This window comes from Tachypleus tridentatus, chromosome 6 (assembly GCF_004210375.1).
Source record: "Tachypleus tridentatus isolate NWPU-2018 chromosome 6, ASM421037v1, whole genome shotgun sequence".
In the NCBI taxonomy this organism is placed as follows: domain Eukaryota; kingdom Metazoa; phylum Arthropoda; class Merostomata; order Xiphosura; family Limulidae; genus Tachypleus; species Tachypleus tridentatus.
Window position 1 is genome coordinate 115,951,666 of NC_134830.1, and position 123,880 is coordinate 116,075,545.

The following is a 123,880-nucleotide window of genomic DNA, read 5'->3' on the forward strand; positions in this document are numbered from 1 at the left end:
GGAAATACCCAACAGGAGGTCTCAGTAGTGAGTTGCACGGCTGTCATTGCGAATAACTTCAAACATTTGCTTTGACATGATCGATATAAGTGTTTGCAGAAGGTTGGCTGGAATGTTATTCCAAGTGGTGAAAATGGCTTCACGAAGCTCATGCACTGTTTGGAATTGACGTTCATTTCTATAGACTTCCCTTGCCATCCAACCCCAAACATTTTCAATGGGATTAAGTTCGGGCAAACACGCTGGATGGTTCAAAAGAATCACGTCATTTGCCATGAAAAAAGTCCTTTGTCCTGTGGGCATTGTGGATTGCAGAACTGTCCTGCTGAAAGATCCAGTCATTTCCACACAAGCGAGGGCCTTCAGTCAATAAGGATGCTCTCTCCAACATGCCAATGTAGCCAGCTGCTGTTTGACGCCCCTGTATAATTTGAAGCTCCATTGTTCCATGGAAGGAGAAAGCACCCCAGATCATGATGAAACCTCCTCCACTGTGTTATGTAGAAAATGTCTCCGGTGGGATATCCTTATCGTGCCAGTAACGTTGGAAGTCATCTGGACTATCCAGGTTAAATTATATACATAGTAAAAAAAAAAAAAAGAGCTACTTAAAAGCTTTTTAACCACAATGCTGTATTACCTTAATTTCAGATGCTACGCCCAATCTCATCAGCGATGGCACGTTGAGAGAGACCTTACTTTTGCAGATCGACAATTCTGCCACGTTCAAACACTGTCAACGTTTTAGCCTTTGTCATGTTTTTACCCAATGTAACACAGGAGATGTCAGTGGGAGATTTTGACAACGCTAATGCTTTAACACAAATGACTAAATTTCGTTATGTGTTTACCGATTAACGCTTCGTTTCAGTATAGTCTTAAACTTTTGTTTAAGCTAGTATTTAGGCTAATTTCATAGTGTTTACATTTTCCCTATTAAATGCTAAAAAAGGTTTTTTTTACTTTTATTTTCCTTTTCTTTTTTTCATCTTTCGAAACTCTACTCAAATAAGTGGTTGAGTCTAACAATGCAAAATGCATATATTTTCTTTATGTTCACTGGCCTTAAGATTTTGGCCAGCAGTGTATATATATAAAAGACTCGTATGAAAAAAGTTTGGACAAGTAACTTAATTTACACAAAACATAGTAATTATAATTATGATTAAGCAAATTATAATTTTGGCGTTCAAAGATATAATTAGTATTTCTGATGTTCTTCAGTAAGTAATGTAGATATTTCAATTATCAGTTTAAAAAAAATATTCACATATACATGTTTCTGGCCACAACTATGCAATCGAACGTTTGTCAAGGAGTGTGGCTAAGTTTCTTTCGCTTTAGTTACCTACTGTTCTGCATAATATCTCTTCCCGTGTGTTTTTTCGCTGGAGATACTGTTGTAAAGTAAGATGAATTATATATAAAGGTGCACAGTGACCTTACAACCAGCTATGCAGGCAATAACGTACATTATTTTTTATATTAGAATGACCGTCATAAAAGTTAACACACATGCTCTGGGAGAGATGGCATTATAAAAATATACATGTATATGACATTATGTTTAGTCTGTTACAGACCATCAGTAATTAAAATAGTCTCAAGTCGATCTTCAATCCTGAGAGAGAGATCTGAGGCACTGTCTTTTGTGTTTTTCACACACCACTTTGATTGTTTGTAACAATTCCCACATCAATTTGTTTTGCAAATGAGATAAAGTAAGTTTTATAATCTAACGTTTATATATTAATGAAACAAAAGTTGTTTATGATCTGTTACTTTTTATCTGCACAAAATATATTCAATAAATAAATTTTACACACCTCATTTTATACGTGATAGATATATTTCAATGATATTACAGTAAAGAATAAGAATGCTTTTCTCTAGTGTTTATGATACATAATTGAGAATAAATGTAAGAGATCGTAGGCCCGGCATGGCCAGGTAGATTAAGGCGTTCGACTCGTAATCTGAGGGTCGCGAGTTCGAATCCCCGTCACACCAAACATGCTCGCCCTTTCAGCCGTGGGGCGTTATTATGTGACGATTAATCCCACTATTCGTTAGTAAAAGAGTAGTCCAAGAGTTGGGGGTGGGTGGTGATGACTAGCTGCATTCTCTAGATCTAGTCTTATACTGCTAAATTAGGGATGGCTCGCGCAGATAGCCCTCGTACAGCTTCGCGCGAAATTCAAAAAACAAAACAGTAAGAGATAACCAAAACACACTTTAAGTACCATCTGGTGAGCATTGATTGTAAGAGTTTATGACGTGAATAAATTCGCGGAAATAATTTAAAATATGGCAATTGGACAAATATTTTTTTAAACATGGAGGGCGCTCGAGTTATCTCGTGAAAATCATAGAAGGGGTTAATAACTAAAAATTACTTTTCATTTTGTTGATAATATGTTTAGTCCCTCAAAGTCACTTAAAGACAGAGTCCACATTTAGTCTATGATACAGAAAGGTTTATTTAAGAATAATACAGGTAACACGGCCAGGTTGTTAAGGCAGTCGACTCGCAATCCGAAGGTCGCGGGTTCGAATCCCGGTCGCACCAAACATACTCGCCCTTTCAGCCGTGGGGGCGTTATAATGTTACGGTCAATTCTACTATTCGTTGGTAAAAGAGTAGCCCAAGAGTTGGCAGTGGGTGGTGATGACTAGCTGCCTTCCCTCTAGTCTTACACTGCTAAATTAGGGACGGCTAGCACAGATAGCCCTCGAGTAGCTTTGTGCGAAATTCAAAAACAAATAAACCAAATATGCTCACTCTTTCATCCGTGGTGGTGTTATAATGTGCGATCAACCACACTATTCGTTGAGAGTAGCCCAAGCGTTGGCGGTGGGTGGTGATGACTAGCTGTCTCCCTCTATTCTTACACTGCTAAATAGGGACGGCTAGTGCAGATAGGTCTCGTGTAGCTTTGTGCGAATTCAAAACAAACAAACACAATAACCTTTCCGAAGATTTCCTTTGTTGAGATCTTACGAAGAGAAAAAATGTTTAGAAAAGAACTCTTCAACAATGAAATACAATAATAACAACACTTTATTATCGATTAACTTAGGTAAAAACAGCTTGATATCCATGCGTTTAACATATGCCACACTTTACACACAGAAAACAAGTTGTTCGAATAACTTCTTTGAAAAATATCGTATCGCAAAGCATGTAAAAAGTCAGGGCTAAGAAATGCATCTAAAATTACAAGAGTGTAAAATTCCAGAACATGGTTTATGAAACGCTAAACTTGGTTGGTTATTAAATCAGAGATGTGTCATTGTAACTTTCTACCTTATGTTTGACTGTTTTTACTTACCATAATAAAAGTAATAAGTGATTTTAAATATTTTAAAAATACAGCGTATCCTGATATAAACAAATCATTTATTTCAAAGTATTGTTTATAAATTATTGTTTGTTGTTGGGTTTTTTTACCGTTAAAAACAAGTTTCTCTCCAGGCAAAAAAATAATAATTTGTAAGCCGAATGAAACTACATAAATATAAGAAGTCAATTAAGATAATTTTAAAAACACGTTTGTTCGTTATATATGTATGTAAAGTATATACACACATGAAAGAAGGTAATATATCTTAACCAAGCTAAATTGCATGTTGAATTTGATAAATCTCTAACAGTTATGTCTTAAAATGTCATCCCTAAAAAATCTATTTTGCAACTAGAACAATCTGATGAAATATCTTCTTGATTAGAAAGGAAACATTTCAAGACTTGTTTTTTAGTTTTTGTTTTTGAAACAAATTATCTTATTATGATTGCTACTAACTTACGTTACTAGAACGCTTTGATCTTTGTTAATAAAAACTAAAATTTGGTTATTGGCCAAAATCGTAAGCCTGAAAAATTAACAAGTTCTCGTCTAAGATGGTAGCTAACGGCGACTAAGGTTTTGGAGTCCATGAAGGTCATCCATACAACTGTGAGTTTAGGATTATAGACAATATTGGCAGCACACCAGACAACAACAATAACAACAACGATACAACATCTAGGTCAGATATTGAAAAGGTGTCTTTAAGTGTTTTTTTTTAGATACTACTAGCCCATAAATTTTCATAAAGAAGAATGGAATTACGTTACGTGTGACAGGAAATTTCTCTTGATGTTAAGTTTAAAACAAATCAACCATCAACACTGGAAACTTCTGCCGTATTGAAAAGTTCTACTTGGTTAAATTCCAAGAAACCAACCAGTAAATTAATGTCTGTCTTCTGCGTTAACGTTTAAAATACATTTGAAATCACTTTAGGTTAAAAAAAATAGTGATGTTTAGCCCTTAAAACAATTGAGATGCGAGTTTTTTTTTATTAATTATTTATACGACAAAGTATTTGCACTGGTTAAGTGGATGTGACGTCATCACAGGTTTAAGGACGAAAAATGAGACGGAAAGCAAGAAACAGTGGAAAGTCTATGAATCGATGAGTGGTCGATCAAGGTTTTCTGATAGGTCAATGGTTGTGGCCTCGTAAACTCCGTCGGGACAAGGGCGCAAATTAGAAACACTACCACGCAGACTCAATAAAAACCTGTCCGGGTCTTCACTATGAAAAAAAAAAAGAAAACAAAGTTTAATGGTTTTAAATTTACATCACGTATTTTACCAAAACACACTTAGTAAAATAATTTTAGAGAACCCCAAACTCAAACTAGAAAATAAAAACTCAAACTTAATTTCAAAGTATCAAATATTCTGAATTAATTAACGGAATGTAAATGGTAAAAAAGAATATTTATACATTTCAAGAAAACCATTTTTTTATTAATTTAAAATTTTAGAATCGTTAAAACACGGTTCAAAAGTTCGAAAAAAGTTTTTTGTCCCATATGTGATTTATAAATTCTGTAATTAAAAACAACAAAAATACAAATAAAGCACACGAAACTTAAGAAATATTTAAATGGATACTTTAAAAGATTCATTTCGAAATGTGTACTTTTGACATTGTTCTGCCTCAAGTTATTGACAGTGACAACTAATCCATGTACATATAGTTTCCAACGGTAAAGATACTTGATAACCCTAAACTGTCGAGTTTCTTTTGGAAAGCGATACGCTAAATCAAGTTAACAATGCTGTATGATGTATTTAGTGGATATATAGTTCATTTTTCCAAAACTTTTACAGCCAGTAAATAAAGTGATTAGAGGAAAAACTGTTATATTTTTAATCACGAGCGTCTAGCCATCTTCACTAGTATTTTAGAAGTTACAATCTATAATAATTACTAAAATAATGTTAAAATAATAATCACATTTAAAAACAACACTCCTTACTGATGCGTGTTACATTTTAGTGTTATTTTACTGATACATGTTACATTTTAATGTTATTTTACTGATACATGTTACATTTTAGTGTTATTTTGTTAAGATGAATAATTCTTGATGAAATCGCAGTATAGACTCACCGTCTCAGATGCTTAGCATCTGAGCACATGTCGCCATGTAAACTACCAGAAAAGAGCCTTTGGTAAGTCTTATGGACTCGACAATGACAAACGGTTACCACGAACACCACGATCAAACAGGCCCCAGCCAGGGTGGCTGCGGCGATGTAAATATTGTGGAGATGATCCAATGGCACGTTCACAGAATCCACGAGGCTGTCGTCTCTTTTAAATCCTGCTGCGTCTTCGAGGGTACGTCCCAGTGATTTAGAGGAATACAACACTTGTACTATAAGGAAGAGAAATGTGGTTGATATGACAAGTCGTTTTAATACCATTCGGACGTAATAAAAACACAACTTAAAACGATTAAGTGAGTTATCTACAACGAATAACATTTGACAATCGTACTTTTGTAGTACGTGAGCACACAACAGGCCAAGAAAAAGAAAAACAATCTCTATATAGAAGCGTTCTTAACAAAATTAAAAAAAAAGTAATATATCGTTGTTTTACAACAGTAACAAAAACAAACATGTCGTTCACTCCCTAAAATTATTATTTGATTTTATTTGTGCTTAACAACAAATAAACCCTAATAATAATAATTAAAAGTCTTCATCCAAAATCGTCTTTCAATTTTTTTAAATATCTGTACTGTTTGATCGAATCGAATTATTAATTTTTTGATACCGAAATACTTTTAAAATTATATATTAAAATGTTAACAGCACTTCGCATCTTGCATACTTTGAATTATTGGAATAAAGAACAAATAAAGAAGAGACTCAACTACTGAATCAACGCATGAATCATTTTGATCTCGGCCATGCGGTTGAGACACTTGACTCGTAATCTGAGGGTCGCAGGTTCTAATACCCGTCGCACTAAACATGCTCGCCCTTTCAGCTGTGGGGGTGTTATATAATGTGACGGTCGATCCCACTATTCGTTGGTAAAAGAGTAGCCTTAGGGTTGGCGGTGGGTGGTGATGACTAGCTGCCTCCCCTTTATTCGTACAATGCTAAATTAGAGACGACTAGCGTCTTTAGGTGTAAATATTTTTGAGTATATTAAACAATAATTATATGGTCTCTGTAACATATTAGGTAAATTATGCAAATATTAAGTACGCAGAGAATGATGGTACTATTCAATACAAGCTGCGCCGTCTAGCGATAAAATTATAAAATCTTAACAAGGAGATAACAGTTGTGAGTTCAAATTGAAATATGACATATCACAACAAAGGTTTTTCTATAGACATAAAATTACTGTTGATTATGTCATGTAACAGTGTTCATGACATCTTTACCCTGCAGTAACACATTGTAATTCAAGTTTAGATATCCCCACACCATAACGTTACTTATTTTTTGAATAATCTACTTTTATGAAATAAAAATATTACTGAATTCTTGGTCATTCGTTGATAAAAGAGCAACCCAAGATTTGGCGGTGGGTGGTGACAACTAGTTGCCTTCATTCTAAACTTTCACTGCTAAATTAAGGACGACTAACGCAGATAACCCTCATGTAGTTTTCTGCAAAATTTCAAATAAAACAAACCACTGAATCGTTTAAAGTAAGAACTCAATTCTTAAATAATTTAACAAAGAATCCATGTTATGACTGAACTCGAACTACAAGAAATATATGGAAATTTACTAACCTTCACAAAGATTCCCCGTGTAACCAGGACGACAGGAACAGAAGTATGTATCGAGACTGGGCCAGCAGCTGCCACTATTCTGACAAGGGTTAGGAAAGCATGGGTTGTAATGCTGAGTACAACCTGCTCCTATGGATAGACATTAAATAAACTGTAAATTTTATATCGAAAGATCAACTCTGTAGGTGTTTATGCATAGTTTATTACGTCTGTTTTCCCTGTATCTGTTTACGTACGCATAAAAATAAGGATTAGTTGAAACACCGCAAGACTAAAATTGAAATGTCGTAGGTTTCTAGACTATTTCTACGTTGTTCTTGTTTTCTTCAGGTATTCCAAAAACTGAAAATTTTCATTTTTCTAGTGTCTCGTCCAAATGTCCTAAAACTGAAGTGCTACAAATTTCTGGCTTATTTCTACGTGTCTTGTTTGTGTTTTCCAAAACCAAAATACAGTTCGCGTTTTAAACACAATTCTCAAGCGGTCCTTCAGTCGTATGAAAGACACCAGAGGTCGCCACAATAACATCTCTGTTTGACTTGTAATATTGAACGTGAAAAGTAGTATAATATTGTTAGCTTTTCAGATTGGTCTGTTTATGGAGTGACATGAAACAAAGAATTATCATCTTTATATCTTTTGCAACTATAACTTATAAGGACCTTCTTACATTAAATATGCCCCTAGTGGGGATAGCGATATGTCTAAGAAATTTTGTTTTGTTTGTTTTTTGAATATCGCGTAAAACAACACGAGGCTATCTGCGCTAGCCGTTCCTAATTTAGCAGTGTAAGACTAGTCATCACCATCCACCGGCAACTCTTGGGGTATTCTTTCACCAACGAATAGCGGGATTGACCGTCACATTATAACGTCCCCACAGCTGAAAGGCGAGCATGTTTGATGTGATGGGGATTCGAACTTGCGACCCTCAGATTACGGGTCGAGTGCCTTAAACACCAGGCCGTATGAGGCTATATAAGGAATTGCACTAATGAAATCATTCTTGTGTATCATTTATTGTGAACTATTACACTACACAAGTTAATCCAAAGCCGTATACAATCAGCTTTTGACACTAAGAAATGTCAATTCCGAGGGAAAAAAGGTCGAAACCTAGACAAACCTTTTCTAAAAGTTTCAAATTCCAATTATATCGATCCATGAGATTACCTAACTCTTTTATTCACCCTCGCAATATCACACGATAAGATAATCCTATGCATCATCAGTATATTTGCTTTTATTTGTTTGTTAAGCGAAACGTAAATCTATACAACAGGTTATGTATGCTATGTCCACCATGAGAATCGGAGTCATTATAATCTTTAAAACTTACCGTTTCGTCACCGGGATAGGAGGGACCTTTTAAAACGTACAGGTCTCACCTATACTGTAAGCCTCGTCTCTCGACGTTATTGTTCTATGAATCAAACGATATTCCCCGTTGATAGTTTATTTATAAATATAAAAACTTCAAACATTTTAGTTAAGTTATGTCCCTAATATTTCAAACATTCAATGAGAAAGAAATTAAACACGTTTATTGGCTTTGTGGTTAGGACGCTTGACTTGCAATATTAGGTTGAGGAATAATTCGTGAGCGTTTTTAAATAATTTCATTCAAGCATTACATGCAAGACTATACAATACTTCAATGCATGAACACATTACACCCAAAACATTTATTATGATACTTTATTTCATGTAATACCTAGGTATATAGTATGCATTGTTTTAAACGAAATTGCAAGAAATTAAATGTGAAAAGCAGATGGTGTCGAAAATGCTCGATTTTGTCCACTTGACATTCCATTTAATGAGCTGAAAATGAAAGCAAAAATTAAAGACATATGAAAATCAAACACACCATCTATTAGAGCAAAAAATTATCTAACAAATGACATGAAATATTTTGCGAAAGCGTTTCATTTATGAATATATTTTTTTAACTTGAAAAAACGCTCACGAATTATTCCTCAACCCAATATATTAACTTGTGGTTAGGACGCTCGACTAGCAATATATTAATTCAGGGGATCGAATCTCGTCGACCAACATGCTTGCTCTTTCAGCCCTGAAGTCGCGATAATGTGACGGCCAATCTTAATTCTCATTAGTAAAAAGTGTCTCAAGAGTTGGAGATGGGTGGTGTTGACGAGTTGTTTTCTTTCGAGCCTATTATACCTAAGTTATGGACGACTGACGCAGATAACTCTCGACAAACTTTGTGGAAATTCAAAGAAAAAAGAAGAAAGAAAATCATAAGCTATTTTTTTAGAAAAAATGTTGTACTGATTGGATGTGACTAATCAATAGTACCCACCGCCAACTCTCAGGCTACTTTTTTACCAACGAATAGTAGGATTGACTGTAACTTTATAACGTCCCCACAGCTGAAAGGGCTAACGTATCTGGTAAGGAGAATTTGATTCGGTGACCCGCAGATTGCTTGTCAAATGCCCTAACCACCTGGCTATGACAGTCGGAACTGAAGTCTCACTTTATACCATGTTGCATTAGTTAGTGTATATATTATTAAAATTACCTTATCGTTCTTATAAATGACACAGTAAATTGGATGCACTGTAATATATATATATATATATATATATATATATTTTAAGTGCTACAGATTTGTATTTATATTTATTCTGTGGTTTAAAATATCTACATACAAATTTATATGTATATAGAGGAATAACCTTCGTTCTTCAGTTCTTATAGATTTAATTCGTATATTTCAACTATGTTACACTAGACTGGTTAAGTTCGGCCTATTTTATGATCTTAAAAACTCTTCAGTGTAAATCTAACATACACACACACATATTATACACAAAGTACTGGTGCACATTGAAATCCTGAGGTAACGTTAAGCCTAACTATTTCATCCAGTACGTTGAAATATAATTTATTAAACAAAACACAATATTCATCAAATTTTGCTGAAAAATCAAAAACAGTCACTACAATTATGATGAAAGTGGCAGCTGATTGGTCAAGTCAAAGCAAGTATGGTAAAGACATACCGTTATATAGTGAATTACAAACACAGCTGTAGTTACTACCCCTGTCGACGCAACGAGCTGGACTAGGGCAAGGGTTAGGGTTACAAAGGTTAACTTTGATTTGACATCTTTTGCCCTCATAGCCTGGACCACAATGACATTTGTAACCAGCCACCAGGTCTTCACACGCCCCTCCATTGATGCAAGGGTTTGAGTCGCACTCATCGTATTCAAATTCACAGTGATCGCCTCCAAAACCTTAAAATATCCAATCCTGGATATTAGAAACCTTTAACGATTCAACACACACAGTATAATAATAACATGATGGATCAATTTTTGCACGCTAATGTTTTTATCAAACTTTGACCCCTCTGAGGACGTTTTGAAATTGAACCTACCAGATGCTAAGTATATTGTTACTCTATCCCTTGGAAATGAAAACCTTATTCTGTTAGAACTTGTCTCTTGTGGGTTATTGCTGATCTTCGTAAATATATATACAAAGTATTTTCTGTTTTTTGTGAATAATTCAACGCAGGTCTTTAAGAAACGTCCAGTAAAACCAAATGAATTTGAACTCACAATTGGTTGATTTATCTTCACTCTGAACCATTTATAACAACCTTTCATCGTTAGACTTTCAAAATGTTTTTTGTCTTTTCCACGCTTTTTTGTTTTCTTTTTGGATTTAGTGGTGGTGTTTTTTTATAGTAAAGCCACATGGAACTATCTTTTAAATCCACCGAGGGGAATCGAATCCCCTGATTTTAGCATTGTAAATCCAAAGACTTACCGCTGTACAAACGGGGAACTGAATTCGTTTTAATTATATATACTTTATTAGTTAAGCAACGCAATGCTAAATTCTTAATTTAAGTATCATTTAACAAAATATGTATATACCTATAACAAGATAAATAAAGTTATATTAATATAACTTATATTTGTTGTTTAAGAATATAAATGTTGCTGTTAAAGACAGTGAATACTGAAGTATATGTCTATAATTTAGAGAATTTTAAGTTCAATTTGACAAACATGTGCATAGACAATAAGAGATTAAGTTATTTTTTAAACTAGGTGTTCTCAAAGGTTAGGTTTTGTATTTACAGATACATCATTTTGTAATCAACACGTCTTTAACTTAAAGTTCACTCTATAAGGAAAAACGTCGCGCAGATTTTGTTTGTTTGTTTGCTTTTTGAATTTCGCGTTTAGCTACACGAGAGCTATCTGCGCTAGCCGTCCCTAATCTAGCAGTTTAAAACTAGAGGGAAAGCAGATATTCATCACCATCCACCGCAAACTCTTGTGTTACTCTTTTACAACGAGTAGTGGGGTTGACCGTCACATTATAACGCCCCCACGGCTGAAAGGGCGAGCATGTTTGGTGTGACGGGGATTCGAACCCGCGACCCTCAGATTACGAGTCGAGTGCCTTAACTACCTGGCCATGCCGGGCTCATGCAGATTCTTCTTTCTCATCAAAGGCTAAATACGTCAAGGAAAGTTTATTATAAAAACACTTCGTAGACAAAGAAAAAATCAAGCTTGGTGGTTTGCCAGTTCTTGTGGATCATATTTAAGTTAATTTAAAAATAATAATAAATACAAATATATAATTAACCGCTGTTAGAATTAAAATTAAATTAATATTAATATTTTACTCTTAAAAAATCTGCTTTATAATTTCTAATTCATAATAATTACAGTTCAACTGCTAAATATGACTGATACCATAACAGTCACCTTTCATGAAAGTTGATGATATCACTTGGACCTTGCTATATATATGTTTGTTGTATCCCAGTTGACTTGGCGAGTCCTGGCACTCTGGGAAAAGTTTCTTCGGCATTGGATACGGCTGATGTTTAACGTAACCTTTTACTTTCACTCATGGGTTCTTAGAATTATCAAGTCTTTTTTATCCCGAAAAAGGGTAGAAAGCTGTTTGGAGGTGTAACTTGTTTTAACCATTCACACCACTTTACAGTAACGTGTTGTTTGTTAGGCAGTCAGTAGACACTAAATTGGCGTCATATAACGGACACTTAAAGTTGCAATTTCTACCGCCGTGACATCAGTAAAACATGCGCATGCCATGCGTTACGAGAATAATTATTCACTCTGTTGGCTACAACACATCATAACATATGAACTTCAAAAGCAGATAAGTATTTGTTACGCTTAATTTGGGTTTTATTTATTCTTGGAACAGAACGCTTTTGGGAACCCTGCGCAAGTACATTTAGGTTTAACGTAACATAATTTGGTATACAGGTAGTGTGTATTATTAGGTTGATGACGATATATAAACATGCAAAACAGATTACCCAATCGGCAAAATCCTTTTAATTTTGAAGAAAATGTAATTAGGAAGTTCCACCAACCTGGTAGGCAGTAACATGTGAAGGACTTCTCTCCATTTTCACAAACTCCGTGGACACAAGGGTTTGCCAAACACTCATTAATTTTTGATTCGCAGTTATGACCAGTAAAACCAGCTGGGCATTGACACCAGTAAACTGTTTCATTTTCCCGACAGGTAGCGTTATGCAAACATGGCTGATGGTCACAGAGATTTATTTTGTCTTCACACAAACGTCCACTATAACCTTTGGAAAAGAAACGATCGGGACATTGTTTATTAAGATATAACAAAGTTTCTTTATAGATTTCAAGTAACTACTTATCATGCTCTACTTGGTTTTATTCGAATTGCGAAGTTCTGAATTACACTATGAAGTGAGTTTGTTTGCTTGTTTGATTTTCGCGCAAAGCTACTCGAGGGCTATCTGCGCTAGCCGTTCCTAATTTAGCAGTGTAAGACTAAAGGGAAGGGAGTTAGTCATTACCACTCACCGCCAACTCTTGGGCTACTCTTTACCAACGAATAGTGGGATTGACCCCCACGGCTGAAAGGGTGAGCATGTTTGGTGCGACGGGGATTCGAACCCGCGACCCTCAGATTTCGAGTCGAACGCCTTAACCCACCTAGCCATGCCGGGCCCTGGGAAGTGAGAAGTACAGTTTTCTTTTTCATCAAATTATGAAGTATTAATTATTATTGTTGTTGAGTGGAATTAAACACAAAGCCACATAATGATCTATCTATGCTATGCCCACAACGGGTATCGAAACTCCGTTTCTAGCGTTGTAAGTCTGCAGACATACTGCTGTGCCCCTAGGGGGGCATGAAATTTTGTATCACACTATGAAGTTAGACGCACATTTTCTTTACCTAATGGTGTAAAGTTCCCCAGTGACGAAGAGGTAATTCTTAAGGCTTATAATACAAAAACCTTGTTTCGATACCAGCTAGTGGATGTAACACAGATAACCTATAGTGTAACTTAGAAATGAATCAAAACCCTATACCCCGAACGCTTTCGAAAGGTGGACCTTTCTTTTTCAGGGAAAATATTTGTGTTCAACAAAGAAACCTACAACAAAAAGTTTCGTTTATTTAGAATTTTGTTAAATGTCCATTATATAAAAGTAAAAGACTAGAGGGAAACCAGCTGGTCATCACCACCAACCACCAACTGTTGGGCTACTCTTTTACCAACGAATAGTGGGATTGACTCTAACTTTATAATGTCCCTACGGCTGAAAAGGCGAGCACTTTTGAGGAAACTTGGATCCGAACCCACGACCATCAAATTGCGAGTCAAGCGCCCTAACCACCTAGCACTACAACGAAAGATGAAGTTACATTGGTTTCGGTATATTTCTGACGCTTTTGGTTATTATACGAATATACAAGCAGAGATTTAGTAATAAAACTTAAAACTATTCTTTTTATTAATAAACAATAATACACCGTTATTTTAACATGGCAAATAAAGGATGACAGAATGGAAATCTTGCTTTTATAATTAATATAATTACAGAGATCGGCAGACATGTTTTATTTTTGTAGCCTCGCCATCCACCGGTAAAACTGAATTTATAAAAAAAATCAAAATATAAGGTTATTTAAAAAAAATTGAACGTATATAAAAGATTTACCACTATATTTCTTCTACTTAGAGAAATATCAGTATCAAATTTATAATTTAGGTCTCATTGCCAGACGAAAATATATCTCGTCTGGAAACGTTGGTTCTCCATAAGTTTTTTCCCCTTTACCCTAGTCCCGGCATGGCGAAGTGTGTTAAGGCGTTCGACTCATAATCCGAGGGTTGCGGATTCGAATCCCAGTTGCACCAAACATGCTCGCCCTTTCAGCCGTAGGGGCGTTATAATGTGACGGATAATCCCACTATTCATTGGTAAAAGAGTAGCCCAAGAGTTGGCGGTGGGTGGTGATGACTAGCTGCCTTCCCTCTAGTCTTACACTGCTAAATTAGGGACGGCTTGCACAGATAGCCCTCGAGTACCTTTGTGCGAAATTCAAAACAAACAAACCTTTTTCCCTTGCGTAAAAAATCATATTATTTTCATATATTTGTTTAGTCGAAGCACACGAACCATTTAAAATATCCAACAAGGATGTTTTCACTTCACATTGAGTACTTAAGAAATATTTAAACCTACGGGTTTTCTGTGTATCTGTTTGTTGTAAGTTTTGCGCATCTGAGAGCATTGTGTATATATGACGTACAGTGCAAGGCATGTTACACTCATTAATTAAAAATCTAATTTCGCTTGCAGCGAACGTGAGCTGTTCCTAATGGAGTCGGGTGTCATTAACATTGATATTCTTATACTTAACAACATAAAAATACATTTTAGGCTTAATGCTATTATTTTACATTTCCCAAACAGATTAGTCAGTTGCTATAGCTTTAATCTATAAACAAAATTCCTATCAATAAGCCTTACATACTAAGACGTGTAAAGATAATTCAAGATGATCTCTCTACACGTAAATCCAAGATTAACAGTTAGTTTCCTGACTTGCAATGATAGAACCTTATTATTTCAATTTGATAGTAGACTGGTAGATACCTTGGTGAGTAATAAAATCGAATTGGGTATGTACCAGTCTACTATCAAATTGAAATTCTTGTAGACAGTATTAGAGTAAGTTAACCTGCGAGACCTTGAGTATGGTAAAAATATATCAATTGAAAGGGTTTGACCTTCTGAGTTCAAAAATGTAATTATACCTCAAAACGGCCAAGAGATAACAGAGCTGTGAGCTTAAAGTTTGCACTTTAAAAACTCAGAACTACTATGAGCTGATATGCCGCGGCAAAAAATGAATCTTAACTCTATGATTTTATTACCTTTTTTGTTATAAAATGTTTTATTTTTTTAATGATTTATTACAATATTCAGTATGTTAGTTTAAGCTTAAAGATATACTACAAACTACCTGTGCTCTGGCTACAGAGACGCTATAACCTTGGATTTTAGCGTTTTAGGTATGGAAACTTAGTGATACATTGGGGACGATTTTCACTAAGAAACAAAAGCATGCAGTAAAGGGCGGTTTTCGTCTACATAAATTTATAAGAAATTTGATGTGAAAATAAACGTAATTTAAATGAATTTGAATGAAGAGTGTTGATTTTGAACTTTATTTAACCAATTGGTGTTCTTTAGCTGGCACTAATTTTGCTCAGAGAAATATATCACAAATTCAGAAAGGATGTTTTGATTTAACGGTTAGTGTATCGGGCTGCGTATCGCGACGTCCTGCCACTGAACATGTTCAGTACGTGCAGCTGCGAGCGGGTTACAAAGGTAAAAGTTAGTTCCGTTGTTTTACTCAAAGAGTGTTTGCGGGCATTGTTGATTGATTGTTTCCTTCTGATCATTGTTCAAAATTAGCAATGGCAACGTCCGAATCCTGGATGTCAGTTTTTCTGGACATTTGTTTCACGCAAACATAAAATGCCATTGAGTGAGGTTTATTAATGTCAATTCGTATTTAGTTTCAGAAGAATTATTCACATGCTTAATAACACACGCACACACAGAGAAAGAGTTTCAGAACACAAGAACAATGCTAGGAGGAAGTCGTTACATGAAGGTACTTAACTAAAATCATAATTTTAGAACTAATCTCAAAGAAAAGAGATCAGGAAGGAAAAGATTTATCAAAGAAACACATTAACTTGAGGCATGACAATAAATATTTTACTCGCTTTTTATATACAATGATGAAGTATTTTTTTTCTAAACTTCAAATAACGCTCCTAAACTCATAATTAATACAGAGAGAAGTAAAATCCAGAAAAAAAACAACAACAATACAAAATAAGTTCTTTTGGTAGCGAGTCACATATTAAATTGGTGTTTTTTATTTGCCACAATACGAGTTTAACCTCAAATATTGGTATTTTCTAAACTCATGACGGAAAACATAAAACACATACCGTGAGGGCACAGGCAACGATAGTCCTCGCTTTTAATTCCATCTTTGGTATCCAAGCACAATCCACCATTTTTACACGGGTTTCCATGACAACCATCCAACAATTCGCAGTAATTGCCACCGAAATTGGGACAGCACTTACAACTGAACGACCTCTGACGGAAAAGAATAAATTAATGGAAAAAAACAACTGAAATGTCAAAAGGTATCTGCTTTTGTACATCCAATAAAAAGGACATTTCATATAAAATACAAAAAACAAGATCCTCATCCTGGAAATCTTTCATTGTTACTGTTATTTTATAATTTCGGAACTCCTATTTGTTGAAATTTAAGATTTAAAAAAAAATGAAACGTAGTGTTGCTTATAGTTTTAAATTTTCCTCGTACCTATCTTGTTGGTCCAATAACAAACGCGATGTTTCTAATAGTCTTAAGTTTTTTTGGTACCAGACTGGTTCTATAACGACAATGTTTTAGTAAAACTTGAAGAGTGGGAAGCATATTACTCAAAATTAATTTTTAAAACTTTCGATTCTAAAGAGCAAAATTTCAAGAAACATATATGGAAAACGCTCTTCGAGTATTATATTAAGTTCCAAAAGATTAAACCAATTAATGCAATTTTTCGAGAATTATTTGTTCCAACAAATCCAAAATAAAACTAATTAATTCACAAGACTCTACTAAGCAAAGAATTCAACAGTCATTGAATATCTTGTTAAAAGAGATTAAGCCGGTTGAAGTTCGAATACCACGTAGACGTTCGAAAAGCTGACAGAGAACTTAAAAATCGATAACAGTTACTGGTTGAATGCGTCACCAAATTTGTTTTACGAATTTTTATTTACTTTTATTTTTTATTTATTAGTTGGTTTATTTTTAATTTCACGCAAACCTACTCAAGGGCTATCTGCGCTAGCCGTCCCTAATTTAGCAGTGTAAAACTAGAGGGAAGGCAACTAGTCATCACCACACACCGCCAACCTTTGGGCTACTCTTTTACCAACGAATAGTGAGATTGACCGTAATATTATAACGCCCCCACGGCTGAAAGTACGAGCATGTTTGGTGCGATGGGGATTCGAACCCGTGACCCTCGGATTACGAGTCGAACTCCTTAACCCACCTTGCCATGTCGGGCCCTATTTATGAGCTAGGAAAGCTGTTAAAATAAAAAAAAAACTGTTTAGTCGTTTAAATTGTTAAAAGTGACCAAAATATAATGTTTGGAATATAGTAAGAATAAAAAGGTATATCTGATCCTATAGTCGTATGGTCCTGCATGGCCAAATACTTAGGGACGCTCGACTGGTAATTTATGGGTCGAGCGTTCGAATCCCCGTCACGCCAAACATGCTCGCCCTCTCAACCATAGGGGCGTTATAATGTGAGGTACATCCCACTATTAATGGTGGGTGGTGATGACTAGATGCTTTCTCTCTAGTCTTATACTGTTAAATTAGGGACCGTTTGTGCAGATAGCCCTCGTGTAACTTTGCACGAAATTCAAAAACCATATTTTTATCCCTTTTATAAGTATCTTTATTATCAAAACCACTATTCTTAATGCCGTTTTTACCCTATTATAAGTATCTTTATTATTAGAGCCACTACTGTTAATACCATTTTTTGTATACTATTATAAGTATCTTTATTATCGAAACCACTATTTTAATGCCATTTTTTACCACCTTTGAATTATCATATGTGCAATTTTTCATTTTTTTTTTACAATCGGTGCTGCTATTGTTAAGGCCAATTTCACTTACTTTAGCTTTACGAATGTTAGGGTGTTTACTAGTGCCATTATCACAGGATATCCAAACAGTCTTAAACTAAATTGAAGTATTACATCGACAAAATAGCTTTACCCCACTGTGTTGTTTTTTTCATGTAACTTCACATTTTAATTTAAAATTGAATTTTCAGAGCTTCAAACTGACATTTTAAAAAGAGCTTTGTTAAACACGTGGGCTCCCAAAGCTATTTTGTCAATACTTTTCAGGGTACTAACAGTTATTTTACAATTCTTCTTTTAAGAAGAGTGGTATACGAAGCCGTTGCGTCCCAGCTAGTAAGTGGCCCTTTAAAAAGAAAAAAATAGCACGAGTCACCGGAGGCTCGTGTGGGTCTTAGTGGAATACTATCACGATCCACCGGTGGGTCGTATGGAAGTCAACGTGTTAAAAGAAGGATATAAAAATTATTGTTAAACCGAAGAGAAAATTGATCTTGAAGTTCCCTGGCGGCTGGTGTTGGTATTAACACTAATACCCATACCAGCCGTCCCGAGATACATTTTGACTTTAATTGGGTTTCTCGTCACCACGAAGTACCCTGGTTTTAATGCTACGACCTCTTTTCCACATGTTCTTTTTTAGTATTTGTGATTTAAATTGCTATCAGTAACCTTCAGAATTCTGAAAAAATAACGAAAGAAAATAAAGTGTATTCAAACAAACATACCTTTGTCTCATCACTAACACAAATCCCTTTCCCAGAGCATAAAGTTACCCCCGACTTCTCAGCGCAATCTTGCGGCTGTATAGTAAGATTTAATCTCCAAACCAAAGTCGTCTGAGAATCGTATGATTTCAAAGTCACTGAAAAAAAAATCAAATGTAAATGTGTTTCTTGTACCTTTTTTCTGTTGGTAAATTTTATTGCACCTAATAAAAAACGTCTCAGTGTTTGTGTCATAAAACTATAGGATACAGCCTAAATATATCCATTGTTCCCGTATTACATTAAATATTAACCAATTAGTACTTGCTCCAACAGGAATTATGTCCATTAGCTATTCAGTACTTACTTCAATAGCAGTTATGTCTATTAGCCATTCAGGAATCACTTTAACAACAGCCATGTCTCTATAGTACTTATTTCAGTAACAATTATATTTATTTATTAAACATTCAGTACTTACTTCAAGAGTAGTTACATCTATTAGCTGTTTAGTACTTACTTCAAGAGTAGTTACATCTATTAGCTGTTTAGTACTTACTTTAAAAGATGTTTTTTTTTATATCAACAGTTTAGAATTTACTTCAGTAGCAGTCATCTATTTATAAACTAGCTCGTACATGCTTGAATAAGAAATATATTCGCTGCTGGCCAAAATCTTAATGCCAATAAACATAAAGAAAAAATATGCATTTTGCGTTGTTAGACTCAATAACTTATTTGAGTAGAGCTTCGAAAGATGAAAAAACGAAAAGGGAAAATAAAAAACTTTTTTAGCATTTAATAGGGAAAATGTGAACACTATGAAATTAGCCTAAATACCAGCTGGTCAAAAGTTTAAGACCATACTGAAACGAAGCGTTAATCGGCAAACACGTAACAAAATTTAGTTATTTGTGTTCAAGAATTAGCGTTGTCAACATCTTCTACTAACATCTCCGGTTTTATATTGGGTAAAAACATGGCAAAGGCTAAAAAGTTTACAGAGTTTGAACGTGGCAGAATTATTGAGCTGCAAAAACAAGGTCTCTTTCAACGTGCCATCGCTGGTGAGATTAGGCGTAGTAGTTGTTGTTGTTTTTTGAATTAAGCACAAAGCTACACAATGGGCTATATGTGCTCTGCCCACCACGGGTATCGAAACCCGGATTTTAGCGTTGTAAGTCCGCAGACATACCGCTGAGCCACTGGGGGCTGGGCCTAGAAAAACTGCTGTTACAAGTTTCTTAAAGGACCCTGAAGGATGGAATGAGAATTTCAAGTTGTCAGCCCTAGAAAATTCGCCGGCGTTGAGCAAGAGGATTCGATGGGTTGTACAGCAAGACACCAGCCGATCGTCGAACTAGAATAAGGCCCTTACGGACGCAGAATGAAGCTCAAGAACAATAAGACGATATCTACCAGAGAAAGGCTTTAAAAATCGTAAACGTCTTCAAAGGCCACGCCTCCTTCAACACCACGAAATAGCTCGGTTAAACTTTGGTGTAAAGCACCAAACATGGAGCGTAGAAAATTGGACGAATGTTTTATTCTCTGATGAGAAATAATTAAACTTTGATGGTCCGGATGGCTTTCAACGTTATTGGCACGATAAGGATATCCCACCGGAAACATTTTCTACACAACACAGTGGAGGAGGTTCCATCATGATCTGGGGTGCTTTCTCCTTCCATGGAACAATGGAGCTTCATGTTTACAGGGGCGTCAAACAGCAAGTGGCTACATTGGCATGTTGGAGAGAACATCCTTATTGACTGAAGGCTCTCACTTGTGTGGAAATGACTGGATATTTCAGCAGGATAATGCTGCAATCCACAATGCCTGCAGGACATTGACAAATAGCGTGATTCTTTTGAACCATCCAGCGTGTTCACCTGAACTGAACCCCTTTGAAAATGTTTGGGGGTGGATGGCAAGGGAAGTCTACAGAAATGGACTTCAATTCCAAACAGTGCATGATCTTCGTGAAGCCATCTTCACCACTTGGAATAACATTTCAGCCAGCCTTCTGCAAACGCTTATATCGACCATGCCAAAGCGAATGCTTGCAGTTATTCGCAATAACGGCTGTGCAACTCACTACTAAGACCTCTTATTGAGCATTTCCTACCCTGTTTAGGACTTCTTTTTGGTATGGTCTTAAACTTTTGACCAGCTAATACTTAAGCATTTTCCACAGTGTCCACATTTTCCCTATTAAATGCTAAAAAGTTTTTTATTTTTATTTTTCCTGTTCTCTACACAAATAAGTAGTTGAGTCTAACAACGCAAAATGCATATTTTTTCATTATGTTCATTGGCCTTACGATTTTGGCCAGCAGTTTATATATATGTACGTACAACGTTACGGATTAGTTAACAGTTATGCACATAAAGAGAGTCTCTACCATAAATTTCAATGTCATTTAAATATATACAGTATATATACAGTTTTATAATGAAAAGAACCAAAACTTGGTTCCGAATTTAATGTAATCTTGAGATATGACTTGAAAGCAGTTCCTCAGCTGCACTTTTCATCAAAAGTACTATTAGTAACAGTAAATCCAAACGAAAAAAAGCGTTGCTAATAACATGAATCTGAAGAAAGAAACATACTGCTAATAACAGTAAATCCGAAAGAAAAAAAGCGTTGCTAATAACAGGAATCTGAAGAATAAACGTGTTGCTAATAATAGTAAATCTGAAAGAACAAAAAAACGTTGCTAACAACAAGAACCTTAAAAATAAATGTGCTGCTCATAACAATAAATCCGAAAGAAAAAAGCGTTGATAATAACAGGAATCTGAAAAAGAAATGTGCTGCTAATAACAGAAAATTAAAAAAAAAAGCGTTGGTAACAACAGGAATCTGAAAAAAGAAACGTACTGCTAATAACAGGAAACCTGAGAGTCAGAAAGAGAGTGTTGTGTAAGTGTTGGTCTTTTGTATAAAACCAATTTAACCACGTTTTATACATAATTAGGTTTTTTGTAAACCTTAGTAAATTTTGAGATTTTTGTAGATTAATCATTTTGTTCACTAGAACGGCTTATTCGTAAATCGAAGAGAACATTCAAACGGACAGGTACGCATAACAGAGGAACAACAACAATAAAGTTAAAGTCGAATGAAAGTCTTTTCTTCTCAATTACTTGGTGTCGTATTTGCTGTATTTACAGGCTATTTTGTAATAAGACCCAGCATGGCCAGGTGGTTAGGGCCCTCGACTCGTAATCTAGCACACCAAATATGCTCACCCTTTCAGCCGTGGAAGCGTTACAATGTGCGATCAGTTTCACTCACTATTCGTTGGTAAAAGCGTAGCCCAAGAGATAGCGGTGGATGCTGTTTACTAGCTGTCTTCCTTTTAGTCTATCACTGCTAAATTAGGAACGGCTAACACAGATATCCCTCATGTAGCTTTGCGCGATATTCGAAAAACAAACAAACTTTATTGATGTCGAGGATATGGAGATTTGGTGTCGAATTTGATATATATACAGGCTATTTTGTAATCAGGTCTGGCATGGCCAGGATTTTAGGACGCTTGACTCGTAATCTGAGGTTCGCAGCTTCGAATCCCTGTCACACCAAATATGCTCGCCCTTTCAGCTGTGGGGGCGTTACAATGGGGCGATCAATCGCACTATTAGTTATTGAAAGAGGAGCCCAAGAGTTGGCAGTGGGTATTGATGACTAGTTGACCTCCTTCTAATCTTACAGTGTTAAATTAGGGACGGCTAGCGCAGATAGCCCTCGTGTAGCTTTGCGATAAATTCGAACCAAACCAATTTTGTAATAAAACCGTTTCAAAAAATAAACTGTCGTAAAGTTGTGACGCAAATGATTCCCTCAACAAAGTCTGGTCTGTTTTTGACGTTGACACAATAATTTGTATAATATACATTAACGCTTAGATATAGCACAATGTGTTGTTTAGTACACATGAACACAATAGTTGTGAAAGAGTATGCTGTCTAGTGTACGTGGATGCAATAAACGTTATACCATGCGCATCCGGGGCCTGGCATGGCCTAGCGCGTTAAGGCGTGCACTTCGTAATCTGGGGTCGCGGGTTCGCGCCCGAGTAGCGCCAAACATGCTCGCCCTCCCAGCCATGGGGACGTTATAATGTGACGGTCAATCCCACTATTCGTTGGTAAAAGAGTAGCCCAAGAGTTGGCGGTTGGTGGTGATGACTAGCTGCCTTCCCTCTAGTCTTACACTACTAAATTAGGGACGGCTAGCACAGATAGCCCTCGAGTAGCTTTGTGCGAAATTCCAAAACAAACAAACAAACAAACCATGCGCATCCATAGAACCTTGTACTTTTCTATACTTTATGAATCAAACTGTTAGTAAAGTAAAACGACTTTAAGCTCGACATCTATTGGTCATCAGCCCTACACAAATTAGCGTGTAAGAATCCACGTCACACACCTGTATTTGTTTAACTCAATGATTAACGTACAACTTACGTTAGTCTGTTCCACAGGAACTCAGCCCCTTTCGTAAAAAGGTGAAGAGCGAATAATTTAATTTAATTTAGTGAGTTTTAAAAAATATATGCAATTAAAAAATAGCAACAAATAATTGTACAACTGTGGTCTATCATCTAACTAACGAACCCGTGGGACTATGAACCACACTTACAGAATGCTGTAATGTATATTTAATAGTTGAACTACAACCTTTACGTGCTCTAATTTAAATCTAAGCCGCTTTAGGGTAATTCCCCATAAATGCGTTTACACGTAATACCCAGATTCCTTTAGGAGTCGAATGAAATGTTTTACCTTTGTGCAAATCTCGGGACCGAGTCGATTCGTTCGGCATCACTTAGAAGTTTGTGTGACCAATGGTTTAGGTGGAGTTACGTGACGCACACACAGAGACACTGAATATTATAATATAATTGATTAATAAGCTCAAAACATTCTGTCTGGTCATTTCCGAGGGAACTTAACGTTAAATAGTTGTTTATAGCGTTTAATAAGTTAAGGTTGCTATTGTGTAAAAAACACTTTTTTTAACGGTGATAATGCTTAAACATTAAGCATCTAAATTTCTACTCTTTAGAGCATGATAATGTAACATTTTTGCTTAAGCATAACAAAAATTTAGAATTAACAATTTAGGGTTAACTTACTATCAAACAATATAAATTATAGAATGCACAGGTTAAGTTTAAATACAGTAAAACCTGTCTAAGCCGGAAACTGCACAAGACGAAAACCTGTACAAGCCGGAAATATCAAAATTTACCAGCATTATCTCAAGATTTCTCTTAAAAAGGCCCTTTATATGAACCTGTGTAACACGGACAGAAAACTATCTTTCTCCTACCTCATCTATCAACAAGTAGAATAAGAACCTGAGTAAGGCGGAAAAAATGTTTTAAATTAAATATTAACTTCTTATTCAATTAATAATTTGTTTAAATATTAATAAATTCTCGGACATTTTGTTACAGTAAGTATTGGTTAAATATATACTGTTCTTTTGTCTGCCTTCATTATTCTTGCAGTTAAATTATATCCATGATCTGTAGAAACATATTTGTCTTTAAAGTGCAAAATTCTACTCTTTAAATAATTCACACGAAAAAATAAATTCCTTTCTTCCCCAATTTTAAAATTTAGGGAAATTTACCATGGGTAATGGGTAAAAGTGAAAATACGCATTGTTTTAAAATGTAAGGAAGAATCAACTTCCTGTCGAATGGACAGTCTAATAATAAAGCGTGGATGACAAGTGTTTAGTCTTTCTACCTCCATGTACAACATCAGTTCTACAGCTACTAGATAATGGAATTATACAGTGTATAAAATTGAAATACAGAAAATTTATGCTTCAGCATATTATTGTAAACATGGACGACTGTGAGAAAGAATCTGAAATTACCATGAAAATTGACGTGTTAGATACAGTTGCATTTTTAAGTCATTCAATCAAATGCGTAAAAGATGAATGCATAATAAAGTGCTATCGAAAGTGTGGATTTATTCTTAATAATAGTGGAGAAGTTGTTTGTTATGACGATTCTAGTGAAATCCAAACTCTGATTGAGAAGATTGATGCAGATGATTCTGTGAACGCGGAAAGTTTTGTGAACGTTGAGAAAAATGTTTTAACAGAAACTAATGAAACTGATTTAAAATCTATAATAGAATCACAAGATGGTAACAGTGTGAGAGATTCAGAGATGAACAAAGTGGAAAAGATAGTGAGGACATAGAAATTCCTACTTCATCGCAAGGGTTAAGTTATATTAACGCTATTAAATTGTATGCAAAAAACGAAGGGGGTAAAATGAACTTTATGAAAAGACTGTAGAATTGGCATTCTCTTTTAACTACATGAGAAAGTCCATTAAGAAAGCGGAACGGTTGAAATTGGACTTTTACTCGGTTCAGAGCGATTCCGCCTGAGACAGGTTTTACTGTATTAACTTGTAATCGATTAATCTAAACTGTGGAATTTAATAATTTTAGACTTATCTTGCCACCAAACAGTTTAAACTGTGGAATTTAACTATTTCAGGTTAACATGCAATCAAACAATCTAAATTGTAAATTTTAACAATTGGTTGTTAAATTAGAGTAAAACAATCTAAAATATAGACTTTAACAGTTCGAAGTTAACTTACCATCAAACAGTCGAATGCCTGGATCGAGCAGTTCAGATTTTACTATATATTCGTCCAAAAGTTTTGTTTTCCACTCAGCTATTATTTGAGATATCTCGTGTGCTTCGTAGCAGCCCATGGCTGACTTCCCTGTAATGTTATACAAAACAACCTGAACACCACCGTGTCCATCAGTGCATGCCTCCTTGCCCTCTAGGAACTTGAGTCTATAATAATGACACAAACCGAAACTGTTTTATAACAGAGCATAATAAACTCTCTCGCTGTAAAAATGTATCGAACTGTCACACGTTATATCATAATATTTTTAATAACTTTAAGTTGAGCTCTTTGTTATACACAGTTGCTTTCGGTTCAATAAATGTTTTAAAGTTTGTTAAAATTTCTTTCAAATCAACAATGTGTAAGAAATAACACTAGAAACGTCGAGCAAAATACATTACGTGCCGGAATAAACACCGACTTATACACAATATTTGATACGCCATAAATATCTGTGAAATTTGCGGATATACTTAAAACAATGCGACTATGAATCCCTTTCTCTCTTCTAGTGAAGATAAAAGAAATGATAGATGAGTATACAAAGCTCTGGGCATGGCACGGCCAAGCGCGTTAAGGCGTGCGACTTGTAATCTGAGGGTCGCGGGTTCGCATCCCCGTCGCGCTAAACATGCTCGCCCTTCCAGCCGTGGGGGCGTTATAATTTTACGGTCAATCCCACTATTCGTTGGTGAAAAAGTAGCCCAAGAGTTGGCGGTGGGTGATGATGACTAGCTGCCTTTCCTCTAGTCTTACACTACTAAATTAGGGACGGCTAGCACAAATAGCTCTCGAGTAGCTTTGTGCGAAATTCAAAATCAAACAAACAAATACATAGCTCTATGTATTGATAATTTAAAATAGATGGATAGACAGCTGAGGAGCGAGAGATAACAAGTTACTTTGCTTGAAGTATTACCTTCAATATTTTTACTAATTCTCCCTTTACTGACGAACTTATCAAGCTACACATGAATACACACACTAATTTCGATTTTCATGTTGTGTCTGATGTTTGTTTGAAATTGTTCTGCTATAGGCCATTTCCAACAGCCAGAATATAACCATAAGCATAGGAAATTTAATTATTAGACTACGCTCTAACCGTTCGGGGAAAATTGAACTCATGGCTAGTGGCGATAATTATTCTCTTTCGGTATATATTAACTATAACGAACAAGAGATATGGACTTCAGTCACTTTGTGCCAGGTTAATAGTAATTACATTTCCTAGATTGAGTCATACTTGAACGGCCGTGATGTGTTTCGATCCTGACGTCACATGTATTTTAATGTCTCCAGTTTAACTAATTTTCTGTTCTATATATTTTGAAATAAAATAACAATATCAACGTCGTCTTTATTTTGTGATGTGTACTTAAACAAATACTGTTGGTTACTTAAAGGTAGATTAATAAAAAACAACAACAACGTAGAATATAGAGAGTTGAATAAAGATAACACAGTTAGAATGTAAAAAGTTGATTAAAGATGAAATATAGATTATAGAGGGTTAAATAGAGTAAGGATAAAACATAGTTACGATATAGAGGGGTGAGTAGAGTAAAGATAACACACAGAATGTAAAGAGTTAGACTAAATTTAAAACACAGAATATAAAGGGTTCAGTACACTGAAGATAAAAGCATATTTGGAATATTGAGGGTTCAGGGCACTAAAGATAAAACATCTTTGGAATATAGAGAGTAATGTACGTTATATTACAGAAATTTTAAATATCCTAATCAGCAAGTCATGTGAAAACACTCTAGATGTAAGGCTGCAGTGGATCGGATGGTATAAGAATTACAATGTTACATTGTTTATTGTTTGCTGGTTGTGTAATGCCACTGAAAACTAATTACTTTTGGGGAAGGTATGGATCAGCAATTTCCGACATAAAATAGTCATGCACACAGATTATAACAGTGTGTTCACAATGGAATTTATAATTTCCTAGGTGGGAATAGCCCTTGTACTTAATGATATTGAAACACAAAGAAATGTGGATCAACTTGAGGATTCAGAAACGTCTACAAAGATAACTGAAAGAAGTCGTATCCCAGTCAAAGTGTTGCAAGTTTGAAAAGTGATTATCCACATATACAAAGATAAATGGGAAAAGCCGTCCACGTACTTCAAGCTAAAGTAAGCAACATAACGAATAAGCATACCTATCTGGAAAAGCTACAAAAAGTCATGTGCACACAGTTTGTTTTACGACATAACAAAGAAAGGAAACTCAGTTGTAGATAAATGTATGAGTGGTACATAGTCGAAATAGCAACACTTGGTAACACTCGACAAAACATATATGTACCTTGATAAGTGTAGCAAGCCTCGTGCCATTTTGTACTGGCCAATGAGTAAAATTATTTACAAAAGTGGTACACATCATGTCGTGAAATATTTTGGAAGGAATTCGTGTTCATAGTTGGATATGTAGTGTGAAGGGCAAGTTAGGGATAATAATAATCAATATAAAATTCAAGTTGAGCTATGTTTACCATAAAATCAATGTTGAAACACAGATATATTGGTTTTGTACGGAAATGTGGACAACATGGGATAGATTAACCAACATAGGACTTATAGGACAACATGGGATAAATTAACCAACATAAGACTTACAGTCATACATGGGATAGATTAACAACATAAGACTTATAGGACAACATGGGATAGATTAACCAACATAAGACTTGTAGGACAACATAGGATAGATTAACCAACATAAGATTTACAGTCATACATGGGATAGATTAACCAACATAAGACTTATAGGACAACATAGGATAGATTAACCAACATAAGATTTACAGTCATACATGGGATAGATTAACCAACATAAGACTTACAGTCATACATGGGGTAGATTAACCAACATAAGACTTACAGTCATACATGACATTCAACCGTCGCTGCCTTATGTAGTCGGAGAATGAGACCGAAATTCGTACTATTTCATTGGAAGACACACATGCTGTGCGATCACACTGTTAAAACGGACGCTGGGAAACCCTCGTTCTAGTGCACTAGATGAATTCTAGAAATCAATAAGTGAGAAGTGGTGTGCTTTGGATGTGACAACCTTGCGACGGAGACTTTTGAAATCGAAACTACGTCACAGATTTATTGACAAGAAGCAAGGTCATCAGATAGGTATATCTATTGAGCATCGTGTAGAATTCTACCCTCTACTCGAGGGTTACCTGCACCACCAATCCCTAATTTTGAAATACTAGACATAATTTATTGTCCTTATATTTTACATCACCCTCAACACGTGAACGAGCAATGAGGTCGCTGTTGTCGTACCACATTAGAAGATATTTGTTATTGTTAAGTACAAAGATATAAATGAGTTATCTCTGATGTGGACACCACAGCCATCGAAACTCAGTTTTTACGTTAGAAGCCTTATGGAGAGCTTATAAGGTAGATTTCATAAAATAAATTTGATTTTTTATGGGGAAAATGGAAACATAGCACATTTAACGACAATTTTCCGTGATAAAAGATAGAAAAGACAAAAAAGGACGCGATAGTGGTTATTAGGTTCTAGAAATATAAAATAATTCTTTTCTAGCTACATTCAAATCATTATCACATAACCATACCCAAAGAGAAAATCAGCAATGAGGCATTTCAGTCTTATTTTTATATTGGAAGATGTAACTTTTATAAATAACACCATCAACAACTTTTAAGACAAACATACTTAATACTTAAAGTACGAAATACTTAAAGAAGTTCTATTGGGTAACAAATGAATATTTGGTAGTTGATAAACGAAGATTTCTTTTATATTAGTCCGATGAGTAGTGTAAATGGCTAAACTAATGTCTACTGATTAGTCTGATTCGATTACAATTCACTAATTAGCCTAAATTACGAAAGCCATCTCATTAGTAAGTCTAAATCACTTTAATAGGGCTCATTGATTGGCTTAAATCATTCTAATATCATACATTTATTGGTCTAAATTACTATAACACGTTCACTAATTGATCTGTAGTACTCTCTTCGTAGTCAACGTTTATTTTTTACTGAGAATGTCCTGAAATTTGTTGCTATTAATATGAAATAGTTGAAACCTAACTTGAATGAGGTTTCCCGTTTTTACGATTATAGTCCTGCAAACGTATAGCTGCAATACAATAAAGTCCTTGTTTTAGTCAGTAGCCCAAAGGTTTACCATGCTGACCTTGTATACAGTATTATTTACAAATATGACCTGATGGTTAGGAGGTTCCACTCGCAATATGCGGGTCGCGGGGTTGAATCCTTGTCACCGGACATGTTTGTTCTTTCAGCCATGGTGGCATTATGATGTTATAGTTAATCCCAATATTCGTTATAACAATAGTAGCGTAGGTGTTGGCGGTGAATGGTATTGATTAGTTTATTTCCCTCAAGTCTATTACAGCTAAACTAAAAAGGGCTAGCGCAGATGGCCCTCGTATAGCTTTGAGCAAATTTTAAACCAAGCCATACTTATTCCTAAATAATAAATAATACATGACCAAAAGAATATTAAAGCTTTGGATCAGTCAGACAAATTTTGATAAATAACGAACTTTTCATATTCTATGCATTCTATTTTTATGAAAAGCAAGCTTACAGACCATGGAATCCGGGCTTGATGGTAGAATATAAAGACAATAATTCAAAAACATTCCACGTGAAGCCCAGAAATAAATTAGTTTTGTTATTTCGAACGTAAGTTACTTCCTAAGTTTGCTTGTTTTTGAATTTCGCGCCAAGCTACACGAGGGCTATCTGCGCTAGCCGTCCCTAAATGAGCAGTGTAAAACTAGAGGGAAAGCAACTAATCATCACCACCCACCGCCAAATCTTGGGCTACTCCTTTACCAACGAATAGTGGGATTGATTGTGACATTATAACGCCCTCACGGCTGAAAGGGCGAAGATGTTTGGTATGAATGAGATTCAAACTTGTGACCCTCACATAACGAGTCGAACGCCCTAACCACCTGGCCACGCAGAGCCGTTCCTAGGTTTGGATGGAAACACTAAATGCAAAAGTAGTTCGATTTTCTGAATCTAGTGGTCAAAGACGATATAGTCACTATCATAAATACAATAGACTGGTTGGAGCGTACATTTTGTTTATCAAAGTTACCATGCAACCATATCCTACTTATTGGAATGTAGAGAGGTACTTTTTATAGTGTGCGGTTTGTAGCATTATATTCCATATACATTTGCCGTTTTATTTATTGGAAATCTCATGAAGCAAGAAGCTATATTTAACCTTCGGAATGGTCGGCAGATCTAGTACATTTTAACCAAATCGACTAGTATTGGAACATTTTAGCTAGATTGATTGGTCCAGAACATTCTACCTACGTCACTTTGTCCACAACAAAAGTATTCAGATTTCTTTTTCCGGAACATTTTAACCAGGCATGGGCATTCTTAAGGGGAAAAATTGTTCCCCTTTAATAATCAATTTTGCATTTTCTTAGTTATAACTTTAATATCAGTTGGTCAACTACCCCTTCCATGTAACCAGGTTGACTGATCCAGAATATTTTGGTATACCCTATAGTTCTTAATATTTAATCCATTTATAAGATAAAACACAATAGTGTTAACAAAGAGTCACGGTTGTTAATAAAGTTACAAACTCATAAAGTTCAAGCACTCTTTCATAAAAACTAGCTTATACGTCCTTATGCTAGTTTTTAATTCGTCATTCCTGAACTTTATTAATAAGTTTTTATTATAAACTAAAATAATAACTTTTTTACCCAGGATAAATTTCTTCTACTCAATAAGATGTTTCATTTATGTAGATAAAAAATAAGAGTTATTGAGAAAAAGAAAACACAACACTATTAGCATCAGTAACACTTCAGTTAAATAAAGTTTGATTCATTTGCAAAAGTCCAGAACTTGAATGGTGTTTCTCTTCGTTTAGAGGTTCTACTTTCTGGACTCACAACAAACACCTCCCTTGTTATCCCGGTGTGCCAGCTGAAAGTTTACGAACTTAAAGCGATAAAATCTGGGATTCGATTAATCATGCCAGGCTTTTATTTATTTATCCAGTATATTTTATTCTTGATAAATAATTGAGTTTGTTTTTACTTAAGCACAAATCTCTGTTTGTGCTCTTTCCACCAAGGGTATCGAAGCACGGTTTCTAGAGTTGTAAATCTGCAGACGTTTTGCTGTACCACTGAAGAATGGGGGGGGGGGGGAATAATAGAGGAACGAATATGGAAAAGCAAGTAAAACAAGCTCTGTGTTAATAATGAGTTTGATGCTACACGCGCGACTCACTAGTCCATAATTCAACTGACTATTTTTTGGAGTCTCTAGGTTGATTAGGTATGCAGCAAGATGAACCCCGAGTGAAAATTACATTACTACTTGAAACTCAGTTATTCATTCAACACGTGATAATACAATTTGAAAAGCCGAGAAAGAATTCTAAGATTTTATTATTTTCCTTATTGAAAGTTCTAAAATTTTACCTTTTTTTTCTTTCGTAATCTTGGAACCAAAATTATCTTCCGAAGAACTTTATGTAATTGTTATGTTTACATAAGTATATAACTTGTTTTTACATTTTATCGGGTATTCTTGTTTTTATCATATATAATTTGTTATATCTTTTTCATACTCAACATGATTTCGTTTCGTGATAAGTGTGGTCTTAGAGATAGCGTGCACGACTGTGAATCCGAAAATTCACGGTTCAATTCACATCTCTTAACAGCAAAATCACGCTCTGCAATTTGGGATCATGATTGCGTTATAAGCACGACAGTCAATTTCCAGTATTTGATTAAAGTAGCACAAGCATTAGCGATTAAGGCTATTGATTAAATGCATTTCCTTTAGTTTTTAATTCAAAATCACCGACACCTATGCGCAGATAGTCCTTCAATACTTTATGTGTAAAATATATTTTGTTACTCAGTTTTATTTATCTTGTTACCTGTTTTTTCTCTCTCTTTTAGGTGGCCATAATGTTGTTTAACCAGTAGTTACACTTATCATTTGCAATTACTAAATGCACGAGTAAACGCCATCTGTTCGCTTGAAGTGTATATTATAATGTTATATATACTGCTAAAAAATAAAGGAAGAAACACATATTTCAGTATATTTTTGTCATAACTAAATTTATGTGTAAAAAACATATCCGTTCGTCTACAAGTTTTTTGTTTAAGCTTGCGAGTGAAGTTTGAAGCAACTCAAACGAAACTCGCCTCACTCAAAAAGAATACAACTCAAGGTATCCTATATATCCTATCTTATGGCAGAAGACCAAGTCAAGGCCGTCATCGCTGCACAAAAACCAGAGAGGACCTTTACATCGTGAGTACCGCTCTGCGGGACAGGTTAGCTACGACTCAGTCACTGTAAAATGACCTTTAGCATTCCACTGAAACCCGTGTGTCGCTCCATACAATTCGCAATCGTCTGCACGAAGGACGCCTTAGTGCCAGGCGGCCTGCAAAAGGCGTTATTTTGACAGTGTGACACCGTGCAGCCACGTTGGAGTTTGCTCTTCAGCACCTGGAATAGGAACTTCGTCACTGGACCACCGTGCTGTGAACAGACGAGAGCAAGTTCACTGTGTCTCGTGATGATGGACGTGCGAGAGTGTGGAGACGCTGAGGAGAGCGATTTTCCGCCTGTAACATTGTACAAGTCGACGCTTATGGAGGAGATTATGTAATGGTCTGGGCAGCCATATGCTTGGGTGGCCGCATGGACTTACTCATACTCCACAAGGGTGCTCTGAACGCACGACTATATAGAGACGAAATTTTAAAACCCATTGTGAGGCCTTTTGCCGGTGCTGTCGGTGATGGGTTCATTCTCATGCAGGTTACCGCGCAAGCCACGTCGCCAGACTGTGTATGGATTTCCTTGACGAGGAAGGAATAGAGACTTTTGAGTGGCCCGCCGAATCTCCAGATTTAAATCCCATTAAACATTGTTGGAATATGATGTGTTAGTGAGCGCCATCACCCTCCTCAGAATGTACAGAAACTCCGAAAAGCCCTGGTTACAAGTGGGCTCCCATATCCCAAGATCACATCGATAGACTGATTTGAAGTGTGCCAAAGTGAGCACCTGGACACACACCTCATACACGTTGAAACAGACACAATGACTGCTTTATTTTAAAAAATGGTTCGGTTTTAATTTCGTGCAAAGCTACACAAGGGATATATGCGCTAGCCGTTTCTAATTTAGAAGTAAAGGACTAGTCATCACCACCCACCACCAACACCTAGGCTACTCTTTCACCAACGAATAGTAGGATTGACCTTCACATTATAACGCCCCCCACGGGTAAAAGTATGTGTCTGGTGGGATGGTGAATCGACTTCATGACCCTCAGATTGCGAGTTGAGCGCCCTAACCACTTGATCACGCCCGTTTTTTTTTAAAAAAAACACCTCCCACTGTTAAGTTGATTCGCTTTTAAACCTCAGTAAACTCAACCAAAAGATGCCAGAAGATGTCTTTTTAAACCTCAGTAAACTCAACCAAAAGATGCTAGAAGATATCTTTTTAAATCTCAATAAACTCAACCAAAAGATGCTAGAAGATGTCTTTTCACATTGTGTGTCGAGTTTGCCAGAAGAGGTATAGAGCTACGTTCATTCTTACACTAAAAATATTCATTCGAATTGAGATCCCGCGATTGTGTTGTCCATAAGATATTTCTTAAGTCATGTTCCACGATGACACAGCGGTAAGTCTTCGGATTTACAAAGCTAAAATAAGGGTTTCGATTCCCCTCGGTGGAATAAGCAGATAGCCTATGTGGCTTTGCCATAAGAAAACACACATATACACTTTTAAGTCATAGTTAGGTTATTTCAGCCCCCCAGTGGCTCAACGGTATGTCTGCGGACTTATAACGCTAAACACCGGCTTTCGATACCCGTGGTAGGCAGAGCACAGACAGCCCATTGTGTAGCTTTGTGCTTAATTCAACAACAACAACATTATCTCAAACAATTTTGATAAGTTGAATATTAATTGATTGCCGAATTGTTATTACAAAAAAGGCACACATCTATTATATTACAAGGCTGGCTTAAATGTTACTTTCGCTGTGATTGATTCATTGAAAATGACGTCATTTCCTGGCCAATTTGCATGTTTAGACAGATGCGCAGCGCTCATGAAGGCAACTTTTTAAATTGTTGAATAATAAAACATTATATTTTGGTTAAATTGAACAATTGATATACATAAGTATCAATACATAATTTAATATAATCTCAGTTTTTATCAATCCTTATGTTCGTTACAAGATCTGAGCATGTCTAAAGACAAAGTACAAGTTCATGGTAATGAAAAGAAAGTTTGTTGCTTGGAATTAAGCACAAAGCTACACAATGGGTTATCTATGTTCTGCCCACCATGGGTGTCGAAACCCGGTTTTTAGCGGTGTGAGTCCTCAGAAATCCCGGCTAGGCAAGGCTAGGTTGTCAGGGCACTAGACTAACAATCTGGGGGCGCGGGTTTGAATCCCTGTCACAACAAACATGCTAACCTTTTCAGCCGTGGGGGAGTTATAATGTTACTCTCAATCCCAATATTCGTTGGTAAAATAGTAGCCCAAGAGCTGGTGACTAGCTGCATTCCCTTTAGTCTTACTCTGATAAATTAAGGACGGATAGTGCAGATAGCCTTCGTAGGAGGGAAGGGTACACGAACAGAAAGACTACCTTATTAGAATATGTTATTGGCGTTCAAAGACAAACGTTACTAAAGTAATCATTTTACGAAAGAACTGACGTCATGCATCGAATATTTTAAAATTTAATCCAAGTGTATTTTGGACATCAAAGTCAACATTATAACAACATTTACTTTTAGATAACTAATTGAAGTAAACGACATAAGCTATTTTCATCTTAGTTTTCAAGCTTTTCTTCTTCTTGCTGAGTTCTCGATACTTTCGAACCTTTTCCGCAAAATTCAGAGTTCGAATCATTATGCGTTTCCGCAACCTGACCAGATATTCGATGGGATTTGTGACAAAACTGGAATGAATTTGGAGAAAGCTTCAAGAGGACTTTAACAGTATTCTTTCCGTTTTTCAACTTGTCATGAAATTAACGAATTTTTAAGAAAACGTTCATCGCTCACGTTACCGTCTTTATTACAATTAGAACAAATAGCCACAACCATCCGTCATGTAAATAACTTTTGTTAAACAAATGCTAACGAAAACTGAACCAGAAGCAATACACTTTCTTGTTTTGTATCAAGTCTTTTCATATGGTGCACAGCACGCGAGACGCATGCTGAGGGTTACAAATCGCGTAACGTACTCTAAGAACAAACAAGCTTTATAGTGCGATAGGCTTGCACCAGGCATCCCAGTCTACTTTACGTTGGGAGGTAAACTGATCAGAGACCGCGTATGTGGTCCTTAAAGTGGATGTTAGTGGACATGTAAAGTAGGCAAAAAAGTAAATGAACGAAATGCTAAATAAAAAAAGGTCACGTAGTGCAAGTTTTACGGGTGTTTATTACTAGATGGTTCTTCAGAGATTGACTAAAATTAGTTTTAGGTTAATATTGTTGTCATCTTCCTCAAGTATATTGAAAGAGACAGGTCATTACAATTTCCACAAGGTAAACCCTTGTTGTTACTCTTCTATTAAACTGTTTGTCTTCCACAGCCACCTCCTTCAACTGTGTGTCCTTCTTATCTTACAATACACATTCATCTAATTCAGTGGTTCTCAACCTTTTTTCACCCATGGACCCCTTTTCCCTTCTTTTTTTCTTGGTGGATCCCTTCATAACTATTGGTCATAAGAAGACAATATTCTATTTTTCACTAATATAAATTTTGAGGTTTTAATAATCAAAGAAATAGTATATAATTAAGCTTTATTTTTAAATGAAAACTAATTTAATGCAAATAAAGTATTCTACAACAATTATAATAATAATGATAATAATGATAATTAGTAATAATAATGATAATCAAAATTATTGTGATAATAATTCTTTACCAATATCTTGTATTACAATATTATAATGTTTCTTCCATGGTCAAGCCCATGGAGATCAGAGCTCTTCAGGCAATTGAATTCACTGCAGCATTTATTTATGTACACTGGTTAAAATTTTTGATAAACCAGTTAAAGTTAAGTGTGTGATAAGAAAAAAAAAAAAAAGAGATAGGCATATTTATTCAATGAGATCCCTGTGGTTGATGCTGCTCGGCGAGTTTCTTTATATCTGGTTCCATCGATGTTAATGATAGTCGAAGATCACCTCTTTTCACAATGTCAAGTCTATTGCGAGCTTTTGATAACAGTTGAGAAACACGACTAAATCCCGATTCTACAAGATAAGATGTTGGAAAAGCAATAACGTAGAGCTGTGCTTTATCCCAGAGCAAAGGGTACTTTGTAACAACATCATTTGTCTTCCATACATTGTACTTTCCATCTTTGAATTTTGCACGCATTATTTCATCACTTTGTAATTCGATGAGAGGCTCTTACAAAGATATGTCTATATCGGCAACATTAACTTCGAAAGGAATTGAACCCAAGTCGGTATAACCATCATGAGTAGGTCACTAAACCGAGTTTGCATATCTTCATGCATATTTTCCATATATTCACCATATAATGCAAGATCTTCATCTTGAAAATCGCTGCTAACAGAGGCCAAACAAGGAAACTGTTCAAATGCACGACGCCTGATATTATTCTTATACAACTGTAGTTTCCTCAGAAAAGCAGCAATAGCACTTTTACTAGATATCAGATCAGAATCTTTTCCTTGGAGCTGTTTATTCAGTGAATTCAATTTTTCAAATATATCTGATAAGAAAAACACATCACATTTATTTGCAAGCAGCTGTTCTCCAAGTTGTGTGTTAGCAAGAATGTATACATACATACATATATATACATATAATTAATATATATACAGCTGGTAATACAAGTATTGCATTTCATAATATCTAACTATATATATTGCTATTCATTTTTAGAAATTTTTCGACAAATAAAACACATATTTAGAAACAGAGTGCATGGTAAATGTTCGACGTAAAATTGGTAAATAGAAATGTTATAGTTAAAATAACTTGAATGATTAAAAAAAAACTATACAAGTCATTCATTATTATCATTAGGGTCACCATTGACATTTTTAACTTCCTCAAAGCTGATAATTATATCAGATAACTGCTAAGATATGAATTGATATTTGAAATTTGTATGAAAACGGGAAAAATTTGCCATTTTTCTCTTCAGTCTTTTTATACTTTTATACTGGGAAATAATTTTTTCATTTTTGAAATGCAGAAATTAAAAAAAAATACGAAAGAATGTCTGTACTAGGGACTTTTAATATCTCTTACCTTTTCACGATGGAGTTCAACGTTAAACTGAAGTGAACTGCTTGGGTCAAGTCGACATTTTAATAGATTTTCCCCTAGAAGGGTTTGACAGACCGAAGTATTTCTGGAATAAATTCCCTAAGGAGATTAGTATGGGAGGGCGAAGGTCAGACAGACAATATAATAGGAAAAGAACCGACTGCCTGAGGCGCATATTTAAAACCAGCTCTTATCACTTATTTTTTTTTTTATTGCTTTCAAGGCAATTTTCTGGAAATTTTTCAAAATCTAGAAAATACATCCAAATTCGTGTGAATGTCTACTTCAGCTTTTTTCACGTCCAACCAAAATTACAGTAGAAATTGAATTTTTAATAATAAAAACCATTCTGAGTTGGTTTTCTTCATGGACCACCAAAATATCATTGTAGACCCCCAATTTGTTATGTTTTGCCCGTAGACCCCCAAAAATATTCCATGGACCCCGGTTGAGAATCCATGATCTAATTCATCCAAATGCCACTTTTCCATCTAGTCACTCACCTTCCGGCCCGGCATGGCCAAGCGCGTAAGGCGTGCGACTCGTAATCCGAGGGTCGCGGGTTCGCGCCCCCGTCGCGCTAAACATGCTCGCCCTCCCAGCCGTGGGGGTGTATAATGTGACGGTCAATCCCACTATTCGTTGGTAAAAGAGTAGCCCAAGAGTTGGCGGTGGGTGGTGATGACTAGCTGCCTTCCCTCTAGTCTTACACTGCTAAATTAGGGACGGCTAGCACAGATAGCCCTCGAGTAGCTTTGTGCGAAATTCCAAAACAAACAAACTCACCTTCCACTGTCCTTTTGAGCTTCCAATCAACTCATCCATCGTGATCCTCGCCCATCGACCTCCCCGCCTTCTATCACACCACCTTCTTTAGGATGTTGTCTTCATATTTTAAAATATATCCAAACGGCAAACAACAATATTTATCAAACTGGCAAAGCTAGGCATGGCCAGATGGTTAAGGCACTCAACTCGTAACCTGAGGGTCGCGGGTTCAATTCCCCGTCACATTAAACATGCTCGCCCTTTCAGTTGTGGGGTCGTTATATTTATGTAAAAACAGCTCGTTTGGGTTGAGAAAATTTTTTACGTAGAGGAGTGAACAACGTTTCGACCTTCTTCGGTCATCGTCAGGTTCACAAAGAAAGAGAGAGGTAACTGACCAGAAGCTGACCACATATTTGATAGGGGTTGTGTAACTGAGTGTCGAAATGTAGAGGGCGGGCGTAGATGTTTGAATATATAATTTTATATTATTTATTTTATTATTATTATTTATTATATTATTTTTTAATATAGATATAAAGGTGTTCCTTTCTATTGGTTTATTTTGGGCTTAAGTTATTGAATAAGTAAGACTTGTTTAATTTTGCGTTTGTTTATGTTTGTTTCTTTATTTAGTATTTGAGTGTTTTCTATGGTTATGTTGTGTTTATTTGACTTGCAGTGTTCGAAAACGTGTGAAGGTGACTTTTTTTGTTCTTTAAATCTGGTTTCCATTTTTCTACTTGTTTCTCCAATATAGAAGTCGTGGCAGTTATCACATTGTATTTTATAAATAATATTGGTTTGATGTTTGTCAGTGTAGTTTTTACATAGTATAGACCTGAGTTTTGTGCCTGGTTTTTGAATAAATTTGGTAATAACTGGAATGTCATATTTTGTTACTAGTTTTTGCCAAATGTTGTTATTTTTCTGCTGATGTCGGGAATATATGGTATGCAGCAGTATATGGTTTTGTGATTTTTTGATTCGTGAGATATATTTACTTTTGTTGGTTGATTTTGCTTTCTGTCTTGGTGTGTGCATGTAATGTCTTCTACGGTTTGTGGAGGAAACTTATTGATGTTGATGAAGTATTGTTTTATTTTGTCTAATTCGTCGTTAATTTTATCCGGCGAGAATAGTTTTATGGCTGTGTTTATTTGGTTTCTTATTATGTTGAGTTTTTGTTTTATTTCATGTGCTGAGTCCCAAGGAATGTATAGTCCAGTATGGGTGATTTTTCGGTGGATTTCTGTTTTAAATTGTGTATCGGTTTTTGTAATTTTGAGGTTAAGAAATGATGTTTGATTGCTTTCTTCTTGTTCACATGTGAAGTTGATGTTGGGATGTATAGCGTTAATGTGATTGAAAAAATTAAGTGTGTGTTCTGTAGATCTGAATCCCGCAATCGTGTCGTCTACATATACTCTTCAAAAAAAGAAACGCAAAAGGCAAAATATGAGACAAATTGTTAACAAGTTTATTCCGGGTAGTTTTGTATGACATGTGTGAAACTTTGCACATTCACTGCTGAACATCCAAAGTCTGTAAAGGCGAAGTCCACGCTCACTAGGTGAAGTTTAACGTCACTTAACGTCAATAACGAGTATGCCCCCCGTGAGCATCAATACCTGCTTGGCATCTCCTGCCCATGGAAGCGATGTGATGACGAATCACATCCTGTGGAATGGCTGTCCACTCAGCCTGCAAAGCTGCTGCAAGATAAGATAGAGTCTGCGGTTGAGGTTGTCGCCGTCGCAGACGTCGGTCCAACTCGTCCCAAAGATGTTGGATGGGGTTTAAATCTGGTGATCTGGAAGGCCAGGAAAGAACGTTGATGTTGTGGTGTCTCAAGAAGACAGTTGTGAGTCGGGCTGTGTGAGGACGGGCGTTGTCATGTTGAAAAACGTCGTTGACGTTCATCATGATGGGTTGCACATGGGGCCTGAGAATCTCGAAGACGGTTGCGTACGGTCTCATCGGAAATCCTACGCAGTCGTGGTATGGTTGAGGCAGTAGACGTCGCAGTGGTGATCCTATCCCGAAGGTGACGTAACCGGATGTTGCGATCTTGTGCGGGCGTGATCACACGAGGTCTGCCAGATCGTGGACGGTCACGAGTTGATCCATGTTGTTGGTGACGATTCCAAAGCCTTGTGATGGTGCTTGGGTGGACATTCACAGCTCTGGCAACAGCTGATCGATATTCGCCTGCTTCCAAGCGACCAATGGCGTTGTTGCGTTGTGCTTCAGTCAGTCTTGGCGTAACTGTACTGCGTGTCGGTGGCTTAACACTGAGCTATGGAAACCGAAAACCCGTCACTTTTATAGGGATTTTGCACATGTTGCACTTGCAGAACATGCAGATCTCTCAAACAAATTTATTGGGCACGCATGCGTTTTGGCGAAAAATTCGATGTTTTCTTCCGTTTTCACAGTGCACAACTTTTATTGTCATTTTGGTCTGACAATCAGTGCCTTAACACGTGTAAGGTCACATACTCTGAGCTTGTAACGTTATTACATATATTTATCTTTAAAATAACAAAAATATCCCTTTTGCGTTTCTTGTTTTGAAGAGTATATCTGTACCAGTATAGTGGTGGATGTAATGCTGTGTTAATTGCTTGTGTTTCAACTTGTGTCATAAAAATATTGGATAGAACTGGTGATACTGGGTTGCCTATGCTTAGGCCATTTGTTTTTATATATTTGTGGTTGTTGAACATGAAGTTTGTCTTCATCGTGGTGAATTCTATGCTAATTGGTTGCTGGGAATGTCTATAGATGAGTTAGGGTCTCGGATATAGAGTTCTAAGGCTATCTTGCAGGTTTCAGGGGTTGGAACTTCTGTTAAGAGGGATATAACATCGAAACTGGCCATTAAGGCTTTATAATTAAGTTGATTAAGATTAGACTTGAAATTAAAAGAGTCTTTGATGAATCAGCTGGCTGATGTTACATATTTGGAGAATGCCCATGCTATGTATTTACCAAGATTGTAATTAAACGATTCATATGTAGACATTATTGGTCGTAATGGACAAGCTGGTTTATGAGGTTTGGGGATGCCGTATATTTGTGGTGTGCGTGAGTCGGTTTTGCGTAGGTAGGAATAAAGTGTTTGTGAAATTGTGTTGGCTTTTTTCATTTGTAGTAGTATTTTGTTTAGTTGTGTTTCGTGTGTCTTTGTTAGATTTGTGTGTATTGGTTTAAATTTCTTAGTGTCTGATAAGATGTTCTTCATTTTTTGGATGTATTCATTCGTGTTCATTATGACTATTACGGCCAATCCCACTATTCGTTGGTAAAAGAGTAGCCCAAATGTTGGCAGACGGTGGAGATGACTAACTGCCTTCCCTCTAGTCTTACACTGCTAAATTAGGGACGGCTGGTACAGATAGCTTTCGTGTGGCTTTGCGCGAAATTCAAAACAAACAAACAAAATGGCGAATTGCTCTGAATTACGAGATACTTCCAACGGATTCTATGTCTGGTGTTAAACACCGACTAATACCTATAAGCGCTAATCTTTATTCATAACATTTCAAACAGAGCTTCCAACTTTTCAATGACGGACAAATAAAAAACAGTAAAGTAAAACGTTCTATAAGCTTTTGTTATTATCAATGTTAATTTTTTCTGCTTTAAACGAGCCAGTCAAGTTTTCGAAACGAAGAGTCTTGTCTGAAGTTAAACGTATAGCTACACAATGGGATATCAGTGCGTTCTCCATTACAGGTATCGAAACCCAGTTCCTAGCGTCCTAACTTCGCCGACATACCGTTGAGCTGCTGGTGGACGACAAGACACCACTGCACGAGATCCTCACATTTCGTGAAACATTGGTAACTGAGAAGCAGACACAACCATCAGTTAGCGTTAGGTTTTCTTTTTCTTTTACAAGAGTCTCGCAACGGATTCGATATCAGTAAAAATGTTGTCTCGTCACCAAAAATTCGTCAAGTTTCTTTACCTGACGCTGCTTGATGTTAAAGGTTACAAGTATTGGTAACCCTAGCAGTTTCGATTTGGTTCTTTTATTTGCACTTTTGTCTCTCGAGTCCGTTGATAAATCTTGTTCCATTTCCTGTTATTAAACTGCAAGACTCATTTTCCTTGTCGCTCTAGCGTGACTGTATGTAAACAGAAATATCCATCGTAATCTCATTTACTGTCACTTAGCGGCCAGACTGTGGATCTAAGCTCCCGAGATATGCGTCACTTCTAGGTTCATATATTTAAGATCTATCTTATTCCTTTTTAAAATATATGATGTAACAACGGTGTTTGATGATTTAATGCATCAAACCAGCCCCAGGTGCCATGTATGAAACTAGTACTAAAAACCTTTTAGGTACAGAGGGCCATCTTCATATTTCTGGTTTTATTCATGAGAAACCAGTTCTAAAAGAACGTTTGTAGCTATTTATAAAGGTTATGCTGACGTTCATCGTAGTAGAAAAACGTTTTTGCTTGCTTGCTTCCAGCAAAACAAAAACAAAAAAACAGAAAAAACTGCTTTCTGTCTACTATAGGGAAATTGAATCCCGGATTTTAGCCTTTAGGTCCGTAAACTTACCTCGAATGTAAATGTACTTACTATATATAGATGGGTATAAAATGGAATTCAGTTAATAATAATTTGTAACTTTTTATAAAAAATACTTCCTTCTGGGGAAAATTCAGCAGGTGAGGCATGGTGATGTTAAACCTGTCTGAGAAAAAGTTTAAGACAGTTTAGATTCAATAAGTTAAAGTTCGTTAGATGTTACGGTTCGTTGCATTTTTGAAATTGGACACATCGAATTGAAGCGGTTCATTGAAAATGAGCGTCTTTTTTTTTCTTCTCAAATCGTAAACTTATAACCAGTTTCGTCTAATACAATGTTCCAACCGAATATTTAATAAGAACTGGAACTGTACCAAGAGGCATATTGGTTAGTTAGTTATTGAGCTACGTAGATAACGTGATTTACAGAAGCTTGGAAAGGTAAGCTCATAAGAAAATTAAATATTTAAGTCTACGAAACTTTTAAAGCACTGTAACCTTCCAGATGAAATGCACTTATCGTACAAAACGCTTTCTTTTCTTACATAACTTCAACAGTTGTTTTCATATGTGTGAAGAATATGTTATATTAAAACAATTTTGGATTATCATTGTTATAGTCTAAGTCGAAATGTCCGGTCATGTACTATATGACGACCCTGCATATTGGTAATAGACCTGCACATAGTTTCTACTGTAAAAAGATCCATTGTTAGGCTATAATGTCTAAACCACACCACTTTTCTCTCCATGCTTTCCACAGTTTCTCTAAAGTCGTTACGCCCGCACTTCAGCATCCAAAGAATGCCTCCTCACACTGATAGTTTGCTTCAGGTGATAGAACAGGTAAGAGGGGAGAATATGTCATCAAAGATAAAGACCTCATAATTTCAAAAGCTGCTGTTGGAGAGAGCGTCTGTAGGGATACGTTACTAAGCCACTATTCAAAGGATGCCTCCACAGGGGGGTGAAGAGTTCGTTATTTGTTATTAGTTAGTGTGTTTGTAAATAATCTATCGATATAACAGACAGTTGTCGGTTATATCACCAGATCATTTACAAAACAAAAAAATTAACAGATAATGTTTTTTCAAATGATCTGGCAATATAACCAACAATTATTTGTTAATTAGTTCTTTCACACTATCATTCGTTATTTAAATTACAATGCTATATTATTTTTGTATAAAATCACATCCAAATGTGTGGAATGAAATATCGATTATTATAGGTTTCCGGTCTTTATATCACTTTAGATTTAACCTGATTTGTCTAGGATGTCTTCAAAATAATATTTTACATTTACTCATCTTAGGAGCACGTATGTGTAGGTTGTCAAAGGATAGTGCTTATCTCGCGAATATCGATTAACCTGACGCTGTTACATCTAATTTTCATTGCTGCCCCGGTTGGACACTTCTGTCTTCCTTACTGCAAACAACAACACGTTTTCAAGAGTTACACGTAAAAACATTAATTTTATTGATAGGTTACGAGGGCCAGTTTTAGGCACAGTTTACGAAACTCGAATGTCTTGTCTGCAATTACAATAGCGTGTTTCTTTCAGGCGTGGTTAACTTCAGGTAATAAATTTACCGAAGAAACAAACGGTAATTCGACTCAGTTATCCTGCAAGATACTCTATAGGATATTAATCTTATCGGGATACGCCGGTAAACCCATCGCAAGCTTGAGAAAACGTTACGGGAACGATCTAAGAATGTAAAGAACCTTATTAGAAACAGCAGCTCTAGTGCAGCTATATATCACAACCAAAACTACTCTTTAAGCCCATTACCATACAATGATAGCATTAGGGAATTATTCAGCGGACAAAACATAGAACAATCTAAGATTAGCAACTCAAATGTCAAGCTGATCCATTGTTACCAAATATAACGCAATGAAATTGTAGACATTAATAGCAAGTCTGTCTAATATAGCCATTCACGTTATGTAAATATGAAATATACTTATGTAAATTAGTCCGTCTTCTTTAATGTAAAGGGATTTCGCAAGCCGTACAGCACTGAAAATTGGAAAAATAACTAATAAAATATTAATTATTATATACTTGCTTACCAACCAACATGGTTTTATCTTTTGTTTGTTCATTTCTTCTTTATGTAATAAAAAACAAAATTCACGTCTTTACAATGCTATGTGATAGTACTAGTTTGACAATTAGAAACTAAGTCATTGTAGTCTAGCCAAGATATCTTTCCTTCTCTTTTTTTGTCTCGGAAAATCGCATCTTTGCTTCTAGAACCCGTACACATGAAGGTGCTCGTTAACCAGAGAAATAGTGTCATCCAAGTTCTAAAGTTTATTACCACGAATTAACTTGGTTCTAATTAACTTGAATAAATCATATTTTCTTCCTTGATTGTAAAATAACACAAATATATTAAAATAAGTAGAACAGCATATACGTACGTACTTTAACCAATCACCGTTCTGCAAATTCATTTCAATGACATCACCATAAATCACGTCACTTCCTGTTTTAAGGCTCGTGCAGTTTGCTCCTAGAATGCAACAGACCTAGTAGAAAAAAATAGCAAAAAAACAAAGAATATACAGATTTTGTTGGTAATACACTGCCTCGCTTTGATCCTTCCAATTAAGAAAACTACAAATACGCAATTTCTGAAGAACAAAATTAAATCTCTATAAATTTGTCTAATAGTCATATCCTCATTAATACAAGGGTAAGAAAAATGTTTGTGAGTTATGCATAACTATTTGGTGATACACATATCATTTCAGGCATTTCAGTTTTGACGCTTAAATGTTTGTTTTGTAATTACATACAAGGCTACCCAATAAACTATATGTGATCTGTCCACCACGGGTATCAAAACTCGTTTTCTAGCATTGTTAGTCCGCACACGTATCGCTATGCTACTGTGGACTTTATGCTTAACGTGGAAAAGCAACAGACAACGTAGACAGCAGAGAACATTAAATCTAATTGACATTGTACATGATAATTTACAGACGATAAATTTACTACTTAACCACCAGGGGCGAAATGTTAGTTGTTCATTTTTTTAAAAAATTAGTTGTGACATAGCGGTTCATATTACGGCTCTATGTTTGTTTTTTTAGCTACAAACTTTTTTCTCGTAGTTCCGTCATTTCTTGACCGATTTCAGGTCTAATTACAGTTTTGGACTCGGGAACCAGTTCGATTGATCTATCTGACCATGCCCAAGGTCCCATAGATTAATTTGTTCTAATCCTGCTTAAAATAATTTCAATTTGAGGGTAGACTGGTAAAGATCCTGATGAGTAATAAAGTTAAATCGGGTGTACGCACGCCTAAGGCTTGGTATTACTGCCACACAAAATATAGTTAATAAAAAGTGTGTGTGTGTGGGGAAGGAGGTTGATCGATTAGTTTCATATAATCCTGCCTGAAAGGATTTCAAGCGCCACGACTGTTGAGGATCATCTCTTGTTAAGAATACAATCTTGAGCAGTGGATGAAACTTTATAATTAAATCTTAAAAATAAATTAGTTTTTATTCTGTTTCAGGTAATAATTACATTAATTAACGTTGCAAACTCTGTTCGCTGTGAATGCGCTAAAATATTTTATGAATTGTTCGAAATAAAAAAGATACAAAAACATAAATCACAAGCACATAAATTAAAAATGCTGAAGTGTCTGTTTTGTATATTATATATTATTCAAACAGGTAGCCCGGCAATGTTAAGGTCTCGGGTTCGAATTCCCGTCACGTCAAACAGGTTTGCCATTTCAGCCGTGGGGGCGTTATAATGTGACAGTCAATCCTACTATGCGTTGGTAAAAGAGTAGCCCAAAAGTTGGTGGTGGGTGCTGATGACTAGCTGCCTTCCCTCTAGTCTTACATTGCCAAATTAGGTACGGCTAGCGCAGATGGTCCTCGTGAAGTTTTGCACAAAATTCAAAACAAACAAACAAAATAGAGAATTGCTCTGAATTTCGAGATACTTTCAACAAACTCTACGTCTGGTGTTATGACACCGACTAATACCTATAAGCGCTAATCTTTATTCATAACATTTCAAATAGAGCTTTCAACTTTTCAATGACGGGCAAATAAAAGACAGTGAAGTAAAACGTTTTTAAGCTCACACTGGTAAATTAGGGACGGATAGTGCAAACATCACTTGTGTAGTTCAAAACAAACCAAACAATGAAACAGTTGTCAAAGGCTTAACCTCGCAATCTGATCTTGCTCACACACCCACCAATCAACACACACACTATTTAATGGGATGGGATGTACATATCTCATTTCAGTTATTCGAGTGTTGACGTTTAATCAAACTGAGTAAATAAGAGACAACGTAGATAGCAGTGTACATTACATCAAAAATATAGGTTGTACATAATAATTGACATGGAAAGCTGCCAAGCTATCACGTATTGACAGCATGAGTTCTCAAACTTCCCACTGAGCAGTCAGAGGGCGAAACAATAAAAAGATTAATTGGTAAATCAATATCTGATTTCGGTACAAAGGTCACCTAATTTTTATTTCGGCTTTATAAGCGATTTTAACAAGTGAATATCAATATAAATAAATAAACTGTAAGTCTTGTCGTGAATTATTTTATTTTTTCACGTCGGTCCAGCAAGCCTAAAGTAGCGGTTTTGTTTATAATAAGGTCTACTTGTTTGTTGTGTAATTCAGTTAGTATACATCTAGCGGACTTGAAGACTATTTAGCAATGAGTATTTTGGTGACAGTGAACGACTGTGACATGGAATATACTAGGCACTTTTAAAGATATGTTGAACAGAGTACCGAATTCTAGGTCTACCAACTAAAGCTTCCATTAACGTAATTGTTGGCCAGTTAATGAATGCAATAGGGCACATAGGAACTAAGCTTTTGAATATATATATATAATTAGATTTAATTTTGTGGGGAAGAGAAAACAGAAAATAAATAAAAACGCGGCCACAACACAAACTATAAGGTGGATCATTATGTAATGTAATGTGCTCTGTTTTTTTTTCTTCCAGAAATAAGCCCAGCATGGTTAGGTGGATATGGCACTCGACTCGTAATCCGAGGATCGATGGTTAAAATCCCTGTCACACCAAACATGCTCGTCCTTTCAGCCGTGGGAGCGTTATAATGTGACGGTGAATCCTGCTATTCGATGGTAAAAAAGTAAACCAAGAGTTGGCGGCGGGTGGTGATGACTACCTGCCTTCCCTCTAGTATTACATTGCTAAATTAGAGATGGCTAGCGCAGAGGGCTCTCGTGTAGTTTTGCGCGAAATTCGAAAACAAAGAAATAAATAATTTTGTTTATATATTTATAAAGTGGTTGGTTCAGCCCTCTGATCAATATTTTTCAGATATACTACAATGTTCACGAGAAATGTACTCTTTTTACTTTGTTTATTTCTTTTATCTTCTTCATATCTATTAAAGAAGTTTATTTGTTGTTGGTTGTTTTTTTATCAAAACTTTTGTGTTATTTACTTAAAACGTCTTGGGGGGGGGGACATTGAAAGAGAAGGATAGTGGATGGAACGCAACTTTTCCCAAATTGGACAGGTATGACAGATTAAGTATCACTTAAACCTGAGGTTTGGTTACAGAACTATGAATTAACAACTTTCTCTAGTGATAAAATGTTCATTTTGTAACTGTCACCCTAACTTGAGATATCACACGGGAACGCTACTTTTCAAAATCTTGCCTCATACAAAGCATACAAAGAGGATAAATGAGAACGTGGTGTCTAGAAATTCAAATTATAAAACTTACGTCTAAGTCATATTCAGTATTTATTTGCTGCTAACTACACTAATATGAGAATATTTTTAACGTGTCATTAAAAACACTTAAAATACACTTTTTTCTTACGCACCTGTGACAAGTTAAATTTAAAGCAGATATACCTGTAAACTTGGGAGCATTTTGATCCATTTTGCACAGAGGATTATGAGTAATCTGAGATATGGTTTCATTTTTAATTTATTTTGCAGATTTCTTCATTACTTGATATATATATATAGCTATTATAATTTTATATAGTTTATTCCGTGATTTTTAATTACTTGGAAACTGCCACCAGATCTCGCTGATATCACTGACACTGTTTAATTATTTGCCTGATATGACCATGCCTTTCCTGCTGTCTCATTTCCGACAAAAAGAACTCATAACTGGACACATGATATTTTTTCACCTAACCTCACAGGAAAAGAATATTTGGTGAACCAAACCTATTTCTCTTGCAGCCTTGGACACCGTCTGTATTTGAAAAAATCATTATTTTAAAATATCTATCTCCCTTTTAATACACGAAGAGGACACTGACTATCCATTATGAAAGACGGTTAACGGGTCTTACTGCGTTGCATTAAAACTCAGGTTTAAGTTTTACGTGGGATATGCCCCTCACAATTTTTCGACGATGACAATATTTCCTTCTTTGTATACAATTTTCGAGCAGTTTCTGTTGTTTTACGCAATACGCTCATGCGTATCTCAGATACATAACTCCCACTACACAATTTTAGAACAAAAGTACACAACTGCATTTAACAAGAACGAACGTAATAAAAGAAAAATAATACTCAGTAAACACAACACACGTGACTTATGATATCCTTTGTCACTGAAACAAGTTGAAGTTTCCAAAATCAACTTTGTTCAAGCAATACCTCGAGCTAACAAAACGAAAACACTTTATGTATGATCCGCCCATAAATCTGGTAACAGATTATTGACTATGTTTTACATTAAGCCCCTTAGTATTATAAATAAAATAGGCTGATTTAATCTGGGTTCATTAATTTCCCCATTATTTAGGTGTAACTTTGCCGTGTGCTTTCAGGAGATTATTTATGTTGTTTGTTTTTTGTTATTTTCAGTATTTTGTTGTACTATTGAAAAGCAGGAATATACATTTATTCTCAGTAATTTAGTCATATAATCACTAGGCGTAACAGCAGTGTTGACATGTAGATGGAATACCCTCTCCCCTTATAACCAACCACAGAAACTGTCTCTCCCCAACATTTGATATGTCATTCAAAGCAACTATTATCTGTTAACTGGTGTCTAAAATTGGGGCGGAACCACAGAAATATGTCGAGAGGGGAGCGTAGCAAATACACAATACTTTTGAGATACTCAGTATTTGTAGATTCATTGAGTGGGGGTTATAGGTCAGGATGCAGAATGTTCTGAAAGGGAGGGGGCTTGTGCTAAGAACATTTGGGAATCCATTATGTACGATGCTACAAGAGCCTTTAGTGAATTAGTGTATTTTATTATATTAGAATCAGGGAAGAAAATCTGTATTTGTTTGTAATGAGTCATTCCTTAGGACTAAAAATTTAATTGTTCCCCAGTGGAACAGCGGTGAGTCAACGGACTTACAACGCTAAAATCAGGAGCTCGATCCAACGTGGTGGACACAGCAGATAGTCCTACGTAACCTGCTCTAAATCAAACAAAATTCAGTTGGTGTACACCTGTCATTCTTTATGGGGCAGAAACAAAGTGTTTGCTGTCCTACGGTAATAACTGTGGGGAGGGATGGCTCCCCTGTTCTAACACTTATATATTGTACCAAACTGTAGTCTTCGTGTCATATAGCAACTTACGAGATATCTACCGTATTCCACTTTGTTCTTTCACATAACTCAGCATGAACAAGTCATACCAAGCATGCGCACGCTAGCACACTGACAGTGTGCACGCTATAAACAGTTTCATTGTCACAACAATTATCAGGAATATAAATCAAAATACAACGCAAATAATTTAGTATTTTTAACAAAACGAGCAAAAAATAAAACTGGTGAACCGATATTTTAAAATTTTTATTCAAAAGTTCTTGAGACTCTAGGAAAACATTTCTTTCGATCATTGATTAATTTTTATTTAGTAATTAACGCAGCATAAATACACATATATATAACATGAGATCACTTACGAAATATACCATCTTGATCATTACCACATTTTTTATTCCTTGTTCTATCTGAGATATTTTGAAGTGCCATTATGTTCAAATGTGTGAAGCCTAATTTCATTTAGAGGAATATAAAGATTTACTCACTAGAGGGATAAATGTACTCGCAAGCCTAGTATTCTTAAGAAGTCAGTCAGACAGGTTAAATTAAATATCATTCTTACAATATATACAGTGATATTTATTTTTATAATCTTCTGTTAGATAGAAAAGGAAAAAGAAATGAAATGCCCAATAACTTAATTCAAATGTCATGCGATACTGATTTACGACAGTTATAACCTACATGAAGGCTGGGCTTTGGTTGCTAGGACAACATATAGTGTTTTCTAACAGTTTATAACGGGTAATGGAAAGTATAGTACTTTTGTCATTTCGATATAAAAAAAAGTATAACGAAGAGAAATTTTCGCCGTTTTAATTTTCATGTTTGAGAGGTTGGATAAGAAACGACTTTGTTAGAAACACATATATATGGCAAAACGTTTGAATTGAATTTCGCTCAAAGCTACTCGAGGGCTATCTGTGCTAGCCGTCTCTAATTTAGCAGTGTAAGACTAGAGGGAAAGTAGCTAGTCATCACCACCCGCCGCCAACTTTTGGGCTACTCTTTTACCAACGAATAATGAGATTGGCCGTCATATTATAACGCCCCCCCACGGCTGAAAGGACGAACATGTTTAGTGTAACGAGGATTCGAACCCGTGACCCTCGGATTACGAGTCAAGGGCCCTAACCACCTGGCCATGTCGGGCTGTGGTTACGCTTAAAGAGTGACGGTAAATTCAAATTATTCAATCATACAAGAATTCGGGGAGGTGTTTTTTTCTGCTTCAATACATTCCAAAATCTCGAAGGTTCGTGGTCTTTCTCTAAATTTGTTTTATAGGCACTATATTTGAACAGTTTACCTGTCTTGAAAGTATCACTGTGAAATGCTTTAATGTAAATACAGAATTTTTATAAGATTTCCAGCTCAGTTTAAGATATACAGAAACTGCTGATTCTAATAGACGTTAGGGATAACAAAACATGAAAAGCTCCTTCGATATTAAACCAAATATAGCCGAGTTTAAAGAGCAGTTTTTATGTGTTCCTTTTCCTGATTAAATACGACTATGCAGCTTAATAAATTCACTATTACCATTTAATTTAACTATTTAATCACTATTTAATTTCGCTTTGGCCACTAGAGGGAAAATATAAGCCAAACGAAGTTACGTTTGAAGTGCAGCTCTGCTTTATTTTATTCGATTAAATAGGACTCCACTGCTTACATAAGATTAATGTTATAGCCTTCCTTTAGTTACTTTTCGGTTCATAGAGGGAATATTCATTTTAACCTCTCAAATTTTCCAAAACATTAATTTATATAACTGAAATAAATTAAGAAGGTAATATTATGCAAAATGCCCAGTACTAGTTTCGATTCTGTAGAAATTTAGGTTTTATGTACTTGCATATGCAAGTATGATTGAATGGCCCATTTTCGATAAACACTCTCGTGGTGACTTCACAGAAACAAGACACCCAATAAAACAGAATAATGGCATTTCCACGCTATGCCCGTTGAAGACCAACTGATCGACATTTTGCTCGACTAACCGCAAAACGGTTATTTATATTTGAGGTACTACCCCTATGAAAGAGTCAAGACGACATGGCATTGAGAAAATCACAGACATATTACTGACCAAAAAGATGTCTTTTGGACTTGATAAAAATATCACGCGATGTCCTTAATAGAGTAAAACTATTTCTGGTTCTCCTTTGAGTAAATTTCCAGTTTCTCGTTCTTCTTTGTTTACTAACAGTTTAATCCATTCAAGCAAAATATGGTGCTTACGTCCACCATCATTGCGTGCGTAACAAAGTTACATAGCGCCATTTACTGTAGGCGATTACGTCTGATTCAAAATGGGCCCGGCATGGCCAACCGTGTTAAAGCATGCGACTCGTAATCTGAGGGTCGCAGGTTCGCATCCCCGTCGCGCCAAACATGCTGGCCCTTTCAGCCATAGGGGCGTTATAATGATACGGTCAATCCCACTATTTGTTAGTAAAAGAGTAGTCCAAGAATTGGCGGTGGGTGGTGGTGATTAGCTGCCTTCCCTCTTGTCTTACACTGCTAAATTAGGGGCGGCTAGCACGAATAGCCCTCGAGTAGCTTTGTGCGAAATTCAAAAACAAACAAACAAACTGATTGAGATAGGCGGAGCTAAAATATGGTTATTTTAAATCATTTACACTCTTTATTATCTAAACTGCTCAACTTTATAAAGATTAAGTGCGAATTTGAAAAGATTACGAGATATAACATTCAAAGTACAATAAACATAATGTCTAGTACAGTCAGAAGTGTCGATTATTAAACTAGCTATTAATTACGAATTGTAATATTAACAACTCATTGGAAAAAGTAAGCATTTCTTTTTAATGTTGTTTTTACTAGGGGAAACTGCACGGGGAAAGTGTTTAGATTGTATTCTTAAGTTATACGCAACAAATAACATCAAAATTATTCAAAATGTTCATAAATTTTACTGAGGTAAACTGTAATTTTTTTTATATTTTAAAAGTGCTACTATAAATTTATTGAGAAAAATAGTTTTTTCAAAGAAGTCCAATTTCTCAGTACGACTTATAAAAATTACATTAATAAATACGTAATCAAACCTTCACCTGCAATTCTAGTAAAAGTCACGTTCTTGTTATGAAGATAGCATTTTTATTTAAAACTATGTTATATTATAAAGAAATGATTGTAGCACACACCACAACTATTTTTATAATTGTTTGGATCTTGAATACGCAAAGTGTGAATTTTTGTGGAATTTTTTTGTTGTGCTACTAATAAGATGGCGCAGGAGTTCTGGTTACATGCATAGATACTGACGTACATGCTACGTTCATTATAGTAAGATGTCGCATATCACTTTAGGTACAGTTGTTATCTGAAGTTGAGTTGTCAATAAACATTTTTTTAGATTAAATTTTTATACATTTTTTTCTATTTAAAAAATTGGGAACGACCATTAATTATAAAAATAAAATGTAGTTTGGTGAATACACGATACACGATTCTTTTATACATAATATTATATACAAATGTAATGCCATTAAATTTTTAATGCATTACTGTCTTTGTTTAATTAACCACAGAACCTCCTAAGAACGTTAAATCTCTCTTCCATATAATATGTTATTAACTGAAAGTAAGTGTTTTCGTTTGTTTTTTCAATTTCCCGAAAAGCTACACTTTCCTAGTCGTCCCTAATTTAGCAGTGTAAGACTAGAGGGAAGGCAACTAGTCATTATTCCCCCATTGCTCATCTCTTGGCCTACTCTTTTACCAACGAATAGTGGGATTGACCGAAACGTTATAACGCTCCCACGGCTGAAAGAGTGACCATGTTTGGTGGGAGGGGGACTCGAACCCGCGACCCTCAGATAACCAGTCAAACACCGTAACTACGTGGCCATGCAAGGCAACGATAAGAAAAAACACGTAAACTTAAAGTGGTAACACAGGTAAGACACAAAACATCAGCTGTCAGTGTTTTGTTTTTCTTAAACTAACAATTTCAGGATTATTGCAATTATATCAGGAAAACAAGTGAACAATAGCACGTGCTGCTTGTAACACAGTACGTGACAGAGCTTGTGATGAAAGAGGTTTGTCCCTCCGTGAATTAATAATAAATGTTTATTCAGTTGGTTAGCAGATATAATTATGAAATAGCCTATTTGGTCGACCATTCATTATAACACATTCAGACCGTTAAACTAATTCGATCCGAAAACTTGTCAAATACGTCATAACTGACCATACAGTTGGAAGGGATTAATTTGGGGTTATATGTTAAACTAATGTCCTAAAATTAGAACACAGCTGCGTATATATTGCTTTTAACAGTTAAGAAAATAGTTCCTGAATAGTCTTATACGGATAATTACATCTATTTGTCAGAGCCTAAATATGATGTCGTTACTTGTAATAAAGTTTTCTTTTCCTCGGTTTTTTTTTTTCAAAGGTTACTCACCAATCTATAGAAATCCCAGTAGTAAAGGTAAGCTATAAAGGCTAGCGCAGATAGCCCTCGTGTAACTTTGCGCGAAATTCAAAACCAACCAAATCACATCGGTGAAAATAGAAAAAAAAAAAAAAAAAAAGATATCATTATCAAACAATTTGTCTACTGTGTAATAAAAAATACATAAATTTGACGAAATATCAGACATTGTTCAAACAACTAAAGTAATTGAAGGTATAACATGTTGAGTTTCAAAGAAATTAAAAACTCCACAGATACCATATGTATTGTTTTAGTTTATATCGAAATAAAAATAAAGTATCTTGTAATAATAAAATAAATTGTTAATAACTGTTGCAAAATAACAAAGTCAAAATTGAAAGAACGTGAATAATACGCATTTTAAAATAAATGAGTAATATTAAATTATGAAAGAATAAAAACATCAGTATCTCGGCTAAGATAAACTATGCGTAAGCCTAAATGCTACAAGACAAAATGAGAGACAACGTGAATAACAAGGGTTTAGGAACAGGTGACAGATATCAAAACTGAAAGAAAACAGTAATGTGAAGGAATCAATGCATAACGCCACCTGGTGACATAGATAGTCGCTACACTTAAGCACAATACAAGCTTAATCGCTAAGTTAAAGACATTAAAACAATTAATATATTTCAGTGCTGATATAATTGTTTTAAGATAAATCGAATAGCAATTCTATTATAGAAAAAAAAATCTTTAGGCACAATTCACCCGGTCACCAACTGAATGTTCTATTTTATGTACATTTTCAAGAAATAAAATTCTGCTGCTCAATTTCAGTCTTGATCCATTTTTATCCAAATATTTTGTGTCCAATTTTTTTACTTTTCATTTTCTTTCAGTTTTGCTTTTACTTAGCAACGAGTTGCAGCTCTAAAAACAGAAAAAAAACTTTCTTTTCTATAGATGGACTTTCTTTTCTTCTTGATTTTGTTTTTTCTTAGCAACAAATCGTATCTATAGAAAAGTTTTTCTTTTCTATAGATGGACTTTCTTTTCTTCTTGATTTTGTTTTTGTTTAGCAACAAGTCGTATCTCAAAAAATTGTTTTTGTTTTTTTGGAGATGTTCCTTTTTTCTTCTCAATTTTGTTTTCGCTTAGCAACAAATCGCAACTCTAGAAAAAAAAACCCTTTATTTTCTAAAAATGGTTCCTTTCAGCAAATGACATATCGCCAATCTTAACTGAAGACGTTTAAGTGACAACACAAACGTAGAAAGAATAGTTACGGATTTCTAACTGAGGTTTGTCGTCACTTTATAAGCACTGTTATCAGTACATAAACTAATAACTCTTTTACATTTGAAAATATTTTCTGATATTGATTAAATTACGACAGCATTATTTAGCAAAAACTAAAAAGATTTATGTTATTACAGACAATTTTTAATCTCACCCCCCCTCGCCTTGGCCCGGCATGGCCAGGTGGGTTAAGGCGTTCGACTCGTAACCTGAAGGTTGCGGGTTCGAATCCCCCTCACGTCAAACAGGGTCGCCACTTCAGCCGTGGGGTACGTTATAATGTGACGGCCAATCCCACTATTCGTTGGTAAAAGAGTAGTCCAAGAGTTTGTGGGGGTTGGTGATGACTAGCTGCCTGCTAGTCTTAGAGTGCTAAATTACGGACAGCTAGCGCAAATAGCCCTCGAGTAGCTTTGCGCGAAATTCAAAACAAACAAACAAACCCCCGCCTCCTTTTCCTGGTGAAGTGGTAGTTTTGTTTGTTTGTAGTGGCTAATTATTGCTCCTTTTCAAAGTAGAAGTGGAAAAATATATGGTTGTAGTGCAATGAAGAGCGAGTGTGCACATTTTGTGGGAAAGGGGAGTTAAAGAATGCAGTTATGTCAATGAAATATAAGTGTAAAAGGAGTAGATGAGTACTGGTGTTTTTGCGAAGTGAAAGTGCACAAGTACATATTTTTATTCTGTTGAAAGTGAAGTATTTGGTTTGGTTTGTTTTGAATTTGGCGCAAAGCTACACGAGGACTATCTGCTCTAGCCGTCCTTAATTTTGCAGTGTAAGACTAAAGAGAAGGCAGGTAGTCATCACCATCCACCACCAACTCTTGGGCTACCCTTTTACCAACGAATAGTGGGATTAACCGTAACAGTAAAACGCCCTCACGGCTGAAAGGATGAGCATGTTTGGTGTAACGGGGATTCGAACCCGCGACCCTCAGATTACGAGTCGTGTGCCTTATCCACCTGGCAATGCTGGGCCGAAAGTGGAGTAAGCGAGTACAATAAGTGAAATTGAAATGGGTGGGTTCATTTGCTTGTTGTGAAACACAAATCTACTCATGGTTCCATCCATGCTGTGTTCGCCGCAAGTTTCGAAACACGATTTATAGCATTATAAACCCTCAGACTTATCGCTGAGCATATGGAGGGGCAAAGTGGGCGAGTACCAATATTTAGTAACATGGAGAGATATGGTTTCAGTTCCTTTTCGAAATAGTGGCACAATAGTTTTAAAGATTTTTATACTACCTTAACGACTTATTGTTTTATATTTTCAAAAAAACAAACAGCAAATTATTAGTACTAGAGCGAATTTACAACCGTACTTTGTAAACGATGTTTTTGTCTCTAATGTTTAATTAGTAAAATCTTACAAAATCTTGAAGTTTTGATTTAGAACTATACAAAAAAAAAAAAAACAATGATTACGCAATATCCAAATGTTCCTTCAGCACTTAACTGAGAGCTCTGATGACGTGCAAGCTGACAGCTTTCAGCAAACATCCGGGAAGCGAAACGAATCATGTGACGTTTTAAAATATGAATAAATACTGGTCAATCCCCGCTAATCTTTATTACCAACACCAGTTTACTTCTTTCAAGCTAGTTTAATACTGTCACTTTGGATAAAGCCTTAAAAAGTTTATCAGGGTGTGTGTGTTTTTGTAAACAACACTGCCTGATCGATCGATCGATTTATCGACTGATTCTTATTTCTAGTGACTTCTCTGTTAGAAGGTGACAGTATTTTTTTATCTTCACTGTGTGGGTAGTTCAGTTAGCACTTACTAAGTAGAACAAGAGACAGCTGTCAAATGTATGACACAAGCTAGTCACCGTGTTTCTTATCGCTGAAGTATTCCCTGGAAGGTGGTTTGTTGTTTTGCTTTGTTCACCCTGCGCAGAGTTCATTAAATCGACAATAGAGGTCACTAACATCTGTGACAAATGTCATCAGTTGTTTTTTTTTCTTCCTCAACCAATTAGTATATACATAAACTATTTACGGTGTTAATGTTATTACTTAAACAAACAGCAACAACAACAACAAAATTAAAAACGAAAACTAATACAAAGGAAGAAAAACTCAAACAAAAACAACGTGGTGAGTTTTAGAAAACATATGAAGTTTTCTAACATTTTATTCTCTCGCTAAAACAATTTCTAGAATATTTTATATTAGTTTCAAGCCTTTAGAATATTAGATCCTTTAAAATTACTTTCATTATAGGAATAACTAACTTATCTTCATCTTTGAGATGTGGTTATTTATTTAAGGAGAAAAAATTGTAGCTTTGTATAAATATCTAGTTATTTTAGAGCAAAGCCACATTTGGCTATTTGTTGTGTGCACCACTGGAATTCGAAACATTGATTTCAGCCTTTTAAGTCCGTAAATTTACAGTTGAGGTTATGAAAACAAGTTATAAATATATATACACATGACTTTTATTGTAACTTTAATTATACTGTTTGGAAATAATGATGTATATATTATATATATTTCTTAACAAATTATTTTTAAATTACTAGATATAGAGGCTTGGACAATGCAGTGAATTCCTTCCATAGGGGTTCACCGTGTTTGCTAAGTCAGATTGTTATTTAACCACAGACTCACCACCATGACGTCAGGTTTCAACTCCGACATACTGAACGTAAAGTTATTTTCTGTTTCTAAATATCTACTGAGAAATTAACCGCTACGGGGCTAAGTTCATTGTTACCTCACGTGCATCCCTCAATAAATGGAAGAAATAAACCGCATAATTTCAATAACAATTTCTAAAACGTAAATATTTCGTAAAATTTAAAACGAAGATCCAGGAACTAATTAAGCTAATTTCAGGAGCTTGTTTTCACCAACTCTTTAGTTTTCTTGGAACCTCATCAAGACCATATGGTCAACATTTAGATAAACAGTCATAGCAGCAACTCATAAATAGGACAAAATAGAGAGACTTAATGCAAACAGCATTGCACTTACAACTATTTATTAAGGACTGTGGCAATCTGGAGATGTTTTCCTGACACAAGAAGATCGTAATAGAATTCGGTAATAACCAGAAAGAATAGAGAGCGCCTAACGTTTCAATCATCCAGACAGACAGGCACTTTAGTTAAACAAATTTATATCTGAACTTCCTTTTTAAGGTTAGCAAAGAACGAGTAAATAAATGAAGTTGCAAACTTCTTTAAAAAGATGAATGAAGTACATTATGCTTGTAATTGGAACGTGTTTTTCAGATAAAGGAGATATCACCTTTCAAATAATGCCAAAAGTACAAATAAAAATCTAATTTCACTTCTTAATTCACAAGCGTAGCATAGAGCGTTTTCCCAGGATTATATAGATTCTGTATCCTATTATGAACGTGGATGTTGACCGGTTTTTTATGATTATATACATTCTATACTCTATTATAGATGTGGTTATTGACCGGTTTTTAGGAGCACAGAGACTGTATTTAGGTTTGTCTGTTTAAGAAATAACGGTCGGTAGAGTTGAAATAGGCAAATGTGTGTTTTTAAAGAATCCTCGCACACAAATTTCTTGATGAGACACATCAAGTTCAAATATAAAGCAAGGCATGATTGATTCACATTTATTATATATATTAGGTGTACATTTACAGGGTCCTCGAAACTGTCCGTTTCAAGTGTTTATTACTTGCTTTTGAAGTTCATATGTCATTTTGTGTTGTAGCCTACAAAGCACATAATTCTTCTCAAAATTCGTGGTGTGCGCACGTTCTATAACAAAAATTGCAAGGTTAAGCGTCCCATGTGTGACGTCATTTTAGTGCTTACTGACTGACAGACAATATACTATTGTGCTATTGAAAGTTTGGTTTGGTTTGGTTTGAATTTCGCGCAAAGCTAAAGAGGGCTATCTGCTCTAGCCGTCCGTAATTTAGCAGGGTAAGACTAGAAGGAAGGCAGTTAGTCATCACTATCCACCGCCAACTATTGGGCTACTCTTTTACCAAAGACTAGTGGAATTCACTTTCACATTATAACGCCCCCATGGCTGAAACGGCGAGCAAGTTTTGGAGTTATGGGGAATTCGAACCCGCGACCCTCAGATTACGAGTCGAGCGCCTTAACCACCTGGCCATGTGAGAGTTATCTTTCATGTATAGAAAATATGAAAATTATATACCATATATAAAAAGTGTGAAAATTATCTTTTATATGTTGAAAGTAGGAAAATTATCTTTCATACGCAGTAAGTGTGAAAATTACCCGTCATATGTAGAAAGTGTAAAAAAATTATCTTTCATATGTAGCATGAAAAACAGAAGCAACACTTTAGTTTTTTATTACTACTCTTTCGTGTTTGTTTTCATTTGATTTTTTTTTTTGGTAATGGTGTTTTCAAAAGTGTGTACATCTGAGTTACAAGACCAGATCGAATACACCCGAGGGCCTAATTTTCAGCTACTGAATGTAACGAAGGCACCAGACAGCAAACTTCGTCACCACAACAATTCTGTTTAGCTTTTAATTGTTTGATGGGATTGACTGTCACTTTTATAACGCACCAAGAGCTGAAAGTGCACAGGGTGCTAAGCAGCATCTCGGCGCGAACTTTGAACCTGTCGACCTGCAGCTTGGTACGTTTACCACTTCTACAATAAAGTCACTAATCACATATTAAACAATAAACATCAATTTGAACCAATTTTTCCAATACACATAACTGATACAAATACAAGTTCCGACACAGATTATACAAGCACGTTACTAACAAATGAAATATCCCTTTAAGAACTACTCGAAGCAATAAAAAACACAAAACACAAAGCACCAGGTGAAGATGAAATACAAGCTATCCTTCTAAAAAAGGGCACTCCGAAATTGTTTGACCACCTCAATTCACTTTTCAACCTATCTCTATCCTCAGGATACATCCCAGTTTTTTGGAAGCTTGCAAATATATTAATGCTCCATAAGGAAGGAAAGCCAGCAAATAAACCTAATAGCTACCGACCAATCAGCCTGACCAGCTGTGTAGGTAAAATTTTGAAAGAATAATCAGTAATAGACTCTCCACATTCTTGGAGATAACATCAAAATTACCAAAAGAACAAAATGGATTCAGGAAATTTAGACAAACGACAGACCACCTAATCAGATTAACAGAAACCATAATAGATAGCTTCAATAAAAAAGAATGTACTGTCGCTTGCTTCCTTGATATCGAGAAAGCATTCGACACTGTATGGCACGATGGTCTAATGTTCCAAATGAATGAAATAGAACTACCGTGAGGAATTATTCGCTGGTTATCTAACTTTTTGGAAAATAGAAAGTGTAGAGTAAATGGTGAAGGAACATTTTCTGAATACTTTACTCCACTAGCTGGTGTCCCTCAGGGAGGGGTGGTTAGCCCTATACTCTTCATCATGTATGTAAACAATATGCTACTGAGGGATCCGAATCATGGATTCTCTTCACAGTTCGCAGATGATGTGGCAGTCTAGAAAAGTGCCGCAACACCCACGATAGCAGCCACTAACATACAACCGCAACTAAATAGAATAAGTGAATACTGTCAAAAATATAGAATAAAAATAAACACAGCAAAAACACAACTCGTAGTCTTTACGAAATTAACAAAACACAAAAAACAACAGCCAGAATTATATATGAATGGCACACTACTCCAGACTGCCCCATCGGCAAAATTTTTAGGTCTGACCTATGATTCAAAACTAACTTAGATCAATCATGTGAACGAAATTAAAAATAAAGTCTGGCGAAGAACTAACTATGCTAGGAGTCTAACTGGTAAAAACAGTGGAGCATCTACAGATAACATACTAAAAATCTATAAAACATATATTAGACCTGTAATAGACTATGCAGCTCCAGCATGGATAATTGTAAGCAATAACATAATTAAAACTAAACTACAAACAATCCAAAACACACTCCTCACAACTGTATACAGAGTTCCAAGAACTATATCATCTCAGTTCATTCACAAATACTCGAACATACCAACCATAACAGATAGACTTCTACATATTACAATAATGTACTTTAATAAGAATTGGATGAAAAACGAATTACTATGCGAACTAGACAGGTACCTCATACATGATGAAGCTAGTCCTAAATATCTCTCCCCAGTTAACTTATATTTTAAATATAAAAATAAATAAAAAATATATATATATTAAATAATAAAAATAATAATAATAAAATAAATATATATATACATATATATATATGTATTAAATAATGATAAAAAAAATGCTACCAACAAACTTGACATTCTGCTGATAGAATAAAATAATCACTATATATGAGCCACAATACATGGACATTGCCCTGAAAAGGATCAAAATAATATTCAGTTCTACAATTATAAATACCAATCCGTCAAGAACATAAGTACGGGGAGGAGGAAGTCATAGAGAACCTGACTCTCCAGTGTATGAACTTTTCTTACCCAAACACCGACAGACATATGTTTACCACAATATCTTGCCTGTATCTGTCCTACTACTACTTACAGCTCAAACTTATTCTGCTTATAAATGAATATTTACATATCTGTATAGAATTAATTAATTAAAAATTAGTTTTTTGTGTTAAGGTTTTATATTCACTTATATCATCAAAAAAGTGTTATTTTTTTTCTCAGAAACTTACTGTTTTAATTAGTTATTTGGCAAACATTCTAAGTTTAAAAAAAAACACGAATTCTGGGTAACCCATAAACACGTTGCATTAATGACTACGATATTGGTAAATTAGCGAAATTAGTTGTTGTGTCAAGCGGCAGAAAGCTATTCGATGAGATAACTCTGCTCTGCCCAACGTGCGTATAAAACTGATAGTAAACGTGATTGGGTCGTGTTACTAACCTAGCTACTCACAAAGAGTAAATTACAATTCGAATTTATTTTTCATTTAGGTGTTTCGTTTCCTGTAATTTCAGATATCGAATGTTACTAAACACTTTATAAAACATGTAATGATTTGACAAAAGTACGATATGATAAAAGAAAACTTGTTAGGGTCTTTTCTTTCTAAAGCTTGTTAATTATTGTGCTAAAAGTTCGTAGCTTTCGGTATTTTCCATACCTCAGGACTCTGATAAATCGATTTTCATTATTTTCCACATTTCAGGAGTCTGGTGAATCGATTTGCGGTATTTTCCATTTCTTAGATATCTGATGAAGAAATATGTTCAAAATCTCAACTGACAAAAATAGAATGAAGCACAGTTCATCAAAGAATAAAAATATAAAATCCGTCAAGGTGCAGTGAAAATGGTCTATTTGGAGTAAGGGAAGTAGAATCACTCGTCTTTCATTTTGAAAACAAAGCAAATCAGGCTTAGAACAAACCAAACTTGCGAAAGTTTCTCGACGACAACCGGCTTTAACTCACAAAATTCCACATGTTCGTCCTTTTTGTTTGCTTGTTTTCTTTCAAAGTAAAAATTCAACAAAACGGATTATAAGATACGACAATCCACAGAAAACGGACACAAATACACATGCTCTCTACGTACTTAAGACACAGTAAATTAAGACAAAGTTTCAATTACAACGATGTGCTAGAGCGTTATAGTCCAGTTCATTAAGTTTGACAATTATTTTTTCTTCCCTATCCACTACAGCCTTAATCCCAACTAGTCTGAGGTTTGCCGCTAATTTCGTAAGCCTAGAATCTTTACATCCGGGTAGCTGGAACAGTCTGCAGCAATACAGTTCGACTTCGTTCAGAAGTGTTAAATAAAGTAGCGAAGTAAAAATGTGTCAGTATTTACAAAAGTCTTTGGAAAATGGCTTTTCTGAAATGAAAGAACAATAAATGGAAAATTAACAATTTTGTGTCTTTCGTTGCGTCAAGCGCTGAAACCAGAAACAGAAATTTATTTAAAAATAACCTTGGAATATATGGCGTTCCTTGATACCAGGGGTGTGCAACATTTTTCGTCGGTGGGCCATATAACCAACTTCATCAATCAAGCGGGGCCACTTAAAAAACAAGCTTATTCGTGTACATGCACAATAAATTTAAAAAAATTCTCAAAATGCAAGCAATAATATTTTATATTTTTGCATGAGTGATCATTTTAGTGCGACACTTGAAATTTAGAGTCCTTGCAGAGCTTGTCAATATCAGCTTTGACAGAAGTGGTTGCCACTCTTAACTGACTGGTCAAATGTTCATCAGTCAGCTGACTTCTACATTTGGTTTTGATGAGCTTCATTTTGGAGAAAAATTGCTCACAGCAGTAGGTGCTACCAAAAAGGGAGGCAATTCTTTGTGCATGACGGGACAAATTGGGAAACTTTTCACGTACACAGAGTTTGTAAAAGTCTAGCAAACTGTTTTCAGAGAATTTCCTTTTAGTGTCCATGTCAGCCTGCAGTTCAATGAGTTCCATTTGGCAATCATCAGGACTGTCTTCCACTGCCAAATCAAAGGTTGAGCGAACAATTTCAATCTAATTTCAGTTTGTCTGAAATCTGGAAATCTGTTTGCAAACTCATCACGCAGCTTTTGTACACTGGTTCCATATTTGTTGCAATCCAGATTAGGAAATTCCAGTTTCCTGGTTGCAAGACATGTAAAATGGGTCAATATGGCTCTTCTCAACTGAACCTGGAAAAGTTCCAATTTCTTCTCAAAAGCACAAATATGCTCAAACAACTTATTCACAAGTTGACTTTTCCCTTGTAGTTTTAAGTTTAAATCAGACAGATGCTGTGTAATGTCTGTGAGGAATGCTAAGTCATTCAGCCAGTTCTCATTGCTCAAGAAGTCCACATTCTGACGTTTGCTCTCCATGAAGAACTTAATCTCCTCTCGCAGATTCCAGAATCTCTTCAAAGTAGCAGCTCTACTAAGCCAACGTACAGCAGAGAAGTACAAAATATCTGAATACTCACTGTCCAGCTCATCTAAAAAGTTTTAAATTGTCGATGATTTAATCCTCGTGTTCGAATATAATTTACGCATTGGACGACATTTTTCATGACTTCTGCAAAATCCAGAACTTTGGTGCACAAGCTCTCTTGGTGAATAATGCAATGGCTTACAACTACGTCTTGTGCTCCAATTGCAGTTAGAAATTTCTTGGTGAATCCATTTGTCCTACCTGTCATGGAAGGAGCACCATCTGTTGTAACACCACATAATTTATAAGGATTCAGTTCAAACTTTTCTACAACCTTAAGCACTTGTTCACAAATATCCTGTCCTGTGGTTGTGGAGGAAAGACTTGCCATATCTAAAACTCTTCGAAAACATCAAAGCCTGCAGTAACAGCTCTGATGAAAATGACAAGTTGGGATGTGTCATTGATATCAGTGCTTTCATCCAAAGCCAGACTGAAAGCTTCACACGAATTCAATCTCTCTTTCAAAGTTTCTTTGATGTCCTCTGAAAGATCTTTTGTCCTGCGTGAGACAGTAAAGCGGGAAAGGCTAGTTTGCTCCACCAAATATTTTTCTCTGGACATGCATATTCTGTGAATATTGTTAAACAATTTTAATAAATTCTCCATCACTGAAAGGCTTTCCTTTTCTGCCATACATTCACAAAGCTTAAAACTCAGTTTTGTCACCAGTTCTGAATTTTTCTTGAAAGTGGTAAAACACCTTGTTGCTTTTCAATGGATGTTTTAAATGTTCAATTTTGTCCTTTCGTGCCTGACCAACAATTTCATCAAACTGGGAGGAGTGCTTAGTTGCGTAATGTCGCTTAATATTGTACTCTTTCATGACTGCAATTGTAGTTTGACAGACGAGGCAGACAACACCTTGATTATGTGGGACAACAAGATATTTTGTGCACCATTCACTGTTGAATAACCTTCCCTCATCATCAATTTTCGTTTCTTAACTGCTGACATTTTACTAGCCCTGAAATCAAAACAAAAATTATTCTCACGAAAATAGCAAAGTAAAAAAACATAGAATTTATTTACACATGGAACCTCTTATGGACAGAAACACATGTTTCTAAATTGGCATCCCGATCATAGCCTTCCGGTACTTAAATTAATTGAGAATAGCAAAATACAGTGTGACCTCGCCTATTCGCGGTTCGCCATTCGCGGCCCCGCATATTCGCGGGTTATGCGCGAACTGCGTTTTGTAGGTCACAGAGACTGAAAGGGCTTTTCGAGGAGATTTCTGTTGTATTTACTCAATCAAGCCGTTTTATCAATTGTCGTCTTCACCAAACAAGATTGGACTGCTATTGGCTGACTGCCTCAGCTTCCCCAACAACGCAAACGGCAAAGCACAGCCCGGTAACGCACGGTACAATTTAGTGAAATACATAACAGTATGCAATATTGCTACATTATTACTGCATCAATGAGTATAAGTATCATTAGTGTTTGGGAAGCATTTCATATAGTATATAATCGCATACATATACGTTTTAAAACTGCATCCAATATTCGCGGTTTTCGCTATTCGCGGGAGGGTAAAGAACGTAACCCCGCGAATAACGAGGTCACACTGTACATAGAATCAGATGCATCTGAAAGCAAAAATTTTAATAAATTCAGTAAAGTCACAACAATATGCTAAATAATAATCAATTTACCTTCAATCTCTTGTAGTAACTGTAAAAGGTAATAAAATTTTCACCAATAATGAATGACGGACAGCAGAGGTTAGGGAAAATTGTCGCCAGTGGGCGAAGGCGAGGTTCAGGACATGACGTTGAGTCGTAGACAATAGTGCTAGTGCACGTCACCTATTCATGCCCTAAGGAGGCCGACCAATCGAATTCGGCCTGCTCCTCTCTAGCAAAGATAATTTTAGAAGTTTGTCGAGTCGAAGCCTGGGAATCCCGTAGGATCGATGCTTTTAAAAATATTCTATTTGCGTTGGATTACAGATCAGGCCACATGGTTAGATTACAACAACTAGGGCCACACTAAATGGCTTGGCGGGCCGGGTTGTGGCCCGCGGGCCGCCTGTTGCACACCCCTGCTTGATACTCATGGTTTCCATTCTTCAGGTCAAAATAGCGAAGTACAGATACTAGTTGAGATGCTAATAAACACAATAACAAGATTGGCGGGAACCTTTATGTTCTTTTTAACTGTTTCTGATACGGTTTTTCACAGCATCTCATGACATTTACATGACGTACAACATCAAAGCAGAAAAATCCTGTAGATTTGTTTGTTTTGAATTTCGCGCATAGCTACACAAAGAGCTATTTGCGAAAATCCTGTACGACAATAAGCATTATTTTAGATACTAAAACGTTTCATGTTTCGTTGTTTTTCTCAGATATAACACGTTCAGACTTGGTTCAAACCGTCTGAGGATTACTTTACACCATGGATGAAATTCTAAAAACAAAAACAAAAAACAAAGTAGAGGTACTCAGCCGGGTGAAGTGGATCCATTTTAGAAAAAAAAATCTGCGTGTGAAGATAAAAGAACAAAAGGCAGTTCAAATAAGTACCGGTACTAGTACCGCCTTAAAAATAAGTTTTGGAACTTAGTACGGGCTAGTATCAGCAAAAATTTACTCTGCTTCACACCAACTGTCAATACCATTGTGTAAACAATACACGTTGAAAAAACAACAAAGAAAAACCTTCAACGTTGAGGTTTCCACTTTTGTGTTCAGTGTTCTACTTAGAATGTCATACGAAATGGAAAAAACAAATAAACCTTTCTTCCCTCCTTCTCGTGAGAAATACTGATAAAACTACAATCTTTTAACGTAAAATTAAAGAATAAAAGTTAAGAGAACGCTAACGAGCAATAATAGAAATCTCGGTATTAATCAAGCCGTAAAGTATTCTTCGGTATTTCGCTATCACCCCTACTTTTCCACACACTAAAGATCGTTACGTCATTTTATTTTACGGTTCCAGGTCTATCGTCTGGTTACTCATTCGCTATTGATCTCGTGCTCATTTGGCGTATTAAAGTGAGAGACATTGCAGAAGAATCAAGAATAACTTTACTTGAATAATACAGCTTGTATGATAGCGATCAAAAGTGGAGAAAATAAATAATACAGTCTTGTGGGATTTGACAAAAATGTAATGAAAGAATACAGGTCGGATTGGACAAAAAATGTAATTAAATAATACAGGCTCGTGAGATTGGACACAAATATAATGAAAGAATACAGGTTCGTGGGATTGGACAAAAATGTAATTAAATAGTACAGATTCGTGGGATTGGATAAAAATGTAATTAAAGAGTACAGATTCATGGGATTGGATAAAAATGTAGTTAAAAAATATAGGTTCGTGAGACTAAACAAAAATGTAATTAAATAATACAGGCTCATGGGATTGGACAAAAATATAATTAAATAATAAAGTCTCTTGGGATTGAACAAAAATGTAAGTTTAAATTATTCTTCCCGTAACTGTTTTTGTGATAAGTTTTTTTATATAATTACATCGAAAAGGCTTAGAATTTTTGTAACAAACTTAATGTATTTCCATTTCTACGTAATATTTTACTTCATTTATCATATCACATATTTACATAAAGAACTGTCACGTGACATTTTTTTCTCTTTTTACCCTCGTGTCTTGTCTTGATAAATTACACATTATATAAGTTTCATGGATGAAACTTTCAAAAAAGAACGTAAATTTACATACGTATTCAATGCTCTTATTTTTTTAGGTTTTCTTACCACAATGTAATTTGGAAAACGAACTTAATCACTGGAAGATTATTTTGAAAGGTGATTTAAACGCAGGCGATTTAATTTGTTCTATTAAATTTTAGAAACATGCAGTGTTGTGAATCAACTCAGAATAAATGGAAAATATTAACACTGATATGTTTGTTTTTTGAATTTCGCGCAAAGGTACTCAAGGGCTAACTGCGCTAGCCGTCCATAATTTAGCAGTATAAGACTAGAGTGCAACAGGGATTCGAACCCGCGACCCTCAGAGTACGAGTCAAACGCCTTCACCCACCTAGCCAACGAGCAACACTGATATAAAGAGACCAACACTGCGCCTCTTACATGCAGTTTTGTGTTTTTTGGGATGGCGGGAAAACTACTTCACAGTAACAAACCTTTATTTACATATTTAATTAATTCGATATATAACTCTATTATTGGTAAAGCATTATTATTCGCTGGTTTTACTGAGAGTTAATTGTTCACTTTGATTATTTGGAAGTAGTAACTGGACAAATGTTCACACAACTTAATTCTTTAGAACAATAGTATTGGTAAAGCTTTATTATTCGCTGGTTTTACTGAGAGTTAATTGTTCACTTTGATTATTTGGAAGTAGTAACTGGACAAATGTTCACACAACTTAATTCTTTACAACAATAGTACATAGCACAGGCCTTATAACTTAAACTTATAACTTAATATTATAATAATTATAATTATAATAATAAATTATTATTTCGTTTACCACAATGAACATTTTTTATTATAATGTTTATTAACAAAAATACAAACAAACTGAAGAACATTCATGTCAAATAAATATATATCTTCATTCATTCTGAAGTTTGTGTATATTTTTGTGAAAGCTACATCTTTTGGTCTCAAAACTACGTATTGTGGTATTTCTTTTATGTATTCCGTTATGATGTAACGTAAAAAATCCGTACGTGATGGAGAAAAATGGGTAACATTTTCGGATTTAGCGTACAGGAATTACGGTGGAATATGTTAAAATATCAATACAACAAAATCATAGCAAGCCTGTATTATTAGTACAGAAACTGCAGTAACGCTTGTAGAAATTTCAAGACAATAAAACTATCACAGGTCTGTGTAATTATTACACTTTTAATTCGACATCCTTTGAAGGTGTTATTTTTACACTATAGGTTATTGTTTTCCCACATTAATCTATATACCAAAACTATTTCCTGGTTAAACTTAGCAAAGCCTCACCTGAAACGAAACCGTGCTTTCTACGTAGTAGGGAGCATTCAATTGGTAATATTTGTTGTTATTTGTAACGACATGATGGTTAACAAAACAACCGTGACCTGGTCGTTAGGACGATCGACTTGCAGTCTGTGGTTCGTGGGATCAAATTCCATCACCGAATATACTTGCTCTTTTAGCGAGACGTTATAGGGATACGGTCAATTCCGGTTTTCTTTGGAAAACGAGTACCCCAACAGTTGGTGGCGAGTGATGTTGACTAGTTGTTTCACTTTTGGTCTATCATTTCTGACTCATGGTCTGGTATGGCTAGGTGGTTAAAACACTCGACTCGTAATCCGAAGGTCGCGAGTTCGAATCTCCGTCGTACCAAACATGCTCGCCCTTTCAGCCGTGGAGGCGTTTTAATGTTACGTTATTAAGAGTAGCCCGAGAATTGGTAATAGATGGTGAATACTAGCTGCCTGCCCTCTAGTCTTACATTGCTTAGTTAGGGAGATAGCCCTCGTGAATTTTTAAGCGAGGTTACAGTACACTGGATGGAAGTTATGTAAATTCGTGATTAATGAAAGAGTTATCTTAGGACATGAAAAGTTGTCTTCTTTATACATAATTTTAAAAAATGCCAAACCAAAACGCCCATAAAAACAACAAAACACAAAATGTAAAACCGTTAATCTGCTTGATTCTCCTCATGGACCCAACAAACCCTTATGCCAAATTGGGTGAAGATCAATCAACATGGGCGAAGTGGTGGTTAAAAAAAACCCGTAGAAACACTCATAAAAAACCCAAAACAAAAAAATGAAAATGTGTGTATTAGTTACGTCACATCTGCACCCTGAGAATGGAAAAATAAAGTTCTCTTAATGGGAAATGGAGAGAAAAGGAGAAAATTGTGGCCCCTATTGCAAATTTACACGCACACAGGATAAAAATTTTGCGAAGTTGGGGATGCACATCACGTAACAAAAAAGAATTTTTCCAGTATCATATAAGCAAGAGTTTTATTATCGTATGATTTTGGTATTATATATAAATTAACTCGGCTTTACCAACGTTACGTGTTGTAAAAAATATTCAAAACATAGCTAAGTCTTACCAGGTTTAAAGTAATATGACAGCCTTGTGGCACAACTCAGCCTTACTAGGTTTAACTTGTTCAGTGCTGTAGACGAGATAATGTAATTTCCCTTGGCAATGTTATAAATGTTCAAGATTAATATTTGTACAAGTTTCTTGTTTGTTTGAGTTGTTGTTAAGCGCAAAACTACATAATGGGCCATTTATGCTGTTCCCACCACATGTATCTAAACCCGATTTTATAGCGTTGAGAACGAATTAACTCGTCCGTGGCATTGTGTTCTCAATGTGTTTTTAAAGACATGCATTTGACCTACTTACAAATTGTTTTACTTTCGATCCAAAAAGGCGTCACAAAAAAATTACAAAATGAAGAAGCATTAGAGTTGTATTTTGAACTTGGTTCGGAATTGCCGTAGTAGCTGAAATACTTGGCAGTCAACAGGTTAAACTGACACAACAAACTTCTGGCACAACTAAGCATTACTAGGTGTAAAATGACATGATAAACTTGTGGCACAACTCAGCCTTACTAGGTTTAAACTGCTATCATATAGTCCCAGTGGTTACCGTACTGTTCTTTAGTAATCGATAGCAAATAAAAAAAAATATGATTATGGTCAGACATGACGTTTCAATTATACGTGTTGCAGACATTCGAGAAAAGTGGGTTTGAAACTAATTATTTTTCGCGTGTAAAAATTGCTCTTACGACTGCAGGTCATCAGTTAAGTTATTCGTCTATTCAATTAAGATGTAATGGCTTTGAGTCTAACCGAACTTTCACATTCGTACTTAATCAACCAGTCAACCGTTTCTGTGAAGCAGATGGTACGAAATATTACTTCACCTGATTCTCTTCCATTACTACCCCCCCCTCTCGTAACTCCCTATAAGATATTAGAAAAGAAATTTAATAAAGAGCCTTTCGAATCATTTTATTTTCTTTACCTTCCCCCTAGCGTATAAACTTTATGTTGAAATATTGTTATTTTGCGTAGCGAAGAAAAACTCTAGAACTTCAGAATTCTTAAATGTAGGACAGATAACAGTAAGAAGGTTATATCTCTGAAATTTAACGCTATAAAATCGGGTGGTTTAGATACATATGGTGAGAACAGCATAAATGGCCAGTTATGTAGTTTTGCGCTTAACAAGAACTCAAACAAACAAGAAACTTGTACAAATATTAATCTTGAACATTTCCAACATTGCCAAGGGAAATTACATGGTTATTTCAGAAAACAATTCACCACCATTTAAAACTGTATAGCTGATATTTATTTATATGTAAGAATGTTTATCAAAAAACACTTATTCTTATTTATCTAATTATACTTAATTACGTCACTACTTTAACTGTTGTTTATTCTTGTCAATTTAATTTAGGACTTTTATCCTACTGATTTACTGACATCAGTAAACGTACAATAAGACAGTTATTAATAAATAAATAAAGTAGGATGTTCAAGTATCGCAGTTTGGCCCTGTCCTAGAGATTTCTGAATTTCAGAGCTGGCGTTCGAATCTGTGCGTTACCACTGAAACATTCTCCGAACTTTAAGAATGCTTACGAATGATGCAAGGCCCGGTACAGGTAGGTTAAGAAACTTGACTCGTAATCTGAGGGTCGCGGGTTTGAATCCCCGTCACACTAAACATGCTCACCCTTTCAGCGGTTGGGGCGTTATAATGTGATGGTCAATCCCGCTATTCGTTGATAAAAGAGTAGCCCAAGAGTTGGCGGTGGATGCTGATGACTAGCTCTCTTCCCTTTAGTCTTTCACCAATAAATTAGGGACAGCTAGCGCAGATAGCCTTCGTGTAGCTTTGCGCGAAATTAAAATAAAACAACACAAAAACGAATGACTGCTATTCTGCTGGGCAGTAGTTCAAAATTATGAACGGCGGTATATAGCACTTATAGCTTTACCATAAATATAAAATACAATACACATTACTGGAAGAAACACTGAGAGCACTATGAAGTAGCTACTAACCCGGCCGGTACGTCCAGGTGGTTAGGGCGCTGGACTAGTAATCTGAGGGACGCGTGTTCGAATCCCTGTCACACCAAATATGCTCGCCATTTCAGTCATGGGGAGTTGTAATGTGTCGGTAAATCGCACTATTTGTTGGTAAAAGAGTAGCTTAAGAGTTGGCGGTGGGTGGCGATGAGTAGGTGTTTTCCCTCTAGTCTTTCACCATTAAATTAGAGACGGCTAATGCAGATAGCCCTCGTGTAGTTTGTGCAAAATGTGAAAAAACAAACCTAGCTATTAAGCAAGAGAGGTTTCGAATGGATAAATAAATGCAAAATAATAATTTGCATTTTTTAAAGAATCGGCATTGAAATATTATTTATTCTGTTGTCAATATTTACGTAAATGAACAACTGTAAAAAAAACAAAAAAATACTTGACACTCACTTTATTTCTTTGTTACTTTCTGGTTAATTTACGGCCTCACTACTGTAAAATCCTTGACTCGATTCCCCTTGGCGGACAGAGTGGAAATAATCCATTATTGTAGCTTTTCGTTAAAGCAACCAAACGTCTCCTTCCAGTACAACTGTAAGTCTACGGATTTACAATGCTAAAATTAAGGGTTAGATTCCCCTCGGTGGACTCAGCAGATAGCTTGATGTGGTTTTGCTATAAGAAAACAAATACATCATCAACTCGATTTTCCCTGGCGGACAGAGCGGAAATAATCCATTGTATAGCTTTTCCCAAAAGCAACCAAACGTCCCCCGCTAGTACAGCGGTAAGTCTACGGATTTACAATGCCCAGATAGCCCTAGTACAGGCGGTAAGTCTTTCGACTTGTCTTATTTTCTATAACTAATAGAATAAAAATAAGATGAGACATCTCAGGTACTTGGTTTTGATACGTTTAACCTTTACAATGCTAAAATCAGTTTGTTGGCTCAATATTTTTATCATCCATTTATACTTAACTTTCCTTATTTACTTAGTATTGTCACTTACACCCATGGTGGCTCAACACTAGGCATACGGGCTTACAATGCTTAAAATCGGGTTTAGATACCAACTGTTGTCAGAGCACAGACAGTTTATTGTGTATCTTTGAGCTTAACAACAACCAAAACCAGCTCTTAGGAGCCTGTAACATTTATGTGACACGACGAAAAGCCCTGTTAAAAAACATGCTCACAGAAATATATGGATCAATTTATTAAAACCTTAATCGGTGTAAGTTTTGATAATTTTTTCAGATCAGAAATATTAACGATGTCTATAGAAACTTTCATGTAGAAATTGTTACTCGCAAAAGTTCGTCACCTAATGCACTTGCACACAAAAAAAAATAGAAATAAATAGAAAAAAAACGTACAAAAATTGTTATTTATTCTACCATATGAAAACAAATTATTGCAATACTGTGCAAGAGAAGAATTTGTTATTCTTTCCATTTATTGTGGCTAATTCTTCTATACCATTACAGAATATAAATTCCAATATTATGGTAATACTTCACTGATCCTTGTTGACAACTGAATGAGCCAGGGTGAGAACACTTATCATTCGTTAGAATTCCCAAAAACATTTACCAAGGGCATATCATAAGAATTCTGCTTGAAGGAGCAAACTAATCAAATTTAGGGCCTCAAATAACTGTCATGTTGTCCCATGCATGGTCTTAACTATATAGAGCAGGTACAAGCATATGCTAGTACAAATCAATATAATAGCATTCCACAAATAAATTTTGACAAGAACAGTTTTTAATACTATATAATGTGTTTTGTTGTTATTCCACGGCCCTAAAAGTGTAGAGAATTGTCAGAAGAGCAGAGCGTCTGCATAAATAATTTATTTGATGCTGGTTGGACAATCTAACTATTATTACAGGCTTTATTGATGCTGGTTGGACAATATAAATATTGCTACAGATTTGAAACGCTCCCCAAATACTTTCAGCTACACCCTGGATCGTGAGACTGAGACAGTTAAATTTGAAATTAGAAAAGGAAGAGGCAGAACATCTAAATTCAGTGATACTAATGTTAAGTATCTTTATTTATGCAGCCTTCGGAACAGAAGTAAGGTTGCAACTAATCTAAAGCATGAGATAACCGACCATGTACCAAATGACAGAAAAGTGTTCAGATCTACAATATTAAGAAAACTGAACGAGGATGGAATATTTGGTAGTGTAGCTTTAACAAATCTTTACTTCGATCTCAAAATATTGCTAAGAGGACTTTGCCAAAAAGTACAAAAACTGGACCGTTATGATTGAAAAAGTATATTACGGATGAATGAGTCCAATTTTGAAATATTTAGTTGAAAATGTAGATTATGCATCTGGTGGGAAAAAAAAAGGTAAGGTACTTACCTTAGTGCATAGTACGGAGGGTGCAGAGTGATGGTTTGAGGATTGTTATTCTGCTGAAGTAACATTAGATATTTGTAAAATAGATAGAATAATAGACCAGCATAAGTACTATCGGATACTAAACCATCATGGTATACCTAGTGGTTTGTATATTATTTGTAAAACATCTACTACCAGGAAGATAATGATTCCAAACACTCATCCAACCTATTTAGAGATTACTTAGCTAAAAAAGAAGATGTTAGAGTTATTCATATGACGCAATGGTCTCCATAGAGCTCTGGTCTCAACCCAAGTGAACAGTTCTGGGATCTATATATATGTGAAAACGGCTCGTTGGCGGTGGGTAGTGATGACTAGCCGCCTTCCCGCTAGTCTTACACTGCTAAATTAAGGACGGCTAGCGCAGATAGCCTTCGTGTAGCTTCGCGCAAAATTCAAAGACAAACTAACAAACATTTTAAGCCAGGAGGCCTAACGCTTAGCTACTATGACTATACTCCTAAATATACATATTTTTAGTTTAGTGTTTTATAATTTTTCAAGTTATCTAGTTTTCTCTTAAATTTATGTTTTTTATACCAAAACACTTTTTTCGCTTTCTTCTTTACATTTGTTCATTTTCCAGATTTCGAGAACTAGGACGCTATCTACCTCTAAAACTTTGAAAAAATGTTACGATGTTACCTGCGACTTTTGTCACTCTTTCCATTATTTATAGTGGATTATCGCTTCACGTGTTTTTATTGGCTGTTGCTAAGTGTAACGTAATACCTTGTGTCGTAACGTGGATCAGGTCTATAGCATAATATGTTAGAAGACTTGGGTTAGTTAATATTACATTAAAATTAAGCTTAACGCAATAACTTGTGTCATAACGTAGATCCGACCTATAATGCAATTAGTTAGAAGACTTGGGTCACTTTATACTGAATTAAAAGTAGCCTTAACTTCACATATTTGGTATAATGTGAATAAGATCTACGTTGCGGTTTGATAGCAGACGAGGCTTAACCTAATACCTGTGTTATAATGTAAGATCTAATTTTCAGTTTGGTAGAAGACTTGTGTCCGTTTATACTAGGTTAAAAGTAAGCTTAACTTAATGCCTTTGTTATAATGCGAATAAGATTTTTCGCATTATAAGAAGCTTTTAAGAAGACGGGGTCTGTTAAAAATTCGCTAAATTTACGTTTAACTTAATATCTTGTCTTTTAACGAAAGATCTACATTATAGTTGGGTAGCAGACTTAGTTGTCTAGCGATTTGTTTTGTTCGATGCGGGTTATTTGTGAGTTATTTTGGTAGCATTATGGTGTTTGGATTGTTTGTGAGTGTTATTGCTGTTATGAAGTTGAGTACACGGTGTTATCAAAGATGTCCTATGGGGAAAAAAGCTACGAATTTCAACAAATAAACAGCGTAATCTTTTAGAAATAAAAAGTTCTTAAGTTTGGTCAATTTCAATATTCATCATGAAAGCCATTCTTCTTAAAAACATTCTAAACATTTTGGAGAGAAGCAGAATCGATGACGCTAAACGTTTCTACCCACAAAATTTTCTGTAGTTCAATGAATAATAATTACAGTAGGACAATACCAAGGGGACGGTAAATAAGTAAATATATGTAAAACAAGCTTACATTGGTACAAATGCTCTGAAAACAATCAATTTTTAAAAACTGTAACAAAGGCCTGGGTGATCCAAGCTGGTTGTCTGGTACACGCTATGCAACATGAACAGTACAAAAAGAATTGTAAACAAATCAGTTTGTTAGTATAATATACAAGCTATTTCTCTCGAGATAGTGGGAAATTTACGTTGGATTAGAAGAAGTTGAAGAGTGTGATATAATTTTGTTTTTCATTTGTTACATGGGCATTCACCAAGTTTTGCAATAGTGAGTTCTTAAGTACGTAAAGAAAACAAAATAAGCTTGTTTGATGACGCTACGTGTGTGTGTGTTTTTCTTATAGCAAAGCCTCATCGGGCTATCTGCTGGGTCGACCGATGGGAATCGAACGCCTAATTTTAGCGTTATAAATCCTTAGACTTACCGCTGTACCAGCGGGAGACTTGATAAAACTGAGAGTAATGAATATGACGTAGTTTCAACAGTCTTGCCCCCCCCCACTGACACAGAGGTTTATATGCAGATTCAAACCTCTAGAAACCAGGTTTCGATACCCATGGTGGGCAGAGCATATATTGCCCGTTGCGTAACTTTGTGCATAATTACAACAAACAAGCAAATTCAACAAGCGTATTCTTTTAAGACCTAGTTATTGTCGTTTAGACATTAAAACCCTTGTTTGTTTTGGTAACGTAAACCCATTTAAAGTGTTATTGGTTTTACCAATCTTACTTAATCCCATCTTAGGTGGCGTTAATGTTTAGACCTGACCTAACTCTTAATTAAGGTGATATTGGTGTTTTCAATCTGAACGCTGTCTTATGTATACACGTGTGGCCAGTCAGAGGCTCACTAACAACTTTTAGGACATATAACGCAAAAAATCTGGTTTCGATATCAGAGGTGGGCATATCACAGATAGCCCATTGTGTAGCTTTGTGTTAAACTACAAACAAACAAATTTATTTAATTCGATATTCGACCTCTTCTCTCACCCACATATCTCCTGTGACTTTCTACCCTCTAGTATTCCACTCCAAAAGCCAAAAATCTCAGAGCAGCTTGCCACACTATTGCTAGAACAAATACATGCGTGAGAGAAAGACAGAGAAGACTATAGTTGAAAGGCGTTGTTAATGGATTGGATCAGTGTAGGAAGTTTTGGACGATGTTTAAATCTGCTAGTGCGGATCTTCGTCAGGATTCTGATAAACATTTGGATAACAGATTGAAACTTGGTCCAAAACTTTCAACACTGATCCAATCCATTAACAACGACTTTCAAGTTGTACAAAATCAGCTTTTAATTACGATTAGATACCCTTGTAGTGAAGCCTTCACAAGGAAGAAATTTATTTCATAATACATTCAAGTTTTGTTTTTAGAAGGGCTTTTAAGAAATAATCGCAAAGTTTGTTAAAATAGTTTATTTTACTTAGCGGAAATTTTATTTATTTTTTAAACTAACATAATTATCTCCAGATTAAATGATGGTAAAATGAAGTAATATAAAAGTGTGAACGATATTGAAGGCTTAGAATAAATATCATTACTTGAACGATACGATAAGAATAAAAATTAATTTTACAATTATCTTAATTTAAAATGTTAACAACGTAGAAAATAATGAATTGAAAACTCTTGATTGAAAATTAAGATTTCGTTAAAACATTTCAAAAAATGTTAGAAATTATGCATGTAAATATAAGTTAAGGATAATACTAGGTAAACTGCTATATATTTTCTAAACATTGTTCTTTTTATTATAAATATTTAGAAAGTATCTTTCAAATTGATAAAATCAAAATTAGTTTGATAGAATCGTACAGATCTGGTACTGTTTGTTGACTTTCGCGCAAAGGGAACCTCGAGGGAAATCTACGTTAGCCGTACCTAATGTAGAAATGCAAAATAGATATCACAATACAACGTCTCGAGAGACGAAAGGATGACTGTGTTTGGTGAAGGAATTCGAACCCGAGCTCTACAGACCACGAGTCGAGCGCTGTAAACATAATGTCCTAGTCTAATAATGGTGAATCGATTCAGTACTTAATAAATTAAATTGTTAATACTAGGAAATCAGTCATTGCTGTATTTGTATATAATAATGATATATATATATATAATCATTAAGACAAAGTTAGTATATACCTTATTGTCTGCAATATGTTTATAAGCTTCGTACCCAAATTAAATAAAAAAATACACAGTAATAACGATCTCGACGTTTAACAAAGTTACGTTTAGTTATGAATATACAATATATACCTTGGAAAAACCATACATTTGTAAATCATTTTTACGTCTACAGAGTTGAGGGAAAACGAATTATATACACTAGATTAATCTATTGGAATATAATCTCAATATCTAACTTCCGTTGTTTATTGAATTATAATATTTTAATTTGTATTTCTTAGTTTCAGTATTACATTGCATAATTTTAACACAAGACGCCTGTACTAGTTACAATGTAGATTAAAGTCAATTTCTCAATTGTGACTACGATATATATAGAAAATCTCTACAACAGAAAAAAATGCCCTTGCTCTTAAACGTATCGTGGTTTGGGGCAAAAATAGAGACTTAGAGGTATTAAAGGATGGTAATATAAAGAAATAAGAATGTTCAACACCACTTGTGAAATAATAACTCCTAACTCCTCTTCGAAGAATTTCCATGGATGAAAGTGAGTCGCCGTTTTTAGCGAAAATTCACAGAACAACCATCAACTTTTTAGCAGACATTCCTACTCACGCGACAAATATTAGAGCACCAAGATTTGGAAAAAAATCTACTTCAGTTAAATCTTAAAATTAGGATTTTAATCCTGTTATCCTTTCTGGAGAACGTGTCTTGTTTCCAACAATGTATTCCTTTTCAGTTTTCTTTTTTCACTTGCGAGTAAAATCGCTCGACCTACTACTTTTGATGTGTTGTGTTTGTTAGGTTTATAGAAGGTCTGTTGGATTCTTTCTCTTTTGGATACGTTCTTGTACGTATATTAAGAAATATTTAATCTTGAGAACCCTCTCACCAGTATTCTAAATCACCAATCATTTAATGAAAAAATAAATAACACACAAAGTTAAAATAGGCACACAATGAAGAACATTTTAATTATTGTTAGACTAAGACGTCTGATAAAAGTTAACTACAAGTTTCAACGTTGCAACGTTCTCTTCGGAGTGAGTTGCAAAATATAATCGCGTAAATATGTGGAGTAACCTTCCCAAATAACAACACCATAATTATGGATAAGATAGTGGTTTGAAATTTAACGTTGCTTATGTTTAAATTGGTGGTTTAAGTCTTTTTAATTAGTGAGAACCTCTTGGTTGATAAACGTAACCTTATTTATACACATATAACCAATTAGTTGAAAGTTTGTTAATAAGTGGCGAAAAACTCTTGGTTGATAAACTTAACCCCACTTATATATACATATATATAACCACTTTGTTGAGAATTTTTAATAATTAATGAAAAGATGTGGGTTGGTGACATGAACATGGTTATGTAATCTGTTGACTAATATTAAACACATCAAAATTTTGTCTTCCACTCTTCGGTGAAACTGCGGTAAGTTTATGGACTTACAAAGCTAAATCCCAGGGCTTGATACATCGTGGTGAACAAATTGCAGATAGCTCATTGTGTAGCTTTGTACAAAAGAAAAACAACAGAAAATGCTTAGTTAGTAACCATTTTTTTGACTTCCCGGGACTTGTTTAAAAAAACGAAACTCGTTTGTAGAACAAATATAACTACGTCAATTTTAACCATGCTTTTATATCCTCTTTTCATCGCTAATAATCAAATAGGTTGGTCCAAGAAACACTAATGAGCTGACTTATTTATTCAAATAGCTGGGAAGCATTTGTCCCTTAACCATAAAACAGACAATTTGTGCTTTAATGTGTAATTACCTGTCAGTCACGAGAGACTGAGCGCACTAACATGGCGAACTGCTTCGTCTTTCCCCTCGTAAATTTACGATTTTAAAATGTCGTATTCATATCTATATATCATTTTACTAAATCTAAAAGTGTTGAAAAATATTTTTTTTGTGTTTTATATTATATTTTCTGCATGAAAGTTAGGACTGAAATTAGGCTAGCAACTAACCAAGTTACTTAATCCTAAAACTACCACTGGGGCCCCATGAAACTATCGGCTTTTTAAATTTATTTTTTTGAGATATTGATGCACATAACTGCATACGGATCCATAATTCAGTTCGTTAATTTTAAGTCTGTGATAAGTGAAATGAAAATAAAAGTGTCGCCCCAGTGGCAAAGCTATACGTCTGTGGAGTCACCCCACTAAAAACCGGGTTTCGATACACGTAGTGGGCAGAGCACGGATAGCTTTTTGTCTTGCTTTGTGCTTAATTCCAAACAAACAAAAGTGTTAAAAAAATAAGGCCAGTTGTCATTATCACACTAATTACTGCATGAATTTCCTATGTATTGTTCCCGGTGGTATATCTGTAAGTCTAAGTGTTTACAACGTTAAAACTTAGGGGTGATTCCGGTGGTGAACACAGTACATTGTTCAGCTTTGTGCTTGAAGGTTAATTAATCCTTATGTATTTTTTATGCAGAACACTGTAATTTTACTCAAATAGTTTGGCCACAACGTTACATTGAGTATTGTGAGAGGCAAAGATATAAAATTATGCTACAATAATCAGACATTTATCTTTCAGAATTATCGAAAAATATTTTGTTCAACCAAACATTGGTTTTTCTTTCTAAAATGTGAGAGAATGAGGAAGAAAAAATATGAAACTTTGCTAACAGCCTCTAAATTGAGTTACTTCACTGATTAAAACGTGTTAGTCTTAGAGTTTCTCAATCTGGCAGTTTTAAAAGAAATAAGATCACATTGATACCAATTTCAGCAAATCATAGCATTCTTATGCAACCTTCTGTCAGTAGTATACGTATATGCATATATGTATAAATGTGTAAGTACATAGAATATTAATACTGAACAGTCAAGTAAAATAGAATCAAATAAAAAGGAAGGACTGCGTTAAAAACACAATATCCAAACCTCTGACTAATGATAATTTGTTATAAACAAAAACAAGCCCAAACAAAAGTAAAAAACGCTGTGCCAATCGAAAGGATTCCAAGGATACAGGCTATAGTGTGGGATATAAAATGTACCTTAAGTTTCGGAGGTGAGTGACTGAAGAAATAGGACCCATACTGCGGTGGAAATACACCGTCTATCAGCCTAAACCTCCGTTCGCCAAACTCACATAAAGAATTATAAAATAATAATCAAAGGAGTAGAAATTAAATATAAACATGCAAATATATGTGTATAAATTATACTTGTATGATCATAGTATTATTGTACACGTTGCTAAGAAAAAATACACTAGAGTTATTGAAAAGACTAAATACATATATTTACAGGAACTCGTATGTGTTTTCCACTATTCATTTTGTATCAGCGGAAATAATTCTTTAAAATGGGAGCGTCTTGGGAAAACAACAAGAACTTGCACATGTTTGTCTCGGCGAGGTTGTTGTGTATCGATAGGAGATACATGATGGTTCAAGATAAATTGTCTGTTTTTGTTATCGATAGAAAATAAATAAATAAAACTGACTATGAAGTTTGTCCCCGAAGAAGAAGAAAAAAGTTCACCTTTTGAAAGCACTCGGGGTTATAGAGTTTTTATTCATTTCTATCAAGACCTCTTGAACCTACGTGTTTTTTCAACATCATGAAAATTTCTACTTCTCTGCACGTTTAAAACTATTTTAATTACATTGTACACGTGCATCTCTCGTGAGGAATGACGTTTTGTTACATTCACTTTGGACTCGGCAGTAAAAACACTTTTCCAGACTGAAGAAGCATTATTGTGTGAGACCTTATATCAATACTTGCCTTTATATAAAACAAGTGTCCTCAGACATGCATCGAATAATCAAATTCTCTAGTATAACGTCTTACAAGATGTTTTCTACACCAGTTCTACTTAAATTAAATGATACGTGTTAAATTTCAACGACATTTGTCTGCGAAGTTTACATTTCTATAGAACAGCGCAAAAGCTACATCTAGAAAACTGCATTCGGTTTCAAAACTATTTGTGTTACCATCCTTCGCAATGAAGATGCCAATACCATTGTATAAAAAAAACGTTTTGCATCGTTTTTGCTGTTTATAAAAAAAATCAGTCATTGGAAATAAATCAGATGAACAAACGTAAAAAATTTGTCAACGAGTTTTTCTTTTAATTTGAAAATGTGGGTCTTCACATTATGGGTGATTCTTAGTTATATATGTTTAAAATGTTCAGTATCCAGTAATTGTTACTGTATTGTGTACAGTGTATAGTTTCGAATGTTTCTTACCATATTACGTACGATGTGTAGTTTGAACATTTCTTCTTCTAGCGTCTATTTTCGAATGATTTTCTTGTATTTTGTACAGTGCTGTAGTTTCAAATGATTCCTTCTACATTGTGTATTTATACACATAGATTCGAGTATTTTTTGTTTTATTGTGTGCAATATGTAGTTTCGAATAATTCTTTTTCTAGCGTATAGTTTCGAAGAATTTTACTAAACTGTGTACAACATGTAGTTTCGAATGATTCGTTTTCTAATATGTAGTTTGAACAATTTTTCATTTAGTGGCTAGTTTCGAATAATTCTAATTATACTGCGTATAGCAGATAGTTTTTGTTGTGGACAATTTTTCAGCTAACGTTTAGTTTCGAATGATTTTTTCTATATTTTATACAGTGCTGTACTTTCGAAAGTAAACACCAATGTCACATCACTTCCTCTAGTCTGGCTGTGCTATTCCTAGAACGTCTACTGGGATAATCAATCCTCTCCATTGTGATGCAATACCAAAGGAAAATGAATTCCACGAGAAAGCCTCGTTTTATTTTCTTGGAGAACATGATGAAAATACAGAAATGTTGAACACTGTCACAGAATCCCCAGAACCAATAATTATTCACTTCACTTTGCTGTCATTTGAGATGGCACTATCCAAAAGCATCTATGCTATGTTAAAATAGAGTGTACATCTTCTCACAAAAACATTAGAAGACTTGTGCTTGCTTTTTTTTATACCACTATTTATTTTATTTTTGTCGAACATGTTTCTATGATTTAAATGAACAGTACTGCGGAGAACATTTATTTTATTTTATTAACTGAAAATAATCCTAAACGAAACACGCAGTTCTTACAACCCATTGTTTATTATTCCATATGCACCAATGTTTAATAACATTTTGCTAATTAACGAAATTATACGAGTATTTATTAATGGAAAGAAAGAAAGGTTTGCTCGAAACGTCGTATTACGTTATCTTATTTCAACCATTGTTTTTAAAAATATTTTCCAGCTACAAAGTATCTATTTACTAAGCTTATAAAACCAGCGTACTTATTAGCTTGTTTGTTTGTTGCAATGGGCTATTTTTATTCAGCCCACCACGAGTATCGAAACCCGGTTTCTAGCGTTGTAAGTCCACAGACCTACAGTTGTGTCACTGAGGAGTTAACCAGCGTACGTAAACATAATTTAAAATTCAACTTTATAAACTCCTTATATATTAATTAATTTTATTTCGTCATAAAGGCCCATAAAGAAATAAATTTAGCCGTAACTCTAAAGACTTATAACGCTAAAAACTGGTTTTCGATACCCGTGGTGGACACAGCACAGATAACCCATTGTACTACTCTGTGTTTAAGAACAAATGAACGATATTAACGGTAAAATTAGCTCATTATTGTCTAAAACAGTGGTGCACAAAGTCCGGCCCGCGACGAGTCGCCGAGTGGCTCGCGAAGCCCAACGGGAAAGTCAAACATAGAGAGTTCACGCACTTAGAGTTCGCACCTACGTAAAGATTAAGCGCTATAGAAGAATATGCATTAGATTAGATACTGGATGGTTCCATACTTGTGTCGAGCAATAAAAAAATTTAATAAGCATATCTCGTTAATGCATAGGCATTTAATCATTGGCACAATAACGTAATATTTCCATAATTACGAAATCTCACGCGTTCCAATTGTTCTTCGAGATTTACTTTCAAGCCCTATTTTGATATTATTTCGTAATAAAAATGGCAGCTAATCGTAAAAGAAAAGTTGACGACAAAAACCGTCAGCTTCATGATGATTGGACTGCGCAATACTGTTTTGTTCAACAACAGAAGAACGTGATTTGTCTGATGTGTCATTCGACAGTAGCAGTGGCGAAGGTATTCATTATAAAGCATCATTATGAGTCGAAGCATAAAGATTTCCACAGCGTTGTTTGGTGATGAACGAACAGCTCGAATTGAATCTCTGCGGCGGTCGCTGAATCACAAGCAAAACGTTTTCTCAAAGCAGTCAGCAGATTTAGGTGCAGCATGTTAGGTCAGTTACGATATTTCGTTGATAATAACAAAATCTGGCCGACCGTTCACTGATAGTTATTTTGTCAAGCAATGTATGATTACTGCAGCGGAAAAGTTGTGTTGTCCGGAAGCAGTTCGCAAGCTACAGACGGTGGCTTTGAATCGTATGACAGTTCAACGAAGAATTTCACACCTCTCAGCAGATGTGACAAGGCAGCTTACAAATAAAGAGCCAACTTTGTCTACTTCTCTTTGGCAGCAGGTGAGTCAACTGACATCAGTTCAACAGCACAGCTACTAGTTTTTGTTCGTGGTGTGTCGTCATCGTTTGATATCACAGAGGAACTAATCGGCATGGGTTCCACGAAGGGTCAGACAACTGGGTTTGCTCTATTCGAGGAGACAGTACGACTGTGTAGTAGTGTTTCATTGGATTTCACGAAACTGGTAAGTGTGACAACTGATGGAGCACCAGCCATGACCAGAGAAAGTAGTGGGCTGGTAGCACTGTTGATAAAGCATCGAGGAAAGCAGAACAGACAGTTGGTGAAGTTGCACTGTATTATTCTCCAACAGATCCTGTGCAGTAAAGAACTTTGTTTTCAGGCACTGATGGCATTAGTAACGAAAACCGTCAATTTCATCAAATCACGAGGGCTCAATCACCGTCAGTTTCGAAGTCTTCTTGAAGAAATTGATTCAGACTATGGTGACCTTGTGTATCACTGTAAAGTACACTGGCTGAGTCGAGGGAAGATACTCAGAAGATTCTGGGAGTTGATTGATGAGGTGATATAATTCCTCAGAAGCAAGAACAAAGACACAGAAGTGTTTTCCATGACTGATCCAGCATGGCAAGCTGATTTGACCTTTCTAGTCGACATGACACAACACTTGAATGATCTGAATTTGAAGTTGCAAGGCAAAAATCAGCTTGTCTGTCAGCTTGCAAATCACGTCTCAGCTTTTAGGACGTAGTTGTAGTTGTTCCAGCAGCAAGCAGCATCAGGTAACTTCGTGCGCTTTCCCACTTTTCAGTCACAGCTACAGAAGAATCAGGACATTGACACACAAGTTTATGCTGGGAAACTAGATACCTTCAACTCACAGTTTCATCACTTTGACCAATGCAGATTGTTGATGAAACTTTTTTGCTGATCCGTTCAGTGCGTCAGTGGATGACTTGTCAGCAGAATATCAGCTCAAACTTACTGATCTCCAGGCATCTGATGAGCTGCATGCTATTTACCGAGAAAACAGTTTGCTTGACGTCTACAAAACGTTGCATGATACATTTGCTAATCTGAAAGAGAACGCACTTGTCCACACCAGCATGTTTAGCAGCACGTACTGCTGCGAACAGGCTTTCTCGCATATAAAACTGAACAAAACCAACACTCGCAATCAGCTGACTGATGATCATCTGGAAGCAGTCTTGCGTCTTTCAACGTCAAACATCAAGCCGGACATTTCTAAGCTCGTAGATGACATGCAGCACCATACATCGCACTGACTTTGTGACAGTTGACGTATCATAACATCTCTTAGAATAATGTGCAAACTCTTTGATGTAATCGTTATTTGTGTGTTCTTAAATGTGATGTCCATCTTGTGTGAAACAACTGTGGTACGACTTTAATCTTCACTTTTTTGTGGCCCCCAACGGTTACGAGAAGTCTGTTTGGGGCCCCTGACTCAAAAAGTTTGTGCACTACTGGCCTAAAACATACAATTTCCTATACAATTAGCCAACATTATATCTTGTTTATACTTAACTAGCACAGTTCTGAAGTAATAAGTATGTCGTATTATTTTTTCTCTTTCCAAGGTTTTATAACAGCAAACCGAATTACGCAGTTGACAGTAAAAAATATTTATTATTAATTTATAGTTACGTTTCTTTGAAGTCACTTCATTGTTAAGTAGTGTATTCAGTAAACGTTGAATAAATGTTTTAAATTTATCGTAAATCATAATAGGTATACATATAAGAACACTTTGGACTATCAGACTTTTATTTCATCTTTTATTAATTTCTTCCAGTGGTTTCGTGACTTTAAAAGTCATTCTTCAGGAAATATTTTTACTGAAAATCTATAACAAAAAACATATAAATACCAGTTTACAATTAAACATAAATAATCTAAATTAAATAAATATATTTTCCAAATGTACAAACACGTAATACACTCCATATAAAGATTAAAGATATTAGAGATGTTGATTAAATTAATAAAATTAGTCAATATATTTTTCTTTTTAATTAAAATATTATAATTATTATTTATCTTATTATTATTATAGAAATGCAATTTAATTATCCTATAATTTTATACTATTACTTACGCTTTCTTTTCTGTTAGTTTTAGCAACAGTTTTCGTGGTTTCATAATTCTTCCTGGTTTTACATAACTAGTTATTCCTGCCCTCTCACTAATAACTATTTAAAGTGACTAGAAAAAAAAAACCTTTTGAAAAATATTTTTTTATGTTTTACATTACATTTCAGAAAAGGAAAAACATACAAAGTCATGAAACCGATAAAAGAAATTAACACTCCTACGAAAAGACGTTTCTAGTCCTGATTTCTCCAAGCCCATTCCCCTGGCTGTGGTTTCGCTAGATAGTAGATAGGGACAGTGGGAATCTCGTTAATCCATTCATCAATGGATTTAAATGGCAATTTCATTTAAATACAAAATTATTAGCCTAATATTAATAACCCTTCAAGTTACTTTGGGGCCTATTAGGCCCCACTTTTCGTAGGAGTGTTAATAATAGAAAGGGGTAAAAAAGTCTGGTATTCCAGTGTTTTCTTATTCGTAGCTACAGGTAAATCTTATCAATATGTATATATATATATAGGACTATCGAATCGCAAAGCTGTAAAACATATTATTTTCTCTTCAGATCTCAAATTTTAATTTTGTAAGTACTCAAACTTAACACTGAGCCATCAGAGGAAAGATCATAAAAGAATGAAATGATAGCATGAAATTATTACTTTTATAAAACGCTGTCTGTTCTACCAAAATGACACAAAATGTCCACTTAGCGGAAACGTAAAAACATACCGAAAATAACAAAAACTGAGCATGGGTCAAATGTTGTGTTTTCACCCGAAGCCTTTATTTCACATTTCAATAGTTTTATTTCTTAATCTGAAGCCGTTATAATATCCACCTGAAAGATACTGCAACTAAAATGTTTCGGATGAACACTGTTAAAGTCAAAGTAATAGTCAGAGGTATGAAGAAACTTTCTCAAAAATCTTTTGCTTTCTGTTAGTGCTATGAATACTTTAAAGAACTAGTCTTTGTAATGAATGTATGCCAATACGCTACTAAAATCAAATAAATATTACATAAGTTAAAGAAATGTTTAACCGTTCTATAAAGTTAAAACTCTATGATGGTGAAGTAAAACCTGAGTTAATGGATGCATGGGTTCGAACCTACACTATTTTTCAGTTATTTAGAAAAAAGCTCTTATGTAACGTTCACTCGCTAATAAAGTGGGTGTTTATTAAAAAGGATAAAAAATAACTAAATAAATTTGTTATATATCTAAATTCTGGCCAGTTCTTTCTTCTAGCGCTATATTAAAAATACTGTGTTAAGACGGAAATAAATACAACTAAAATAAAATCTAGCTTTAAACTAAGATATGCCACCTATCTAACTGACCCGTAACATCATCGGTAGGTTTACGAACTTACACACTAAAATAAAGAGTTCGATTTGACAATATGAGAGGAGCGCATATAACCCATGGTGTAGTTTTGCACTCCAAACAAACAACATAAACATCATCAGAATTTTACAGTTTTTTTCACATCAGGTATTATACATACTTGTGCACGAAATGGGGTTTGTAAAGCACATCTCAAGGCCTTTTAGTGTAAACTAAACTAAGCCTAATGTTCCGACAAAAATATTAAAATATTTCTGAAGAAACTTACGCTTGGACTATAATCAGGAATTTATAACGTGGAATAATATATTTTATGTGAAATTACACACTGAGAAATCATATCTTCAGAACAATATGTCTTCTACGAAATTACACACTGTGAATTAAGAACTTATTAACATAAATGTTCAGATGGCAGATAAGAAAATCTTATGAAAAATACTATACAAAATTAGTTTTTATTAAAAATGCACATAGTTTTATGTTTGATTTATTAAACTAGTTACAACCCCAAACAGAATAAATTTTTTAAGGCTGTAACTTGTCGAGCCAACACAAATTATTCTTCTGGTTGTGTTTGCCCCTTTACTCTTTTGTAATACTTTTAATTTTTCTTCAATGAATAAACAAATTCTACTAGCTAATATGAGATTGTTGCCACCCCCTCCTGTCAAAACAATTCCGAATTATTGTGGAGCAGTGTTAGCCCTGTGATAGAGTTTTGCGTTACGGATTTAGTGAAACGGGCTCAAATCCATGCAATACCACAAAATATTCCTGCACTTTAAGGAATAGGTGCGTTACAAGAGTGACAATCAGTACCTTAGCGTGAATGGTGGGTGGTAGGATGCTGCTGATTGGCTGCCTTCCCTGGTCTGTAGTTCAGAGCGAAAGACAGCGGCAAATAATCTTAGAAACTTAGTTTTCCACAAATACAATATCTACTTCCTTTTGTCCATGGTAAGACTAGACATGGTTTATTTTGAAATTAAATCAAAATAAACCTAGTATAGCCTTATATTATTTCTATCCAGCCTGATTTGGGTCATTTGTTTATTTTCCATTACTGACCTGCAGATGATGTTATTTGATATAAAAGTATGTTGTAAGGATATTTTTTTTGGACACACATATGATGTTGAACTTATCTCCAGTTGGTATTTTGTTTTTTTTAAAGCATTTATTTGGTTCAGTACCAACACTTTAACATTCAGTTGAAAGGGTTTGAATTTTGAAAAACAGAAAGCTGGTTCAGATAAATCATAAAAGAAGTTAATTTTTTTTCTTGTTTCCTACAAAGAGCCTTTAGGAAAAGTTTTGGTTTCATTTCTATACTCTTTCATTTTTCTTTTTTTACAATATGATAAATTTTGATTTTAGAAAAATTTCACTGGTGTAAAACTTACTTTTTATTAGATATCGAAATTTATTTTTGTTTAATTTTAACTTACTAACTGTTTTACTTATTCGAAAGTGATGTAACGCAAAATTACTTCTTGTAATAATGAGCCATATGCCTACAGGTTAAACTGTCGTAAGCTGTGCACTTGTAAACTAATATTGTCCAATCCATGTTTTTTACTTGTATCTGCTTTTGGTGTAATTTTTGAATCTTAAATTATATTATAACTTTAAACGTCATGCAGAATAATAAAAAATGACATAATGATAAAAGGTAAAGCCCTAGCCCAAGCAATTTTGGACTTATGGTTTAGACTAATTCAGTTAATTTTTACTTCTGAGGTAAAAAAAACGCTCCATTTTTCATTACCCATTTTCTTTCCGAAAGAGCTAGGGTATAGAGTTTTATCTTCTTGGAATTTTAAGTAGATATACTTGTCACAATGAAAATAGTTTCAAACACTCTACTGAAATACTTTAGAAAGTGTAGATCATTATATAGGACCCACATTGCGGTGGAGATACACCATCTACCAGGGTCAGCCTTCGTTCGCCAGTCTCGTATAATGAATAACTAATTAATAAAATAATCAGGTGGATAAAAATAGAAATTAGGAGAGCGAGGTGTATATATAGTGAAGTGTAATAGGAATTAAGTATAGCTTATTCTCTAGGTTACTTTATGATTCCGTCTGGAGTAGATTTGGTGTAATCAAAATCTTAATACAAGAACAACTGGCTCCAGATACAATCTTGTGAGACCAGTCGTATTTACAGTATACTTTTTATATACAATAAATATTATTCAATTTGTTTTAGTCACTTACGTGTTCAGTAGTCAGTAAGACCTTAAGATCACTTGGACTCTTCCTCCATATCTGAAGCTTGGGATTTTCTACTGGACATTGGCCAAAGGCTGGCTGAGATGGCATCCTTTTTCGAATGTTTGGAAATATAGCTTGTTTGGTCATAATGTTATGGAAATTTTTCTCCAACGTTCTACTTCTTTGGGTCATCATGTCATTTCCTGGAGTGGCATTCCTTGCTTGATTTTCAGAATGTTGTTTCTTCTTCTCATATTCCGATGTATCAGAGGGAGGGTCTCGGCCTTTCAAGTCAGTAAAGGCTAGCGCAGTTCTGCTTTTCAACATATCAGGGGGTTGAGCTGTGTTTTCGTCTGCTGACTCAGCCGTTGGGCGAGAAGCGAGGAGTCCTTCAGAAACACTCTTGGAGTTAACAACAGTATAGACTCCTAATGAACTATTGGAAAGTGTCGTGTCATTTTCATCCACGGAATCAATAAGGATGTTATCTCTCTCAATAATAAAAGCGACAGTTCCATGCTTGTTTACAAATAAAGTAATGACAGAAAAAAGCAAGATGCTTCTAGCACTTGTCGTCAAGAGAACTCCGATCTTCGTCATTATCAACTCAACGAAACAGGGAAATGATATTTAAGAAAAATTCAGAAAGGGTTTCTCGCCAAAATGAAGATGTTTTGTCTAGAAACGTACTAGTTAACGCTGATAATTAATATTTATTATAAAATATTATAATTTGCCCTCAGGTTATTTATGTTAATATTAAAATATTCTCAGCCCTGTAAGCAAAGTCAAACATATAACCAAAATGGCAAAGCCTGGGCCTTTTTCTCAAATAAACACCTATTGTCTCTGGAATTACGAGTTCTGTACAAGACAGAAACTGCTGCTCCCAGATTTTCTGTTTTAGTAATCTTAAACAGGATCCAAGTGCTGCGCGTGTTCGTCTTGCGCTCACGACACCAGATTCTGGTTGGATGGAGTGTGACGATACTTTTACAAAGGATCAATAATTTGGATGCTGGCGCGCTCTGCACGTGGCATAAGTAGCTATAAGCCTTGAGAGGGTAATATTTTCTACAACTCGATTGTTGTATTTAGAGATCAACCAAAACAAAATTAAGTTTCATTCAAAGTAATATTTTTTAAAAGTCACTAGTCAAAAAAGGGTGAACATATTTGTTCAACTAATTCTGACTCCATAACTTAAGCTTTATTCCGCATAAAGATTTAGTTACCATTTGACACAGTGTAGATAATCAAGTTTCGATTTGATTGATTCCACACGCAGATTTGTACATTCGATATATTGCTGTACTTTTAGCAGTAGGTATCACAGTATGGAATATTTCTACTAATAGATACTGTAATGTCTTCCAAATATTTTTACTGACAGATAATGAATTATCTTCTAAACATTTTCATGCAAATCTATGATATACATGTAACATGACAGGAATGTTTCAGATTTTCATGTACAGTTTTTAGCAGTGATATTATCACATAAATTTACTCTTGCTATATATTTTGTGTATAGGTTTGTTCTTAAATGTCACCTTTAGTAAGACAACAGTCTCGACTGCAGAACCGAAAACATCCGAGCCAAACTGTATGACTCCTGTCCTAAACTCAAATTTTTTGTTTGTTTGTTTTGAATTTTCGCACAAAGATACTCGAGGGCTATCTGTGCTAGCCGTCCCTAATTTAACAGTGTAAAACTAGAGGGAAGGCAGCTAGTCATCACCACCCACCGCCAACTCTTGAACTACTCTTTTACCAACGAATAGTGGGATTGATCGTACATTATAACGCCCCCACAGCTGGGATGGCTAGCATGTTTGGCGCGACGGGGATGCGAACCCGCGACCCTCAGATTACGAGTCGCACGCATTAACACGCTTGGTCGTGCCGGGCCTAACTCAAAGTCTAGACGGATTACGTTTGTTTATAGATTGGTTCCTTGTAACTGGTTTCAAAAGTATTATAAAAGAAAATAAACTGTTCATAATTTAAGATGGCAATTATCACATGTTTGAATTTGCCATTGAATAAATTTTTGAAACCTTTAATTTAAAACTACATTTATTACATTTTTTCTGATCGTATGGACTCAGAGTTTATAATTCTAATTAAAATCGATAATTATTACGTTTGTCTTAGTTTGGTATTGTCTCAGGTTTCGTAGTTTCAATCTAAAATAACAATTAGGATAGTTTTGTAAGTTTAATGCGACTCACATTTTGTAATTTTAATTAGAAACGATAACTATTACGTTTGCCTGAGTTGGGTAATGAAAAATTTTGTAACTTTGATTAATAACGACTGCTATTACAATTCCTTGTGTTGTTATAGACTTAGTTTTTATAAATCTAATTGAACTGAAGACTTACAGTGCGAGATTCAAGTTTTACTTCGGACGTTCTCGAAGCTAATAAGATTTGGATTTTTTAAGATTTCAGATCAAACTCTTCGATGTATTTTTTTCGACCGAGTGAAGTCCTTAAAGAAAATTTTCATTGCTTCCTTATTGCAGAATCTAATTACTTTCAAGTACAGATCATACATCAGAACACAATACCCAAGATTGTGTGAACTTAGATATCTTGATTAGTTGTTTTTCATTACTCCTGTTATAAAGCTAAGTAACTTTAACATTAAAATTGAAATATAATTAAAAATCGTTTATAATGTGTCACCAGATCAAAGTTTGTAATGTGACATCAGATCAATGTTTGCCATGTGTCACCATATCTAAGTTTACAATGTGTCACCTCTTCCTTATTCACCTTATTTGATAACATCCTTATAATTCAGTAGGTTACTAGAGAGATTGGTATTGACGACAGAGGAAGAAAGAGGAGTATAAACTACAACCAACGTGTCACAGAGAGGTAAACAACGCAGTATGAACTTGATCGTTCTTTGCGAGGACGATGTATTGTAACATAATAAACCGTGATCTTACGATACAATAGCCAAGTGGATCAACGGTAAATTTGTATGCTTACAATACAGAAAATTGTGTTTTGATACCAGTGGTGTGTAGCTTTGTGCTCAACATCAACTTAGTCCATTCACCAACTAAACTATTTATTCACCAGATCAGTTTGTAGATCCATGACTTCATTATTTACAGAATCTCTAATGAGTCACACACACGAATCAGAATCTAATAACATATAAGTCACACAAAATATTAGAATCTCGAATAACATGTGTTACACACAAAACCAGAATCTAATAACGTGTGAGTCACACAAAATTCTAAAATAAAACACCACGAATACTAAATCAATTCGATAATTACTGAAGAGGTAAAATATGTTGAAACCCAGGTTACTAAATGGTAAGCTTTAAAGTTATAGGTTTGATTGCTACGGTGGACACAGCACAATATCTCATATTTTAGAATTGTGCTCAGCGACGAACAAAGAACCCTCTGTGTATTTGTCATAGAAAGTTGTCAGTTCTTTACATGGTCTTGCAATGAGTAAAAAGTATACAGTTACTTGTGGACCTCACCGGTAGCGAACGATATAAAAAAATGAATTGATAACTTGGGGAATAAGCCCCTGAAATAGGTTTAGGCCGCTCAACTCGCAACCTACGGATCGCTGGTTCGTGATCTCAGCAACAAACATATTCGCCTTTTTCAGTTATAGGATTGTTACAATGTACGGTCAATTCCGCTTTTCGTTGGTAAAGAATAGCTAAAGAGCTGGCAATGGGTGGCGTTAACTCGATGCATTCCCAGTATTCAATCACGTCTAAATTAGTTACAGACAGTTTTTGCTAAATTCGATAAACAAACTGAAAAAGTCAGTTCTTTGTATTTATATGATGCAGGGGAATACTTTGAATTATTTACCATTATCATTCTTTCATATTTAGTTAGGATAAAACACGACTGGCCCAAAAGATGGCATTATTGCGTCCTGAATTGTGAAAACTTTATGCCTTGCAAGGGAATAAACACATGTACAACTAATTTCAGAGAAGTCGCTGGATGATGACATAAGGGACCCTTGTCCAAATTCTATATGACAGTGCCCAGAATCTCAGTTAGTGTCATGAAAAATCAGAATTAAAAACCATGATTAGTATCGTACTGGTCTGGTTTGTTTTGAATTTCGCGCAAAGCTACACGAAGACTATCTGCGCTAGCCGTCCCTAATTTAGCAGCATAAGACGAGACGGAAGGCAGCTATTCATCAACACCCACCGCCAACTCTTGGACTTCTATTTTATCAACGAGAAGTGGGATTGACTGTAACATTATAACCTCCCTACGATACGCATCAATATTCTATTTACAATCAGCACTATGATACTTCTATGAGTAGACCTCATTGTTTGCACGTTTAACTCAAGATATTTGATTTGCTGTTAGTTTAGTCAGAAGCGTCGCCAAGTGCTTAAAAGGTTCAAGGAGTCGAGCCCGTAGGAGTGGGAATTTTTCATCATTTCACTATGATATTGGACTGGTATGGCCAGGTGGTTAAGGTACTAAACTCGTAATCTGAGGGTCGCGGGTTCAAATCCCGGTCACACTAAACATGCTCGTCCTTTCAGCCAAGAACAACCCAAGAGTTAACGGTGAGTGATAACGACTGGCTACCTTAATCTATCACTGCTAAATTAAGGACGGCTAATGCATAGAGCCTCTCTTGTATCTTTGTGCGAAATTCAAAACTAACAAAAGCATCAAACTATATATGTGTGTATATTTTCTTTTCACCAAATATAAAATTTACATTTCTTTATGTGGTTCGTAACATAGAACCCCACAATTTAGACAACACTAAAAATAATTATTAAACAAGTAAATCTATAATTTAATAAAAAAACAACTAAATATTAAGTGATCTGGAATGGACACTCGATATTTTGCGTTATAAGCTTTGAGACTTATAACATTTCAGAAAATATTCTAGGACTTCTGGATTTACATAATTTAAACAAACTATAATTCAAAATTTATAACCGTATTCATAAAGGAATTAACAGTAATAATTATTAATGATAATTAATAAACGGATGCATTAATATCCTTCATAAAATTCATCTCTTTAGATATACTGTCTCCGGGCATCGATTAATAAGCAGATAAGGCAGTGGCAAATAGGGCATCAGTTGATGTCTTTGTTCAAGAACAAATCTTTGGACGAATGTTCTTCGGGAACTTTACCGAAACAAATACAGTTAATTAACCCACCATCGTTTTTTTTTTCTTTTTTCTGTGAGTTGCTTTACAATATTCATGTTTCAATTTATACCAACGATTTGCACATGTTGCTGCAAGTGCGATCTATGAAGTTTGGAAACTTCATATTTGCACTGACCATTTGATAGTGGAATTTCGTGAGCTAATTTGTTTACGGTATTTGAGCGCAAACCTACTTAATGGGTTAGATGTACGGTTTCCACCGCGTGAAGCAAACCTCGAATTTTAGCGTTGTAGACGTTTAATCGAAAAAGAGGTGACCACGAGCTTCCAGCAGTAGCTCTAAATCAACGCCCTTCTTCATTGGAAAGACGACTGAAGAAACTAGAATATAGTATTCTGTTAAACTTAGTCCCAGCCTCTTCAGTGGCTTAAGGGTTCGTTTACACATTAAAATTGGGTTCGATACCTGCTCATTGTGTAGCTCTATGCTTAATAACAAACATACAAATAGATGTTCCAATGAAACTCGAATGGACCTTTGTGCCTTTGGTCAACTTAAGCGTGGTTCTAGAAGCCTGGCATCCACTTAAGATGGAGGAACTACAGAAGGCCTGTCAGGAATGATTCTGTTATCTTCCACAGAAGCTTATTATAACCAAAACTGAAGTGTCCGGCAATAATGAGTAATCACGGTCATCTGTATAAGTATCACCGTCGACGGGAGGAGGTTCCTATCCCGTTCATTGACCTTCTTCACACAAACTGTAAATTATGACTTAAAATATCATTGTTAGGCCAATAATCAGTGCCGTAGGAAGCAGTAAGTCCATCCAAGTCATGGCCTGACCACTTTTTTATGAAATATGCAGTTACAACTTATGTATTAAAACTTGCTTTATTTAAGTTATTGCTTTACATTGTATGTGATATTTCTAGTTAAAATCGCTCAATATTCAATCTCATATCATTACATTTTCAAATCCTATACCCCCCTAGAAACGGTTTGTTTGTTTTTAATTTAGTGCAAAACTACGCGTGGCCTATCTGCGCTAGCCGTCCTTAATTTAACAGTGAAAGACTAGAGGGAAGGCAGCTAGTTATTATCACCCACCGATGTCTCTTGGGCTACTCTTTCACTAATACTCCCATGGCTGAAAGAGCGGGCAGGTTTATGGGGAAGGGAATTCGTATCTGCAACCCTCAACTTGCGAGTTAAGCGCCGTAACCACTTTATCATGCCGGGCACTCCCAGAAACTGCAGTGTGGTCATAACCTGACCACTCCAAAATTGTTTCTTATGGAAGTGTTGGCTCTTCTATCTCATTTCACTAAGCCTAGTGTTCCCAAATTTTAGGCGTTATTTTCTAAAGCTATTTATGCACCGGATCGCTTTCGAAACTATGTATTTAAATAACAACATACAATACGTGCAAAACAATTTGAACAAGAATACAGTCAACATTGTATTTAACCTCCTACCCCCGTTACTTATAGTGCCATCTCCGCATTTTACAGAAAAGAATGGGTGACTTCATCCAGTGTTTCAGTTAGTTATTTACACCGATTGTTGTAAAGAACGTTTGTTTGTTTCTTTTTTTGAATTTTGCGCAAAGCTACTCAAGGGCTATCTGCACTAGCCGTCCCTAATTTAGCAGTGTAAGACTAGAGGGAAGGCAGCTAGTCATCACCACCCACCGCCAACTCTTGGGCTTCTCTTTTACCAACGAATAGTGGGATTGACTGTAACATTACAACGCCCCCACGGCTGAAAAGACAAGTATGTTTGATCGGGATTCGAACCCGCGACCCTCGGATTACGACTCGCACGCCATAACCCATCTGGCCATACCGGGCCACGTTGTAAAGAAAGAAACGTCGCCCCCCGCTAGTACAGCGGTATGTCTTCGGATTTACAACGCAAAATCAGGGGTTCGATTCCCCTTAGTGGGCTCAGCAGATAGCCCGACGTGGCTTTGCTATAAGAAAACACACACACACAAAGAAACGTAAAATTATTCAATATATTTCAATACATGAGTCTCACATATAGTGAATTCGTACTACATAAATTGGAGATCATGGGGGTCAAATGAATGCATATAATTAGGCTCTTAATTCTGACATTAACCCGAATCAAACCATAAATGAACAAAAGGAAGTGCAGCTTCCTTATTATCATTTTTTGAAACCCCAAACGCAGACTTTAATAAACACTGTATTAAACGTTACAGTCTTTTCTAATATTTGAATTGCGATAATACTAGGTATAAGTTTGTTTTTTTCATTAAGAAGGCTCTACTTCAAAATAATAGAACCGTTTAATGATCAGTAAGTCATTATTATCCTATTGTGTAGAAGAAGCCGGAATGGATTTTTAAACTGACTCAAAACTCAGAACAAAAGTTCGAAACGCCTGCAGTTACGCCTACTAAGTGATAAAGTTTATTTTATTTTTTTAACTTGCACTGAAGTACACGAAAACAAAACAGTGATAGACGTAAGAAAGTATTTTTGAATATAATTTAAAATGTTTCCAACTCAACGAAAAGAGCAGAAATAAGTATATCATTGCTGGAGACGCAAACAAAAAGTATGGAACCATCTTAAAACTAGTTATTATTTTTATTTCTTAACTTATATTCTTTGACGGCCTTCTTTTTTCTTTCTATAATTTTATTGGATTGGCAAGTATAATAAAATGAGCTGAATCTGTTTATTACTTCCAAGTCTTAGGAAACTGAGATAAGATCTTACACGACTGATTTTTTCCGGTCCTATCTTTTTATTGAGTCGTGTTTTAAATAGCTAACTTCGACAAAACGACGAGAACTGCGGATAATATTTCATTGCATTCACTTATCATAAACAGCACGCATTCAGAACAATGCTTGCTCGAATGTTTTAATGGCGACTATTTTACTGAACTTTCCCGTTCACCTGTTAATAGTAATGTACTGCGGTCTGTTTCCAACAGACTCAATGGTCTGCAAAACAGTACGTTTGATGCCTTAAAAGTAGCATAAAAATACACTCCACTCACCGAGGGCTTAGCAGTAAGTCTGTGTGCTTATATTATTAAATGTCGGGTTTCGATACTCGTGGTGAGAAGAAAATAAATAACTTTACGCTTAACAACAACCATTAAATGTATCTTTTTCTTCATAAAATAAGGAAATTATTTTTCGGAAACACCCTGGTGTTAATAGGCTTAATACTCTTAATTGCGTTAGTCTTTAACCAGGAGAAGCTTTAACGTTCCGGACTGTAGATGGGAGAGTCCGAAGTACGATCCCATGATATGTTGCTGAATAGTCTCTGCGTCATAAAATAGACAGCTAATACTGCTAGTTTGTTAAAAGTGACTGTGTGGGTAGTGGGTGCTGCTAACTGGTTGTCTACCTTTTGATGAGCAGTTCAAACTTAGGGGCGGCTACGTCTAAATCCTGTGGTCTCTGCTCTGGTCCTTTGGCCCAATTGTCGCATGAGATGGCATTCAGGTTAAACATATCTCGTATCTTTGGGCATTCATAATTTTGAAATGTAAATTCTGTGCGTTTAGGCCCAGCATGGCCAGGTGGCTAAGCCGTTCGATCCACACCACACCAAACATGCTCGATCGCACATTATAACGATCCCACGGTTAAAATGAGACTGTCAGTCCAACTATTCGTTGGCAAAAGAGAAATCCAACATTTGGCGATGGATGGTGATGACGAGCTACCTTCCCTCTAGTCTTTCACCATTAAATTCAGGACGGCTAGTGCAGATAGAACTTGTGCAGCTTTGCGCGAAATTCGAAACAAAGAAACATTAACTGACATCAGCAGACAAATAACCAACATTTGGCAAAAACTAGTAACAAAATATGACATTCCAGTTAATACCAAATTTATTCAAAAACCAGGCACAAAACTGAGGTCTATACTATGTAAAAACTACACTGACAAACACCACACCAACATTATTTATAAAATACAATGTGATAACTGCCACGTTTATATTGGAGAAACAAGTAGAAAAATGGAAACCAGATTCAAAGAACATAAAAAGTCACCTTCACACGTTTTCGAACACTGCAAGTCAAATAAACACAACATAACCATAGAAAACACTCAAATACTAAATAAAGAAAGAAACATAAACAAACGCAAAATTAAAGAAGCCTTACTTATACAACAACTTAAACCCAAAATAAACCGATATAAAGGAACGCCTTTATAACTATATTAATATAATAAAATAAATAAAATTATATATTCAAACATCTAACACCGTCCTCTACATTCCGACACTCAGTTGCACAACCCCTTTCAAACATGTGGTCAGCTTCCGGTCAGTTACCTCTTTCTTTGTGAACCTGGCGATGACCGAAGAAGGTCGAAATGTTGTTCGCTCTTCTATGTAAAATATTTTCTCAACCCAAACGAGCCGTCTTTGCATATATATTAAACATTAACTGCGTTTAACAGTATATTAACAACAATTTTAACGGCTTTTAAGAGAATCTCGTGTGGAACAAGCATCCGTTTCACAGTTGTTGTTTTTTCAAAATAAAAAAGTGTACCTTATATGAAAAAAATAAACGATTTCATTTGTTTTTATATTTCGCACAAAGCTACTCGAGGGCTATCTGCGCTAGCCCTCCCTAATTTAGTAATGTAAGATTAGAGGGAAGGCAAATAGTCATCACCACCCCCCACCGCCAACTCTTGGGCTATTCTTTTACCAACGAAATGATGTGGGATTGGTCGTCACATTATAACGCCCCCACGGCTGAAAGGGCGAGCATGTTTGGCGCGACGGGGATGCGAACCCGCGCCCCTCAGCTTAGGAGTCGCACGCCTTAACACGCGTGGCCATGCCGGGCCTCGTTTGATGAGAGAACAATAGATTTATAAACAACAATAACAGAAATCTGTTCGTGTCCGGTGGAAAACTATTTTGAAAAACTAAAACGAAACAAGTTTAAGAGCTGAATTATGGCTTAACATCTCTGATTTTACCAAGTTAAACGTTTGCGAATAAGCGGGGACAAGTTTACGTAATTAAACGCCCGGATTTATTTCCCTGCTGCAAAAAGAAAACATCGAAAGCAAATTTAATTACTTAAAGAGATGTTTTAGGCTGTAACCAGTTTTATACTTTTATCTTACCTAATTTCTACCTCCAACAGGTGGCATTCCAACTCTCCAGTAAGTCTTTCGGCTTATAACGATAAAAACCAGGTTTCGATACCTGTGATGGGCACAGCACAGGTAACCTATTGCGTAATTTTGTGCTTAACAACAAATAAATAAAGAAACAAATGTCTTATGTTCTATTTGCCTGGAGCTTCCTCTTTCACCTATTTAACATAAATATCATTTTAACGTTAAATTTGAAATCAACGCTAACTCTATGAAATATATGACATATAGTGTAGTTTGGGAAAATCGTAATGAAGGAATCTCCAAGAATTAAGGGTAACATGGTAATATTTTTACCGAGAATTAGGATTAACATGATAATATTTGATCTCTAGGCGTTATTTATGTCTTGAATCTACAAAACAGCAAATATGCACATAAGCCGATATTTGATAGAATTACAGTGTAGTTGTCGGCTTTTAAAATAAGTCCGCGCTGGACTTATCTGCTATGTCACCCTTTCACTGCAGGCGTGTTATAATGTAACAAACAATTTAACTATTCGTTAATAAAGAGCACCCCAAGAGTTTGAGGTGGGAGATGTTCAACATCTGCCTTTCATTGTTAAGTCAGGTTCAAGCTGTGCGTAATGTTCGAAACAAATCCAACAAAGGACCATAGTTGTCGGAATATGTAAGTTAAAATGAAGCTTATATTTTGAATGAAGCTGGAAAAACATGTATAAGTTCTAAAAATGATAATAACGTATTTTCTATTTATGGTAAAGCTTCTAAGATTATCTGCCGCCATTCCTAATAATGAACCACTGTAAACAGAGAAATCCTCCAATAAGTGACAACCTACTGCCCATCATCCATGTTAATTGATTATTGACTCTCACTCTCAAAGTGTATGTTTGTACGTGGAATATTATTTTGTGATAATAGATGGATTCCAGCCAGGTTCGCTTGTTCAGAAATCCAGAACTCTACAGAAAAGAGCTTAGGTGTAGTATCTCACAATTCTAGGTCACTCATCTCAGCGATCATTCCCATATGGAAGATACACTCCTAGCTGATAACGTGTGTAAACATCTGCATCACCACTTTTCTTGGGTATAATGTCACACATCAGAGGGCTTTTATAAGATTCCCTGAATGTATCGAATTTCTTAGCTAAAGAAGGGTGATGACTTGTATGTTCATTTCCGTTTTTTTGTTTTGCAAAAAAAAGATAAAAAACAGTAATTTGTTGATTCATAATTCTGTCTTAAACTACCATTCCAAAAAACAACAACCAACAAACCTATACAATAATTTAGTTTAAAGAAAGAGAAAGCACCGTTACGATGGACTACTCTTTCCAACTGGGGTGCTATAGTCTTCATAATGTTGTGAGAATAATTTGCTACAAATATTATATTATTATATAATAGTTTTTGAAAGGGACGCTGTGAAGAAGGTCGGTTGAGGGAAGATACAATTCTCCTTGGCCAGTGGTGGTTGAGTCGATGACGTTGACGAAGCAAAACAGAAATATCAAGACGTGTATGCGGATGGGTTTAAAAAACGTAATTTGTAATTTAAGTATATTTTATTGGCATGGTTTTAAGGAATAATTTTGATTGAAATTAAAATTGTGTAGAATTACTTTGATATTAGTTTGGATTGAGTTGGAGGCCCTTTTCAGGAAGTGGACCATAATTTTCGATGTCCTTTTGAATTTTGATGTAGAGAGAAACCGATTGAAGAAAACCGTCTTTCACAAGACAAACTCTCTACCATTCAAATTCAAATAGTTTACTTAAATGCTCTGCAACGTCCAAGAGGCACGGCACGGCCATGTGGTTAAAATGATCAACTTTCAATTCTAGGGTTACAGGTTCGAATCTCCGTCTCACCAAACATGTTTACCTTTACATCTGTGGAGACGTTATAATGTACTCTCAATCCCTCTATTCGTTGGTAAAAGAGTAGATGGTGATGACCGGTTCCTTTCCTTCTAATCTTGCACCCCCAAATTCAGAACGGCTAACACAGATAGCCCTAGTGTTACTCTTACGCAAAATTTAACAAAAAAAAACAACAATAAAATTTAAGATAACGGCTACGTATCTTTTCAGAATCTCTCTCCCCTCGTGTAAAAAAAAAACTCACTTTAAAATCTACATAGAAGTATGTATTTCTTATTTATCTGCTTCTTTAAGTAATTCAAATCCTGCCATTCTTCTTTCAATGCTACAATAGCTAACGTTAAACCAAGTTCCTTTATAACAATAAATAGTTTAATATTTCTTCAAGTTTTACATCAGTCTTACCACTTTCCTGACGCTTATCTATCAGTTCTTAAGGTATTTCATCCTTTACTAATATACTTGGTATAGTTTTTTATCTAAAGTCAAGACTGTTAATGATTATATAATTATTCTTGGGGTATATAAACAAGTTTACCGTATTTTCTGAAACTCCGAAAGGCCACAGAACGTTACTCTGGTTTGTCTTTTAGTTATTAAGCACAAAGCTGCGCTATGGCCTATCTGTGATATGTCATATGCAGCTATCACAACCTGCTTTTTGGCGTTATAAGCTTTTAGACTTACCACTGATCCACGGGAGAGGGAGGGGGCAAGACATTACAGTAAGATTGCTACCGATTTGTTTTAACTCAATCATTGTATTAAATATGTGTATACTTATATATATATATATATATAAAGGAGGCGTTTGTAAAATGAGGAGCTTAGATTTATTAAGTCACATAAATTACAGTCCCAAAATACCACATGTCTTTAAAAACCATAAAATTATTCATGCTCAAAATCTAGGCCAGATCTTCCTGCAATGTTACGGGTTAAAATGAACCCAGAAATAGGGTCATTGAAATACGGAGAACTTTTTCCACGCGCAGATAACCGAAACAAGCTACCTACTAATCTCAGTAAACTGGAAAACCATATTTAAGATATCAAAAAATAAAAAAAATTCCAAAAATCACATAATGGTCTCGACTATCTCGTACATAAAATTTGTGATATTATCTAGAAACCGTTCTTGCTGCGCACGAGACTGTTATTCTTAAATAGAAGAAAGTGGATGGGAAAATATGGTTAGGATAGATGTGGGCGTGACACAGTGTTCCTGTCTATTTCTGTAGTTGTATTGATCCGAGATGCTTTGAACAGTAATGCTGCTTTTCGAATGTCTCGAAGAACGTTTTTCAAGTGATGTGTGATATTACTTAACAGTTATTCTAATAATATCTTTGGTACATGATGTGACGTCTAAACGGGAATTAAATCTCGGATGAGTTTTCTTGACACTAAACACACACATACACTTTTATTTTTCTTCACGGAACTGAAGATAGGATGAAGAAAAAAATTATTATAAATCATCAGCTGCTATAAAATACAACAAATATTCATTTTTATAAGTATTCGAAAAAAATAAACCTATTTTGCACGGAATGTCTAATATCAATTTAACTGTTGACCAAAAACAAATTGTGTTAACACTTTAACTCTTTCGTATACATTTATGAAGGTTTAACGTTCCTGTGTTTGATACTTGCGTAATTCTCACACGATATTCTGAGTACAAGGCGGTCTTTTCACCCATTGTGTAGAAAAGACAGGGCCATTTACACCCGATATTTTGAAAACACAGAATAATTATCACTAGAAGTTTAACTGCACATCTAACGTATCAGTGTATTTAGGACTTGTGTAATGTACTTTGATAGCTTGGATAAGAACGCTTTTTCATAGAGAGGAACTAATCCCACAAGCATTAAGCTTACCACAAATAGATTAAAGAAGAAAATCTAAAACCAATAACCTATAAGGAAAGAAACAACTTTTAAATTATATTTTTACTAAATGTATATTAACTGTTAGAACGATCATCGTGTTTAACCGTGCCAGATATTTTTACCAGTTAAATCAATGTTTCATTTTCTTTTCGTGGACTTAACTTGTCCTAAATTGCAAAGAAAAGAAAAGTATTCTCAGCCAGCTAGGAGAATAATTATATTCTGGTCTCACAAATGAAATTACACTTATTGTATTACATCTTGATCCATTCGTTTAATATTTCATTGAATTTCTATTAAATTTGCGTATTCGTATCTCATGACGTTTTCATGGTGTTAACAAAAGATTCCTATGTAGTTGAAAATTAGATTACGTCAGATTACTGCTGAGAACACGCGAACTCAGAATACTGCTCTGTTCTTCACTCGACAAATGAACGAAATATGAGACGAATGAATAAATCTTCTAACCTCTGGATCGGTTTGGTTTGAATTTCGCGCAAAACTACACGAGGGCTGTCTTCGCTAGCCGTCCCTAATTTTGCAGTGTAAGACTAGAGGGAAGACAGCTAGTCATCACCACTCACCGCCAACGCTTGAGCTACTTTTTACTAAAGAATAATGGGATTGGTCGTCACATTATAACGCCCCCACAGCTGAAAAGGCGAGCATGTTTGGTGTGACGGAAATTCGAACCCCATACCCTCGGATTAAGTGTCGAATGCCTTAACCACCTGGACATGCCAGACCTCCAACCTTAAGAGAAGAAGGAAACGTTATTACTGAAATAATGATTGTATCTATATAACTATACTACTGTAGTACTGTCTGTTGTATGTCCATGTAACTACTTATTTACATAACTATACTACTATAGTACTGCCTGTTGTATGTCTTTGTAACAACTTATGTATTTAAATATAATAGTTCTCTCTATTGTATGTCTTTGTAACAACTTATCTGTATTAATATAATAGTATTGTCTGTTGTATGTCTTTGTACCAACCTATGTATTTAAATATAATATTTCTGTCTGTAGTATGTCTTTGTAACAACTTATCTATATAAATGTTATAGTACTATCTGTTGCATGTCCATGTAACAACTTATTTATATACATATAATAGTACTGTCTGTTATATGTCATTACATATGTAGTCAAAGTCTATTAAATAAGAAATATGAAATTGGAACGAAGTGAAATACCAATTTGGAAATGATGCAACGTAAAGGTATCTAGTATTTTATTATAACTATTTACTCTTAATAATTAGTGGATATTTTATTAATTCTGAAGGAAAGGCGAACCAAAAGTTCTATAAATAAATTAAAGGAAGCAGGAGGCTAAACTGAAGTGAACTATTCATAAAAATCCTCATATTTTTAAACTTTTTTATTTGAAATATTGTGAAGTAGTATTTCCGCAGTATTTTTACAAGCTTTAAGTAGATGCGAGAGATCTGTTATTGGTTAATTATAGGAGATTTGTCCTATTATTGCAGGTAATCGTTTAACGTATAACCCACACACTCTCGTTTTCGGTCTACGTCGCTATGCTTAATGCGCTTTTACTGTGTACTATTGTCACGCGATTCCCGTGAAGGAGGTAAAATCAATCAAAATATAAAAATATTAAAGAAACAACTGAAATAATGAAACACAGCAAAAACAACTTTATATTAAATAAGGATGAAGGGTTAGAAAATCGGAAAGTGTGTAAATGACGTTGTTTTCTAAATCGTAAACTAAGAGTCACATGACCCTGGCATTTTGTACTTGCAGGGCACACAGCAACTGTTTTTCACACTCTTGATGATGACTTGAAACCACGCTGAAGCACATGAAGTGACTTTTACGACTGTTGATTGGTTTAAATAAAGATTTTAATTATGTTTTATGAAACGTTGATCGTTTGAGGATTTAATATAAAAAAAATTTGGTCCCTTTAATACAAGTGAAGCACTTGGCTTTAGAACTGGTAATGTTACACGTGTTTAGTTTAAAGCAACGAGATTAGCAAGAAGAAAAAGAAAAAATGTATGCTTTATTATTATTTCTTTTCTTTGAAGAGTAGTCACATCTCACAGCTCTTCGCAGGTAGTGAATAGTGATATAGACGTGGAACGTTATGGGCTATAGCACTCATATCTCGCTCTCTTAATTAATATTTATCTTGATTATTTTATCATTATTATTATTTAAGAATTTTTCATGCGAGACTGGCAAACTGATGTTAAGACTGATAAACAGTGTATCCCCACCGCAATGTGGGTCCCACTTCTAGAGTCACCTCTAAAACTTAGGATACATTTTATATTCAACATTATAGCCTGTAGTTTAGGGATCCTTTTGATTTGTGCAGCGTTTTTGAATTTTACTTGGGCATGCTGTTGTTTATAACAAATTATCATAAGCCAGAGGTTTTTAAGGTAGTCCGTTTTTTATTTTGTTTTATTTTACTTACTGTTAAGTTTAAATCTTCTATAGTGTTAACTATATATATATATTTAAGCTCAGTTTCAAAACTGCTATAAGAGATGTTGTTTGTTTTTAAAGCTTCTAAGTTGAATTTTGAGTACGAAAATATCACGATTAGGACACATCGTAACCACTGAGCCTACTTATATACAACAACGAAGGCGGAAATATTACTAATACGTTGTTAAAATCAAATCATTACACTCAGTTAATATTTCTAATAGAGCGCTTATTTTTAGCACTTACAGAAGAGTGAAAGTAATTAATTATAAAAATTGACCGGTGCTTAACGATATCAATGGAACACTCTTTAATCTTATAGTGCCAAGTATACAGCTTTATCGGGTATCCAATCTTTGAAAACTAAGGATGCACATCGGTTAAGAACTTGGCTTTGAAAGATGGCCTATTGTAATAGCAGCTGACTTACTTCCTTTAAAACAGTGGTTCTTAACCTTGTTGGAGGTACTGAACCCCGGAAATTTCGTAGTTGCATTTACTGAACTATTCGTAATTGGAAAAATAAAATATGATTTTTTTTTTCAAATTCAAAACATAAGTAGATATTTTATTAGTGCACAAAATGAACCATGCATCAGTTGCACACAATATCACTGTGTTCAAAGAACAAAACCAACAAAACATGAATTTCACACAAAAACAAAAACATAACTCAATGAATATTTACTTCAAATCAACGTGACTTTTGCTGTTGCCTTTCAGAGACAAGTTCAGAAATGCGCGGTTTCACCTTAGCAAATGCCACTCATATCATTTTCGCAAAAAAGTCTGTTCCTTTTCTTCGTTTTTATGTTTACCATCCTCGAAAAGGATTGCTCGCAAAGATACGTTGTAACAAACGGTATGAGTATCTCAAGGGCTTTCTTAGCAATAAGAGGGTACGCCACAATTTGGTGACACGAAAACGTTGAGAGCGTTGTTGTTCTGAAAAGTTGCTGTTGAACCTGGCTCTGTTGAAGTTCAATGATTTCGTCGAGGTATTCATCATTGACATCTGCTGTCGCAACACTAAACGTGAACAGCTGTCTCACCCACGCTGGATATGATTCTCTGGTGGGGAAGTATCCGTCGAGAGACTTTGCGAGCTCATCTAAGTGCATGGCAATTGCTTGCTTCAGTTTCCCGGGAACAGAAATGTCTCCGATTTCAGACACATCTTCGATCTTACTTACACAGTCGTCCAGCAGGGGAAAGTTTGCGAAGTTACCATTCTCTGTTACCACCCTGCATCTGTTGATTGAGATGATTGAGAGAATTGAAGATATCGGCCATGTACGCCAAAATGAGAATGAACTCAGATTTTTCAAAGCAATTTGCATGACAATGTCGGTGTTCTCGCAAAAAACAGGGCAAATTCCACACGCATGGCAAAAACACGATTCAGCACCTTTCCCCGGGATAACCACTGAACGTTAGAATGGAACAGAAGTACCTCGAATTCAGAGCCCATTTCATTACACAGCTCTTTGAAAGGTACTATTTTGCACTAAGTTCACACATTCCACTACAATTTTTAATACTTCTGCCAGTTTTGAAGATTTTTGTTGCCAACGCATGCCTGTGCAGAACACAGTGCGTTACAATGATGTGTGGTGCATCGGCTTTCACCAGCGCACCAATAATCCAAGACAGTGTGTGTGTCTTGACCTCCGCTGAACCCCTGAGACTGACTCACCGAACCCCTGGGATTCGATTGAACCTAGGTTAAGAACCACTGCTTCAAAGTAAGAAAAACTGAGAATATACACGCGTAAGTCCTAGCATGGCCAGTAGGTTAAGGCGATCGATTGGTAATCTAAGGATCTCTGGTTCGAATTTCTGTCGTACCAAACATCTTGTCTTTCAGCCGTGGGGGGCATTATAATGTGACGGTCAGTCCCATTATTCGTTGGTAAAAGAGTAGCCCAAGAGTTGACGGTGGGTGGTGATGAATAACTGCTTTCCTTCTAGTCTTACATTGCTAAATTAGTTATGTCTAACGCAGATAGCCCTCGTGTAGCTTTGCGTGAAATTCAAAACAAACAAGCAACACACTGGTAAAGAACATGGCTTTAAAAGTTGACCTGTTGTAATAGAAGCTAACTTACGTCCTTTGTAGTAGAAATACTCAGAATACAAATGCATAAAGAATTTGACTTTAAGAAAAGGTGGTCTTACGGTCTTTATGACCTACGGGAGTGCTATCAGTACTAGCCGTCCCTAAGTTAGCAGTGTAGAACTAGAGGGAAGGCAGCTAGTCATTACCACCCACCGCCAACTCTTAGGCTACTATTTTACAGGCGAATAGTGGGATTTACCGTCCATCGTAACGCCCCCACGGCTGAAAAGACGAGCATGTTCGGTGTGACGGCGATTCAAATCCGCGAGCCTCTGATTACGAGTCGAGCGCCCTAACTACCTAGCCATGCTCGTCTTTTACAGTTGTGATTTTCATGGCTTACAAATTTTCTGCCCATCAATAAATGTTTATTAGAAAGATTTAAGGCATTGTTAGATATGTATTGAGCGCTACTATCGAGTCTAACAATGCTATCGAGTCTAACGTCAGCTCCTTTGTAAGTAAGAAAAATAAATATTCGAGAGTTGAAAGAAATAAATGTGTAATGACGAAAAGAAAAAACAATGATTCAACAAGAGAGAGAGAGAACGCTGAGTCAACAAATACATAACAGAAGCGCTGTTTAGAAACCAAAACATGAATCAAATACTTCAGAGTTTTAGCTGACGTTTGTTACCTGGTCTAAGGTGATCACCAGGTTCATGGTTCATAATCCTGCGTTCGTCGCAGTAATTTAAGGGAAAGAGGGTTCTGAAATGGATAATTTTATCTTCAGTAAACTTCCAGATTAAACAGGAAAAAAAATGAAAAACAAAATCGTGAAAATAAAATTTGATAACAAAGACACGACAAATGTAAGAATTATTGACAAAGAAAAAAAATATGAAACAAAAATTTGATTTCTAGAAAGTATTGGCGGTAGAAAATTCTTAACGGAACTCATATAGATGAATGGGAGGCTGAACTGAATCCACCCAGGTAAAACCATTTACAATAGATTCGTTTCTGGTTCCTTTTAATTGAAGAAGTTTGATTACGATACGATACTGCGCGGCCGTACAGGGGAACTTCCAATACTACAGTTCAATCTCGTGATCAAGCACCTACGTCTACACGCGCAAACAAGCCACAGACCTAATAAAGATACGCGGATAGAAACGTTTTTTTGACCTGGAGCTTACCAATCGCACCGCTCATTGCAATAAAACATTCATTAACAGAAATACTACCAAATAAAACAGTTATGAATATACGTTCACTGATCAGTTTGGTATCGTGTTTCCAGAACGTACAGACGTTACCGATATATTGTTAATCACAGAATTTGTTTGATTGTTTTCGGAATTTAGCGCAAAGCTACACGAGGGCTATCTGCGTTAGCCGTCCCTAATTTAGCAGTATAAGACAAGAGAGAAGGGAGCTAGTCATCTCCACCCACTGCCAGCTCTTTTACAACCGAATAGTGGGATTGACGGTAAGAGTATACATTCCCACGGCTGAAAGGACGAGTACGTTTGGTGTGGCGGTGAATCGAACCTGCAATCCTCAGGTTGCGAGCAAAGCACTCCTAATCACCTGGGCCCGGCATGGCCAAGCGTGTTAAGGCATGCGACTCGTAATCTGAGGGTCGCGGGTTCGCATCCCGGTCGCGCCAAACATGCTCGCCCTTTCAGCCGTGGGGCGTTATAATGTGACGGTCAATCCCACTATTCGTTGGTAAAAGAGTAGCCCAAGAGTTGGCGGTGGGTGGTGATGACTAGCTGCCTTCCCTCTAGTCTTACACTGCTAAATTAGGGACGGCTAGCACAGATAGCCCTCGAGTAGCTTTGTGGGAAATTCCAAAACAAACAAACCAACCTAATCATTCGGCCTTCCCGAGCCTAATCACAGAGCCTTAGCAGCTTATTGTATTTCCTTTCACACTTTACGGTAAGCTGTGACCTTATGATATCGCGGGTTCGAATCCCCGTCACACTAAACATGCTTGTCCTTTCAGCCGTAGGGGCATTATAATGTGACGGTCAATTCCACTATTCGTTGGCAAAAGAGTACTCAAAGTGTTGGCGGTGTGTGGAGATGACTATTTCCTTTCCCTCTAGCCTTACACAGCTAAATTAAGGACGGCTAGCGCAGATAGCCCTCGTGTAGCTTTGCGCGAATTTCAAAAACAAACAAATCATCACCAATAAAGTTGGAAATGTCTTATAACACATGTGTACATATGTACATTATTTTTTTAAAACTGATGTATGTTTTAGTTTGGTCAAAATTTACGATAAGCTTACCACACTATAAGACGATAATATCTGTTTTATTTTCTATTCCGAATGTGGCAGTTTATGTTTATTTTCTAGTTTTTCTTCAAGTGCGACGTAATTGCTACTACAGTAAATTTTTATTTTCTAAAATGTTTTCTTATGAAATAATTAACGTTCCATCTTATTCCAAGGACCTGAATATCGTTTCATGACGAAAGCCGATTGATCCTGGTAACACGTTAAAAGATAGACTGGTCCTTGTATCAAAATGAAAAAAAGGATAAATCTCGTATGAGGGTAAAAGATAGGGTGATCCTGGTATCGGGGTGAAAGAAAGACTGATCCTGATATCAGGGTAAAAGACAGACTGATCCTGGTATCTGAAAGACAGAGTGGTTATTGTGTGTAATAGGTTTATGTGCATTTGTGATCAGTTTTGAAAAATCTTTTTACTGTTTTCGAAGAAACATCAGATCAGTTTTTTTATCACCTACTACCTTGTGTATCAACGAATATCGTGCTTATTTTTTACGATAAATATTTCATACTAGGAAATCTTGCCAGATACCTGGGATAATTCACTTACATTATGTTGTGGAATAAGCCAATAAAAAGAAAAAAAAAAGGTGAAAGCAGGCAGAAATAATTTAATATTATTACCCTGGCACCACGAACCTTCACAAAAGAAATCAATAGCACAACTATATATGATTTTTTGGAGCAAAAAAAACAACATTAACGTAAAACACGTTTCTTAAGCAAGGCAAAAATAAAAAGATTCTTAAACCTCATCTGAATGCTTTGGTTAACATTTTTTAAGAACGCTTTAATTCAACACGAATGTTATTAAACGTTTTATTACAGAAGTAGTTTATTTAAAGTTGCATAAAACACTGTTTTAGTGAAAACTAGTAAAAGTAAATACCTGATAATAATGGACATGTTATTAATAGGCGTGCCATATCCAGGTGGTTAAGGTGCTCGGCTCGTAATCTGAGGGTCGCGGGTTCGAATCCCCGTCACACCAAACATGCTCACCCTTTCAGCTGTGGGGGTGTCATGATGTAACACTCAATCCCACTATTCGTTGGAAAAGAGTGGCCCAAAAGATGGCGGTGGGTGGTGATGGCTAGCTGCCTTCTCTCTTGTCTAATACTGCTAAATTAGGGACGGCTAGCGCAGATATCCCTCGAATAGCTTTGCGCGAAGTTCAAAATAAACTAAACCAAATGTTATTAATAAATATAAATAAACAGGTTCTTTGGCCTTATTTCTTACGAGAAAAATTTTCTGATACATGTGTTTAATTGATAACAACTGAAAATAAATAATGACCGAAATTATTACGTGAGGCGTAATCTCATAGTTACGTCACTTTGAGTTGAATTTACTACATATTTGGAAGGGACAAATACGTGTCATCACTGGTTTCAATAACTGAAGGAAAAAATAAAGTCCAAATAATACAACTGTTTTTACATAAACTTTGCTTTTGTTTTAGGACTAAGCTACGTTAGGCTATTGCTTTGACCACCACGGGGAATTGAATCCCACATGCTAGAGTTGTGAATCCATAAATTTATTGGTTACCCACCAGGGGTGACGTAGTTTACGCAAAGAGTATAAAAGTGTAGTCAAATGTTCTGGTTTGGTTTGTTTTGAATGTCGCTCAAGGCTACACGAGGGCTATCTGCGTTAGCCGTCACTAATTTAGCAGTGTAAGGCTAGAGGGAAGGGAAGTAGCCATCACCACACACACCGCCAACACTTGGGGTACGCTTTTACCAACGAATAGTAGGATTGGCCGTCACATTATAATGGTCCCACGGCTCAAAGGGCAAGCATGTTTGGTGTGACATGGATTCGAACCCGCGACCTTCAGATTACAACTTATAAATGCTCGCCCTCATTAGCTCAACGGTAGATTTCAGTAATTATAATGCTAAAAATCGGGTTTTGACACCTGTGATGGATACAGCAAAGATGGTGCATTGTGCAGCTCTGCACAAACAATAGCTACAACATTACAAACATTTATTCACAACTTGAAGATTATTACAATGGGATTGGACGGTTTTGGTGTGTTTATTCACTTCAGTAACCTTCAATACCAACATTGTGTTTAATGTCTCTACACGTAATAAAAGCTAAATAGCAAGGTTTCTTGAATAGAACAATACATTGGTTCAATTTGCCGAGACCTTTTTTTTTTTTTTAGACAGGAGTGAACAATCCATTACAGTAACAATAATATATCGAAGATTTAAAATACATAGTGTTCTGTATGATAACAATAGTATATCGTGGGTTTGAAATACACAGTGAACTGTTCTGTATGATAACAATAGTATATCGTAGCTTCGAAATACACAGTGAACTGATCTGTACAATAACAATAGAATATCGTAGCTTTGAAATACACAGTAAACTGTTTTGTACACTAACAATAGAATATCTTAGCTTTGAAATACATAGTGGACTGTTCTGTATGACAACAATTGTATATCGTAGGTTTGAAATACACAGTGAACTGTTCTGTATGATAACAATAGTATATCGTAGCTTTGAAATACACAGTGGACTGTTCTGTATGATATCAATATTATATTGTAGGTTTGAAACACATAGTGGACTATTTTGTACAATAGCTTTGGAGTTTTATAAGAAATCTTGAATGAGTGTTGTTCCGTAAGACATAAGAATAAAGAATAGATTGACACATTTAAATTAATACTTTTTCTAGTTTTATTTTGTGTAATATTTCGGGCAGTAAAGACTGAGGTGGGTTAAGGCGTTTGACTCGTAATCTGAGGGTCGCTGGTTCGAATCCCGATCGCACCAAACATGCTTGCCCTTTCAGCCGTGGGGGCGTTATAATGTTACGGTCGATCCCACTATACGTTGGTAAAAGAGTAGCCCAAGAGCTGGTGGTGAATGATGATGACTAGCTGCCTTCCCTCTAGTCTTACACTGCTAAATTAGGGACAGCTAGCGCAGATAGCTTTGCTCGAAATTCAAAACAAACAAACAAGTAAAGACTGTGTGTGTTCTAGCGAGAAAGTACGACATTTTGGTTTACATAAAACTGTTGTTGAATTTTGTCCTTTCAAAAGACAATTAACATTGTAGGATTTGATTTCCAGTTAAACAATACTCCTTGTGTATACATTATGATTTTATTAAACCAATGGCAATGATCAACTGTTTACTAGTTAGAATGTAAAATCTATCAGTACTCCAGCTATGCGTATAATACAACTTTTGAAGATCGCATAAAATCAGCCACGACAATTGTAGAAATTTATTTTTTTATTTTTGTTGTTGATGTCAGTCGATCTCTTATCTAAATTTCCGCATGAAATTATCTTTCCATATTTTATGCCGTATAGTTGGCTGTAAACATAAAACAAGAAATTTCAGTTCTCTGTTCTTTATAGTAAGAAGAAAGTATTAATGATGTAGGATTTACACTAACAGAAAAGGTTTAGTGTTTCCGGGTTTATATTAACAGGAAAGTATTAGTGTTGCGGGGTTTATACTAATAGAAAAATATTGGTGTATCGGGGTTTATACTAATAGAAAAATATTAATGTTGCGGGGTTTATACTAACAGGAAAGTATTAGTGGAGTGAAAATTATAATTATAAAATAGTTAGAAGATCAACCACGAAGAGACACGTAGTGGAATGTGTAATTAAACATAGTAAGCATATGAGCCACCAGGAGACATAGTGTGGAATTTATAATTAAAAAATAGATTAGCCACCGTGGGACATAGAGTAGAATTTATGGTTAAAAAAGTATTTGAGATGAACCGTGAGGTTGGAACAAAGAATTTTTCTTCAATACACTGTTCTTAAAAACAGAAACAATCTTACTCGGCCGGCAAAGTGAAATTGTTGTTGTAAAATTTTATATTTGAGATAAAATTGGACTGAATGGTATTAAGATTTGTATAAGAAATTTTGGGAACTGAGATATGATTGTAAACTATATTAATAAGGAAATAATCATGTGTAAACCGATGATATCAGTAGATTTAATACCAAGCATTAATCATAAAATATATATCTTTACTATTTTTTCGTGTGACATTAAGCCTAAAGCTACACAAATGGGTTATCTGTGCTCTGCTCACCACTGGTATCGAAAACTGATTTCTAGGGTTGTGAGTTCGCATGCATACCGCTGTGCCACTGAGGGTACCTTTACTACTAAGTTCGTGTTTCACATCGAGTTGGTTAATATTCACTTTTAAGATACACTTACAAACAGCATTTTACCTTGAGACTGCACAAGGGATATGTATATCCACGTTTCAAACACACTTACGTCACGTACACAATTCAAAGTACACGATGTATCAGCCAGAGAAGCGAGGTTGGCAAAAAAAAAGAGAAAAAAAAGACGTCTTTTAAAAACTGCTTTCTTGCAGTGTTTGTACAAACCAGAAAAATGTTATTCTTACAAACAGCTTGCAGTCAACATGCTCTGAGGTGATATGTATCTGGGAAGGTGTTGTTTATAACTAAACCTTACTAAATAATTAACTTCTGAAAAACGAGGTTCCTCATACGTTACGCTGAAAAACAACACCTCATTGGTTTTCTTTGTGATAAATGACGTTTACTCTAAAATACTTCAAAAGCATAATTTTCGGCTCTTGGTATACTTGTAAATGGAATTTGAATTTCCCAACCTTTTCTACATGTATTTGTATTCACCTGTTTATATTCTCTTGTTATAAATCCTTTGTATTTAGGGTTCAGATCTGGAAGTAAAATTCTAGCTCAAGAAGGTTAACGATGAAAAAATAATCATATTCGTTGAATTTGTAAACCAGCAAGGATTAGCGAGCTCTGAAAATGCTTAAATGGGATTATTACATTTGATATATTAATTAGGCATGTCTGTGAAACAAAATGTTTGAATCTAGGTGATAAACCATTTTATTTTTTCAGTCAGAAAATTATTACAGATAGTAAATTTTTAGTGACAAATAACTATTACACTGTTCAGAATATTTGGTTCTTGCTATAGAATACTTTTTAAGTGAGAAAATAATTATAACACCACTGAAAATATTTGTCTTTAGAAAGTAAAACAATATTTTTACTGTGAGGAAATAAATCTGATTAGTTATGTTGTGCTGGCCAAGGCTGTCTTTTCTCAGATTCTGTCTTCGTGTTATAAGTCCTTAATTTATGTTCCCCAGTGGCTCAGCGGTATGTCTGCGTACTTAGAACACTAAAAACCAGGTTTCGATACACGTGGTGGGCAGAGCACAGATAGCCCATTGTGTAGCTTTGTGTTTAATTGAAAACAACAACAATAATACAACAATCGTAAATTTATTGTTAACCTACCAGGGAACAAATAAGAAACAATATAAATTCATATACTTTTATACCCATATCACATGATATGATTTATTCAAACCCTCTTCCCCTTTCTTTAACACATATAAAATTTGATAATATACTTCCAATCAGGATCATATGTGATGTAGGCTATCATTCGTGTTGAATTTTTAAACACATTACACTAAGACATTCTTCATTTTTATTTCCTTTACTACTGTTGTTTCTTAACGATATTTCCTGGTTTTAAATCATATTTATGTAAATTCGGTCTCAAATCGAGTCTTGTAGCGATTACTTCGATCATTTGACGCTAGGGGTAAAGTAATCTTATTTTCCAGAAAATAATTTATTATGTTGACTTTTTGTGTGTCCGTTAATACGAGGCTCTTATCATGTAGCTAATACAGTGTTTTAAATGAAATAAATATATCGTTTTAATTTATTTTTGCCCTGACTAGATTAAAAAAAACTGATAATTTCTTAACATTTCTAAATTGTGTAAATAAACTGCTTGTTGCCTAAATTAACTATTAATATGAGAAAATCGGCTGTTACTTAATATGCCTATGTTTGGAAAATCTAGTTGTTAGCTGGCATGGCTAAATTTGGGAAAAAATGACGGCTATTTAAAGTAACGTCTATTTCCTCAAGTAATTTATTTAGTTCAATACCATCTCTTATCCTTTTTCTCTTGATATATCTCATAAGTTCAGCACGCTATATTAAAATAATTTCGGTTTGTTTGTTTGTTTTGAATCTCGCGCAAAGCTACACAAAGGCTATCTGTGCTGGCCGTCCCTAATTTAGCAGTGTAAGACTAGAGGGAAGGCAGCTAGTCTTAATCACCCACCGCCAACTCTTGGGTTACTCTTTTACCAACGAATAGTGGGATTGACCGTCACATAATAAGGCCCCCTCGGCTGAAAGGGTGAACATATTGAAAGGGCCAGCATGTTTGGCGCGACGGGGACACGAACCCGCGACCCTCAGATCACGAGTCGAGTGCCTTAACCAGCTGGCCATGTCGGGCCCAAAGATTTCGAGTCTTATTACATCGTTACAGTCCATGTCGCCATGTCCAGTCATTCTCTATCTGACGGACATGCATTTTTACAATGGACCTACAGAGTGCTATTCGCTGCTGAAAAGTTCTGTTGTAAAGCTATCAGGTTAAAAAGTACGCCACTGTTTCCTGTTGTCTTTTCATAAGCATTTAGCGTCCAAAGACATCGTGCCCATTTCAACAGATTGAACTCAGAAAAGCCCAAAAGTCTTGCATTCTGCAACTCTTCGCATACAATACCATTCATACCAATTTCTTTCTCCTGCTGCATAATATATGCGATAGATGAATTGATGTGCCGTGAAAAGTAACTTACACAGTATGACTTGTTTTGCTTTTACATATGGAGATCCTTCATGACTCTGCCGCGTATTTTTGTCTGGATCACGTAGACGGCACTTGTCACTGCGTGTTATTCGCGAATTCTCTCCTTTTACAATACGCTGCATTTAAGGCATGCTATGACTGATGCACGACTTGTTGTAGGTTTCTTTCTGGATGGTTCTGATATCCCAAGATGATTCAACTCTCTGTTTTCTAATGCAATTAAGTGCAAGGAATATCCTTTTCCTGGAAATTTTAAATTCATGAACTGAACACGTTTTTAGATCTGAATGTATGAATATTTTGCGTCGGAAAGGACTGTCACATATCCTTCCTAGCGTTCAGTTTTCGATGGCATCACACTACTTACCAAACATCAAGCAATGTTCCGGTAAACATTGTTCAAACTCAGCTGTAATTGTCACGTGAATTGCTAATGTAAATGTATCAAAAATCGTTTTAATATAACCTATTTCACCTCACACTCTCTCTCTCTTTTCCTATCTATCTATATATATAAGAGGGTATGATGTTTTCAAAATATCGAGTCTGTTACGTCATAATACTGAAAAGGACAGTCTTACGTCTCTACGCTGCTGGTACAAAAATAAACTAACTGATTAGTGACCACTGTAGTTCAACGTCTTGCTCAGGAGTGTGATAACTGAAATGTTACGTCTCCTGCTTGCTTCAGAAGACTGTAAAACACAAAGTAACAAAAAGTGCTTTCATAAGAGAATAATTACAAGTGATTTTCCTAAACGTCAAGACATGTCATTAGTGCTACTGTTTCTGATCAGCTTACAGTTTTTATTTCATGTAAGCAAATTAGCAGTGAAAAGGAGTATCCTTTGCCACTGAATACAACAAGATTAAGCTTCAAAGCAACACTTGGGTAAGCTCAGCACTTAGAACAATAACGACATCTCCACTGTTAGAGACTAGAATAAAAAACAAACAAAAACATAACTTCCGAATAACGATGAATTTGTTTTCACTATGTCAAATCCAAGTATTTCTCATTCTTCTTCCTTCAAAGGCGTAATAAGAGTAACAAGCATAACAGAATTTGTAACAGAAGCAACTATTCAATGAGCATATTTAGATTTACCATGCTATAAAATACCTAATTCATTTACATACTTTTGTTACATTTCCTGCTCTATGTGGCTCAGTTTTAAGGACTATGACCCTAAAAAGTCAAGGCCACAGCACATGTAGCACTGTGTAGCTTTGCGCTTAAAAACAAACTAACGACACTGCGTTATTTTTGTACACATTATACAACTGCCAAGGGCTCAAAAATTAAGCAACACTCTATTACTCTGTTGCTAACAGTAAGATCAAAAGAAAATCACATCCACATATCATGAAACATTTGGTAAGCCAATTTCAATTTTAAAATTAACGGGTAAAAAGAAGTAAAAGCTGTATTTTAAAAATAAATATGGAAGGATCGTAATGAAAATGATTATTGTTAATTGACTGAAATGTAGAGGGAACAGTAATTCACAGATTCTAGATTAAGTATATTGACATGGAATTAAGCATACGCTAATGAAGATATGGATTCGTCAATATATAACAATGTAATCGATAAAACAATAAAATGAAACGAACTATCCAATTAAAATGTAAAACAATAATTATATCTAATATTAACATATGCTCAATTAAAGCATAAATAACAACTTCTAGGAAGTTAGTAGTGGAAACAAAGAAGAATATGCAACATTCTGAAAATGCTTTACCATATGAGGCCTTCCGCCAATACTAGGACTTTCCAGGCTTACTGGGATAGGACACACACATAAAAAACAACCTTTATGGTGTGAACTGAGTTAAAATAGTAACTTGTAAATGTTATAAGTCTTATTTGAGTAATTATCGAATTAGAATTAAGTTGTGGATTAAATAACACAATATTGTTATATTGTTTATTTTTAATATTAATTATAATTATAAATTCATTTGAATTAACCATAATATCAACACATGCTGGAGACCAATATGTTAAACTTGTTCCCATCCACCACGAGATAAAGTTTACGAGTACGTAAAAACAGAGTTTGTTACAACCTCTAATCGTTGTGATAGACAATCAAATGAGAACTATCGATCTTCTACGTTCCTTGTTGAATGTGAAAGTATATAAACTACTGTTTTAAGAGAGTGTTTGAATATAGGTATGCGGTACTTTCGATTTAAACGGTCCGTTATTTAGTACAGTAATTAATCAGAAGTGTCAGGAAGTTCAAGGTTCTGGCATTGCCGTCTGTAAATTTAGATAGGAGTGAGGGTAACCAATCAGCAGTACCCACAGTCTTCGTGGCTAGTCTTAACAAAACGGCAACCTTGGAATTTCCTATCTACTAAACGGAACGATAATTACTTGGCTACTCCCGGATCAGGTTGAAAAGGAGAAATATAAATCATGTATTGAACAAAGGTCTTCGCTGATGGTGGCTGATTAAGAGAAAAATCCACGAAAAGAAAGACACACAGTAAAAAACTGGAAAACGAGCTTCATTTAGGCTTTAAATACACCGTCATGTCTGAGGACTCACACTGTTAGAAACCGGGCTTCCATACCCGTGGTGAGTATTGTACAGATAGTCCATTAGTTCAATTACAAACAAAAACTTAAATAGTTTTGAATAAAAAAAGAACAACAATAATTTTTATAGAAAACTTGTTAAATTTCAATTCTTTATATAAAAACAAATAACGTAATAGATCGTCAAATGACGATAGTATCGTATATTTGTTACATTCTGAGGCACTCAACACTTGCTACTGTTCTCATAATAGTGTGACAAATTTACTTGTCTGCCATGACGTCATCAATTATTTTCTTGCTGATTCTTTTCAGGATTGCTTCTGAGGGTCACGGGTTCGAAACCCCGTCACACCAAACATGCTCGCCCTTTCAGCTCTGGGGTCGTTATAATGTAAAGGTCAATCCCACTATTCGTTGGTAAAAGAGTAGCCCAAGAGTTGGCGGTGGGTGGTGATGACTAGCTGTCTTCCCTCTAGTCTTATACCTCTAAATTAGTGACGGTTAGCGCGGATAGTTCTCGTGTAGCTTTGGGCAAAATTCAAACCAAACAAAACGAAACCAATCTAGGACTGCTAAAGTGAAAGAAAATTCTAGTATACTAATAAGTAAAAGAAAACGTGATGCATTTTTATTGTTTTATATAAACTACACAGAGTATTTTAAAAAGTAAGGAAATGTAACTGTTATAGGAGTTAATGATGTTAAAAAACACGTAGGTTCAAGAATGATAGAGATGAAATCGAAGTTGAATAGAGCCCAAAAATATTTAAAAAGAAAGCACATTCACAAGAATATACACAACTGTGATAATTTTATGGCGCGAAACTCAAAACTACAAAGGAATGTAATGCCATCTATTTATATCATTGTCATATTATCTCTGTGTGGCTAAAACATGCAGCCAACAGTTCTATACCGAAACAAAAACACTTCACAACAACTCATTCATGGCAACCACATAAAGACATAATACACCTAATTAAAGACAGACGTATACTCCGCAGACAGTACATTCAAACTCGCAACCCCACACTTAAAACACAGATAAACACAATAAGGAATAAAATACGAAACTTAATCAGACAACAAAAACAAGAAAACTGGGACACCTTCTGTTCCGATCTAAATCACAAAACTGATCCAAAACAATTCTGGACACACTTGAAAAGATTTACAAATACAGGAACAACAAACACAGTATATCCACCACTGGAACTGGATGGAGAAACAGCATACACTAACACAGAAAAAGCCGAGATATTTAAAAAACACCTAGAAAACACGTTCAAGACACATCATGAACCAGACATGAACAGATACTTCTATAATACAGTTAACAACTTTATAGATCACAACAGAAGCATTTTTACACCTAAATTTCCAGTCAACAACATTATACACCAAGAAAAAACAAAAGACTGGAGCACTCATCAACTGATTAAACATATCACTGTAACAGAAGTCGTAACTGCTATCAATAACACAAAAAATAAAGCCCCTGGAGAAGATGGTATTCAAGCTATCCTCCTAAAACAAGGCACTCAGAGATTATATGAACACCTAACAGCGTTATTTAATCTATCACTATCAGTAGGATATATCCCCGTTTCTTGGAAGGAAGCAATAATATTAATGTTCCAGAAAGAAGGAAAGTCAGCGAATAAACCAAACAACTACCGCCCGATTAGCTTAACCAGTTGTATTGGCAAAGTA

At 35.4% G+C, this 123,880-nt stretch overlaps 1 protein-coding gene across 2 annotated transcripts; it reads right to left on the bottom strand.

The window, feature by feature from the left end:
• Positions 1 to 3,043: 3,043 nt before the first annotated feature.
• LOC143253379 (protein eyes shut homolog) lies at positions 3,044 to 92,893 on the bottom strand. 2 transcript variants are annotated; one of them, XM_076507149.1, is made up of 10 exons: positions 91,945 to 92,893; positions 45,763 to 45,866; positions 25,540 to 25,745; positions 18,911 to 19,047; positions 16,443 to 16,596; positions 12,504 to 12,728; positions 10,132 to 10,368; positions 7,100 to 7,228; positions 5,449 to 5,716; positions 3,044 to 4,581 (listed from the first exon to the last, which is right to left on the bottom strand). In XM_076507149.1, the coding sequence occupies exons 1-10, from the start codon at positions 92,539 to 92,541 to the stop codon at positions 4,449 to 4,451; spliced, it is 2,190 nt and encodes a 729-aa protein (XP_076363264.1). In that variant the 5' UTR covers positions 92,542 to 92,893; the 3' UTR covers positions 3,044 to 4,448. The 2 variants fall into 2 exon arrangements, with proteins under 2 accessions (XP_076363264.1, XP_076363265.1); XM_076507150.1 differs by lacking the exon at positions 10,132 to 10,368.
• Between the last annotated feature and the right edge of the window lie 30,987 nt (positions 92,894 to 123,880).

Coding starts and splice junctions, on each gene's coding strand:
- LOC143253379 (XM_076507149.1), bottom strand. CDS start 92,541: ATGACGAAGATCGGAGTTCTCTTGACGACAAGTGCTAGAAGCATCTTG. Junction 10,369..12,503: donor CACATGTTACTGCCTACCAG/GTTGGTGGAACT, acceptor GGATATTTTAAG/GTTTTGGAGGCGATCACTGT. Junction 5,717..7,099: donor CACGGGGAATCTTTGTGAAG/GTTAGTAAATTT, acceptor TCTTCCTTATAG/TACAAGTGTTGTATTCCTCT.